The sequence below is a fragment of the Motacilla alba genome, chromosome 1, assembly GCF_015832195.1.
Source record: "Motacilla alba alba isolate MOTALB_02 chromosome 1, Motacilla_alba_V1.0_pri, whole genome shotgun sequence".
NCBI lineage: Eukaryota > Metazoa > Chordata > Aves > Passeriformes > Motacillidae > Motacilla > Motacilla alba.
Window position 1 is genome coordinate 24,272,035 of NC_052016.1, and position 144,179 is coordinate 24,416,213.

At 41.7% G+C, this 144,179-nt stretch overlaps 1 protein-coding gene across 3 annotated transcripts; it reads left to right on the top strand.

Moving 5' to 3' along the window:
- The first annotated feature begins 4,520 nt into the window (after positions 1 to 4,520).
- On the top strand, positions 4,521 to 103,557 carry UVRAG (UV radiation resistance associated). 3 transcript variants are annotated; one of them, XM_038128817.1, is made up of 15 exons: positions 4,521 to 4,749; positions 19,071 to 19,188; positions 20,608 to 20,642; positions 22,401 to 22,562; positions 23,373 to 23,447; positions 27,991 to 28,076; positions 43,264 to 43,369; positions 46,635 to 46,761; positions 47,672 to 47,756; positions 48,241 to 48,328; positions 48,895 to 48,955; positions 50,951 to 51,116; positions 67,808 to 67,886; positions 85,928 to 86,019; positions 99,909 to 103,557. In XM_038128817.1, exons 1-15 carry the CDS (start codon positions 4,669 to 4,671, stop codon positions 100,609 to 100,611), a joined length of 2,064 nt encoding a protein of 687 aa, XP_037984745.1. In that variant the 5' UTR covers positions 4,521 to 4,668; the 3' UTR covers positions 100,612 to 103,557. The 3 variants fall into 3 exon arrangements, with proteins under 3 accessions (XP_037984745.1, XP_037984762.1, XP_037984755.1); XM_038128834.1 differs by lacking the exons at positions 85,928 to 86,019; positions 99,909 to 103,557 and adding an exon at positions 77,969 to 85,917 and having other exon boundaries at positions 4,522 to 4,749; XM_038128827.1 differs by lacking the exon at positions 20,608 to 20,642 and having other exon boundaries at positions 4,566 to 4,749.
- Positions 103,558 to 144,179: the final 40,622 nt, after the last annotated feature.

Consider the following 144,179-nt stretch of genomic DNA (forward strand, 5'->3'; position numbering starts at 1 on the left):
TGTCCAGCCTGCATTTGTGCTTGGGATTGCCCTGACCCGTGTGCAGAGCCTTGTAAGAATACAGATAGAAAGCCGAGCTGGGAGCACTGTACAGCTCATGACAGAAGTGGATATGTTAGCTTTAGTAGGCTGCAAGCCTTGGCAACGGAAAGCAGAACCTTGAAGAAGGAATGCAGAAGTTAGCAGTGTGCTTGGTATGATGTGCTTGGTAAGCAGAACTTCTGTGAGATAGCGCATACCTGCACTAGTTAGTAGGAGGCTCTGAATTAAGTTATGTACATAGTTACATGAATGTTATAGTTGTGCTAGTAATTGCTGAAAAGGTATATAAGCTCAGCTTTGTGAATCAATAAATGACTTCATGTGTGCAAACCACGGAGTCCACATCTCTTTTGTCAATTGCTGTCAGGACCTTGGACATGGTCTGGTTGAACTTCTCAAGGTTCACACAGACCCACTTCTCCAGCCTGTCCAGATCCCTCTTGACACCATCCCTTCCCTCTACACAGTAGACACACCACTCAGTTGGGTAGATGGGGAGGTTATGGATGTGGGATGCACACGGTGCTCTCACGTCCATAACCTCCTTATCTGCCCATCCTGAGTGGTGTGTCTACTAGCTGCAGTGGCAGGAGCTTCATCTTTTATGATAACACACTGCAGGAACACCCATGGGGACATAATAAAGCTTATACTGTGATCTTCAAAATTATGCAGACAGATAACGACAACCTTTTGATTTGGTTAAAAAATTCAAACGACAGTTTCCTAGGGCATCAGTAAATTACACGGGGTCCTCTGTAATGCCATATACATGAGTGAGCTGGGCAGTACTGCTCCAGCATTACTGCCTCCAGTGACTGCTCATAATTAGGGGCAAAAGAAAGCACTCTCCAGCGGAAGCTTGCAAATACTCTGCTTAAAATAATCCAACAATCCTAATTAATGAATGAATTATGGTAAGTCCTATAATTCAGGAACAATCTGGGTTATTAAATGGCTATCATCATGTTGAATGGTTATTGTGGTAAACTACACAAGGCACGTACTAAACCTCTCAAAACTCATGAAAATCAGATGTAAATCTGAAACCTTATTCCTACAAACTTGTCATTTCATAATGCCCTTGGAAATGGTTCTTTTTCATGCTGACATAACAAAACCTAACTATAAATCTGAAATTTAGAATAAGGCCAAAGCTTGAGCTTGTGTGAGCTGGAAATCTGCCAGGATTTCTTTTCAGCTGTATGAGTTCCACTGCTACAAAATCAGCAATATATCCACATGGGTTTTGGGGTCATATTTGAATTTTTTCTCTGAGCAATATTTTACTTTCTTGTCCCTGAATTGTGGGTTAGAGCTCTCGGTCTACATCAAGCAGCAAATGCAATCTCCATATAGATGGCAGGTGAACTCCTATGGCAAATAAATAATTTGACTTTTCTAAACATCACTATTTTATCATCACAGTCTGGTCCTGTGGATAAGAAGAAAAGTAGGAAAATCCTTCTATGGTAATGACATATGGACTTAAAATTCAGCAAATTTCACTATGTAAATTAGTGTCCTGGTGTTCTCTGGGATAGAGTTAATTTTCTCCCTAGTACCTGGTATGTGGTTGTGTTTTGGACTTAGGATAAGAATAATGTTGATAACATACTTTTTATAGAAGGAGAAGGTGAAGAAGTGAGGCAAAATCAGTCACAGAAACATCATGTTTCATCTGAGGATGGACTTATTTTTTAAAAAGTATGTTTTGGGTTTTTTATGTTTTGGGCAAACAAGCAGTGGCATCTTCACACTGCTTCCATAAATTGTTTTTAGTGATTTATCTCAGGAAAAACTATTCTTAGAGCTGTGATCTTCTTTGATTTTATATCTAAGTCTAAGCTAGAATTAGTTTTGCTCTCTGGAGGAAACATACTGAGAGTCTCAAAGGCAGAAAGCATTCTCAAAATTTATTGATGTTTAGATAACTTAGTCATTCTGAATGCATTTTGCACACCTTGAGCAAAGAAACCCCCCAGATTTCATCCTAAAAATCAAGTTTCCATTGTCCAAGGTGAATATGGAATGATTAGAAGGAAGGACTGTCTTGTACTCCTTGTACTCCTAACCAGAAACCAGGAGGTGAATCAAACTGATACAACAGGTCCAAAATGACTATGTTTGAACTTCCTGATCTCAACATGTCTCAGGAGTCTGGGTGCTTGAAAATAGAACAGTGGTTGTAGAAAATACTGAAGTAGAAGGGTTTTTTTTCATCAGAAGTAAAAAAATGGAGACACACTTTTTCCCAGAAGACCTTTCAAAAAAGGCCACTGGTTTTAATTAATTTTCCTGATCAGAGACAGCAACATCCTCTACTCACACACACCAGGCTCAATGATGTCCAAAACTTAAGCCTGAGGTATCAAATTTATTTGATGCCTACATGTAGAATCAAACAATTTGGGAAAAGAAATCCATATAGATGTGTTACTATGGGATAAACCAGGGAATCACCCAGAAGAAAAGTTTAGCATCTCCATTTCAACTAGGAAGCATTTTGGAGAAAAGTTGATGATGGTGAGCAGCTGCAAAGGAAGGAGTAGGATGGAAGATGACTTCATGCTACAAGAATGGCCATCAAACCCCATAAAACTTGACTTTCCATTCCAGTTTTTATTTTACTTCTTCTTTTTAACAAGATCACTTTTGAATGAACTAGACCAGAATAAGCGCTGAAGACAGTGCTGTTACAGCACCTCCCGAGAGCATGGAATATTATAAACCGAGGAGTACTGCGGGTGAATGAAGGCTTACTGGACTTCCAGCAGGATGGTCTCCATGGTGTGGGAGATGCATGGTGCTGAGGACAGGAGGACTGGAGGAGAGGAGGAGCAGAGGACGGGGTTTTCCAGCACTGCACAGCACACTCAGCCCTTTCAGAGCTGCCTGGCCCAGTGGGAGCAAGCATTTCCAGTGCTGTGGCATGCATTAGGGACAGCCATTCCCGGTGCCACCGCAGGGATGGCAGCACTGGTGTTCTCAGCAGTGTGGGGACAGGTGTTTTGGCTCAGTCCCTGATGGTCCCTGGCAGTGCCATGGGGATGGGCATCTTGAGTATGACCACCTACACTAGGTAGGTGCTGCAGAGTGCTCTTGGGATGGATGGCCCTGGTGGGGCACAGGCACACGACTGGTGCTCTGACACTACACCGCATGTGGGAATGGTGCTGTTCCAGGTGGGCATGGTCTCCTCTGTTCAGGAGGGATGTTGCCTGGGTGGGATGGGATGAAGGTAAGGTGCTAAGGGGGTGGTTGCATTGGGCTTTGGTGTGTGTAGGCATCATTTGGTATGATGTGAGGCCAGTTGGCCTGATGTGGGATGGCTTGGCATGAAATGGGATGTGTCCATGAGCTGTGGAAAGGATTTGTCTGATATGGGGTTGGTTGGCACAATGAGGGGCAGGTTGGTCTGTTGTTTGGCAGGTTGGGGTCATACGAGGCAGGTTGGGGTGACATGGGGCAGGTGTATGTGCTATGGAGAAGGCTGGTGTGATGCGAGGCAAGTGGATGTGATGTGGGGAAGGTTCACAGACTCACAGAATCATGGAATAAGCTGAGTTGGAAAAGACTCATCAGGATCATCAACTCCAGTTCCTGGCCCCATGTAGGACACCACAACAATCCCACCATGTGCCTGAGAGCATTGTCCAAATGCTTCTTGAGCTCTGTCAGATTTGATGCTGTGACCACTTTCCTGTGGAGCCTATTCCAGTGCTCAACCCCCCTCTTGATGAAGAACCTTTTTGTAATATCCAACTCAAACCTTTCCCAACTCAGCTTCAGGCCATTCCTTCAGGTCCTGTCACTGGTCACGAGAGTTAAGAGACTGGAACATGCCCCTCTGCTTCTCCTCCTGAGGATACTGAAAATCTCAGTGAGGCCTACTCTTATTACTCAGTCTCTTCTCCAGGCTGAACAAAAGTGACCTCAGTTGCTCCTCATAAGGCTCTCCAGACCCTTCGCCGACCTCATGGCCCTCCTTTGGACCCTCTGCAATAGCCTAAGGTCTTCTTTATATTGACATGACATAGATGGATGTGACACTGGGCAGGCTGGCTTGTTTGGGGGCATGTGGATATGATGCTGAGCAGGTCGCAGTGATGTGGAGGGGGTGCTGAGAATGACACCACCTCCGATGCAGAGTCGGGCCCACCCCGCAGCCCCCCGGGTGCCATGGCGACCGCCCCTCCGGCCCCTCCGCGGAACTATTTTCCGTCCCCCACGTGATGACAACAGCTCCCGCACACGTGACGGTGGGCACGCTGTCAATCAAACTCTATCTCCTCCAATCATCGCCCGCAGTTGGGCGCCGTCCCGCCTTCCGGAAGCGGGCCCTCTAATCGACGCCGGCGCGCGTTCCAGCGGTTTGACAGGGCCGGCGCGGTGGGACGTTGATTGGCGTCAGGCTGAGCCAGTCGCAACTCGAGAAGGCGCCCGGGCTCCCGCCCCTGCGGAGCGAGGGCCAATGGGCGCGCAGGGGCGGTGCCCCGCCCACCCCCCGGCACTGCGGTAATATGGCTCCGTAGCGGGCGGCCGGCTTGGCGTTGCTGCCGCCATTAACCCCTGCTCGCCCGGCGGCCTCGGGGGAGCGGAGCGGAGCGGGGACCCTACGTGAGGATGACCTCGGCTGCCGGTTCCGCCGCGTTACCGCCCGGCTCCGCCGCCCGCGCCCTGCATGTGGAGCTGCCTTCGCAGCAGGTACGGCGGGGCCTCGGGGCGGCGCTCGGAGGGGGCCTCGGCGGAGGAGGGTGTCCTGAGGTGAATCAGGGGTGTCCCCTGAAGTGTGGGGTGTTCTGAGGTGAAGGGGATGTGCTGTTTTATGTGTGGGATGCCCTGAGTTGTACACAGGGGCGTGCTCACCGAGGTGTGGGTTGTTCTGGGGTGAAGGGAGATGTTTCCTGAACAGAGGGGTGCTCCCTGGGGTGAATGGGGGTGCTCCCTGAGGTGCAGGGATGGACAGGTACTCCATGAGGTGTCAGTGGGGCTTCCCCGACATTTGGAGGTACCTGAGGTAGAGTCCCCAAGCTGATGGGAGTCCCTGAGGGAAGGGGCAGTTAGAGCACCTTTCTCTCAGGCTAGTAGGAAGGCGAGAGAAAGCATGGGGGTAGGGGTCTGTGCCTCTCTCCCGGGGAGTCAGGTGCTGTTTCCTCTCCCAGGAAACTACTTCTGTGCCTACAGAGGATCTGGAGCAGACTAAAGGTGGAAGTTGCAGCAGGAATAACACCGTAAAAATCGATGTTAAACTTGGGCACCTCTGAGGTCAGAGCAGCTGGGGTGCCCCCTCCTCCTTCTCTTCTTGGGGAGGGGAGCAAGTGTGGATATAACCTGAGGTGTATTCTGGAAAGTGGTGAAATGTTCTCTCCCCATTGCATCCTTCCTTCACCTAACTCCCTTTTTCTTGTTTGCTGATAGTTGGCTTTTGGTTTACTGGGCATTTGTCCCATGTTTTCATTTTGGAGAGCATTAATTTTAAGTGAGGAAGGCTAGGTTCTGCCTGAGTATTTAGCAATCCCTATCAAACCGACTCTGTGCCCTTTCCCCTCTTGCATGTGGTGGCTTTGATTGTGCAGGAGCTGGAGCAGGAGTGGTGAAGGTGGGAGTAATTAGCAAAATTTTGCTTTTTTTTAGAAACAGTGTAAGATGTGAATGTTGTTTTGGCTCATTGACTCACTGCAGTCGATGTTATTCCGAGTTAGACACACAGTCTGTTTTACTTGAGCTACATGTTACCAAGTGGGCATATAAAGAGTACCTAAAGAAAAAATCAACAGATGTTAACTTGAAGTGGATCTGTAACTGCTCTTTTGTTAAACATGTTCTAGAAGACATCCACTTGGGGGCAAAGGGAGGGAAATGGAGGTGGCTGTTGGCCACCTGACCCTTATTTGTGAGCAAGTGCTTACTCTGAAATGTGGGCCTGCTCTGTGTTAATAAACATAAACGCTGCTCCGTATGAGCAGGAAACAATGGATTGTCCACGAGATCAAGTATGGCCTTCTCCTTGCTGAATTTTTGGTTTTATGCTTTCTCAGGCTTGTGCAAGCACCGAGTGAATGCTGCAGGGAGAAGCCTGAGATATTAGTCACTGGATTTCGTTTGTGAAAGTGAGACCATAACACAGGCTTTTTCTTCTAGGAGCAGAAACTTTTATAGGAGTTCCTAGGAGCAGAAATTGAGTCATCAATTGTGGGCTGTTCCAGTTAAGTAAATATTTAGCGAGGATGCTTGTATGTTAATTGTAGTAAGTGTAAGGCTCTGACAGAGACTGAGGTATTCTGCTGTGTGCTTTGCCAACACAAGGTCCATAGGGCTGAGGGATCTGTGTACTGTGTCCATACTTGTAATGAAATTGAGAGGCTCAACACCTCTCAAATCACCCTCTTTCTTTGTATAATCTGAGCTCAAAAGTCTGTTACTGAAGTGCAAGATACCTCGAAGGGGCTCAGCACACTGGAGCTATTTTACTGCAGAATTATAAAAAAGATAAGTCATTCCTAGTCTATTGTGCCACCTCTGTAATGCCTAGTCTGGCTCACCCAAGCTATGTGATGCTACGTAAGGCAAGGTAATTGTTTGCTGTATGCCAGCACAAAATCAACTTGGTGATTTGTTTCAGTAGGCAGCTTTCTCTAGGACACCCAAAGCTACATTTTTTTGACTACAAGATGTTTATAGTGACTATAAAAATTGAGAGCAGGATGGTCTGAGTCATGGCTATGAATCTCTCAAAGATAAATTCTCAGCTGTGAATTCAAGGTGAGTGCTTTTAATGACTGAAGTGACTTTTTAGGGGCAGAAGTACTCATAGTGTAATTTGGATTTAGCCTAGCTTTAATTGTTCCAGCAACATTCACATTGATTAGAAAACAGTATTCCTGCTACTGACACTTTTGCAGGAGTGAAAAGATAAGTCTGAAACCTTTTGCTACTGCGATAATATTTATGTCAAAACTGACTGGCCTCTTCTGTAACTTGTTTGTGTGGTGGGATGACTGGGGCAAAGAATGCTTTTTGCTGTTGTATTCTGTATTGTAAGAAAGAGAAATAGAGGACATGGCTGTAAAGAAATGCATCTGATTAAGCATAGAATTCCCATTTGAATCCCTTACTAATTGCGTCAGGATGTTGTTCTCTTTTGCTGTACAAGTGAGCACAACAGAACTGAAAATGTCAAATAATTGCACTTCAGGAGCAGAGATTCTTTAGTAATATTTCTTCGCAGTTGCTTGATCCAAGAGAACTGGGAGTGTCATAATAGCTTAAGGATTTCTGAATGCTCAAAACAAACTGTTCAATCCTGTCATTAAAGCAGTTCAGAGCAATGGAGGGGTTGGGGCACCCAGACCTTTCGGACTCTTATATATCCTCAGTGGAAGGGATTGGACAGAAAAATGCAGCCTGAATGTACAGAGGCAGTCATGCCACAGTCAAATGATCTGTTGAGTGCTACTGTGCTAATTGCTGGCAAAAACAGATTTCATGTGTGGCTGTCTAGTGACAGGAAAGCACATAGTCATGGACTCCAGAACCAGTGCCTGGGAGGGCGTATGTGCGGGAAGGAGATGTATCTGCTGAGTATGGATGTGCTGGTAAGGAGGGAAGGGGTAAAATGTGCCGTTGTGCGCAGCCATGAATAGTGTCAGACTAGGTGACCCAATATTTTCTGTATCTTTCAGTTCACAAACATCTCTTGACAGATAGTGAAAGTTTCTGTGGAGAGGAGCAGCAATGAGGTTTCAGCTACAGGTGTCAGAAGTGTATTTTAGGGTAGAGCAAAACAGAGCAACCAGTTAGTGAAACTTCTCAAGCACACTCTGTGGCCTCCATTAACATTAAGGCTGGGATTCCTAAAGGTCCAATTGGAGTTTTATGCACTTGTATGGGTCCAAGAGCAGTGCTCGCCATACATGGCTCCTGTGGCTTCCACACCAGCATCTCTACCCTCAGGATTTGACTGTCCAACCAATTCCTTATCCATCTAACAGTCCACTCATCAAATCTATCTCTCCAATTTGGAGAGAAGGATGTTGTGGGGGATCATGTCAAAGGCTTTACCAAAGTCCAGATAAATGACATCTGTAACTCTTCCTTTGTCCACTGATGTAGCCACCCCATCACAGAAGGTCATTGGGTTGCTCAGGCAGGACTTTGCTTTGGTGAAACCATGCTGGCTGTTGAATCACCTCCCTGTCTTCCATGTGCCTTAGCACAGCCTCTCAGAGGATCTGTGATCTCCCAGGCACAGAGGCTGACAGGGTGGTAGCTCCCAGGGTCCTCCTTTCTGGCCTTTGTAAAGATGAATACTATGCTTCCTCTTTTCCAGTCACCTGGCACTTCACCTGACTTCCAATATCACTTCCAACATCACGGAGAGTGGCTTGGCAAGTAAATAATCCAGTTCCCTCAAGACTCTGTGATGCATCTCATCAGGTCCCATGCACTTGTGAACATTTAAGTTCCTCCCTCAGGTGGTCACGAACCCAATCTTAGAGTGTGATGGGCTTTGTTCCCCCAGTCCCCATCCTGCTGTCCATCCATTCAGGATGTGCAGGAAGAGAGGTTGTCACTGGAGACAGAGGCAAAAGAGTTGTTGAGTACCTCACCCTTCTCATCAGTTGTTACCAGTTTTCCAGCATTATTTATCAGGATAACACCTTCTTTGGCTTTCTTTTTCTGGGTAGCATACATGGAGAAGACCTTCTTTTGCATCCCCTGCCAGGTTCAGTTCCAGATTCGACTTGGGTTTCTTTCTTTAAAGATGTGCATCACTTATACACAACATTTTGGGCAACATGGGAGAAAGGGATGATTCAAAGTGTGCTGGCAATTGTATTTGAGGGGTGTAGGAAAAGTGAAGAAAGTTACTGTATGGGCCCAGGGCTGCATATGAATGAGACTTTAAACTAAAGAATGAGAAAATAGTATCTTTTTAAACATTAGTTTTCTATTACTCTTGTTCTAGATTCTCCTGAGTTATATGGAAAAAAAAAGACTGATTCCTAAATATTTTACTTCCCTTTGCCTACAAAATATGGGAGGAGGGGTTCAATCAGAATAACGGATGGAAAGTGTTGTATTGGAATATTGCTTTCACTTCCCTTTGACACACACTGTCTTTCACTGGAGCCTTCCCTCCCACTCATCGTTTAAAGACCACAGTGTGAGTTGTGACCTGCTGATCTTACTCAGTTGTATCCATACCCAGCTGTATCAATGTTTAGTGTTTGGTAGAGATAAATTAGGAGGAGTAGTTGTTAAAGTTACTGGAAAATAGTAATTTTAACCCAAAAGACTGGCTGTTAATCTGGGGCTGGAATTATGCTATCTGCAGTGTACCTTCTGTATTCTGTAAGGAGTGCAGGGGTGTTTTGCAGACCAATTGATCTGTTGATAAGTTAGACTGTTATGTCCAAAAGCTGTACTAAATCAGTTTCTTGCTTTGTTTGGGATGTTTGTGGTAGGTTATGGAATGCTCTTAATTGAGCAACTTGCTAGGTAAAGACTGAAGTCTCATTTATGAAGGGAAACTGACTTATTTGATCTTGATTTATCATCCAGCAACAAGATAAGCATTAATATGCTTCAGGTTATTAATCATTAAATGCTGTTTGCTTGTGCAATCCAGAGTGTCCTTTAGTGCTTCTTTAAGGTCAAAATTGCCATTGTTTTCATTTTGTTGTTGGTTCTGTAAGGCCCAGTTTACTTGTTGGGTGCTTCCTTCTGAGTATCATCTTGATAGTCTCTGGTTATTCCCACAGCAAATGTGGACTAATGTTCCCTTTCCCAAGGTCAGGTTAAGAGGCTTAAGGGACTTCTCTCAACTGCTGCAGTGTGTTATTAATGAGATGGGACTTGCACCCTGATGTTCTTTTCTGTCTGGTGGGTTAGTTCCCATGCTGTGTCAAAGAAGCAGCTGCAGTTTCAGTCTTTCATCTTGAGTCTAAATACTTATACAAACTCAGAGAAAAGCATCAATAAGGAAGGATGTTATTTCTAGCTACCTCTTCTAAAAGGTTTTGGTTAAAGATGGAAAGACTGTCTAGTTTCCTATTATTTGCATCTTACGTAAACACCTAGCAAGAGGAGCTGTATCTGGCCAGCGGGCAATGTTTGTGAGATTTTCTTAGCCATAGTTTGGAGCAATTTTTTAGGGTGTGCTGACAGTTCTTACTCTTTGGAGTTGTGGTGTTTACCAGATCACTGGATCTGTTGCTCTTGATGTTATAGTGACCATAACCAAATACAGCTTTTGAAACAATACCCTGAAAGAACTTTTTTTGCCCAAGACCCTGCATAGGCACGCGATTTGGCTTTTGAACCCCTCCTGCTAACATTATGTTTAAGTTAATTCTGTGTACTGAGTCTTGTTTTGCCACACCTATACTGTTTGTGTCCCAAGAATGAATGTGTCTTCTGTACTTGCTCTACAATATGTTTATGTTTTTATGTTTTTAAATAACAGGCTTTTACAGTCTTTCTGCACAAATTAACACACACCAAAAAAAAATGCAGAAGATAAGTGAGTTGTGAGAACATAATGAGCTTACATCAGTTTTAGCCTTAGTTCTTTGACTCTAAAGTAAGTGGTGTAGATTTTCTACATGTGATTGTGGGGTACAAAGAGAAGATTTCTTGTGCCAGTTGAACAGTTAGTTACCAGCTGTTCACATTATTTCATGGGGGTAGAAGTTGAGGTCTGAGTTGCTCCTCAGTGTAAATGGAATTACTTAGTGAGGAAGTAGTTTAGAGGTTTAGCTAGTAGGAAAGGGTGCAGGGAAGGATAGACCAGAGAACACAGCTGTCTTTCAAGAGTAATACATAGTCTTAAGTTTTTTCAGTTATGGTAGAGTTACCTGTTTTAATTATTTTCTGGTGTGACTGTTGCTTTAGTTAGTATTAAAGGAGCAGATAATGCCATAGACTAACATATTTTGTTAGATCTAACACTGACTTCAGATGTTGCATTCTTTAACTCCATACTGACCTTGCAAAGGGCTGTTTTGCATTCAGATAGCTGGAAAAGAATTATACTTCTGCATGGACCATGTCAAGTATTGAGATATTCCTTATTGTTCCTGTTTCACTTTCTCCTTGTGTGAATTAGGGCAGACTTGATGTCGTTTGAACATCTTCCATTTGCTGATTGTTCCTGGTGAAGCTCTCAGTGCGGTACAGAAGCAGGAGTAGCTATGGCATGGGGTATGGATGATTAGAAACCTGTATTTACCCTTGATGTGTTCACATGAAAACTACAGAGCTCCTTTCCTTCTTAAGGGAAACTTTCAAAAGCCTTTCAGATGCCCAGAAGTGTAAAGGAAAGGAGGCACTTTGATTTAAGGATCTGTAAACTAAAATTCACAATTGTGCCTCTTGGAAAACTTTGAGCCCATGTTGGTGAAATAGCTTTGATTTTTCCTGTGGTCATTTAGGCTTTGACTTTTCTTGTGGTAATTTAGTCTGAGTAAATCATTCTGTACAGGTTCAATGTATCTGGTTCCTTGCATAAGATCTTTGGGAATGTTAGGTATGTGATGTATGTGAGTGTGTTGCACCTTCACAGGAAAAAAAATGTAGTTGTGTTCTTACAGTGCATCTTCGAACTGGTGTTGTCCTCAGTTCTGATTCCTAGTAGAAATTGTTTTCTTAAAGGCACTTGCAAGAAAGTAGCTTAGTCTTAAAAAAGGAAAGGAATTCCTGTATGGCTGTTGATCACTTGACATGGGGTAATGGAGATAGGAAGGAGGCGCAGCTGTAAGGAGAACTACAAGTGATTCACTGAACTAATTATGGCTGTATATGAACTAATTATGGCTGTGTAGCTTTGAGGGCCTTGCTGTCTTCAAGTGTGTGCTGGATGACATTAAAATAGAATTCCTTAAAATTCCTTATGGTGTGTCCCACAAAAATTGTGTGTCAAATGCTTCTGCTTTGCATCAGAAGTAGATCTCACAGCCCATTTGATTCTCTTGACTCTGAACTGTGGAAAACTGTTAAATTGCGAACCTCATCAATCTTCCTAGCAAGTCTGTAAATTAGAGTACAAGCGTTTTCTTGCCCTTCCTGTGGTTTTAAGTAACCATACATCTGAGTAATGCCTAAACTTCCCATGTAAATTTCTTGAATATTAAAAGCTTTATGTTTTGCAGCAGAGGTGACCCAAACCTTCTGCAAGATATGCTCCACTTAAAAAAAAAAAAAAAAAGTATCAAATTGGAAAATGAGGCAGCTTGAAAAACTTATATAAAATTAAGTATGAATTTTTGTCTACCATTTGACTTCCAGGAGATTGGATCATGTGATTGTTTCTTAATATTCAAACTGGCACGAAGAGGTGAAAGCAAATAATGAAAATCTGAGGAAGTAGAAGGGGCAATATGGAGGTGTAGAGCAGTGCTGTGATAATAAATAATGCTCACATTGACTAAATATAGATATATGATATTTTGGTAGCTTTAGGGCTGGAGGTTTTATGCTTTTTAAGAAAAAGGCCCAGCTCAACCTGTCTGCTATGAGCTACAAAGCACACAGAGCCCTCTGTTTTAATATGACTTAATTCTGACAAATATCCAGACATCTAAATAGCTGACATTGCAAGCTCAGGTCTGTTCAGCTCAAAACCAGTGAATTTGCTGTAGTAACATTTGTGTTGCTAACTAATCTTTGGCTTCTGCTTTAATGCTAAAATAGTTGGAAGGATTTTGTTTAAATTCTTCCAGAGCTTCTGTGGGTCATAGAGCAAGGAACCAAGCTATGAAATTCATGTGAAAGCCAGGTAAAAACAATGTGTACCATGTCATAGAGAGGTCAGAGCTGATCCTGATCTGAGAAGAATTCAGGGAATTTACTTCCTTGACAGAATTGTGAGGAAGGCACCAGTCTGAAAACAGAGATGGTGCCCAGAGATGAAGACTGTTTTGGCATGTCTTGATTAAAAACTGTTTGATAAGTAGGATACTCCATTAAAGGCTAAGGAAGTAGACCTGGTGCTGAAATTTTAGCCAGTGTTAAAAGTTCTTTGTTCTGAAAATACAATAATTGCTTTTCAGCTCATCAGACCTCAGAGAGCCCTGAGTGGTGATATAATTTTGGTGAATTTGGGCTAAGTAATTTATGTAAACTTCTACTTTGCGTGTACAAGATGATTTCCCAGCCTTCTTAATGCTGGTTTTACCTTGTATTTACATTTCAGGCAAAAATAAGTTTCTGGTTACATGGTTTGTATGGAAAGTCTTCAGGAATGGGATGGGTGGGGCAGCCTTTTTCAAATTCAGTCACAGATGTATAAAACTTTCTCCCTGGGCAATTGAATTTAAGCTTAATTCTGGAAAATGTATTTCTATTTATAAAATTCTTTAAAAATCTGTCTGGTTGAATTTCTGAAACTTGCTTATGGCCATGGGTGCAGTGAGCCCACTGTCAGTAACATCTGGAAATTTTCAGCCAAACCCTCCATTCACAGAGGGGGCTGTTTGATGGCATCTTGGACGGTTCTTGCTGGAAGAAACCAAACTACCTGCCTTGCTTAAGTTCAGATACTCCCTTGACACCTTTGCAAATTTATTTAACATGTCAAAGGGCCTGCTGAGGGTAGAATTCGTGACCAGCGTTGCTAAAAGAGCCAGTGCTCAAGAGGGAAGATCCAGTGCTCAAGACGGAAGATCGTGCTACTGGGAGAAGGCAGATATGGGACAAGGAGAAGACAGACCTCCCCCTTTTCCCAGCTGAGAGCCATTAGATCATCCCAGCTGCCAACAGCAAGATAGGCTCCATGTGATTAGAATAGGCTTTGCTGTTGCCCATGTTAGTGACCTGGGCTTCACAATTGATACTTGGAGTTGGAGTCAGTGTGATGGCTGAGTACCAGAAATAGAAGATGGTGTTCTCATCCAGCCTGGATATACTGACATTATTATTTTTTTTCCTGAGGGTCATCAGATTCTTATAAGGGAATAATGAAGTGGTTAAAATGGAAGAGGAATCAGAACTCTCCACGCTTGCTTTTGCTACCCATTATATGACCTTGAACAAATAATTCTGAAATTCCATGAATACTTGAGGCTGTTGTAGGTAGTCCTGTTCTCCTGCCGTGAGCAGTCCAGACCTTGTGTTAACAACAGTGCACTTCTCTCTCATTTGAGTTACTCCTTTTTCTTACCTCCCTGCTGCATCATCTCTACAGTGATTTTTTGTTAATTATACCAGATTATTAGACAAAAAACAGTGAATAGCTTTATCTCTTCTGTTTCTCAGGCCTGGAGGAAAGCAAAGAGTGGCATCTGGATAAGCTTAAGCTGTAAAGAAACTTAAGTGTTGAAGTCTGCCTCCTCTGTCCTCTTCTGTGGTGGGCACATCTGAGTAGCTGTAGGGAGCTGAATTGGAGGAATTTAGCCAGATGTTACCCTTACTTACCCAGTTAGTTACCCTTACTAACTTTTGGTTTTGACAGCTTTGCCTTGGTTTAATTTTTTGGTCCTCTCCATAAAACTGCACAAAACACATTGTGCAGGATGGGAACATGCTGAAGGTGGCATTCTAGGCAGAGGTAGTAAAAGATTATGGTATCTTAGTGTTGAGGGAAGTAAAGTGTGAAGGGACCAGACAGTTTCAGTTCTTTAGACCTCAAAAGATGTGGCAGACTGTCTAGAATCATCTGATGAAAAAGCTGTCTTAACAAGGCTGATGATGAAAATACTTGATTCTGGAGCAGTCTGATTTGTTTTGAGTGAAGCTGGTAATCGCTGAGCAGGGATGGTATTGCTGCGCTCCATGACAGCTCGGTTAAGATGCTGTTGTAGTATTCTGGGAAGGTGCTGTTCTGCCTCTGCAGGCATGAGGGATGAAACTTGATGGTAGGTTCTCATCTTCAGATCTCTCCTACAGCTTTCCTGATCAGACTTTCTATGTGTCTTTGGGACAGCTGTCTGCTTATGACCTGTACTATCTTTACATGCAGCAGATTTTTTAAAATACAAGCTACTCAGGATTTCTCCTAATGCAAAATAAGTGCATCTCTTCTCCTGGTTTGTAGTCTTTATCTTCAACATAGAAAGAAGCACTAATTTCTTTCATGTGAGTCAATATGTAGTTGCTGTATAACTGTTGCTTTTAACCAAATGCAGTTTAGAGTGGCAGTTAAAGCAAAGGATAACCAGGCCTGTAATGTAATTTCACTGCTCCATTTGCTTTCTTGGGAATTGCAAAGGTCTAGGACAATAGTAATCAAAATAACTTATGTCACAGCCCCCTGAGAATGTAGACCTGCTGTACTACTGTGCCAAGCACTGATCCAGATATGCCCCTGTTAAGGCTGCATGTGCTGAATTGAGAGCTCTTGGAAAGGTTAAACAACCTTTTCCGTGGTATTAATTCTACAAAAATATCTCACTAAGGTACTTCCTGTAGATGCCTCTCTGAGGTCTTCAGTGCTGTATTGCTGGTAACCTGTAAACTCTTTGAGTAGATAGCAGTGAAAATTAGCTATACTCATTGCATATTTTGTCTCTTTTTTTTTTTCTTTTTTAAGAAAGCAGGTCCTGCACTGTCATCTTGTGCTCATGCTGGCCTTTTTAAAGTTAAGTGACTCATGAGGCAGCCAAGGCACTTAGATTGTTTTTTAGCCCTTGTATTTTGAATTTTAAGGTGAGCTTTTTAGAATGAGTGTTCTGGCTGCAGAGCATCTCACCCTGGAGGAATCATCCCTCGTGATGAAGATTTCTTGACACTTTTGCAGAAGGAGCAAAATAGCTGAAACTTGTCACTAAAAAAAGGACCCTTTTTAGCACTTCACCTAGAAGGAGGAGGAAATGAAAGAATTGTGTATTATCTGCAGCTACTGTATTCAACGTAGAGTGTACTGGTTTATTCTCCAAAAAGAGTTGCTTTTGCAGTTTGAAATGCTGTGATACCTCATTGTGAACTGCTTTCCCTTTGGATTGTGGCCGTGCCAGGCTCTTTTGCTCCATGTACACTTCAAGCTGGTGGTTTCATTCCAGCCATTCTCTGCCTTCAGCCTCTTGCTGCTGCGTTGTCCCCTCCTTGGTCTGCTCAGCTGCTTGTCCAGCCATATTGAGGAATTGAGCCGGTGAAACTAACCTAGGAAAAAGGAGAGGTGGTTAGTTTCCATCCAGATTGGTCCCCAGATATGATTCTGTGAGCAGCTGCACAAGTGCTTATTTATGGTGTAACAAGTAAGAAAGGGTGATGCAGTGCTGGGGTTGGCAGTGTTTGGCTGATGCTGGTGCTAGCTGAGCTGCAACACAGTGGGGTTTTTGTTTTGTGTCTTCCAACATCTCCAGCACAAAATTATATGAAATACATAGGAGGTAACACTAGATATTTAAAACATCCCTCAAAATAATATTTACTTTGTCGCAAAACAAAGCCCTTGATGAGGAATTCTAGAACCTATTTCAGTTGTCTTTGGGTATGTCTTTGTGGCTTATAGTCTCCTGGTTTAAGCTAATTATCTTTGATCCGGAGAGGTTAATTAACTCTGAATGTTGCCTCTGTAGCGTTCTGAGGAACTTTGAATAATTCAGTATAATATCAGTGAACATAGTGGGCGAACGGGAAGATTTATTATCAGGATTCAAGTCTCTCTGTCATCATGACTTCACTAAATGGATAGGAGGAGGGTGCTGGCTAAGCTGGAGATGCAAATAGGCATTCATTACCTGTTGCACATTGAGTTCTTAACTATGTTGTGGTCTCATAGCCCCAGATTTAATGATCCTCTTCCAACAGGTTTAGGAGAAGTGAGGCTTTAACTCCCAGATCCTGAAGGGTGCAAGGAAGTCACAAATCATGGCAGTAAGGACTCACATCTTGTTCAGAGGTGCAGGTGTAGGTTAGGACACTTTTTTCTTTTTTTTTTTTTTCTTTTTTTTTTTTTACATTCCTCGTTCACCTCATTGTATACTGTGAATGGTAAGAAACTTGTTTGACTTTGCTTGACAGCTAATGAATGAAACATATTATTTAAAGCTGGCACACAAATTAGTTTGCAATCCTAAAGAGACCTTGAGAAAATTGCTGTCTTAGAGTACAGTGTGGGCTGTCCTTTGTAAGGGATGAAAGGAAAAGAAAGATACCAAAAATGAAGGGAATGAGCATGGTAATTGATTGATTTCTCTTCTACTGATGTTAATTAAAAGAGAGATGGCACATACAATTCTTGAATCATTTTTATAGGTAGTAAAATTCATGTGCAAAGCCATTTCTTAAGGAGTGTTTCAGTTGCGCAAATAAACAGCCAGCAAAGCTACCCAACTTTGAGGTTAGATGTGAAAAAATGTTAAAGGTCCATGTGGCTTCTTTTAAGTGAGGCTTAATATTTCTGTTGACATTTTTGATACCATTTTCTAAGAAAATGAGACCATGTAGTCCCACAGAACGTTTTTTGTTGGATGGGTTTTTTTGTTTTTAATTTTGCAGTTTATGTATATATTAGAGGTACCTGGGCATCCTGTCTCAGGCTGTGTTTATAGTCTAAGTCATAAACAGACTATGAATGGAATGACTCCATCAGTGTTTTTTAGGCTGTCAAACAGAAATTGAATATTCCTCGTACCTTTCCATAAAGCAAAATTAATATATCACTGGAGTGGTGTTAAGTGATATAAAGTGTCTTACTATGATTCTAAAACTGATTATGGCCTTTCAACTCTTGTTTAAAGCCTTTTAAGACAAGGAACAAACAGGAAAATTGTCTTTTGGTTTCAAAAGCTTTTAAAATATGCTTTTGGTCAATCAGCTTTTAAGGTGGATTCAGCCTTATATGTAAAGATGCTTTGAGAAAAAATGGTGTAATATGAACTCTGAGGTAAAAGCATGCACTAAACAGTTGTTTGAGGCTTTTTGGTGTATTGTGGTGATCCACAAAGTATGTGGAGCCATTTGTCAACCTCCCCATCGTAGTGGGTGAGACACTGGTGAGTTGAGAGATTGAATGGGGAAATATGACTCTGAAGGATTTGGTGAGAACTTTATGTATTTGAAGTGGCAGTTCACTGAGCGCTGCATTCATGGGAGCCTGTTTGAAGCATGAGTCTTCGAAGTTACAATAGAAACAACAGCTAAGCAATGATTTAAGTGTGACAGTCCTGCAAAACTGCTTTGTTAACTAGCTAAATTTTATAAGATGTTAATAATGTAAAATATTTGTTAAAGATTAAGGGTGTGATGTGCTTTGAAGCTAAGACCTTAGCCACAGCTATTAAAGCTGTTGGGCACAGAGAGGTGGGAAAGAGAGATTGATTTGATCTGCTGATTTTCATTCAAGGTGCAGTATTGTAGTAAACCAAGATAATGTTGGAGTTGGATAAAATAACTTAAACTAAATATTTTAGTGACATATCCTACTGTATTCATTCCAAGGAAAAAGGACTCTCTCATCACTGCAGATAGTAACTGACAGTGAAAATCTCAAATTTCACTGTGCCCTTAATTTTCCCTGAAAATTTTGATATGTCTTCCTGATGCATTTTACTTTTATTTAAGGTTGTTAGAGCAGTTTCCAGGATTACTGTGGAATCAGAAAGCTTTGTTCATCCAGTTCCTTAAGGCTCTGGATTAGATGGTGGTTTGTTTGAGCTATTTGTCCATTAATGCTTGTTGAAAATAGCTTTGGCTGGGAAGTGTTTCCAGTGTGATGATGCAAAACATCTGGATGATGCTGCTGTGTTTGAAGCTGATAGTGTCACATTGCTTGGAACTGCTTGAAGAGTCGGGGTGATTTAGTCATGTGGGATAAAAATGACATACAGGACATAAATAAGAAGAGCCTCTCTTGAATATCAGTGTTGCTTAATCCAAGCTTGTAGGTGCTTGTTGCTTGTCCTGTGGCTTTGCTAAATCCTGGCTGTTTACACTTGCTGTCTGACAGACAAAATTGAGTGTTTGGTGGGATTTTTTTTACAACACTGCTTTGGGAATAATTAAAATGCTTGGGGAAAAAAAAAAGAGAAAGGGTTAATTTTCAATCTAAGAAAATAATTTGATTTTTTTTTTCTAATTTTTAGCGCCGTCTTCGTCATCTTCGGAATATTGCTGCACGGAACATTATTAATAAGAATGGTCATCGCCTCTTGGATACATACTTCACTCTTCACTTGTGTGGTAACACCAAGATCTACAAAGGTAAACCAGGCTTGCTATCAACCTTTTTGCTAGTTAATCTTTGAATTCCTATGATATGAATTCCCTTTCCTCCTTTTTTTCTTGGTCTTGACAACTTTCTGCCTTTAGTTGCATCACCTTTGCTAACACTGGAAAAGAGCTCTTTAGTTTCCTCAATTTCATGAAAGCTTTTAGTGTTAGCAGCCAAGGAGGTAAAACAGATGACAGGTTTTGCAGTCTTTTAAATCAGGCTTTTTTGTCATTGTTCTTCCCTGAGTGATGATGTAAGAAATTGGGAACTTCGTAGGGCGCATAAAAGTTAAAGCGTTTGAAGCTTTGGTTGCCTTTTCTGGAGAAGATTGTCCCACTCTGTGCATAAAGGTTGTTTTACAGAGCATACATCAGCACATACTGTTATCAAAGTTTTCAAAAAATAGAATTGTCAGCCAATGACATGAAACATCCAGGCACCTGTTCTAGTTTATATAACTGTGTTTGAACATTAGATCTCTCTTTCTTGCTTTTCTTTCCCACTACGGTATATAGTTCATTGTGGAGATATGTTATTAAAAATTCATTTTCATGCACCTTTTGGTGGGATTGGAGATGAATTTTGATTTTCTCTTAATTTTTATTTTCATCTGGCACAGTGACACATCTGGCATCTTGCCTTGCTTTTTTTTACCAAAGTTGGTGTTTTAGAAGGATAAGAATACAAAACTACCTGGACTTAGTTGTGGTGGTTGGTTGAACCTGTCACTGATGACTGTTTCTGTAGTGTTTGGTGTTAGGGACTCTTTTGCACTTCATCAAAGCTTTATCCCTGGTCTCCACTGGGCTGGGATATTGTACTAAATCTGTATTTCTGCCCCTAGAGCTGTCTAAAGTCTTTTAAGCTCTTGCTTTGACTGGGAAACCCAAGGTTCATGTGCCAGCAGTTGCTTATTCTCATTTAAATACAGGGTTGTTGGCACCTGTGTCAGGTAACTTGGCTGTTTCCTCTCTGAGCACCTGGAACTGGTCACCATCGCTCTGCAGGAAAGTGCTGTAATTAATTTATCCAAGCTGCTGTGTTCCAGGAAGAGGTTGTGTGGCAAACCAGTCCTTTTTGCAAATGTCACCCAAATTCTGTTAACTGCCGTGCCATGTTCTTTCCTCAGAAATCAAAGCCTTGTAAAACTTGAGGATTATCGTGGGTATAAATATGAAATACTAAATTTAAATAATGACTTGTAGTAAGTAAGTGTGAAGGAGTAATTTTAGTCAAAAGCATGACTGCATTTCAAAGTCTATCTTATGAATCAGTTGCTAGTAAACTTGACCCACTAACATTTGTCTTTCTTGATTGTTACTTATTTTGGTTTTTTCTGTTTCAAGTACTAAGATTTGTATCAGTGTTTAAGCTAATCTAAAGGTGCTTTTTTACTTATTTTTCTTTAGAATTTTATAAGAGTGAGGTGATCAAGAATTCTCTGGTAAGTTACTTTAATGTGGAAAAAAACTTTGTTTTAAAAATTGTGTATTTAGTGCAGTATATTGATTTCTCTGCTGAATGCCATAACTGTTTAATGTGTCTTTCCACTGTTAGGTTCTGTTAGGAGCATTGTGTTCTTCTCTTTTCAGATTCTTTTCATGAGAGTTAGTATAGGGAGCTGCTGAGTAGTAGAAATGCTGATTTCTATTAACATCTTTGTGGTGTGTAGGAAAACAGCAAGGAACGTGTATGTGCCAGATATATACATATATTCTTTGAAGAGCTAATAGCTGTAAGAAACTGAAGTTTGAAGACATGTTAGATTTTCTAAATTTTTCAGTTTAGATAAATGAAGGGACCAGAACTGAACAGTTTATTGCTAATGAGGAAGGGTATAATAGAATAGAAGTAGGATGTTGCAAATGTTGGCTAAGGGAGTTTGAAAACCTGCTGAAGACTTTTTATTGTTTGCATTAACAAGGTAGAACTGCTCCATTTTTAGTACCCTGGGTAAATGCTTTGAAACCTTCCTGAATGAAGGAAGAGCTGTCTGCTTACTCAAGGCTGCTAACTTCTCCAGTTTCTCTCTTAAGTTGTTAGGATTTTTAGTTCTTTCTGTTCTAAATCAGGAAAAGGAAAAACAAAAAGGGAAACTAATCACAGGATATAAGAGATGGAATAACAAAAATCTAAATAAGATGTCTTGAGGACATCCTGTATATATAATCTATGGGTATTTGCATGACCTGGTATTCTTGTGCCTGAATAGCTATGAAATATTCCTTCTTGTTAGGAGCATTTGATTAATGCATTTCTTCTGAAATCCTTACTGGGTAACTTTGCCTCTCCCTTTTTTTCAGAGGCATCCTATTTCAAATGGATTCATTCCAGTTCAGGGATGCTAGGCCTTTTCCAAGCTGCTTAAGCACTAGAAGGGAAGGCGAGTTCTTTCATGGGGTGGTGGGTTCCTGCCTTTTGTTTTGAAGGAGCTACTGTTTCTGTGTTCAGCAGAGGAGGAAGATAAATAAATATATATAAAAGCACTTTTTTATTTCTGCTTTTGGACACCCTGTTGTCTCTTGGCACTAGTAATTTTGGATTGACTTGGTTTTGTTACAGCTTGGATCAGTTCTTTAGCTGTTGTTAGAGATGAGTAGAAATTCCTGGAACACATCATCTTTGCAAATCTGATTTCTGGTGGAATTTGCATTTTAGCTTAGTGTGTGCTGGTTCTGAAAAGCTCCAGGTGTGAGTGATGTTTTGGAGTAAAGATGAGCTTTTAGTGACAGCATTTGAGGATTGAGCATCAGTCAAGAGGAGAAGAATGTGAACAAATATGTCAGCAAGTTCCGCAAATTTAATTATTGGGGAATATATCAGCATATAACTCTGGGTATACATGCTATGCTGTGGTTTTCAGAAGCTGAATTATAACTGTGAAAGGAATGTTACTTTCATTTTGAAAGTTCCTGATTTGGTTAAACTGAATGAGTAATTTCTGAAGTAAATTCTTTGTCTTGTAATGGAAGGAAGCAAAACACATTCACAGTTTCTGAAGTACTTCACAGCATGTACCTTTTAACAGAGGAATTCTCTCTAGCAAACCATGTAAGGAAGCAGCAGAGCTTGAAATGCTGTTGTTCCTAATTCTTAAGATTTTTAAGAATCTTTGTGGTAGGCTTTGCTGCTTTCTGAATTGTCAATTTATGGACTAGTTTCAGCTTGTCTAAACTGTATTTATCCTTCTTTGAATACTTAGAATCCAACATGGAGGAGTCTGGACTTTGGAATAATGCCTGATCATCTTGATACCTCTGTCTCTTGTTTTGTTGTGAGGATCTGGGGTGGCAAGAAGGAACACTTTCAGCTTTTGATTGAATGGAAGGTCAATTTAGATGGGTTAAAGTACTTGGGCCAGCAGGTAATGTGAAAATATTTTTTATCAACTTTTTTCTTCAGGAAACAAAACATCTGGATGAATTAATATATAGAATGCTGAGAAAGGAAATGAGTGTTTAAAGATTGTATTTTAAAGTTTAATTACAGATATTTGTGTTAGTTTACATCAGAACTTTAAATCATAAAATCATATAGTGTTTGGGATTGGAAGATACCTTAAACATCATCCAGTTCCACCCCCCTACCATGGGAGGGGACACCTTCCACTAGACCAGGTTGCTCTAAGCCCTGCCCATCATGGCCCATTTCCAGGCATGGGGCAGTCACATCTTGTGTGGGCAACCTGTGCCAGGACCTCACTACCCTCACAGCCAAGACTTTCTTCCCAATATCACCTCTGGCAGTGAGATGTCATTCCCCCTTGTCCAAAGTCCCTCCCCAGCTCTCTTGGAGCTCCTTGAGCCACTGGCAGGGGCTAAAAGGTCTGCCTGGAGCCTTCTGCTCTCCACACCAAACTCTTGAGTCTTACCTCTGTTTAGTTTCCAGCTATCTTAATTTTTTTTTTGTCACCTGGAAATGCAGTAATAGGAAAGATGCTCTGTCTGGTGTTTCTGATTTCAAAGTAGAATGGCTGAACATGGTGACTATTGCTAAAACTGTGAAGCAAACAGATTTTCCATGTTAAATTCAGTTTCCTGTGAGTTTTTGTGGACTTCTAGAATTACAGGTGATGAAAAACTGCTTTAGACTCTTGGAGCAATTTGTGCTCATTTGGTGTGAAAATTTGCAGTAAGCTGGCTGTAAACTGATTTGTTTTCTTCCTTCTCTACAGATCCATGCAAGAAACCCAAATGAGATTATTTTTGGTCTCAATGATGGTTATTATGGAGCTTCATTTGAACAGAAGGTAAGGGTGTATTTGTTCTGGCTTGTTGTTACTGGTGACGAATGGAAATTCTATCTGTGAGATTGATTTTTCACATTTGTATGCTCAGAACATTAAAATGTTTTGTTTTGAGAAGGAATAGTTTTTTGACGTGACAGATATGAACTAATATCTTGCCTTGGTTGCATAGATATCTGTGATGTTTTGAAAAGACTTCATGTGTAGCATTTGGAGTCCAAAAACCCTCTGGTTACTGAAAATAAGCTTTGACTGTATTCTTTGAGGCAGACAATTCATTCAAACATAGTACATACTGAAAATAATGTGGCTGTTAAGACTCTCATGACATCCATAAAACCACAAAGTTTTGGTTATCAGTCTGAAGTGTAGAGTTTGTAGATCTTTAATGGGGAGCTATTTATTTGCTCATGCTGCACCTGTTTTACCCCATGGGTTTTTCCTCAAGGATCCATTTTAATATTTGTGCCTGTCCATCCAATATTGTCTCTGATTCTTACCTCATTGATGATGAAGAAGTTTAAACTTATCTGTTGTAAATAGTGCCTCTGACAGGTTTTTTTAAATCTCAGATTGTTAGTGGCAGTACTGTGGTACAGATAGGTTGTGTTAAGGAGTCCCTGGTTGGAAAGGAAATGACTCCTTGACACACAGCTTCAGTTTCTGCATTCAGTTTTCCTGAAGCACGATGCAGTTGTTTTCCAAGATTTCAGTACTGGCAGCCTGGGGGGCCTGAATTCTAAGATGGGAACATTGTCTTCTTTTTCTGATTGTTGTCAGGACTTGTTCCCTAGCTCATAAAGTTTAAAGTTGCTTCTTGGTTTTGGTTATAGAATCATACTATGGAATTATTTGTATTGCAAGGGATCTTCAAGACCATCTAATTCCAGCCCCCTGCCATGGGCAGGGACACCTCCCACTAGACCTGGTTGCTCCAAGCCCCATCCAACCTGGCCTAGAACACTTCCAGGGATGGGGCAGCCACACTTCTGTGGGCAACCTGTGTCAGGGCCTCAACACCCTCACAGGGAGGAATTTCTTTGAAATATCTGATCTAACCCTGCCCTCTGTCAGTGTGAAGTCATTCTCACTTGTCACAGAGTCACCGAATATTCTGAGTTGGAAAGGACCCACTAGGATTACTCTGTCATTCCAGGCTCTTGTCCAAAGCCCATCTCCAGCTCTCTTGGAGCTCCTTTAGGCACTGGCAGGGGGTGGTCTAAGGTTTCCCTAGAGCCTTCTCTTCTCCAGGCTGAACATCCCCAGCTGTCCCCACCCTGTCTCCAGAGCAGAGGTGCTCCAGCCCTCAGAGCCATGTTGTGGCCTCCTCTGGACTTGCTCCAGTAGTTCCATGTCCTCCTTATGTTGGAGATCGCAGAGCTGGAGGCAGCGCTCAGGTGGGGTCTCTCACCCTACAGGTTCCTCATTCTGTATTTTGGTTGCAGATACAGTTGTAGCCTGTCAAGTAGAAGAACAAAGTAGGAAACTCTTGTAGCATTACTGGTGGAGAAATTCTAAGTATCCCAGACAATTGTAATATAATAATTGTCTTATCTGAATAAAAGAACCATAGCCAGAGCCTCATTATTCTTATTGTCACTGATTCTTCACTTTTTTCCTAGAAATGCCATAAAACTTTTAAATTCTGTATCCTTGACAATATATAGGTATGAGGAGCTTTACCTTTCTTCCACCTCTTCTGTCCAGCAGCAACTTGGCTGTTGCTGAGATGCTCAAAAAGTTTTCTTTGAGTCATTTTCTTACTCAAGTTGCAGGTTTTTTACTGCCATGGATACATAGCTTGTGGCAAGGAAAAAGGTAGGGTTGCAAGGGTTTAAAAAACCTTTGTGGGTGCCTTCTGAACACTGAAGCGTATTCTTTCTTTACTATATATGTCTGACAGTAACTCTTCTAGTGTTTACTGCTTTTCTTCTCAGTGCAAACACAAAAGTGTGCTGCCAATATAGATGCTTTGTTCTTGATCACATTTGACTTTCACATGATGGTACCTCCAACTTCTGGACTTCGACAAGTTTATTATTACTTTGCAGCAGTAATTTTGCTGGAAGATTTCAGCAGGATTTTGGTACTTTCATCAGAACCATGTCTCTAATGTATTTTCCTTTCTGGCGCTGGACCTCTGAAGTGCTCTGTTTCTCTCTGTTTCACCATCTCTACTAATCATGCACCGAACCTATGTTTGGAGTTGCTTAAACTGGACCAATGTTTAAGTAAGACAGATGTGTGTTTCAGGGATTTATTTTGAAGACATTATCCTGGATATAGAGTATTCCTGATCCTTGAGCAGCTTTCTGAGGCTGTTTGGTTTTGTCTGAGGCTTCATGCTTGTGTGTAAAACCAGTATTTACACAGGTTCAACATAATCAATTGTGGAGACTATACTAGCTTTCCTAAGCCAGGCTTCTTGTCCTCTGGTTTCCTCAATGCCTTCCTGACTTACAGTTTGCCTTTCAACTGTTTTGTGCTTGCTGCTTCCAACTGATAGAGCTCACCCTTCTTCTTGCAGAGATAGCTTTCCAGAAAGTGTATTGAGGGAAGCAAGTGTAGCTTCTAGTTAATGACTAGCTTTCTGATTTCTCTTTAAAGAAGTAAAAGCAGAACTAGTCAGTACAGCTCTCCATAGTTCAAAAGTTGCCAGAGGCATGGGGGAAGAAACTTAAGTTATATTTTTTCCGGGATGCTGAATTGTAGCTTAATTTTCAACCATCAAGAAGGAAAGACCCTCATCTTTGGAAAGCTGCATCTCTCTCTTTTTTCAGTCTGTGGTCTCCATCAATGTCAGTAGAGTCTTCTCTGCGTATGCATATTCTTAAAGTTTTTTTTTTAGCGGCTAGATCCTGGTCACTTTACAGAAGCAAAGCCTTTTTGTGTGTTTACAAGTACATGTGCCCAAATCTAGTAAATGTGGCAGAGAAAAAGACACACTCCTCTTTCAAGGGTAAACTTCCTAATAGCTAAGTCTGAAACCCTTACATTACATGTTCTGCAGATTTACTCAGGGTAAAACAGTTTGCATAAAAGAAAAGGCTGAAATAGGTTGCTGCTGCAAATTCTTTAATTACTGAAACCAGTTATTCTAGGTTAGTCTTCTTGTTCTCTGAGAAATTGAAGGCAGTATTTATTGAAACACTGAAGGCAGTATTTATTGAAACACTGAAGGCAGTATTTATTGAAACACTGTGAACTTCATGCTGTAAAATCCTAGAATGGTTTGGGTTGAAAGGGACCTTAGGGCTCATCCAGTTCTACCCCCCTGCTATGGGCAGGGATACCTTCCGCTAGATCAGGTTGCTCTAAGCACCATCCAACATGGCCTTGAACATTTACAGGGATAGGGCATGGTGATGAGGGTAACTTGTGCATTTTCAGTTTTTCACCATCCTAGTTCTTTCAGAAAGACATTAAGATGTTTTTAATTTGGTATTTTTTAATGGAGAGATGTCTGGATTTCAGTATTTAGCATCCAGTGTCTTGGATATGAAAATGAGGAGCTGAGACAGCTGCTGGGATGCTGCCTCTGTAGCAATATGATGTGCTACACAGTGTGTAGATCTCAGGATTATTTAGATGGAACCATATATTTGGTGGAAAGGAATGTCTGCTGTGTGGACTATGGTTAACACAGTTGTGTCAGGATTTCTTGACGTTTACCTCTGAATTTCAGCATCTTCTGTGTGGAGATAGACTCTTGTTGGGGCAGGAAAAACTCTAGGCAGGGATTGTGGTACTCAGAATCCATCTCTGTCTGTTGGAAAGCTGGATGATCACAGGTATGAGATGGGGCTGCTTTATACACTAAAGTAAGTGCCTTTTTCCCTGCAATCCGGAGTCTTTCTGACAATGCTGCTGGTGGCTTGACCTGCTTAAAATTTACTTTATAATGTAAAGCAGCACTTCTAAGTTTGCAACTTTTCTAGGAATTTGTGTGACTGTGTCTGATATGGAAAAGCTCAATATCTGACATTTGCAGCATGAGGAAAATTGCTGTTTTTCTCCTACTGTTTTGATACCTTTTGAGCAGAATGGATTCTCTGGTCTCTTAAAAGAACAGCCTTACCTCATTCTTACTTTGTAACTTCCAGAAACTTGTTCACTCAAAACTAAGATTACTTTGATCTTTTAATGTGTTACAGCGCGGATAAAGGAGGAGCTTTATCTCATGTTCATGTAATTCTCTTGCACATGACTGAGTGGGCTCTCAGGTCTGAAGCTGAAGAATAGCAGTGCTGTCAGTTGCACTTTTCAGTGTTTCTGTGCATAAAATCCAGACAGTTGTGGAATATAAAGTTCAAGGAAACACACTATGTGTCTAGAACATAGATAAACTGATAGATCTTTTATACCTTTATCGGTAAGTGGTGTTACTGCCACCTTAAATTGTTTCTACCTACCATAGATAAAACATGTGTAAAGACAGATTTAAAATACATTAAATGCAAGATCATTTATTCTACTAAAAGTGCATGCTGTTATTCAAGATGGTCTTTTTTTAATTTTTAAAGTAATATTCCTTCTTTTCCTCAAGGATCACTCAGGTACCCTGAAGAACAGTCTTCTCCAGGTGGATCAGAACTGTGTTCGGAACTCTTACGATGTCTTCTCTTTGCTTAGGTAAGATTTTTGATAATATTTTGTGTAGCTCTTGTAACTTCTGTAGTGTCTGTGTGGGAGGAATCTTTCCAAATATTAAAAAACCCCAACATTCTGGTATGGAATGTGCAAAGGAGATATCCAGCTTGTGCCAATATACTCATGTAGTGAGAAGCTGGGCTGTGGTGTAAGTGTCTTCAGTGGTGGTTGCTGGGCTTCTGACATGTAGATGCTTGAGTGCTCTGAACTAGGACTGACTGTGGAGCTGGACAGGCCTTGTGAATGTCAAAATCATGGAGCTTCTTTGTTGGAAAGTTTCTGTGGAAAGCCTCTACTCTGTTCCCAACAGCAGTAATTTTTTTTTAAATACATGAGAACACAGTCAAGACCCAGTTACTCCAACACAGATGTGGACTAAGAAAGGTACAGTGTATTGTTTGCTTTGGGGTGGCTAATTAAATGTCTGTGGTGATAAAAAACATGAAGTCCTAGTATTAAGTTAAACAAGATGTCCTCTTTCAGATCCGATTAATTATAATAGTTCAAAAATATTAGTTATGAAAAAGTATAATTGTGTTCCACCACTATCAGTAAGTTGGTTTTGAGGAATCTCTATTTAAATGGCATTTTACAAGATAGAATAATAACTTCACTTCTGCAGTAAAGACAGTAGATGTGCTATGAAGGAAACCTTTGAATAGGAAATGTTTAATATGCTTTCAAAAGTCTGTGTAAACATTTGAGTTTTTAAATCAGTTGTGCAAGTTAAATCCATTTGACAGTGTTGACAGTAGGTGTCAGTATTGCCTGTCTGAAGAGAGAGGAAAAGTCAGTTTAGGTTGCCTATGCAGATGTCTTTATTTAAGCTCTCTTAAAATTTCACTGTTCTCTTTCTTGATTCTGTAAAGCATATTTAAACTGAAGGCTGCTTTTCAAGTGTTTCTTTTCTGTGCTTTTAGTGGGAAACAACCAGGGGGAGTATTAGGAAGTTCTGATTACATTCTGGCACAGTCCACTAGAAGTGAACTTGTACTACCTAACATTAACTCTTTGTTAGACAGAAAAAGGAAAACATGTGCAGTGTACCCTGTTCTCTTCATTCATGTGGGTTTTTCACATTTTGTGTGCACATCTATGTAGTATGAGGCATGCTTCAGAAAAAATACTCACTATGGTCATGAACTTGACTAGCTGGACCCCTGTCTTGCTCTGTGTAATTGATTTGCAATCCTTCTTCTGAACATTCCTGTTTTTCCTCGAGCTGACAAGAAATTAAGATGTCAGCTGTGATAAAGTTCACTGTGTTGAATGACCAGTGCTGTTTTGAACCCTGACTACTGGAGCTTCTCTCTGTTTTGGGGATGTGAGAGTCCAGGCTCAAGTCTCTTACAGTGCCTAGGCATGCTGTTTGGTTTAATTTCTGTTAAGTTTTGTGTCTGAGCTGAGAAATTCTCCTTTTTTATTTTGTCTCAAAAGGAACAGTGTTTTCCAAGCATCAGACCAGGCCTGCTGCCTGTTGTATTTAGTGGGTTCTGCTTACCATATCAAGGGGGTTTACATTGCATTGTTTAGTTCTAGCAGAAGTTAGAAGCTGTAATTTGGGACTCTGCCTAGGTGTCATCTTTGTCTGATTTCATTGCAGTTAGGAAAGTTTATCAGGAACTAAGGCAGAGTCCTCTGTGTAGTTTAGAATCCTTTCTATTCCCTCTCACGTTAACTCTCCTTTTTTATGGGTGGGTTTTCTATACTGCTGCTTAGCTTTGATATCAAGCTGAAAAGCCTGGTGATGGTGTTTGTTTTAAAATAATCTCTAGTCACTTTTTGTTAGGTGTCCTTTTTCTCCTACCAAGTAGTTTGCTTTGCCACCTCCTCCAGGAGATCATGCTTAAGTAGCCAGCCCATGAACTCTTCCCAAAGATAGTTTGTATGAGCATGTTCCTCCTTGAATAGAAGAGAGAGATGAGCATAATTTGAGTTATGATTCATTAAACAGGATGTACTTTGGGAGGTGTCTTGATTTGAAAAGACAGGTGTCTGCTAAGGAAGGCAGGAGCCTCCCTTGAAACAGAAAATGCAAACTTCCTCCCTCCAAATTATTATATTTGAAATTAAGGGATTCTCGGGCAAAGATATGGGAGTAGAATAACAGTTATTTATTAGAAAAAAATTTAAAAATTAAAAGAAAAATATAAAAATAAAAATGCAGTAATGCAAAACAGCACTGACAGAGTCAGAATACAACCTTGACACCCTGTGGGTCAGGGTGTTGGTAGCAGTCCAATTGAATGGTGGCTGCAGTCCTCCTGCAGTGGCAGATGTGGTTCTGTTGAAGCAGTGATGCTGTAGAATGGTGTAGCCTTCCTCTGAAGGTCCAGTGGTGGTGTAGATGGGCCTGGTCTTCCTCTGGGAATCCAGTGGAAAAGAAAGCTTCTCCTGTGGGAAACCAGTGGAAAAAGGCTGCTTGTTCCAAGTCTCAGAGTATATCCAGTTAGGAATGCTTGGCTCCTCCCCCTGGGCAGAGCATCTCACAATGGGATGCTGTAATTTTTATCAGTCATGCAGTGACACTCAGTGGCCCATTAACAGCAGATATCTCCCAGAGGGAGGATTGGTTGTGGAAGAAATAAAGAACACTGCCCCACCTGGTTTTAACAGGTGGCCCAGTTAACAGAAGAACTGCCCCCGGTCTAACAGATGGCAATAGAATACACACCCCCAGGCCCATCTTGCATTTACAACCTAAGACAGAAGGAAATGAGCTGCTGTCTTCCTTCTTCTGTCCATTGGCTGTAAAGAGAATACTGAGGTGTCCGCACCATAAAGATTTGCATCTGGTCACATAAATCCCATGTTTTGAAGAGTTTCTCATGATAAGATATTTGTTTGTAATAAAAATTCACAGGCTGCACATGTGGTTTCCTAATGTTTTCACAATAAATGGGGATATGAAGAACAGCTTGTACTGGCTTTATTTAAACTTTTACAAAAGGAAGCAAATCCTGGTGACAGTGGGATCTGAGTCCCAGTTGTGGTACTGTGCTGCCAGATGTGGCAAAGCCACTGATAGCCAAAATGGGGAGAACTGGTTCTAGCTCATCCCCTAACTCTTGGCTGCACAGTGAGAACTTCTGTGGTTGATCAGTATTTCAAAACTGCTTTTGGGGGAAGAAGTGATGTAGTTTTTTTCCTCAGAAGTGAATTGCTAAAATTTATGAAGCTTGTGAATTGACCTTAATGAAAAGTGTATGCTTGGCTCAAATTATCTTGATTAATGAAATTAATTGAGAATGACAGAATGTGTGAACAATAGAAATTTTTTTGTGCATTGGATTAAAATTGTGGGGTTTCACCCCCGGATTGGGGTGACCCCAAAAGATGGAAAAGTCCCTCCTCCAACCCGTGCCTTCGAAGAAAGACTCAGTAGTCTTCTGTTGTCTGGTCTCAAGGTTGTTTATTGTTGATTATCTACAAGATTCTTCTCCTGAACTGCTGTGGCCCGTTCAGCAGCTCAGACAAAGGCACACTGCCCTCCCAGGGGGCTGGTGCCATCTTTTATATCATATATTACGTACTACATGTTTATACTTTTTCCCCAATACCTACTATCTATATTAAATAGTGACTTTCTACTCTAAACCAATCTGTGAGTGCCAACACCACCAAAGACATGGAGGCTAGGAAGGAGAAAGAAAGAGGACAGGGCACACCCAAATCCCTCCATCTTAGAACTCCTGACCCCCATGTACAAAACTTGGACCCCTGCGTACAAGGCTTAAAACCCCCCTGTACAGCATTCAGAAATCCTACCCTTTACTTCGTGACTACTTCTACTACAATATCTAAACTTTTGTGACTTCTTGTTCTTCCTGCAAAGTTGGTAAACTGTTCCATGGGTCAGGTTCAAAGCCACAGGGGTCTCTGGCTGCATGCCAGGGTCTCAGATGCTTTTGACCTGGGTCTGGAACATCCGAGAATGTCTGAGTTCCGACAAAAATAATGCTTGTGTTCAGATGCTGAGTTACGTGGATTTATAAGTCAGTTAAACAGGAGGGAAAAGTTAAATGTTCAGCCAACTCCTCTTTACACAAAGAACGTTTCAGCACCTCTGCAGCTCATGACCCTTCCTGTTCTGGGACCAGGGACAAGATCCTCAGGCAGACATGGTGCTGCCTGTAAGTTGTTTGTGCCATATGGAAGTGACAAATGTTCTTCCAGCCATTTGCTTAAAAAGGGCTAACTAACAAAAATCTACCACATCAACTAGAAAGCTCAAATTCTGAGGTTTTTGTTCCTTGTCGTATTTCCTGAAAAGAAATAATTTAAAGACTTTCTAATTATTATGTTGCTGGTAGTAATAGGCTATACAGGAACACCTTTCACACAGCACTCAGGATGGGCCAAATTCATCTGAGGTCATGTTCTGGACACGTCTCAATAATCAAGTTCTGAGCACGTTTGCAGCACTAATGGGAATAGGTTTATATTTAGTATTCTCTTGGTTTCCTAGCCTTTCTTTTCCTAAAGCTTTGAAAAATAGACATTTAGTATTAAGTGGTGTTGGGAAGATGAGAGATCACTAAAGAAAGGGCTTAAAATGCTATGTAATAAATTTTTACTTCCATCTCTAAATATAAAAATTAACATAGTGTATTCTGCAACTGCTTTTTGTGTTGTTGTGATACAGAGCAATTGGCTTGTGCCTCCTAAGTATGTGAATGCCTGAAATCCTCCCATATTCCTCCTGGAGACAAAAAGCACTCTAAGAACTAGTGAAAATCTGCTCCTTTGAAGTTTTGCTTCCAGTAGTTTTTATTACTCCATTCAGAGTAATAAAAGAACTGCCGTCTCTATGGCTTAACTGTTCTTCAGCAGATGGCATGGTGTGTTTCTGGTGTTTAGTCAGCCAGTTAGTGCAGATTGAAGACATTTTGCTTGAGTTTTGGCTTTAAAAAAGTGTTCTTTTACAACACAACAACAGAATCTGACATTGGCATCATTTGAGTGGTGGGCTGGGTAAAAAGACTAGCTGCAGGCAGCTGCTTAATATTATTAGTGTCTAATCTGGCAGAATTTGATTTGAATAATACTTCTGGGTATTAATCTCTCATGAGGCAGGGGTATGCTTCAAGTGACAGAGTTTGCTTCAGGGTTTCTCATCTGTAATAAAACTGTTCATTTAAAGAAGAGTGCATGTCTCATCACTGAAGAGATATTATTTAAGAATACAAATGTTGGTAGTGTTTGTCTGTGATCTGAAACGGAGATTATTAATAAAATCACCTTCTAGTGACTATAGCTAAAACATGTTGACATGATATAAAATTAGCTTTTGTTTAGCTCTCCTTATTTTAGGGATTTTAGGGAAGATGGTTTTAAATAGCTATTTTGCTTTTGTTTAAAATCTTCCATCTTTATTAACAGTTTTATTGAACAAACAGAACTTGATCTTTGAAACTAGAATTTAAGACAAAATATATGGTCAATGTAGGCTGCTGTGGAGCTGAAAAACTTATTAGGAGCTCCTCAGCGTAGTTTCTCTGAGACTACAGTCACTGGGATTGCATATGCCAAATCTATATGTAATAGCTTTGTGCAGCTGTTTTTAACACGTGGAAATAATGCTGAAAGTGAAACGGTTTTTTGTAAGCTCTGAGTAGAGAATAGTAGAGCAGCACAAGGGCTTCATGGGCTTACGCTGCTCAGTGCTGAGGTGTATCTCAGGTACATTGACTTGTCTTCTGTAAACTGGACCATCTTCAACAGTGTCAGTGTCCTGTCTGACAGGAGCTCAGCCAGACTTTGCTATTGTGTGGTTGATTTAAGTAGCAGTTCCAAACTTTAGGCTTCCAGTTGTTTAGTGGGGTGAAAAGGGGGAAAGCAGGAAGAAGACATGTTGTCATCACCAGGTGTCTGACTTCAGAGAGTTGCCCAGCATCTGATAGATCCAGATGTGAGCCATGCAAAGCTGTACTGCCTTTTGAACTTCCCTGAAGTTTCTCTATTTCTATCTTCATCTCCATGAAAGAAGTGAACCCAATGGAGCTAGGAAGTAGATGGGACTACATGGAAAAGAGTTGCTTTTTGCTACCCTATTCTTTGTGGCATGATGAGTAGAGATAATGACAGGCAGAAAAGATCTAGTTAAATTTTAGAAGGTGCACTGATAATCAAGTCTCCTGTTTCTAGGTTTTCTCTTTGCTGTCCTTTACTCAGAGAAGGGTCCCAACTCAGCTGTGACCAAAACCTCTCTAAACGTTGCAGTTATGGATGTTCACATGGTGGAACAGTCACTCTTTTTGTAGCGTGTGAATGGGTCAGGAAAGGTGATCACTAATAAATAATCTGATACTTTTGCAGTGCCTTGCTCTAGCTTTTTCTGAGAGTATCTTGGCAATCACATTGCAGACTTTTGGACTTCAATGTTGTTACTGCTGCTGCCATCATCTTCTCCTAGCTGATGCAGAAATACACCATCTTAAGTGTGAAAAAGGTTGTAGGATTCCTCTTACCTGCTCTTAACACCAAGCTCCTCTGCTAAAACATCCCTTTGCTAGTGATAAGCATTGGGGGAATTTTGTGATGGCCAGGTTTGACGTTTCGAAACAGGAATGATTTGCGCCTGTAAGACTTAGCACTTTGTACCCAGTAGGCAGCCAAGACCAGGCAGACATCCCCCCTTGGCTTTGGACAGGCAAATCCAGGTGGCCTAAGGCCAAGATGAATAAATAGGAGCTGGAATCAGACCTCTAGGGTACCTCTGTATGCTTAATTAAGCAGTACTGAAATGGATGAACAGTTTAACAAGTGTCATCCTTCCTGGCCTGAAAACTTTGTGGGTTGCAATTGTGCTGTGGTGGCTTCCTGAGCAGTAGTGATGGAGATGAAAACTTTTGGATCTGATTTTTTTTTCTTTTTTGAGAGGTTCCTTAGGGATTTTTATTGGTGGCATCAGACTTTTGGATAAGTCTCTTCCCAGGCATTTTACCTCTATGGTGCTGAGCTGTATGGGAACTGAGGCTATTCAGTGATTAGAACATTAAATGTACAAGCCTGCCTTTTGCCAAAATCTGTAGCAGAGAGTAGCATGGGTCATAGCAAGTTGAAACAGTGCATGAAGCATGAGAGCAGTACATGTTTGTTAGTCGTCTGCTGCTGGGTTAGTAGTCTGCTGCTGCTCTGATCTTCAATTTTCCTAATAAGCCATATACAATAAGCTACCCCTGCAGTGGCACGTTTTTAGCTTTGATATATTGCTAGTTCTTGGTCAAATTTTGTTTCAAAGCACTTTTGAGAGGAGTTACACAAAGCTGTGCAGGGCTTAAAAAGTAGCTTTATTCTGCCTCTTTATTTGTGACAATGTGTAAAAGATGGTATTAATGAAGCAATACTGAGAAGTCAGAACCCAGTCCTCCTTTTTCTGGCTCTATGAAATGGATGAAAACCAGCATGTTGTAGAACTGTAAAATACTTTGGGTTAAGCAGGGCCTTTAAAGATCATCCAGTTCCTCCTGCCTGCCATGGCAGACCAGGTTGCTCCAAGTCCCATCCAACCTGACCTCAAACACTTCCAGGGATGGGGCACCTACTACCACCTTGAACAACCTGTGCCAGTCTTTCACCATCCTCATTGCAGAAAATGTCTTCCTTATTTTTAATCTAAATAGCGAAATGTCACCAAAGGAGAATCTAGGTAATTTACTGATGGATACCTGAAAGTTTTTAAGAAGGAGGATTTTGTGAACATGAGGACTGTTTATTTTTTTACACCTTTGTCCTGGATATGGCCTTGAGAATGGTGCTGTGAGTTGCTTTCTCTCTCAACCTGGGCAAAGATTTTGGTGAATGCAATCATATCTCTAAAATTCTCAGAACTATCCAAGCACACCAGGGAAAATCAAGGCAAAATTTTGACTGAGAACAAATAAAAAAGATTTAAGGTCTTGTCGTGGGGAAAATGCTAATAAATTTGCTTATTATACCAGGGCAGGACAGGAAGTGCATGAATGTCCAAGAAGCTGCAGAACACTACTGAGAGCATTATGATCATCCCTGTTAGGTGGGACTTTTCACTACTACAGCTGCAGAATTCTGCTTCCCTTGGAAGAAGACTCAGATTTGAATTTGGGGGTGGTTTCCAGGAGGAAAGTGCAGCAGTATGGAGCTTTGAAACATGAATCACCTGAATATGGGCTAGTGTTCCACCTCCTTCCTCCATTCCATGAACCTGTTCTCTGCTGTCACAACCACTTTATCAGTTGTGTGGCCTTGAGTGGAAGAACACAATCGAGTGGAGAGCACCTGGTCTCTTTTAGGGTGGAGCCTGGAACACATTCAGTCTGAATTTGTGCATCTTCCCTTTCAGTTGTTCAGTGAATCCCAGTCTTAGGCTTGCTCACTGTCTCAGAGTGAGAATTGAAACTTCTAGGAAGATTTGTTATGAAATGCCTGTTGAATTCTTCTGGTGTTACTGTCCACCTGGCAGGAGTCATCTTGATGTGTTTATGCACTTTAGAAATTTGATTTGTATCTAATTTACCTTTTTTGCTAAATACAGTGTCTTGAATATGATTCTGTGTGCCCTGGCAGCAAGGTTTCTGTAATCACAAACTGAGAAAGAACAAAAAGAAACTTCCTTTGTAATTTGTCACATTTGTTTTTTGAATTAAAAAAAACTAACCCATAAATCCATCCATTTAACTGGAGTTAAATCTGTGAATTGGAATAAGAGAACTAGAGACATCTCACATTTTGTTGCTTCATTTCTCAAGAAAACTGAGTTTCACTTTAAGACTCTCCTCTTCCATTCATGCCCTGTGAGTATTGAAGGTGATCTTTATCCTAATGTTAGCTTCATTAAGTATTCCTCAAACTGGAGGCTGGAACCTGCCCATTTGATAGATGTGTTTTTTCCTTTTCTTCTCTGTTTCCAAATAGCTCAAAGCATTCACTGTTTCTGTCCACAAATCCACATGGACTTGATTATTTTAAAGCTTAATTTGAGTCTTAAATGTGTAAGGCTTAAATGTAGACTCTCCAATGTAAATATAAGGCTTACATGTAAGTGATTTACATTTGTAGGACTCGGAACTGTTTGAAAGAATGATGGAAAGTTATCTGTGCTGCATCAGCACTGTCTTTTGTGAGTGTGAGAAATGATACGTTCAAAAACTTTAAAAGGTTTATTAAATCTTATCAAAAATAAAACAGAAGACTGAATAGAGAAAATATTATGGCACCGGGAGCAGAGGATCTTTCCCACCATGTGCTCATCTGAACAATGGAGGTTTTGCCTTTTAACCCTTTAGCCCCTCCCAAAGTTCTGTCCATTGACTCCTTCTTTACTGTACAGTGGTGAAGTTTGCTCCTTAAATCTGGATTGGAGGTCAGGTGCTGCCATAGTAACAAACCGACCCTCCCAAATGTCCAGAACCCAGGCCACCCCCGGTAATAACACAAAGGGAGGTAAAACATAACTATAAATCTATAAAACTTCTCTTAACATATATACATGTTATTTGCCTTTTAATCGTGAGGGTCAACCATCGCATTACTCATCTATCACATGAGTTTCTTATGGCATTGGCTCTTGTAGTGGTTTGATGTCACAAATTAATAAGTCAGACTTGTATTTTATTGTTTTCTTAATCCCAACTGTCTTTTCTTGCCCTACATCTGCTATTGATAAATTGTGGATATAGGTATCTTAAGAAATTGGAAAGGGAATATACGATTATAAATTAGGAATTTTTTCTTGTGGGAAAGCAGATGTAGCAAATGATGGTTTAAGAGGTTATGAAAAAAACCTTACAGCTGGCTGGCACTCTCCAGAATCTAAATTTGTGGACTGATATAGTGTGCATTCTAGTTTCTGAATTTAATAGGAAAGTCTTTAATTTTTTTTTCTTTGATAGTAGATTTCGGTACTTTACTTCCAGGACCCTACATGGGTCACTTATTGCCACAAGTGTTCCATTGTAGTTTCTAAATCCCATGTAGTAATTCTCAGTTTAAATTTAGTCTTGTTGTAAACTAAAGTTGTTCTGGTAAATATGACCAGAGGCATTTATTCCTCTCGTGAGAAGGAGCCGTAGTATGTGACTGCTATAATCGATTGAGGTATTTATGGCTTAAAGTTCTGTACATGAAAAATCCAGATGTGTCTGATAGAAAATAAATATTGCGAGTGGATGATAGAACTGCAAAATCAAGTATCAGTTGTCTGATAAAGCCGAGACTCTTTCATTAATGTAAATACAGGCATATGTTAGTTTAATGTTGGGGGTTAAGATTTTTTCCTTTTGTTTCTTTCTCTGGCGGTATTTTGTCCCATCGGTTGCTAAGAGACAATAATGACCAGTATTTAAAAGAGACAAAAGATGTAGTGAGGGGGAGGAGTGCAGCTGGCTGCACTGTCATAGCCGAGGGGCATTCTCTTGGGAAGGGCAGAGATACCGTCAGATTTCCCAGATTTCCGTGGGCGGGTGTGGGGCTGGGCTGGGCTGCTCTTGTGCTCTGGGCATTGGAGGAGGGACAGCCGCTCTGTAGTTGCTGCCCGGAGGATTTGCTGCTACTGCAAGGCCTTTGTCCTCTCACTGCGTTTTCTACTGTGGGTGAGCCTTTGCTCCTTAGAGCAGCGGTTTAACTGGGACCTTATTAACACCTGATCTGACTGGAAAGGACCCTCATCATCTATTCGGGTGCCTCAGGGGAAAACCCGGGAGCCTGACCCCCTTCTCACTTCTGGAGGGCGTCACCCTGGCTGCGTGCTGCAGCCCGGCCCTACTTCTTTCTGCTGCTTCCTCAGGTTTTTTTGCTACACTCTGACTCAGCATCCTGAGTCCACCTGACACCTGCAGCTCCTGCTCAGGCTGTGCCACCCCGGGGTGAAGTGGGGGTGTGTGTGTGCGCCTGCCTCTGCCACCCGAGCTGCTGCTCTGAGGTTCCTGCTGCGGCCTATTGTTGCCATCCAGCCTACCTGCCATTACCATGGGAGGTGGATGCAGCTGAGTTCGCGCCACAGCGCCCCCTGCAGCTGCGGGGGAGCCATCGCACCTGCCCCGCCCGGCTGGGAGCCAGCAGCGCCCCTGCTGGCTGTGACCGGAACTGCCCCGAAGGGGAAAATGCTTGCAGCCGAGAGAAGGATGATCTTACCAGCTTCTGGTTCTGTTTGTTGCTGCCATTGTTGTTGTTTGTTTGTCTTGTTGTACATATAAGTACTAGTAAAGCCCTGTTATTCCATTTCCCATATCTCTGCCTGAAAGCCCCTTAATTTCTAGTTTATAATACTTTGGAGGGAAGGAGGTAATTTTTCCATTTCAAGGGAAGTCCCGCCTTCCTTGACAGATCCCTGTCTTTCAATCCAAGACACTTAATAGGCACAACTCTCACTAGTCTCCAGCTTTCAGTTTTTTAGAGATTGCAGCCAGACATGAACTTGCGATACAAACTAGTAAATCACTGGACTAATGCATGACCAAGAGAGACTAGGATACTGCTGCATATTAAAAAGGAGAGTGCTCCAGCTGAACGTTCAAACTTACTGCAGGCTTAAAGAAAGATAACATGTTGTTACAGCACATTCTGGAGTTGTAAAGTCAAGTTATGTTGGACCACTGCACTGTTCAGTCCTGGGAATTAAGGAAAACTGATTATTCTTGCAAACAAGACAAGAACATTATGTCAAAGAAATCCTGTAATGATGAAGTCCAGAACTTCCTAACCATTTTTTCCTCCTGTCCCCATCCAACCCAGTACCCACATTGGATTGATTGGTGGAACATTGGATTGTGGTGGTTTCAAATCTTACAGTCAAGGTAGAAAGTGGGCTTTGGGCTTTTTTTTTGGAGGGGGGAGGGAAGGGGGCATTAGTTATTGGGAAAAGCAATTAGATATAAGACTTGAAAAGCCTTGAGAAAATAAACCAAATAGCCTGTATTTCAGGAACTTGGGATCTAGAAAGTATAGAGGAGAGACATTGAAATTTTATGTGCTCGTCCTTTGTAGACCAAGTAGGGATGCAGCTTGTGTTAGTCTTAGCTTACAATACATGGATTACACTTTTAATGTATACAACTGTTTTCTGAACTGTCAAAGGAAGGGAGAGTGCTTCATGTCTTTTTGATCTTCCCCATCTCAGAAAGCTGGTGCTATAGGACTGGAGGCAGAACAGCAGCCTTGTGGATCTCCACTTTCAATCAGTCAGGATGCTCAAGAATTTAAATATCTGCTTTGCTTTCCGGTTCTTTCCCAGGCAGCAGCATGGAACTGGCCTGATGTTGGACAATTGCAAAGCAGCTCTCAGGGCCCCAAGGAACAGCAGTAAATCTGTCAGTCATCATGTTCCAGTTGCTCTACTTCTGGCTGACAATGGCTGTGAGCTGCTGCAGACACCAAGTGACAACACTGTTGGCTAAACTATCCCTGTAAAAAGGCTGGAGTTTCCGCTATAACTGGCTTGGCTTTCCCAATTGCTGGAGGAAATTTGGTAGCAGGCCAGTGGCCTCTTCAAGTGCTCAATTAGCTTCTAAAGTGCTATGGAAGTGCTATTTTTAATAAAGTACTTTAAAAAATGAAGTCTTGGGCAACATAGGAAGAATCTCACGTTGGCTGATGGCATGTACGTGATGTAATCAGTTGGCTTACTGTTGACAGTTATTAAACCAAGGATTGTGCTCAAAGCACAGCTTGTGCTGACTAAGCTGTAGCATTGGAACTGCATTCAGCCTAGAAATGGAAACAAGATGTGGTCAGTCAGGGTTGAAGTTTCTCTCTGTTTATTTTGTATACATTTTAATTCAGATTTAAGGCCTCAGCTTGCTGATCTCCATTGTGCAATCATAATTGCTTCCACCAAAGTCTGCTTGTGCCGAAGTGATACACAAAATTTCCATCTTGCCATTCTTAATAGCTTAGTTTATATTCCCCTTCTGGATGGCCAAAGATTTCCATGTGGAGGCTTTTTTTTGTCTGAGAAAAAAAGATTCTGTTGGTGGTTGCTGCTTTTCTGACACGAAGCCCTTCAAATTTTAATCTTGTAAGATTTAACTTTGGACATGGTCATGTTACCATTTTAACATTCTTAGAAAAACAGTGGATGTACTGGGATTGAGTCAACCAATATCAGTGATTTTTCTGTCTTGCAGTGTAAATGGCCCTATTTGGCAGCCCTATCAAGGCAGCCAAGTTTAACTGTGCAAGGAATGAGTGGATGATGCTTGGCTTAAAAAGAAATACATTTCTTATTAAAACTAGATTTTATTGCTGAATTATTTTGTATAGCAGTTTTTATATGTCAGAAATTTATATTTAGATACTGATTCACCCAATTGAACAAGTATTTGACTGCATGTATTGTTTTGAGAAGTCAGTCTCTTTAGATGTTTGTTCCTTATCCTTTGAGCATCCTAGGAGAACTGAGTTACTGCACAACTTGTAGTTTGTTTATGAGTGTTGATCAAATCACTGTGAGGAACTCACATGGCAAATGACCTTTCTAATAATTTCTCCATTATGTAAGTACTCTTTCAATGAGTAGAACACATTCCAGGAGGTTTTGCTGCCTAAATGGAGTGTTGTGAAAACTTGTAAGACTGTCTCGTGATCACCTAATGGACTAAATCAAGAATGTTCTTCCAGTGTTAAACTACATAAAGAGGAAGGTGAAATGTCACTCAGTTATTACTCTTTACCAAAAAGTTTTATCTTAGCTAAGGCTTTCTTCTATGTAGAAGGAAAACATTGCAGACTTTTGGAAAGAGACAAGTTGGAAAGTGTGGAAGTGGATGACATGACAGCAGAGCTCTGAGTGGTGTTCAGGGTGGTCAGCAAACCTTGGCTTTGATCTGTGTAACCACGTGTTCCATAGCCAGCAGCCTCGGGATGCCTTCACAAAGGTGGGAGGTGTAAGAAGTAGTTCCCAGTAGGATCGGGGTTTCCAGGAGGTCTCAGCTCTTCATTAGGTGTGTTTAGACCAAGCCCTTGGGTGATGCAGGACTGTTGGTCTCAGCAGTCTTAGCCCCCTCCCACCCCCTCAGCAGCCAGCAGAGCAGTGTTTCCTCATATGGGATGGCCCCTGACCAGTTCTGCAGCTGCTGGTGCCATGACCAGTTTGAGAAACTCAAGAGAAACCACAGAAATTACTTAGACTTTTGCTTTAAATTATGCTATTGCTGATGTTTAGGAGAAGCAACAGTGTGAAGGAACTAAAGGCATCTGGTGACTTAAGTGTATTCATTTAGAACTGTAACATGTAAAAGTTCTAAATCACAAGACCTTGTTTATTAATGTTACTAGCACTGTTTGTTTCCATGTACCAATTCCTTTTTTTCTAATAAATACAATAATTTCTACTCTGTATTATTTTTAAGAAAGATGTTAATGTCTCTCGTAGACCTGTGTTTGCCATCTTTTTCCTCTGCCTGTTTTTTTCCCAATAAATATGGCAAATAATTGGTTTTCTCTCTTCACCCTGAAGCCAGGGCTAACAATCACTAACACATCATCATAATCTTTTAATTTTTTCAAACGTGATTCAATTAAGAAACCTATGTTTTTGCTACAGAAGGACCTATAGCATAGTGGGAGATACTGAAGAATGTTTCATGTTCTTGGCTGGGTAGCTATGTGTTAGCTAAAGGAAACTTCCACTTTTTCTAAAGCTGGCCTGTGTTGACAATGCTTGTGTGTATCTATTTTCCCATTAATGGTGATTTAACTTTAATGAGGTATCTGTAATTACCTGCTCTCTCATCTGCAGCCTGGTCAGTATCTATTGAATTGAAAAATTGAAGAGGAGATTTTGATACTTGATTGAATTTAAAAGACTTAGCAGTTTTCTTCATAAGCTATGCAAATTATCACAGAATGGTTTGGGTTGTGGGACCTTAAAGGTCATCCAGTTCCAACCCCCTGACATGGGCAGGGGCACCTTGCACCAGACCAGGTTGCTCCAAGCACTGTCCAGCCTGGCCTTGAACACTTCCAAGGATGGGGCAGCCACAGCTTCTCTGGGCAACCTGTGCCAGGGCCTCACCACCCTCACAGGGAGCAATTTCTGCCCAATGTCCCATCTAACCCTGCCTTCCTTATGCTTCCTCATTTGGTATTTTGAAATGGAAACTGACAGTCTGATTTTGCACTCCTCTTGCTGTTTTTGAGGTGTTTGCACCTGTAGGGAACCTTTACCACAGCTGTAACTTTTTCCTTGCAGGCTCCACAGAGCTCAGTGTGCAATTAAACAGACTCAGGTAACTGTTCAGAAAATAGGAAGGGAGATTGAAGAAAAGCTGAGATGTACCTCTACAAGGAATGAACTGGTATGTTTGATTTATTAAAAACTTATTTTATGGGCTTGCTGAAGCATCTGACTGATGTCTTGACTGTAAATTTTTTTTTTTAACACTTGGAATCTTTCTTTACACCTGTCATTTTAAATGGGAACTCATCTGAGAGCTGTGTAATATCATCAGTTTGAATTGCGTGAGTTACTCAGATGTATTGATAAATCGGTTATCCTGTTTTTACCTTTATTTTGTACAATCATGCTATCAAAGCGTTAAGACTGCACAGTGCACGAAAGAGGTCTTTCAGGAAAAACAAACTTCTAATGATTTATATGAAACTTGACAGGAACCTGTGGTGGATTAAGAGGGAGGTGAGTCTATTGGCTGTATCTTTTTGCACTCTGACTCCCTTTGGATGAACAGAATTCATGCAACTGCTGTCATTCAAGTGACATACTCATTTTAAACAGAAATGGCATTAGGTCTTACAATGGCTTTTGTAATTTGGTTTTGCCTGCTCCCCTCCCCTCCACAGAGAAGTGTGTTGACGTTTGTCGTGGTTTGAGAGGAAGTGAGTTTTTGGGAGGTGGTGGTGGTCAAACCAATAGGTGCTCAGATGTGAATATTGGCACCTGGTTTGACCATTGAGGATATGGATACGCCTCTGAGAACACAGGGGTTAAAAGCCAGGAACTCCCAGGAGAACGCTCTCTCTTGGTTCCGGTGGATGGAGAGGTCAGACCTCCCCTGCCCAGCTGCGGGCTGGGCGGGGGAGGAGAAGCCACGAGGCCGGAGGGAGGTAGGCCGGAGCCTTGGGCAGAGACAGGAGGTGAAGGCCCCTGGCCCCGGCAGGACGAGAGTGAGTCCCCCACAGATTATGGAAGGGTGGAAGAACTCGGAGAGGCATCGGGCAGCCCCCCTTTCCCATGAGGGAGAGAGAGAGAGAGAGAGCTGCCAGTGCTACCTTGAAATTTGATAGCACTGGCCTGGCCGAGAAGGGAAGGGGGAGCAGTGGGAAGAGTGCCCAGCGGAGCCAGCGTGGGAGTTCGGGACGAGTAGAGACTGTGATTTTAACCCTTCTGTGGGATGCTGGAAACCTTGCAAATGCTGATCCTCCGGGAGTTGAAGGAGGAGAGAGATAGAAATAAAGTAAGAGGAAATACGCAAGTGTGATGAAAGGTGAAGGTTGAAAAACGACTGAGAGAAGTTGAGGAAAATCCTAGGTGGAGGAGATGATGGAGTGGCTTTTGGCTGGACTTTTCTTGTATGGCCATGGACAGAACCTTTCCTGTAATACAGAGACTGCATTTTAGGGGGAGGCAGTGGCTTGGTGCCAAAGGAGTGATGTGAGCGGAGATGACAGGTGATGAGGTGATGGTGCTCTCGAGACCCCTCGGCCCCAGGGGGTGAAATATTGGGGGGGACTAGTGTCCCAAAAAAGTGAGAGACTGTCGTTTTCTCCTGGAACTGGGCGAAGCATCCTTGAAAAGGGAAACCCTAAAAGCAGCTCTGGTCCATGTGCAGTGGTGAGAGCACTGAACATGGAAGGAAGAAGTCACGAAGGTGGTGCTGAGTGACGGGGAAACACAACTGGATTCGGCTGTGTTTCCAGGCGAAGCCCGTGGTGCAAGGGAGACTCTTCTCTCCTTGATGAAATGAGAGGTGATTGTTGTAAGGGTGGAGATGGACTGAGTTGATTATTGAAGGGTGATGGACTGGTAAAAATCTAAGGTTTTGTTTTATGATGTGGGAAATTGAGTGGGGGGAGGAGAAATGTTTGAAAGGTTTCCATTTTGCTCTGTGTGTTTATTTTACTATAGTTGTAAGATAATAAAGTTTTTTTCTTGTTTACAAGTGGAGGCCTGCTTTGCTCTGTCTCTGATCGCATCTCACAGCAGACACCAGGGAGAATAGGTTTTCATGGGGGCACTGGCATTGGGCCAGCGCCAAACCATGACAACGTTAGTTTCTGCTTTCTGCCCAGGAAAGCTGATCTTGGTTCAAAGATGAGTTGATAGAACAGGAGTGGTTTGTGGTAACTTCATTATGTTGGTACTCAGTGGTATGTGTCTGGTGCCTTGTAAAGGACACATTTTCAGTGTGAAGTTAGTTTATTGCTGTAAAGCAGAGTCTGAGTTGAGAGTACTCAGCTAATTTCCAAAAGTCAAACTAGTTCAAGGTTTTGACAAAATGGGAAAAAGGGGAGCTTGTTTACCCTCTGTAATTACAGGGATTACATTGTAGATGAAGAGGTCAAGTCACCTTCCATACGAGGCAATATAAAATCTCTTGTGAGTCATTCCAATCCAGAGCTTCTTTGCCTTCTGGTAGCTTGACTTTTATCACTACACGAAATGTAAACCATTACATTTTCAGTTACGGATATGCTCATTCCTCTTTGCAAAGGCTTTTAATTTTTAAATATCTGAGAGCAAAACTGTATCATACAATACTAGTATGGTTTTGCTTGGAAGGGACCCTAAAGCTCATCCAGTTCCAAGCCCCTGCCATAGACAGGTATACTTTCCATTAGACTAGGCTGTTTCAAGCCCTGTCCAACCTGGCCTTGAACACTTCCAGGCATGGGGCAGCCACAGTTTTTGTGGGCAACCTGTGCCAGGGCCTCCTCACTCTCACAGCCAAGAATTTCATTCCCAACATCCCATCCAGCACTACTCTCTGGCAGTGGGAAGCGATTTCCCCTTGTCCTGTAATTTCAGGCCCTTGTCCAAACTCCCTCTCCGGCTTTCTTGGACAACTGGGGCTCTAAGGTCTCCCTGGAGTCTTTTCTGTTCTCCAGGCTGAACACTCTCTCAGCTTTTTCTTTGTATCCTCGTCCTGAAGCTGGGAATTGAATGTAATAGTGCAGCTTGAGTATCTCCAGCCTTTTTCCAGCTCCTGCCTTCACTTTATATGGACTTCTTACTGCTCACCTTCCCTCTTGCTGGTGAGCCCTTTGCCAGGGAACGAATGCTCATCCTGCTGCTAGTGCTGTGCTGTCAGTTTTTATGTCCTGGGGAAGCACCGTTCTTAGTTTTTGGTCTGGGCTCAAGAGAGATGCATCCCACAGGAGGATCAAGCACTGTGACACAGCTGCATTGCTTTCCTTCCAAAGCAGCAAAATCATTAGTCTTTGGGAATCTGATTCCTGTGGTAATCTATGAACTCCATTCTTAGGCAGATGCTAATCTTGTCCTGTTTTTTCATTCTCCCCTACCACCTTTTTATGGAACTGCTTCTGTGCAGAGAAACTTTTTTTTCTTTTTTTTTTTTTTTTAATCTGAATTTCTTCCCATAGAAAAAGGAGAGTGAATGTTTACAGTTGAAGATCCTGGTGCTGCGTAATGAACTGGAGCGACAGAAGAAGGCCCTTGGTCAAGAAGCAGCCTTGTTGCATAAGCAAAAAAGTGCTTTGCTTGACAGAGGTAAGTGTGGAAACCTTAGCCTAGTTTATGACAGAATGAAAGTGCTGGTGTCTTTTCTATTTTCATTGTCTGGCTGTAGTGTGCTGCTTGTGTTTTTTCTTTATCTGAAATTTGCAGCCAGGTGTAATTTCTTTATATTATACTGAGTTTTAGCAGTTTCTGGTATCTTGTCTCTAAATAACTTCTTACTATGACACCTCTCCAAAGCAATCTTAAATCTGTATTTAATTGATATTTTATGAGAACATCAGGAAAACTGTAGTATAGTACAGTAAACATTGCCATCATAAAGTGAAAGTGACTTCATGTCGCGAGGGAAGTTGCTGTACCTGTGATTTGGATTCAGTTTTTAGTATTAGGAGACAAAAATCCCTCTTAATGTTTTAATATGTAAGTGACAGATGAAATACTCAGTCATCTTGGTATCATCCTTTACTAGGTAAGTCTCCTGTAGTGAAATGCTGTATTCCTGCCTCTTCAGAGCTCACCAAGACCAAACTATACACATATTTGATTTTGTTGCAGGATTTTTTGTTTTCAATACTTAGTTGAGTTTAAAGTAATTAGTTACTACTAAAAAGGATGGCTTTTACCATGTACTTTATTCTGGCTATGCAAGTATTGAGATCCCATAATGGGATTACTGCACTGTGTGGTTGTGAGAGGAATAGGTATTAAAGGAAGATGAAATCTGATGGGTTGTATTTGGCTAGTGAATGGTGTGTAGCGCATGAAGTGTTCCTCCTGTGCTGTCTGACATTCTCTAGTTTGGGAGCATAATATGGAAAATGGGAGGGTAAGAATAAGTGGAGGATTATTGCCAACATTTTGTCAGTATCTACTTTTAAAAGTTTGGATAACTAAGAAAATATTTATACTGTTTTTTTTCCTGATTCCTCCTGTTGCTTAGAAAATGCATTTGGGACTGAATACCAGAAACTTGAAGAGCATAATGAATCTCTATATGAATCAAGAAAGGAATGCACTGCTAAGAGGTAAAACGACCTATGTTTGTTCTGTAGCTGAAAAAAAAAAAAAAAAAAAGATAAGCTTGAGAGCAAGCCATTGAAAATGGGACTTCTGGCACCAAATTCTTCCTCATGTTGCCCTAAAACTTCTGTCAAGATATCCCTGCTACAATTTGTAGATATCTAAAGTGATTACCAGTGGCAAGTCTAGAAGGGAAGAAAACTAATGCTTGGTTGTATGTGTAGACTCTCATAGGAATTTCCAATGTGTTTTAGTGTAACACAGCTTTGTAATACCTGATTCTTGTAGGCAAAAAATGTCTATAATGTATGGTAAGCCCAAAAACAAAAATTAGCTTTGTGTGCTGTATTTTTTTTTTGGGTGGATTTACCTAACTTTTTGGAGGATAGGAGGTGATAATTGGAAAGCTGCAGAAGGGAAATCACAGCTTGATACCTTTGTTTGGTGCTTTTGAAGAAAATAATAATTTTGGAATCTCTTTCCCCGAAGAGAACAGTTTTTGAAGATAAATGCCCAGCAGACTATTCGATGCAAGCAGTTGCTGTCGGAGCTATCCTACATCTACCCAATTGATTTGGTATGTTTTCATCATCCTGACAATCTGCTCAATGTGAAATGTAGTTCCTATTTATTACACTGCAAACATATATTATGCTTTACTTGTGACAAAATCTGCTCTTTGCTCATTCTGTTTATTTCAGCTTTTTCTTACATTTGGTCTTTAGATTACAAACTTTACAGGGAGGGAACTTACACCAGCACCTCTTACACACTGTCCTCTATGAAAATAGAATAGCTATAATTTAATGGATGTTTTCCATTTTGTGTACAATTGCATAAAGTAACCCTGACAGTAGGCTGGCTGAGTGCACAGAAACATGTTAAAATGTTGAGATTCAAAATCTTTTATATAATGAATTAGTATAAAATTCTTCACTCTAAAAGAAAATTGCATTAATTTTCTGAACTATGTGAGATGCGGATTAAAATACTTTGTCAGTCACTCTAAGTTTAGTTGAATATTTAGGTTTTTTTATTTTTATTTTATTGTTTGTTAGCTTTTTGTCGTGTTTTATGTAGGATTTGGTGTTCTGGATGTTATTGTTTCATGCTCACTTTCCACTGTTGATGTTAAATTTACAGAACAACCAAAAGGATTACTTTGTTTGTGGAGTCAAGCTTCCTAATTCTGAAGACTTTCAAGGTAGCTGCATATTTTTAATGTAGTTGTTACAGTTAACACTGTTTCTAAACTTTGTAAAATTAAGAAAACTGGCAGCCATAGCTTGGGGTCCAAAGTTTTGACCAGAAAGACACAGACTAGGAAAAAACTGACTAATTATTTGTTGGTACTTCCTAGCTAAAGCAAAGGAGGTTCCTTTTGACTCTTAGTAAAGTACCTCTGTGTTCTAAGATTGCACATTGAAGCACTGGAAGAGGTTACCCAGAGAGGCAGCGAAGTCTCCATGCTTGGGGATGCTCAGAACCCAGCTGGACGCAGTCCTGGGGACAACCTGCTCTGAGCCAGGGGTGAGGTGCCTTCCAAAGTCAGTAATTCTGGAAAATACTGGTGTCTGACCTAGAATTCCACTGGGGCTACTTTTAGTCTCCATAAATCTCAGTGGGGCAACAGGCATGAATCCCCATTTGGTTTGCTGTAGTTGCTGGTAAACTTGCCAAATAAATACCTTGCAAAGAAAGACTTTGAACATCTCTGACAGTATGGAGTACTTTACAAGTGACCTCCTTCAACTGTCAACCCTCATCCTATTCTAGAAACAAATATATCATATGCCTGCCTTTATAACAGTTGTACAGGTAACTGCATGCATTCACCTGTAAATGTTTGATGTGAACTGGAAATTCATTAAGATCTCCTTGAGGATTTCTTGCCCCCAGTACCTGTTCACTCTGGTTTCTTGGGCAAACACTTCCATCAATTGTCTGACTCTTTAAAGCCACCCCATAGTAATTAACTTGTACTAATAATATGTATATTGGATGTTTGAATATTGGAGAAATAATCTTTAAAACAAATTAATTTGTCAGTAGAACAAAAATCAGTATATTGCTTTGTTTCCCTGATTGCGCTAAATGTGGTAATGAACTCGGTTTGCTAACTCCTGAGGAATGAGTGGTGTGCCATCTTCTGGCCCATTTTCAGTTTCCTGGTATTAATTCGTTGCAAAAGAATTACTAATTCTTTATGCAAATCTTTAGAAGAATTGTATTGTGAGGAAGAAGTACTAAGCATTCGATTTAGTGAAATAGGCAGTTAAATTTGAAACCCAGCTGTCTGGCATGGATCTTATCTCAGACTCTGTAGATACTATCTTTTAAAAAACTAGGCATCAAAAAAAAAATCCTGAGAAAACCAATTTTGCTGCAAATTTTCAACCTTTTCCACAAAATCCATTTTGACAGGGGTGTAACTTAAATACATACATCATGACAGGCTCTGATAGAGCTCAGTATGGTTGTTGAATATCATTATAAGCTTTATTGAAGGTCCTCTGTTCAGCTGGTTTCATGGATGCATCAGAATGGATGACTATTGTGCTGTCTATATCCCTTAAAAAGAATTTAAAATAGAGAAAAGAGAAAGGAAAGCCTTTATATGGCTAAAAGATGTAGTTTCAACTGCAAGATCTATGTGTATTCCTTTAAGGTTGAAACTTAAACTGTCAAATTGAAAATTATACTTTAAAACAATGGGTTAATCTAAGTTTTTCAAGCTATTGGCAGAGAACAGAGTTCATAGCTTGGGGTCAGTGTCTCTCCAACTGATCTCACTTGTGAATAAAGTTGAGGAGGAATGCAGCTTTCTCCTGATCCCACTCACACGTGTCAGTTCTATCTAGAGAAACGCAGAAATCTTAATACTTGAGTTTTATCTTGTGAATTTTGTTTCACTTTTCCCATCTCTTCTTCACCCTCCCCCAGCCTGGCAGTGTAGCTTTGAAAGTAAAATTTGCGGGAGAACAAGCCATCACCAGTTTTCTGTGCCTCATTGCAAGAGGCAAACACGACACAGTGAAGTGCAAACATTTGTAAAGCTGTTCAAAATGACACCAGGTCTCCTTCTGTCCTTGAGTTCTAACTTCTGAGAGCTACAGTAATTGGTGTTCTCTGAGCAATAAAGATGAATATTAGGAATCAATGGATACAATTAATAAAAGAATCTTTTTGTCATTGACAGCAAAAGATGATGGAAGCATTGCTGTTGCCCTGGGCTATACCGCTCACCTAATTTCCATGATATCCTTCTTCTTACAAGTGCCACTCAGGTATCCTATCATTCACAAGGGCTCCCGGTCTACAATCAAAGACAATATAAATGACAAGCTGACGGAAAAAGAGCGAGAGTGAGTATATTGTAAATACACTGATCTACTGTCTTCAACAAATCAACACCAAAAAAACTGATCTTAAAACAGTTTTGGGCAGTCTGAGGTGATAAGGAATTTGAAGTTACTTGTTACTGCTTTCAATAGCTGTGGAATAGTCGTTGAGTTTCTCTTGTTGGAATTTTGGGATGCAGTAGAGTAACTCAGCTTTGTTATTCTGGATCTGTTGGCACATATATGGCTTTGATTTGACATCCAGTAGTGCTAGAAAAATTTAAATAGTGTTTCTTAGTGTTTCATGAGTTTTGGTTTCTCTTTGGAAAACTTGCCTTTTATGTTTTGCTACTGGCTATGGGAATAAACTGCAGATAGCAGGTGTAGTTTCACTGGGGAGCTGCTGCCAGTGCCCTAATAGTGGCTGATAAATGGGAGAAAACAAATTGCTTTGTTTTAACACAGAGTTTTTTAATCAGTTGAAAAAGTGCAGTAACCTGCCACCTACCATAAATCAACTGAATATTCAATGTAGAGCTTTTAATTTGTTCTGTAATCATTGTATTTGAACGTGTAGCTACACTGTTACTGTTTTCCTTTTGGGAAACTGTCTTGCGGTCTATAAATTCACCCTCTGAATGTCTTCTCCTGCGTTTTGGAACTTTGCTTATTTTCCTATTGTCTTGGCACCTCTGTGCTCTAACATGAGATTGGTGGCAATTACTGGTTAAGGTTCCCTTTGTAACCTGAAACCACTGAACTGCCAGGAATGCAACACTGACCATTGGTGGGAGGCCAACTGCTCTGTTCAGATTCTGGGCACTGCCAAAGTTTGCCCAGAGACTTTACAGACTACCCATCCCTGGAAGTTGTTCAAGGCCAGGTTGGATGGGGCTTGGAAATCTGAGCTGAAGGTGTCCCTGCCCTGGCAGGTGGGTGGAATGAGATGAACTTGAAGTCCTTTACAACTCAGGAATTCTGTGACCCTGTATGTGTGTATGGATGGCTGCAGTCAGGCTTGCAGCATCATAACTTCATTTTTCCACAGAAGTCTGAAAAAGAAGCAAACGAAATGACAGGGGAAATGAACTTGTGGAAAGTAGCTGACTCTATTGACAGGAAGCTGTGAAAAAACAAATTCTTCTCTTTGGAAATATGCAGTCTTTTAAAGTATTACAACATTTTAACACTAATTCCTCATAATCCAAATAAAGATGGAAGAGTTTTATTTTGCTTAGTTGACAGAATTTGGATGCTTCAAAGTGTCTGATTTCTCTTTGAAGGTTAGTGGCTTTTGGCAGGATGGGCATGGTAATTTGCCTTAAGATTTAAACTTGTCTTCCTGTTGAGACACCATAAAACACAACTATATAATTATGTCTTGCAAAGTAGTTTTGATATCATTTTAATAACTTGTCCAAACACACTTCTGGGTACCTTAATAGAACATTGACCTGTTTCGCTTCAGTGTAGTTCTTGCAGCCGGTGATCCTACTCCTTCCTGTACATCACTTCGAGAAGGGTTTTAAACTAGAACATTTGTATCTTGAAAACAAATTTCTGAGTACTAGAGCTCCTTGTGTGTGGGTGTGTAAAGATTAATTCAATTACCTGTTCTCTCATACGGATTAGAAGGTTTAGTCCTTCGTGCTACAGCCTTCCAAACTCTTGTGACTTAATACTTGATTTCACAACAGGTTTCTGAAAAGGAGAGATTTTAGCTAAGTAAATGAATCCCTGTTGGGCTGTATACCTGTGTTGTGCAAGATTTTTTCAGAATTAGCTCCTGCTGGAGATCTCTTCCCAGCTATTGGAGAAACAGTCCTACCAACTCCAAGGTTTTATGTTAAATGTCTTAAATTGCAGTTTTCTTTCTAAACTAATAGATCATGTTTCTCCCTTGCTGCTAATTGTGTTGAGCACAGCAGTTAACATACATTATTAAATTTCTTTATTTCAGTTACCTGTCCTTTAGCAGCTTTTCAAACTCCAACACAAATTGTTGAGTAATTGCAGTGATGTAATCCCTATATTTGATCTTTACTATAACACATAGCGTCCTCATTATTGACTCGCTTATACTTACATACTGGGCTTTTTTTTTTTTTTCATTGCAAGGTGTTGGAGGTTAGGATTTTTCCTTTTTTTTTTTTCCCTTTCTCAGGAAATTTTCTCCCATTTGTTGTCTAAGAGACGAGAACGACAGATACTTAAGAGAGACAAAAGATGTGGCCGGGACTGGGGACGGGGCACAGTTTGGTTCTGTCTCTTAGCTGGGAGGTTTTCTCTTGGAAAATGCAGGGATGCTGAGGGAATTGGCTGGGAGTTGGGGGGTGGGCTCAGCTCTCGTTGTCTCTCTCAAGATCGCACTTGTGGTTTTGGTGCCGGGAGCCACCAGCGCCCTGCCGGCTGTGGTGGCTGCACCGAAGGGGAAAGTGCTCACTCAATGGCCAAGAGAAGGCTGTGGTTGTGTTTTTGTTTTTAGTTTGTTGTTGCTGCCGTTGTTGTTTGTTTGTCTTGCAATACATATATATATACACTAGTAAAGCCCTGTTATTCCTTTTCCCATATCTTTGCCTGAAAGTCCTGTAATTTCAAAGTTACAGTATTTTGGAGGAAAGGGGTTCATGTTTTCCATCCCAGGAGGGTTCCCATCTTCCTTGGCAGGCACTTGTCCTTTAAGCCAAGATACAGGCTTTCTCTAAGATCCTTATTAGGAGCTTCTAGAAATTGTTCTTTGGGGGAAATAGCTGAGGTTTTCTCTCAAGAGCAAATTCATAAGTACAGGTGTTTGTTTTTAAAGTCATACTGTATGAAGATGTTACTACACTTTCACGTTTCTTTACTGACTTTTCTAAGCCCTCCTTTTGAGCTGATTAAATATTTTGAGAGCTTTCAGAATGTAAGTAACTTCTGGGAAATGCTTTATCTGCTTCGGATTGGTTTACTTGCATGATCCAGGTCACTTCTATGAGGACCTTGAGAATTTACAGTTTTTTCTGTTACAATAACTGTTACATTGGGACTTTGAAGTAGGAGGTTGTGGTGAGAACTTAGCTCTTGTCTGGCTGTAGTCCTGAACTTAGTATGAAGTACAGAGTGATTACCAGTAGTATAAAGTATATATGGACAGCCTTCTAAATGTAGAGATATTAGTGTTTGTAATCTGCTTAATAACTGTTCCTCTCTTGTATTCCAAAACCTGATTTTGGTGCTACCAAAATGCTCTAAGTTTTCTCCTATGATGTCTACTTTTATGACTTTTTGAATTACCATGTTAAGGCAAGAATCTGATTTTTACAAAATTTCTCATTAACTCACTTTTTCAGTGGTCCCTTTCAGCATCTCCAGAGTGCATGCAATATTCAGAATTCTCTGAAGTTCTGGAGTCTGAAATATTTCAAAGTAATGAGTGCACTTTGAGACAGTTTGCAGAGGATGCCGTGTTTAGCAGGAGTGTTGACCTGCTGGAGGGGGCAGGAAAACTCTGCAGAAGGATCTGGACAGGCTGCATTGATGAGACAAGGCGAGTTGTATGAGATTTAACAAGGCCAAGGGTTGTATCCTATCCTAGGGTCACCACAACCCCATGGAATGCTTGGGGCAAAGTGGCTGGAAAGCTGGGAGGGGCCCTGGGGGTGCTGATCAGCCATGGCCGAACGTGAGCCCAGGTGTTCCCAGGTGATCAGGAGGCCAATGGCACCTGGCCTGTACCAGTAAAGGTATGGCATCAGGCCCAGGGCAGTGACTGTCCCCCTGGGCTGGGCACTGCTGAGGCACTTCCAATCCTCACTGTCTCTCAGCAAGACAGCAAGACAGACATTGAGGAGCTGGAGCATCCCCAGAGATGGGGATGGAGGTGGAGAAGGGTCTGGAGCACCAGGAGAGACTGAAAGAGTTGGCAGAGCTCAGGCTGGAGAAGAGGAGGCTTGGGGAGACCCTTTCACTTTCTACAGCTCCACAGGAGGGTAGAGCCACGTGGGGGGGGTTTCTGTTCCCAGGTAGCAAGTGACAGGATGAGAGGAAACAGCCTCAAATTGTTACAGAGAAGTTTTAGGTTGGGTGTTAAGAAACATTTCTTCCCTGAAAATGTTGTTCAGCCCTGGTCCAGTCTAGTACAATGGTGGAGTCAACATCCCTGGAGGGATTTAAAAGCCATGTGGATGTGGCACTTGAAACATGGGTTAGTGGTGCCCTTGGCAGTGCTGGGCAAGTGGTTGGATGTGGGATATTCTTAAAGATCTAAGAACCTTAATGATTCTGTGATTCTATGGATATGTAACTCCCAAATTAAAGATACTTAAGACAGCAGCATGTTCCTCTCTCCAGTGATGAACAAGTTTGTTTGCAGAATAAATCACTTAAATTCTTTGGCAGTGTTCTGGTGGAACTGAAACCTAACACTTCATCACATGCTCAACAACAGAGTGAGAATGCTAAGATGAAACTATTTCTGATATGTTCTGAGACTGTGTCTCTCAAGCCCTGTATTTAATGCTTCTGTTAGTCTGCTCCCAGATTTTCAATAAAGAATGACTCCCAGCTTAGTCAAAATAAGGATTGTTGTGGCTGGAGTGAGACATACATTGTGACATTCCCTGTGTTGGTGTTGCTGCTCATGTTATAGTATTTTTGAGTATAAACAGTTTGGAAATATATATATTCCTCTAAGAGGAGAAATAGGGGTTTTTAAGTTTAATCACCTTTCTGGTTTGCTTTGTATATCTGGACAATTGAAATGCACATTCAGACAAATTATTTTTGTTGAATTTCTGAGCTGTCACTCCTACTATGTTTCTGAAAGATTTTCAAGAGCTCTTACTTCCCTGCTATGTAACTTGGAACTGGAAACTATTTCAAGAAATAGTTTCACTAACATTATTTCTCTGTAATAATAGTACAGAGAAATCAAATAGTACACACAATCTGATGGATGCTATACCTTCTTCCCAACAAAATGTGTTAAGGGAGGACTAGTAGGAGCAGTAGGAAGAAAGTTGCCACCTCAGTGTCATACTTCAGGTTGGGGAAAAAATGAAGAGGTAGAAAATGGCATTAATGCTTTTATATTTAAAAGGTAGCAAGAACATTGTCGTTAGCAAGCATAACTGCTGGTGCATTTAAAGACATTGCAGAGTTGTCTGATCTCCAGAAACAACTTTTTTTTTCTTTTTTTTTTTTTTTGGTCTTATGTTTAAATATTGAACTTGCTGGTATTCAGTGTTATAAACACCAAAAATATATATTAAATTTAAAGATAAACAAACAGGACACAGACAGTAATGAAAGAAATCTGATCTAATCTGGTGCAATTTTTGCAGGAAATTTGGCATTAGTTGATCTGAGATAACAGTAAACAACTGTAAAGGTTTCCTTGGTATTTTGTAATTTAGAGAAAGACTATTTTTTTTCCTTCCACTGTGCATGACAAACACAGACAGCAAAGGCCAAAGGATTCAAACAGCTACTGTGCAAGTGTTGGGCATATACATTGAGGTATCTGATATCTTTGCAGTTGTTTTATGACTTTGATGTACCAAAAGATGTATGAAATGGTGTAAGGGGGAGTGAAATTAAGGATGCTGCCATGGGTTACTTGTCCTGTCTAAATTCCATTTGTTGTCATTAAAGTAGGAACCATCTGTCTATTGTAATACTGGGCCCTCATAGAAAACAGGATCAAAATACAGCTAAATAATAATATAACTAAAAGGGATACTTCAGATTACTTCAGGTTTGTTCCTGGAGTAATTTCCTGGAAACTATTATTCTGAGTTGAGTTACACCTCAAATTTGTCTTTTTATGCAGCTCACCTTGATCATTAGTGAAAACCTCAAGCATGCCAGAAGCATGCCAGTGATTAGTCCGTTTTTGTCTTGATGTTTGATTTCTCTAGGCGTTGATACTTTGAAGGCCGGTTTGGATTCATTGCTGTAGCCCTTGTGGAAAAGACAAATCTATAAATAAAAAAAACAGGTCACCCTCCACTGGGATGGTGCAGACTTGTTGCAACTGAAGAATGCAAGGAGTGCATAAAGCATGAATCAGAGGTGCCCTTCTTGGGTCTTCAGAGTGGTTCTGGATTCCTTAAGGATGCAAAGCACTGAGTGAGTTTATCTTAGTTGATGTGCAAGGTCTGCAGCACCTTTGCATGTGGGGAATGTTGATGTATCTCCACAGTTTCCTGACTGAACCTTGAACTCAAACCCCAGCAGACTGGATTAGTCCAGTTTGGGATGCTTTTCATTTGTTTAAGAAACCAAATTTCAGAGAAGATTAGGTAAATCAGGCAGGACATATTTTGAATCTGCACATACTCAAGCAATTATTTTGGTGTATTGGTGTTGTATTTTAGACCTACTCATTTGCACTGCTCAGAAAAACTGGTATGTTGTGTGTGGTGACACAGTCAACACAGTGTTGAATCGTGGAAAGTGAGTTACTGACTATGGAAGTTCTGATGTAAAAAATTTCTTTTCAGGATAAAATATGGATAAAGCAAACATACAGGATTCCTTGCCAGTTCTGCTCCAAAAATGCTTTCAAATTATCTCTCTCGATGTATTATCTTTAATTTCTTTGAAGTGTGGCAAGCTGGATTTGCAAGTAAGTGGAGATAGGTGTTGGTGAACTGGCCTATGGATAATTTTGGAGCATTTGCAATCCACTTGTGGAATGAGCATAATTTGTAAGTGATCCTCCTTATTGTGGCCTTACTGCAATTTGGAAGAATGGGAAAATAAGGATTTCAGCTGCAGTAGGCTTAGTACAACACCACTGAAGTTGTTACTGCTCTGTGCCTGGTAACAGATAAGTCACTTGCAAACAAAGCAGTCTGAAAAATCAGAACACAAGCATGTGAAGAATAACTTTTCACTGACGTTAAGATTTTCCAACTCAATTGACACGTCTTTAATCATATTTGGTACTTGGCTGAGGTAATGAAATGGCAGCTTTGGGAAGAAATCTTGGCAAACTTAGATGGAGGGAGATGGTTGCTTGAGAAATCTAATAGCTATCAAAGAAAAGTTGATTCTTTAGGGCAGATTGAGTGTGTTTTAAGGGTTCAACTGTATTGCTCAAAAAATGCTTTTTGCCATGAACTTATCTTGAACTGTATTTTTACATTCTACAATTCTTGAGGATATTTAGCTAGAATCCTGGCTCATTTGATTCTCGATTAGCAAAACAATACTTTTGCCTTCATTGAGTCAGCAGATATTGCTGTGTATAGATAAAGAATTAGATCAGGTGTTGTTTAATGAATTTAGATAATGTTAACACTGTTTCTGGGAACCTGAAGTTTTAACATGCTCCTGGCCAGTCTGAGAAAGCAAATTTTGTTTACTGCAGTATATGAGACCACTGACCCCATACATCTGAGACCAGCTGAGACATGTTTCTGTGAAGACATACAAGTCTTAATTTACTCCCATGGGAACACTATACTCCTGTTGAGATTTTTTTTTTTTCCAAAACATTACTTCATTTTTTAAAATAAGCAGGGACTTGACCTGTATATAGTATGTTCTAGTTAAAAATGATTCTTCAGTGACAGTGAGATTTAAAGTTCTGATAGCAAGGTTGTCTGGTCTGTCCTTACAGATAGTCCATGTATTGTGACGTTCATTGTGGCTTGGATGGTGCAAGCCTTGGATCCAAGCTGAAATATGTCACAGAAATGCCCAATTCACAAAAAGCCATCAGTGTCACTGGCTCCATAGAGTCTTTGCTGGGTGATTCTTTGCTGTGTGATTTTGACGTGTTTGAAATCATTTACTGAAACAATAGAATGATACCCTCTTGTACAAAGTGGTGACTGTCTTGTCAGGAGCTGTCTGACTTTCATAATCTGGATCATTGCTTTTATTTTCTTTCTACAGTCTGTACATACTGAAGCTATCGTGCATTACCCAAGAGCAAGGTCACAGTGGTTACACTTATCACAGAGAGATGCTTCTGCTTTTGATTATCATCATCTGAACAGTTCAGAAAAGTATTTTGAAAGTACATTTCATAAAGTTAAACTGATATTTTATTTCCCCAGTAAACTAATTCTTTATTTATTGTATAAAGCTTGAATGGGGATATGCTGTTTCCTCAGCAGTCTTTATTTTTGTAATCAAATTTGTTTTACAAATGTAGCTTTTTCTGTTAAGTAGGAACTCAAAACCATATAGTAATCCAGTCTGAATTTACTTGCGATTTGTAACACATACTTATGTCCTAATCTGTAATTACAAGCAAAATGCATGCTTGTAATCCTTTCTTGTCTTTTCATTTAATTTTGGATCTTCTGCAGGAGAGCTGTGCAGTCTCTTCTCTGAAGCTGATAGAGTTGTGGTGCAGCTTATCTGAGAAGGAAGCCGGTTTTAAAGGTGTGCAGCCAAAGCTTCTTGTGCCTTGATCTTCAGGTGGAGTGCTAAGATGTTAGGAATGCTGGATATTTTGGTGCTTGTGGCTCTTGAGCAGTTTATTTGTCCTCCTATTTGATTTGGAGTGTCCTGAGAAATTGTGATTTCAAGTGAGCTGTCTGGACAGTGGTGGTCCTTCTGACTTAAAAGGCTTTCAGGGTTTAATTTCTTCTGGTTCAGAGAAGCCCCAAGACTTTTAAATAACACAAGCTTCCTCCTCTGAATACGACATTCCATTACAGTGAGCAAACAAGGTATGGTTAGGTTGGAGGGAAAACACTAGTTCTTTCCTCCCCTGCCTGCCCCCCTTACAGACCCCAAAAGGGGGTGAAGCTGAAATAACTCAAAATTCAGTAAATATTTAAACCTTTTCTTCTACACTCCTCATACTTCAGACATATCAAACAAGAACTTGTGGCTTTTTCAGGCTGTTATCTTACCTGAATTGTGCAATTTAGTCCTATCCTCATATAGAGTGTCCTGTCCATGGTCTAAAGCTTAAAACTAAATTTTTTCTTAACTGACCCATTTTTAGTAGTGTTGTGTGAGACACAATTGTTCCCCCAGATCTGGTAGATGACTCTGCTATGACAGAGAAATTACAGTCACAGAAATTACATCAGTTCTTTATCTGTATGGTAATGAATAACTGGGTTTCAGCTGCATTCTGCCAAATCTGTGCTGCAGCCACCTCTCTGCAGTCATTCTGCTAACTGTCCTTGAAAATGAGAAGTGAAAGAAAAAGCCAGATTGAGTTTGTTTTCTGATAAATTTGACACAGTTGGGCAGGAAGTATCAAAGATAGTGTAAATATGGTCATGTGAAAGTGCAGTGCTGTCAGTTTCATTTAATCTTTGGATTAAGATTCCAGTCTGCACTTAACTACTGGGTAATGTCTTGATGTCAAAATGGACAGCAGTGATGATTGGTGGTCTCATGATTTGGAATTGTGACCACCACTGTTTAACTTCTAGGTCAGTGACATGGACAATGAGATGGAGTTTGCCAATGACACCAAGCTGTGTGGTGCTGGAGGGAAGGGATGGCAGTGGGACCTGGACAGGCTGAAGAGTTGGGCCTGTGCCAGCCTTGTGAAGTTCAACCAGGCCAAGTGCAAGGTGCTGCACTGGGATCATAGCAATCCCAAGCACAAGTTCAGGCTGGGTAGAGGATGGGTTGAGAGCAGCTCTGAGGAGAAGGACAGCTTGGGAAAACAGCTGGATGAGAAGCTGGACATACCCTGGCCATGTGTGCTGGCACACAGAAGTGCCTGTGTGCTGGGCTGATCCCACAGCATGGGCAGCAGTGAAGGGGGAAATTCTGCTCCTCTGTCCTGCTCTGGCGAGACCCTACCTGCCAAATTGCCTTCAGGTCTGGGATCTAACATCAGAAGGATGTGGAGATGCTGGAATGAACCCAGAGGAGGCCACAGAGGTGCTCCAAGGGCTGGAGCCCCTCTGCTCTGGAGGCAGCCTCAGAAACAGAAGGCTCCAAGGAGATCTGAGAGCTCTTTCCAGTGCATAAAGGGGCTCCAAGAGAGCTACAGAGGCATTTTAGGCAAGGGCCTGAAGTGATGGGACAAGGGAGGATGGCTTCCCCTGCCAGATGGCAGGGTAAGGTGGAATATTGGGAAGAAATTCTTGCCTGTGAGGGTGGGGAGGCCCTGGCAGAAGTTGCTCAGAGAAGCAGTGGCTGCCCCATCCCTGGAAATGTGCAGGGGCAGGTAGGACAGGGCTTGGAGAAACCTGGTCTAGTGTTAGATGTTCCTGCCCATGGTAGGAGGTTGGAACAAGATGGGTTTTCGGATCCCTTCCCACACCAACCATTTTGTCATAATTAAGGGTTCTTAAAACATAAGTGTCCCAATTTAGCTTATAAAGCTGCAAATGTAAGTCCTTAAAGTTCTGAATCACTTGGAAAGTTAAGGCTATGTAACATAATTCCAAACTAGATTTGGAATTTTACTTAGATTGGCCAAATGAGATGTAATACGATATTTAAATTGTGCCAGACTTAGCCTGTGCAAGACAGTTGGATGTGATGTGTAAAAACCATTATTTTACTGACATCTTCCCTTAAGAGCTTTCTGAAGTACAGATTAAACTTTGAGACTTTAATATGATTTGGGATATGGCAGAGGTCTGAACCGAAGAGAGAATAAAAGATCTAAAACATATGGTGTATTACCAAAGTAGAAGCAGGTGAAAGCAGTTAAAAATGAAGCAATTTCATAAGCTTTAAAAATAGTTAAAGGCAGGTGGTTATAGACAATAAAAGTGGGCCATCAGTATATTGGTACATATGTGATATTTCTGGATGCAGAATTCATAAATCACAGAACACAACAGTAAATTTATTTGGACTTGAATTCATAAGAGATGCTTGAGGTCTGAAATAAATGTATGGAATAAGGATTCTTTCAACTTTTCCTAACATTTACCACATGCCTGAGCCAGGAATCCTGTAGTGATTTACTTGAGTGTTCATCAAGCACCAAAGTGACTATTTAAAGCAGCTAAAGATGAGCGAAAGATATGAAATTAAATGAGATCCTGATGGCTGATGAGTACTTGTTGAGGGTCAGCTGGAAAAAGCAGGACAGTGAAGAGTTTTCAGTGATGAGAGTAGAATACTTAGCACAATTTATTTGAGTTGTAAGAATGGTCTAACGCTTAAAACACTGCAAGTAGTCTAATCATTGTTGTAGCTTTGAAACAGGCCTCTGGTTTTCCAGAATAATATCTGTGGGCAACTTTAAAAGATCTCTTTTTCTCTAGTCAGTTTTCTCATTTTTAAATATGTCTCTGTTAGTGAGCAGTTTTGGTTGAAGAGACTATATTAGCAAATTGTTGCCTATGCTCAAAGCCAGGGGTTTTAAAAGTTAGTAAGAAAAGGGTTGCAACCCTTTCTTTTGTTAAGAAGTCAATAATACTCCTCATAAGAAAAAAAACCCCACCAGAATAGATTATGGATATGAACTGTAGGCATCACACCTCGAACTGTAAATATGAAAATCAAAAATCCTTGCAAGAGGCTTTTTCTCTGTCTGTGCCTGAAGTTTCTTGGTTTTACTTTCAGCAGCACACGAGCACAGTCTTCTTCGTTACATCTTGAATCATGGAAAAGACTTAAATTAACAATGGAAGGTGACTTAAACAACCTTCCTACCCCTAGGAAGGATGACATTTTAGAGGAAGCTGTTATGATACCTGAGTGTACAGGCTGGTTTGAGCTTGCCTTAGAGGTGATACATAAGGCTTCTTTGTGCCTGTAGCATTATGATTACAGGATGATCTCCTTGTGTCTGGATGAACGGCAACACAGAGCGGTGGCTTGTGGCCTCATGAGGTGGGCTGCAGCCTCTGGATCAGATTCCTGCAGGGATCCCATAGAATTGCAGAGCTGACTTCTAGCAGAAATGCCTTTAGGCCCCTAGACAAGCATAACTGGAAAAAGTGTTCATCTGAAATCATGTCTGCTGCTCCTGTACTGCCACCAGACCACAAATGTATTTATAAATATTCGGGAATCCTCCTTGAACTGAAAATTGGAATTTGCCTTGGTTTGACACTGAGATTTCTGTTCGGCTGTTTGCATGTGCTTGAGTCAGCTGGAGTGGAAATGCTAACAACCAGCCACCATTGGTTTTTCATATTGACTGGAAACACATATACTGGGTTTATCTTTTTTAATAGAAAGATAAACTTTTAAACCAGAGTGAATGATTTAGTATCCTGTCTAGTCTTTGTAACCTTGATGTGATTTACTGTAATGAGATTATACTTTGCTTTTAAGTTTCTTAGAGTTACATGTGTTTCTTATGTCTACAAAGTGTTCTACTTGATTAAATACCATGATAGAATAAAGTCTAATTAGACTAAGCAAAGTAACAGCTCCCTGAGAGTCCTGTTGATGGTGTAGTTGGGTACATTTAAACTTGATACCTATCAGAATGATATTTTTTAATGCAAATATTCAAACTAACTATTTAAAAACTTGGCATTTGTGGAGTGTTGTGAGGTCCTTCGGCTGAAAACTTAATTCCACTGTTGATGGTAATATGCTGGTTTTGTAGTTTCAGTGTGGATTACAGGTACATTTTCAGCCCTACTTTTTATTTAAAAGTCTGACTTGATGTTACACTATTAGGGTAACTGTGAACCGAGCACATAACCTCTGCCCTGCTTTTTCTTTTTCACAGCTTTATTGAGCCTTGGCCTGCTCACACTTGTTTCCTTACTCATTGCATATCAGCAGATCCTCCATAGATTTAAATATTTGAATATTAGGTGGCTTAATAGAAAAACAAGTTTTAAGCTGAAGAGTTCTTTATCCAGTAGCTGATGTCTGCTTAGGAAGTGTGGCAGGAATTAATAGGGAATGGATTGAAATAAAGTGGTGGATAATGACTTGCTGAAGTTAAGATTGCAGGTAGAGAGGAGGGGCTTATTCTTGGGAACCTTCCAAGCAGGAGAGATGGGAGAGAGGTCAAGTGAGGTGAGGATGAGAGAGGTAAGGTTAGGGTATATGAATTGTCATCTCTATTTTAAGCTCTGCTAAAATGAAGTTATTCAGAGATGATTAAAAGTGTCTTTTATCTGCTTCTATTATTTTGGGTTTATTTAATTTAATTTTTTTTTTGTCATCCGTGAGAAATGACAATCAAAACCGCTTCTTGTGGGACTGGGAATGCTTGGGTCTTGAACACAATAGTGTTGGTTCACCAGGGGAGAAACTGTTCAGTCATTGTGGCATCACTATAGAAAAACACAGGTTTTGTCCAAAGTGATATGCCAAGGAAGGGGATATGAGCTATGTGCCTAAAAATGTCCTGCAAGTGTTTTGTGGTTAATTGTAGATATGCATTATGATGCAGCTGGGTAACACAGTTCATCTGACTTGTATCCCAGTGAGCCCCATAAAACAGAACATGACTCCAAAAAATTAGTAAAAACTTAGTGTGTGTCACAGTCCTATAGGATTAAATAAGCAAAACATGAGACTCCCGAAACAAATGTAAGCTTTAAAGATTAAGAATCTTCTTTATGTTACCTTAGACCTTCAAAGTACATGTTGACCATTTGGTTCAAATCAGTCTAGTGTGCAGTTTGGATCACTCTCATCCAGAGTTCTCCACCTTCTGAATTCAGAGTGGGGCTTCTGTAATTTCAGCATCTTTGGCACAATTCTCTTAGATCCTAAAGCCACCTTTATGCATGCCTGCTGGCTGATTATTCCCTTAATCACTCCTAGTTCTTGTTGCTTTTCCCCAGTACAGGCTCCTACCTTTGCTGACGTGTCTTGAAAGCATTGGGAATACCAGATACAGAAACAGCTCCAAATGGGCTAAATCTGTTACAAGTTACTAAACATGGTGGATTTTTTAGTGCATCAGGTTAAACTTCTTTACAACCAGGATCTTCTTTACAAATCACTATTAAAACTACTATTGCTGCATTGCCTTCTCTTCATATACAGAAATAGATCATCTTCTGTAAACTCTGGGTGTGTTAGCACTGTATTTTAAGAAGTCTGCACGCTATTGAAATGTCATATTCTGTAGCTGTATGCAAATGACAACATTTTTACAAAGGCACATGTTGACCCTCACTGAGCAGAAGCTGTTTTGTTCATAATTCCTGACTGCTCACATGGCAGATGCATGGTTTCCTAGAGTGTGTAAGTACTGCTCTGAGGAGGACCAGAGTTCAACTTCTGAGCTCTGTTCTGGACTGAGAACAAATTTCCAACACTTGATAACTTCTCTCAGATAATCTTTTCTGTTGATTATAGAAAGGGTACCTGTAGCTTGTGTTTTTTGATTCTTTCCACTAAATGTATCACACTCATTAAAATTTTTTATCTCAGAATAAGTATCTGTGTTTTGCTTTAAAGGAGTGATTTTTTTCAGTGATTTTTTCCCCCAAATATATCATCAAGAATGGAAAGAAGGAAGATGCACTTTGGAATTGAATAGGTAGGCGGATGCAATTTTGAATTTTATTATGCATTTTTGTGATTATAAAAACACTAAAATGGTGTTTTTCAAAAGTATGTAGTATAACTAAATCCTTTAACAGCAGACTCAGGTTTTTGCAGCATGCCAGGGGAGAGATTAAGCTTACAGTCAATGCTCTTCTGTGGAGTGGGCAAGAAGAATTTCACACAGGGAGGCAGCAGTTCAAGTTGGGTTCAATTATACTCGCTGAAGCACTGTGTAAAATGTCTGGGTTCCTCTCCCTTGACTTTATTGCTTGTGATCAGGCTTAATGGGCAAGCAAGATAAAACACAGAGAGGCATAAAACCTAGTAATATTTTTCTCTTGAGTCATAAATGTGTATATGCAGAGACATCCACTGGCAGTTTTCAAGACTTTAATTTAAGTGATTGTGTTGTGAAAGCTGACCTGAGGATGTACGTGGTTTAAAGCCTTTCAAGATTAATTAGTGGAAGTTAGAGGATAGAAATCTGAATATTGACAAAGAAGCAGGACCAACGTGATAAGCAGAAAAGCCTGATTTTCCCTTTTAAAAGAATCTGTGTGTGGGAGATGTCAGTGAGCACCATAAACCAGTTTTTACCCCCTTTCAATACCGCATGGATCAAAGAGCTCTGTGTCTAATAATAGAATGCATGGTTCCTATTACCAGTGACTTCATGAAATTCTGCCTTCTAGGGAAACATGATTTGTGTTCCTAATGGTGCTTTTATTGTAAAAAAAATTGGTTCGGTTTAGACTGTTAATTGTAAAGTTATTCTTTAAATCTAACCCTTGCTCTGTTTGGGTAATGTAATTTGAGATACTGAAATGAATTCCTTTTGCTTTGCATTTTACACTTAGAATAATGTGTTGCAGAATTTTTGTAGCATTTGGGAAAGTTTCATTTTCTTGCATGGGGAACTAGTTCGACTTATAGATCTACTAAGCAATGTTAGCTAGATATGTAGTATTCACAGAGATTTTAACGTTCCTCGGCTTAAAGAGACCTAGCAAGTTTGAAAGTAGCAGAAAACAACAAAGCTAACATCTGAAGCTAACATCTCAGTATTTCATCTGTTGTGATCGTGACTTGTTAACCTCTAATGACACTATATAATTCTTAAAATTACAAATGTACTCTACTATGGGGCTGATGGATGATAAAATTCACTTTGCCTAATCACCTCTCCAGAATGTGTGCTGTTTCTAGTAGATAGTGATCGCCTGTATTTGTTAACTTATATTTGAGAGAGACCTTAGTTTCTTCTGAAGGGTGGGGCTTATGTGGATAATTCATTCAGTGTCTTGACTAGGAGCTGCAGGACATGGTTTGTGAAAAGGCAAAAGCTTGATTCATGCTGTAGTTCCCATAAAAATAAATTTTAGTTTGTACTAAGATTGCTGAATTGACCATGATGACCTCATAACCTCTGATGCTGAGGAGGAGTCAAAAGACAATCCTTAGAAGTACAGTGTACAGCTGTTACAGCTGTTTGAGAACTGCTTCACTTAAGCAGAGATTCTTTAAGCAGATATATAAAACTATATTCTTTAATGCAGAAACTGTCAAAGAGTTTCAATATTTAAGGGACTAATGTTTTAGTTCTCTTGTCTCATGCAGCAGTGCCATGCTATGTTCTTACAAGCTGTTTGGTACATTTGGGTATTTAAAATGGTGAGCAATATTTATTACGTAGGAAAAATAAGGATCAGTAATAAAATGTTTGCAAGGGCTATAGTGACCTTTGATGTTGTGACTCAGGCCTTTGGTGCATGTGTGAAGTTTGTTGAAAGGAATCACTTCTGTTCTGAATGTTGTTCTGTTAAGTGAGCCTGCACATTTCTTCTCTGTAAAGGGCTTTGTGCCCTGTCAGTCACAGGATAATGATCAAAAGAGAACAACTTTTAAAAAATATTCTTTCTGTTTGGAAATGAGCTAACCAAGTGTGACTGCGTGAGTGCAGAGAGATACCATGGGATCTGGAATTGTGCTGTGTGCTTCTGAAATTACACTTTGATTGGTGAGAGGGATGTTGCAGCCATGGGAGAATCATAAAGTGTCTTTTAAACACCTGAAATACTTTAAAAAATGGAATTTTGTAGCTGAGTTTTGGCATCAGTTGTTAAATGCTGATTGACTGGAGTTGCAGAAGGCTTCTAAATGCATCCTATGAGGGGTTCCTGGGAGAAGTCAGCAAAGGAAGCTTTTAAAATTTTTACCTTCTCAGAAAAGGAATCTGGGGCTTTTTGAAGTTTACATAAGCATCTGAATAATTTCACCTTAAATATTTTCTCTCCCCCCTTTTTTTTCCCCATCAGATTTCCTTTATATGCAAAAGGAGGGGAGAAGCTTCAGTTTGAATATGGAGTTTATCTTCTCAACAAAAATATAGCACAGGTTGGTACACTTGAGATTATTTTTTATTATTATTTATATTTATTCTCTGCTTGTTGTCAGTAGGATGTGAGTGTGCATGTGTTGTCCTGTGATGCTACTCTCTGTGGTAAAAACCTGTGAACTAAGAAAAATATCTTTGGAAGGCATAACTTTCACTTCTCTTCAGCTTTGTGCTTGAGATTTTCTTCCGTGGTACTTAGAGAAGGACTTGCCAGATAATAATGAATCTTTCCTTTTCAAATATTACATTCTCTGAGTCTGTAGACTTCACATTGTTTTGAAAACTGCAAATATTCTCAGATTTTTTTATTCTGTTGTACTTGAAGATCTATTAATGTAATTCTTGCTCGTGTGTCTTTAATTTTGCTGTGTTATTACTGCAACTAGTATTCTACCCTTATAAGAAAACACAATACATGTAAAATATGAAGTATTGCAAATGTGTGACTTTTATTTAAAAAGTTCTCTAATCAACCTTACTTCCTTGTTTTTAATATATTAAAAAAAAAACATCCTTTACTCTGAAAAATGCAAGAGGCTTTGCAAACTTGTGTTTGAGATGGCAGTAATACCTGCAGCTAACACATTTGGTATGGAATTCAGAGAATGTTTAGAAAGCTGGTCTTAAAGAGGCCTGGCTGTTTCAATTGGTATGTAGTCCTAGGACAGGGTCAGCTGCTTTTATGCTGTCTGTGGTGATATCCCCTGTGATATAAGTACTGCTTAGTTCCAGTGCTTGACTGTCTTGGCCGCTAAAGACAGCTAATTTCTGACATTGAGTCCAAACCTGTCTTGCCTTTGTTTATATATTATAATATGATCCATTTTAGTCTCTTCCATTTTGCAAACTTTTATGCATTGAAAAACCACTTTTCAACACTTCTCTTGTCTCAGATTCTCCATCTGAATCCACATTTTTCTTGAAATGCATTGCCCAAAGCTGGATACAGTGAGCAACTGTTGCGTTCAAAACATTGAGTAGGATGGGAGAAATGCTTCCCAAGTCTTGTCCTTTTATTTCCAATTCATCGGGTTCTAATAGGTTTGTACTCTTAAAAGCCTAGCAGAGTAAATCTTATGATTCTGTGCAACCAACTGCACAGCAACGGAACAGTCCATTCTGGATTTGTGCATGTTGTTACGTTTGTTACAGTTCTGGAGACAGGCACAGGACTGAACATGCTGAATTCAAGTGACAACAGCCAACATTTATTGATGGACGCTCCATTTTATAGGGGGTTCAAATTTTCCATGGCTGAGGTCTCAACGCCACTCAGCTCACTGGCTAACTAGCTGTCTACATTCAGGATTGAATGAGATTGGCTTGGGCTCCCTTGTTGGAGTTTGAATCCAACATTGTCTTCCTGGGGACTTGTTAACTTCTACTCCTTAACGAACTAGACTGGTTGAGTTGGGGTTCTGTTATGGCCAGATTTATCTGTGCAGCTTCAGACCAGCTGCAGCTGTCACAGCAGGTGATTTGTTTAATTCACATTTTGTATGCTGTACCTTGAATGTATTCTTAAAGAACTTTCTTGTTCTTAATCATGTTTCTGCTTTGGTGGCAAAAAAAAAAGCTGAGAACTCAGTCTCAGCTTTATGCTGGCTGCATCTGAGCCTATGCCCTATCCAGATTACCTAATTAAAATATTGGATAGAACTGGGATTCTGTTATTCCAGGTGGAGTCCCATTTTACCAGCACTTCAGTTGTAGTCATGAACCATTCCTTATTACACCCAAAGAGTACTTTCTCTGTATTCACTTGTATTCACTTTCTCTGTATTCACTTGATGAAATCATCAATAAACCATTTCCCCAGCATGCTTGTGAGCATATTATAGCAGAAGATGTCAAGAGATTTAAATTCCAAGAGAAATATGACATTTCTGTTTCTAACCTGTTTGAAATTACATTAGTCTTACAGTTTTATTCTTGAAAAATCTGACCTTTTTATGCTTAGTTTCTACTAGTCATGTTTGTTTTCCCAGTTTTCTCTTCCATCACTTTTTTGCCATTCCTCATCCCAAATTGAAGTAAAGCTTCTGAGTCTTTCTGTGTTGTTTGTTTTTTAAGCTTGGATTGCATTTGCCATTTTCCAGACTTGCCCATGCTTAGTATATTTTGGACGATAACCTCTGAAATTACTTAAAGGCTAAAATATCTTAAGACAAAATTAATCAAGTCCTACTAATCTTGGAAATTGGCTTAGCCAGGCTGTTAATGTATCTTAGACTATACCTCCTTGTTGGTGGTATTAGTAATGGCAGCCAGCTGTTCACACTTGACCTCCAGAGGGAAGATTAGTGAGAAAAAGGAATTAGTCTTTCCCTCAAATGCTTTGATAGATCTCTCTCTTCATTACTACCAAAACAATGTTTTCCTTAGTCTCTGCTTACTAGTTCGTTCTGTAACTTGTGAGTCGTGATGCTGCTTGCTTTGCCTTTCAGCCCTTCTTTGTCTTTACCTTATTCTGGAGTTTGCCATTCAGTTATGTGATGCAAGCAAGAAGCTCTGTCATTTTTTTTCATCAAAATGATGAATTCTCCATTGAGGCCAGGGTGGTTGTCTTTCCTGTTTGTGCAGTTTGGGTTACTTGACACTTGTGCCTGTAGTATTTTTTTATAGAAACTGTCACCACTTCACTTGTTTTCCTGTTTATCTCCTTGACTTGTCACCTCTAAGTTGTTACCACTCTTGGACCTACTGAAACCTCTCATTCTGATTTTTGTGTCCTGTTTCTGAAGGACTCTGGGTGGTTGAACGCATGGTCACACACCCGTGTTGCCTTCTAATTTCTTGCAGTTGGTTTCTGAAATCACTGGCATATGTTTAAACTTATAAAAGTAAATGAAGGCTTTAAGTGTGTATTGGTATAAAAAGAGTTTCCAGCTCTACTTTGGGGTCATTGGTGCTGGTGCAAGCTAGTCAGTGGCCAAACTTCAAAGTGGTTAGTAGAGCACTAGTGGTTCACATGTTAATGCTTGAGAATGTATGCTGTTGGATATAAAAACATTAATAAAAGTAAATTGGAGTTTCTGGGGGTGCTTCTACTACTTATTTAATCATGAAAATGTTATGATGTCCACATCAAATGTTGTAGTCACGTTTGTTTTGATGTCCCTGGTCAAATATTGCTGCTTTATAGAGTTCTGCCAAGGGGAAATTCCACTGTGAAAGCAGAGCAGGTAGATAATGTGCAGAAATGCATCATAAAACCTCTGTGCTCTGGGGCTGACTTGACCTAAACACTCAAGATTGTCTGAATTCTTGTATGTTTCTTGGGATGCTGAAACTGTTGAATTTACATAGCTTTTAGCAGACCTTATGGCTGCTTTCAGAGAAGTGTCCAGATATGCTTAGTTCTTGTGAACATGTGAAAAATTAAGTTTGGACAGAGAATGAGCAGCTGCCTCTCTCTTATCTCCAGACCATCACCCAAAGGTGTTTACCTTAATTGAGAGAACCAGTCCTCTTTGTCAGGAATAAATGTAAATCAGTTGCTTAATTCCCTCTGTGCTGTGGGAAGGTGCCTGGGAATAATAGTGGTGACTTCACTGGAGCATGAAAACAGGAGCCTGGGTGTCTGTCACCTCACTTGAATCATTAATGCAAGTTTTGAACACTGTGACAAACAAAGAGCCCAGAAAAATTCAATCAACTTAAAGAAATATTTTGAAATTATTTGTATAAGCTTCCCTGATTTCACAGATTTTTTTTTTCCTTTTACAATTACCTAGAATTCTGGCAGCAGGGAGAAATGGGAATGTGGCAGAAGTGAGATAGGATTGATATTAAATAAAATTACTGACATAAAAACTCTTCTAGAGATAAAGGGGTACTGTTTTATAGAACAGCAGGATAATAACACTGGAAACCACATCTTGCACTCAGGAGAATTCAGCTGGAATTAGAAGCAGCCTAGTGCTGGCTTGGTAGAGGTTTTTTTGGAGAAACTTGCTTTGCTGTTACATTCCAAAGTTGAAACAATGTGTGTTAATTCTGAGAGTTCATAATAACTTCCATCTGTATGTGAGCACGAATTGTTTCAATACCCATATTTCTGTTTGTAAAATTGCATCCCTCACAAAGTTCACAGAGGAGCTTTTTGAGTTGGATAACATTATCTAAGGCTGTAAATTTCCATTTAAGATTTCAGCTGTTTGACTCTCACTAGCATAGAAATGCAGGGTTTTTTTCAAAGATAAATTAGTCACTTATGTCTAATAATGCATACCCAAAAAATTCACTATAATTATCAAAGGTGAAGTACAATAGAGTTGCTAAAAATGGGAGTGAATGGCACAGCTCTCCAAAGCATTAGATGGTGGGAGAGCATTCAGCAAGTACTAGCCCCATAAATTCTGTAGCTTCTAAGTTTGGGATGTATATGGAATATCTGAGGAAGCTGAAGCTTTAGTAGGAGAAAGAACTGAACTCTCGTCCTGGTATTCACAATGGAGTAATTGAGATTACACCATGAAAACCTCTTGTTATGGTGAGTGAATATTAGGAAATCCCAGAAGTTTGGTGAGGTTTTTTTGTGGTTGGTAAGTGAGAACAGAACAGGGTCAAAATGGCATCTCTCATTGTTCTCTTTGTTCTGAACATACAATGTGGGTGGCACCAGTTCTGCAGGGGCAGAGACATGGACCTTGTAGAACTGAGCTCTCACAAGTGCTTGAGCACTGGTCTTGCTGCTCTAGGTTTTTTCAATAATTTAATTAATTTTTTTAAACTTTGAAGTAGGGGTTATTGAGAGTGCAGTGGCTTTGAGTTTTGAGTCTCAGGTCTGTAAAAAGAAGGCATCTTTATTGCTGTTTTACTGGCTGCTTTGCTGTCTCTGTCCTTCGTTCCCAGAGCCTTAATTGCTTCGGCCTGACTTCAGTGTAGGTTCTTCATTACATATGATGAGTTTAGTCACCATCCTCCCTGAGGTGAGTGAGTCCCTAGTGAGGACACACAGTGTTACTGTGGGAGAATTACTTGCTCAAAATTGTATACCCAGAAAGTTGAGGGTGGTGAGGCCCTGGCACAGGCTGCCCAGAGAAGCTGTGGCTTTCCAATCCCTGGAAGTGGCCAAGGCCAGGTGGATGGGGCTTGGAGCAGCCTGGTCTAGTGGAAGGTGTCTCTGCCCATGGCAGGGGCTTGGAATGAGATGAGCTTGAAGGTCCCTTCCAACCCAAACAATTCTGTGATTCTATAATAAATTATTTCTGTCTTGTATTGGTCATCATGTCTAATGCATGCATTATGTCTAGTGCATGCATTTATGATGTGCAGCCATTGAGGAGAGCATGTCCATCTTGTTCATCAAAGTTCCAGTTTCTTTAGATATTCAAGAGGTTGTCTCTTGCATGATACTTGACAGGCATTATTTGTTGTCCAGTTCCCAGATTGCTTGTAGAGGACATAATTTCAATAGAGTTGTAAAGCTGGTTTCTTTAGGTACCAGTAAGAAGGGAGTTTACTGCAGCTGTTTTCTTGCATGGGGCAGTGAAGTTATTTACACTCTAAGTGTCAAATGATTTGCTATTTCAGTCAGCCACTAAAGGACATCAAATTAATTTGCCTCTTAATCTTCTGGATTTCTTATTCTAAGTCTTACCTCAGCTTTGCCACAGAACCAGAGGGCATCTGTATGACTGTTGTGAGACCCCTTTTATTCTTTTGCTGTGACCTTGGTCACTGTCTCCATCTGGCTTTATTAGACATGGTCTCAGGAGTGGTGGAGTTCTGTCCTTGACTAAATTAATGGCTCTTGAAAAGTACACTTGTAAAACCAGGTGTCAAATAATTTGGATCACTTTACAACTCATTGTTTTCCTACAACCAACCCAAGGAGTGAATGTGTCTGGTCTTACCTCAGTTCATAGAATCATACAACAGTTTGAGTTGGAAGTGAACTTGAAGACCATCTTGTTTATAGGCAGGGACGCCTTCCCTAGACCAACACCCTCCTTACACCAACCCTACATCAGGTTACTCCAAGCGCTGTCCAACCTGGCCTCGAACACTTCCAGGGATGGGGCAGCCCCAGCTTCTCTGGGCAACATGTGCCAGGGCCTCACCACATTCTGAGTAAAGAATTTATTTCTAGTATCTAATCTAAATCTGCCCTCTTTTAGTTTAAATCTCTTCCCCTTTTCCTATCCCTGTCTATCCATGTAAAAAGTTCATAGTTGGTGTTTGTTAGCAGAGTCTCTGCAAATGGTGGCAGACAGGGCATCACCTTCCAGGCATCACTTCCAAGTTTAGTGAAACCTGTGGAATTTGTTACACTGTATGAAATAAGGTTATTTTTTCTTCTGTTCAGCCTGAATGCCGTGCTTGGGATTGTTTCACAGGGAAGGCTTCTTTTCTCATCCTCATTTATTTTGTCAGACCATTACTGTGTTGTGTTAGACCAATACTCCTATTCACATTGGCATCACTTGCTCAGCCCTGGCCAAAGAATAGTTCTGTTTTCATCTGACAGTCATTAGCAACACATGAACTTTGCTATTGGATATGAAAAAAAAAAATCACTCTCTTGTCAGCTCCCCCAAGGTTCTTTTCCTCTTCAATAGAGTACAGATCCAGGTAAGTAACTAATGTCTAGCCTTCCTCTTGTGTGTCCATGGCCATGGTGTGCACATGGTGGTAGGTGGTGTTTACGTGCTTTGTGTAATCTGCTTGAGAAGCTGAGCAGCCAGTGTTGCTTTCCTGGGAATGCTGCTTTGTGGGTGAGTTGCTTGTCTAATGCACAAAGTAACATTCACAGAACCGTAGAAGAAAACCAAAATTCTTGTTATATTGTTGGTGTAGTTAAAGTGCCATCTTCCTAATACCTGCATGGAATTAAAGTTGAATGCTTATGTACTGGTGCCATATGTAAGAGGTTGAACTGAAACTCAGCTGTTAAACATGAAATGAGGCAAGAGGTTCAGTTTCTGGTTCTGTTAGACTATCAAACATGAGGGAAAATTAGCTCTATAATAGAAACTAAAAGCTTTTCCATGGGAAGTTGAACAGCAGAAATGTTAGGCCTAGAAATTTGTTTTGGCAATAATCACTGAGGAGCAGAAGTGTCTTTAAAGAATTCTGTGGGTAGTGGTGTACATGCAGTGGTTATGGCCCTTTGAGTGCAGGATACTGTGACTTGCACACTACATCTTTTTTGAGGCCCCTAAACTAAGATCATAAAACATACAGTTCAGAAAGAATGCACCATCCGAATCCAAGGCCAGTTGAGCTACATAAGGAAAACTGTTCTTGAAAGAGCATAGGTTGAAGCCAGAGTCTAGTCCTTGTCTTGTGAAGTGCCAGGCTTTCATTTCAATATTAAGAGGAAGGTACTGCACCTAAAACATCACAGAGTACGTTCTCCAGCTGTGTACAGCCAAAAGCTCTTAGGAGAGGTTTCATTCCTGAAACTTTCCTAAGGTAACAGTGAGCTGATACTTAGCCAGATCATTTAGAATTGGGGATTTTATATATATTTTTTGCAAACTTTTTGGAAAGGCTTTCTTTTTTCCTTTCCTATCACCCATGCCAAGAAAAAATAGGTTGAAATGAGACTGGATTAGCTGTAACTGAAGTCCTGGCTTTCATCCACCTGAAAGCCTGCCTATCCTTGTCTGTAGGCAAAAACCAGTATTAACTTGCTCTGTGAAGGAGCAGATCTTGGGTGTTCACCCCATACAGATCCCGGCACCTGCAGCCTAAGCCCAGGCAGTACTGGAGGCTCCTGCAGCTGTGGTGGGATCATCAGTGTGGTTAGGGGATTGGAGGGATGAAACACGTCTCCTATATGGACAGGCTGGGAGATCTTGGGTTTGTCAGACTGGAGATGGCTTTAGGAAGACCTCAGAGCCCCTTCTGATGCCTGAAGGGGCTCCAAGACAGCTGAAGAGGGACTTTGGAGAAGAGCCTGGGGTTACAGGACAAGGGAAAATGGCTTCCCACTGCCAGAGGCATGGTTAGATGGATTATCAGTCAGAAATTCTTGGCTGTGAGAGTGGTGAGGCCCTGGCACAGGTTGTCCACAGAAGCTGGGGCTGCTCCACCCCTGAAAGTGTTTGAGGCCAGGCTGGACAGGTCTTGGAGCAGTCTGGTCTAGTGGAAGGTGTCTAGGCCCATGGTTGGTGGAGGGGGGTAGGACTGGATGAGCTGAAAAGTCCTTTCTAACCCAAACTGTTCTGGGTTTCTATGAATAGGAGAGGTGGCATCACAAGCTGTGCTTAGAGTCAGTCCTCCAAAATGATTTTGTGGAACCAGCCTTGCAGGCATTTTCTGCGTATTGCATAGTTTTTGTACTGTGTAGCTGTCATCATCTCTGTGCATTAGCTCTTCAGACTAGAAAGTTTACTAAAAAATGAGTATGTTTTTAAAATAGAACCAAAATAGAGTAATCAAAAGGTAAATGGATTCCTGATATAGTTAATCTGACATAAACACATGTTGTCTGCCAGGTTCATCTGCTTTGTAGTGTATATAAGTTCCATGTTACAAAATTGAAAGAGATAGGGAGGTGTGACATCTGTTATCAAGCCCTGGCACAATGTAACAGTGTAGGAAAAAGCTGCAGTGTATAGTTTTTCTTAACAAATTGGGTGTGTGCACTGGAGGCAAAGCTGGACATTCAAATATAAAATGTTCACATCTGTGGAATTCCAGGTCCTGCTTGGCCAGCCTGTTTCTTCCTTCGGAGCCTTCTCTCTTTCTGCCATGTGGCCCATTTCTTAATGGGAAAGAGAAATTATGGTAAATGCACCTAATTTCTTAAAACTTCACTTGCTTTAATGCATAAAAATTCTTCTTATCTCTTATTTGCAAGAAAGTGACAATCTGTGACTTGTGAAGTTTAGATTTTTTTTTTCCCTGAGCTTCTGTTATTTTCACGTTTCCCCCCACATTCTCTGTTCTTCTGTTATATAGTTTAATATGTATGTTTTGTCCTCTTTGGGTCAGGGTTGGTCTCATACTTCTGTGCGTAAGATTTGGCACATCAGGGCACAAAACCTATTTTGAAAGCTTTTGGTATGTCAGCTACTTAATCATCCATAAATGCCTTTCAGGTTTTTTATATACTGGGGTTGAAGATTAGAGCAAGTTGTTCTCCAACAAATGGAATAAAAGGGTCTGATATGTATGGGCTCATTCTATTTTTGGTCAGTCCCAAGTGTTTGGAAATCCAGAGCTTTAAAATGTTTTGTTTTTCAAGAGGATCTAAATACTGAAGGGGTCATTGCATCTCTCTTTGCTGGCCTTGTGTAATTAATTTGAATATTTTTGAAGTTAATATTGTATAATTAGGAAAAAAACAAGCTCTGCTTCAATTTGGCACATAAAAGTTGACATTTTCAGGAAGACCAGTGCTGAACTGTCCTTGGTTTAATGCTCTTGACCTCAGCTTTTAAGTTTGAAATATCATCCATCATATGGGAAACCATTTCCATTACTGCCAAGTGGAGTTCACTGAATGCTGGTGTTATCCTGATAGAAAGCAAGTCTTTCATAGGTTAAACTGTTCATTCTCTACTACTCAAACGAGAGGGCTTCCCATTTGATTCACAATCTCTTTTTAGAAGTCAGTCTCTTTTGTTCACTGACAGTAACGTAATAGATATGAGGAAAGCAGTTCAGCTGAAATGCAGGATGTGGCTGGGAGCAGAGAATCCCCAAATTCTTCTTTCATTTAAGCTCTGTGTCATGGGCTGAATCACTTGCTCTTTGAGTAAAGCTTTATTGAAGCAAAAGCCTTTTCACCTGAAAGAGCAGGGTTCACAAACCTGCATGAATGAATGGCCAGAAGCTCAATTTCACCCATTTTAAAACAAGGGCTTTCCCAACACAACAGGAAAGAACAAACAGCTGAAAGATTTTACAACATGTAATGGAACTCATTGTTTGCCCACTGAAATAGTTCTGCAGGTTCCTTTGCTGTAACATCTTAAGGTGGGGGTAGAGCTGGACTGATGTCATATGTGAAAATTACCTGGTTTTGGACTGGATTTATTAAAATATGAAAGTAAGAGAGAAGTGGAGGAGGAGTGTGTAGCACTATAACCCTAACCATACATTTTCTCTGATTTCCATCCAGGACAGGGTGGGAGAGTTCTCTGTACCTACCTGCGTATTCCCTGAGAATATTGCCCTTCTGGTATTCATAGATTCATATATAGGTAAAAAGCAAACTTCAGGTATGCAGATTACATCTGGGGAGCTAAACACAGAGAAAATTTAATGTTTAAGATGGAGGCAAAGAATGTTAGTTATCTTTCCCCTTTTGACTTTTGCATGTCTGACCTCTTGTTCTGTGCCTGACGTAATGATTTTTAATACAAAAGCTTAGGGTAAATGAAGTCATAGGAAATAAGTGTACCCATTTCCTATAATCCAGTGAACATCAATTAGTGATACTGAACCCTTTTGAGAAGCTCTGACCTGAATCTGTAAAGGTTATGTGCTCTATAGTTTCATCTCATCAAACTATAAATGCACCAAGACTGCAGTAAACATGGTTTTAGTTATTTAAGTGATTCACTGGGGAGTGGGGGAAGCTTTTTGGAGGCTGGTAACTGCTCTATCTTCTAAATTGCATTTTTAATGTTCTTTTATGAAACAGTCATGGCATATGAGGCACACCTTTATGGGCATGGGGGCCCATATATGTTCTTTTAGTAACTGCTAAGTTTTACACGTGGCTCTTTCTCCTAGTCTGTCTTTGACAGTGGTTCCCCTTACTGGACACCAGACTGAAACCATGAAGGCTAATGTTTGAGACCTCTCTGGAGGGGTGTTGTGTTTACTCTCAAGAAGAGTTTCATATATAGCAGTGAAAGAATTCTTGAGGAAACACAGCTTTTTGGCTTATCTAGATGTTCAGTTCTACAGTGGGTTCTACATGTACTCAAACACATACTCCTATTTCCTTATTTTCTTGAGGTCTATCTCCAATAAACACTACTGCTGTGAAACCAAAATCCAGTATTAAATATTGCTGAAGTTTTAAAAATAAGAAAAAAAGTGCTTCATAAATGTTTGGCAGAATAGTATAAGATGCTGTGCATTTAGAATTGAGGCTGCTGCTGTCTTTGAATAAGATCAGACTTTATGTTTTGGTGAATGCAAGAGGAAGAAGCAGCTTAATGTAATTCCAGGACAAATCAAAGAAGGTAAAAGTGAATTAGGTCTGTTATCAGATGAGAATATAGTTTCCCTGATCACTTCTGAGCCATTCCTATATGTAGATTTCACGCATGAATTTCCCCTGCCTTTCAGATGGAAGTGAATTAAAATTCTCCAGGCTGAGAGGAAAGGAGACAGGCTGTTCTTGGGGCAGGAAGAACTAGTGGTGAGAAAAAGTTTCCATCTCAATTTGATGCAGTTTGTGAGAACTGAATCAGCCAGAGCTCTGTGAGGATGTTTTGCTCTAATGCAGAGATGAACATTTCTGAACTGTACTAGTGACTTGGTCCAGGGACTGTGTAGCATCTCCTGTGTTAGTTATCACTGTTACAGGTCAGAGTGAGACAGTGAGGGGCCCTCAACATCAGAAGGACATGGACCTGTTAGAGCGAGTCCAGTGGAGGCCATGGAGAGGCTCCAAGGGCTGGAGCCCCTTTGCTCTGGAAACAGCCAGGAGAGTTGGGGGTTCAGCCTGGAGAAGAGAATGCTCCAGGGGGGCCTTAAAGCCCCTTCCAGTGCCTGAAGGGGCTCCAAGACCAGGAGAGGGACTGGAATGACAGGATAAGGGAGAATGTCTTCCCACTGCTAAAGGGCAGGGTTAGATGGGATATCAGTCAGAAATTCTTGGCTGTGAGAGTGGTGAGGCCCTGGCACAGGTTGTCCACAGGAGCTATGACTGCCCCACCCCTGGAAGTGTTTGAAGCCAGGCTGGACAGGTCTTGGAGCAATCTGATCTAGTGGGAAGTATCTAGGCCCATGGTGGTGGGGTTAGGACTGGATGAGCTGAAAAGTCCTTTCCAACCCAAACCATTCTAGGATTTTGTGATAACCAGAAATGATCTGATTGATACCAGCATCTCCATTGTAAATGTGGGACAAATCAGGTTAGTTCAGACTAAGCATGCTTTAAAAATAATTGATTGTAAATATCCTTCAACAGTGTAGCATAAAATGCAGTTATTTCCTCTTACTGCTTTGGTTGCTGTTTGTGTGCCTTATTTGCTATATCAAAATTGTGGTGGGAGTCTTTTAAGATGGTTTTAATGAAGGCTTTAGGCACGCTGGGTTGGCTTGAGGAACTTGAAAGAGTATGCTCAATGGATTAATGAAGGACATGGGTCTTCAAGGATGTGGATGTAACTTGTTTTCTTGTTAATACTCTTGAAGAGTTTAATACTCTTGAATGAGTTGCAAATTAAACATCTGCTTTTTAGGTGTAACTCTGGGAGATGGACACAGGCATATAAAGATAAGTCATAACATCTATTGAAATAGCTTTTATATTTGAGCACTTCCCCTTGCTTGGGTGAGGGTGGTCACTACTGTAGCAGTCCTTTATTTGCTCCTTCTCAAAGCAAGACTGAGAACTTCAAGATTTGTTATAATCACAGTAGTTATTTTTCTTTTTTCAGCTCCTACTTCACTAAGAATCTTAGAAAAGTTATGAAAACCCTTTTGTTATGTTTACTTCCAAACTGTAATTGATGCTTACTGATAGTCTTTTGAAGCATGAAAAATGAAAACAATTTTTAGATGCTTAGTTTGGAGTACATTGTCTAAAGAGCTATTGATACCACAACATGTTTCAATGATGTTGTAGCTTAAGGGTTTTTCAGTAAACCCACATAGGCGTTCAGAGCTAGAACAACTAGCCAGATTCAATAAAACAAAGGCAAGCAAAAAATTTTATAATTGCTCCCAAAAGATATAAACACACACAACTGTTTATATTGCAGCAGGCCTTATTTCACTGATCCCCCATAGTTGTTTATATAGCAACAGGCATTATAACAACACTTCCCCTTTTCTTTATTGCAGGGCTTAGTAATCTGAATCTCTGCCAATGTTCTGTCCTACTCTGACAAAGTCACCCAGGATCTTGTAAAACAATTAACTATGTCATTTTATTAAAACTTCTAAAACTTAATATTTCTGTTTGACATTCTTAATATTTCAGTGTTTGACATTCTCTGAAAACATTATGCAAATGCTTGGCTTGTTACCAGCTCTGCAAATTTGATTGAAACAATAGTTTTGCTTCTATTTTTCTCTGTAGGTTTTCACATTTGTGGAGCAGATGTTTTGTTTTTTTTTGAAATTCTTGATGCTATCATGAGAAACTCCTCATATAGCTGAAAATAATTCAAAATTGATTTTGACTGCCTTAATATTGCAAGATCTTTGCATAGTGTAATAGTGGGTTGAGTCCACCTGTTGTGTAGGTACAGGAACTGCTCCAACATCAAGAACCAGTTGCCTGCAGTGGGGACTAAGGGAAGTCCAAAATACAGCAGATTTTGGCATAGACTTGACTATTATGCACAATATCTACTAATATGGCTGCTATTTTGAGGTTTAATAACCTATTCTGGCTGTTAGACTGCTTCCACATGGCTTAGAAGAAGATGAATATGGCTGGGGAAACAATGTGAGAAATTATGAACAGATGAGGTTAGAATTGGAGTCATTCTGCACTCCCCTCGAAAAGAAAGATAATTGAGCCCAGGTTCTCTGTGGTTTCTGGCTGGAAGTAAATGTATATGCTTGTATACCATTAGTTACTAAATACTGCTGCAAGAATTAGGATAGGAAGTGGACAGTTGTTTTTTGCACATAAATGCAGGATATCATTGTTTTTCTTAAGAGCAGGCATAGAGTGGCAAACCTCCTAATTTCGATTTTGGGTGCAACCTGCAATTACCCAGGAATAGAAAGATAACTAAATGGTTTCTTTTAAAGCAAACTTGATTGAAAAACTTCAGTAGTCCTATTACTTCTTATAGACTTTATAGGAAAGTAACTGAACTTGTGCAGGTTTGTATTTTAGTTAGTTAACAAATGATGTATCTCTACTGGTAGATTTGATGAATGAGCATTTTGCTGTGGAATTGTTACCTTTAGGAAGGTAGTAAGCTTTTCTGTTGTCTGGCATGATTTTAGGTCATGATTTTTAAGTCTAACAGTCCAGTTGATGAAATGAATCCTTGGAAGCTGTTTGGTTGGCAGTGGAGTAGAGATGCTCAGATTGGAACTGGTTCACTGCTGGTTCATTCACTTACCTTCCAGTGTAAGTTCAGACCATTGCAGAGAAGGAAATACAGGTAGAAACTGGGGCAGCTCAATATTATTTTTTCTCATCTTGGAGTATAAAATGATTATGCCTGTTTTGGTACAATTTAACTTCAGTTTGTCATGCCTCACCTACAGCTAATGCTGTGGTTTTCTTGGTATTAGTCTTTTAAGGAAAATAGGTCTTTAAACACTTTCTAAGAAAGCTAATACAAGTTTTTTAAGAATAAGTCTACCTTTTGCTCTGAGAACCACTGTTTTAAATGCAGCCTATTTTAACATATATGGTTTTTTGTGATGTTGGAATATATAGGTATAATAGAAAATAACCCACTGGTATGATTAGCTGGTTTTCTGCAGAGAAGTTGGCCTTAAAGTAAATGTATTATCCTGTTTCTTGAGATTTCTCTGTACAGATAATTCTTTAAATTCTTCTACCTTGAACTGTTCATGAAATATGATGCATCTTGTCTCCTATATCTTGTTTCTTTGTAGTAGATGTTGCTAGTAACAAATGTGAGAGCAGCACTTGGGAAAACAAAGCTGTGCATAGGAGCTAAATATTGGTATAGAAATCAGAATTAATATTATATCACTGGAACATCATTAATGATTTACTCAAAGTTCTGTGGAGAATACATGGTCTTCTATGTGAACACAAATCTTGGACACCTCTTCACTCCAGTTAAAACAGGCACATTTTCTTTGGATGGCTGGGTCTGTAATATCCTGAAGAAACAATCTGATCTTTAAAATCTTAAATAAAATGCTGCTTTTGAAAATTATTGCATTGGAAACTTAGTGTGGAGATGGGTGACTTTTAATAGCGGCAATTGAAATTTGAACAGTTTCTTAGGAGAGTCAGACAGAACATGGTTGCCTCTGTCTGCTCTTGTTTTCCTGCTCTCTTAATTCTTATGAGCAAAGCAGCTTCTCCCTACATTTTATTTTTTTAAAATTGATTTTGGTGTTAAGAAGTACTTGTGTGAATCCTACTGTAACAAGTCACAGGGAATCATAGAATGGTTTGGACTCGAACGGACCTTAAAGATCATCCAATTCCACCCTCCTGCCATGGACAAGGAAACCCCCTCTGGATCAGGTTGCTCCAAGCCCTATCCAACCTGGCCTTGGGGCCCCATCCTTCCAAACCTGGGGCAGCTCCAGCTTCCCTGGGCAACCTATGCCAGGGCCTTGCCACCCTCACAGACAGGAATTTCTTCCCAGTATTCCATCTAACCCTGTCCTCCGTTAGTTTGAATTCATTCCCCCTTGTCCTGTCATTTTGTCATTTCAGGCCCTTGTCCAGAGTCCCTCTCCAGCTCTTGGAGCCCCTTTAGGCACTGGAAGGGGCTCTGAGGTCTCCCTAATGTCTTCTCTACTCCAGATTGAACACCTCTAGTTCTCCCAGCCTGTCTTCAGAGCAGAGATGTTCCAGCAACCCTTGGTGTATCTCCATGGCCTCCTCTGGATTCAGTCCTTAAGAGTGTTGTTCAGTGCCTTACTATTTATTGAATGAGATGGATTAACTAGCCCTGCATGTGTGGTGTTGGATATTAAAAAAATTAAACTTAAGGGAAGGTGTATGAGAAATGCTTTATAGATTGGGGAAAAAAAAAACAGTCCTTACTAATATTTTTTATTTTACATTGTCAGAGGTTAAGGAGAGGAGGAAGAGGAATTCTGATCTTTTAAGTAAAAAACAGTTGTTTTTAAGCTTCCTCCACCTCCTTGTTTGTGTTTGTTTGGTGTTGTACCTGTAGCGGCCTGCATCATGCAGCAAAGCAGAGATTTGTTTGTCAGGATATGTGAGACTATTACAGAATTATGTGAAGTGGGAGTTAGCCTTTGCTGCATTAATGGAATGATAATTTAGAATCCAGACTAAAACCCTATTAATCAGCTAATTTTTGAATGTTTTTTTCTGTTGCTAGAAGGCACATAAGTTTTTCACTGATTTCTTGGTTTGTAAATACATTAGCAGCAGCTTGTATTGATGTAGATACAAGGCAGTATTGCTTTGCTTTAAATCAGTTACAAAGCCAAATAGTATGCAGTTTATGAAGTTAAATAATAACTTTTTCTAGGGGTTTCATGAAACTTGCATCCTAACTTTACTTAATATGCATCTCTACTATTGGAAATATGAAAATGTTTTTTAGTAGAAGCAATGGTTTTGCTCATGTTTGGATACTGGGGTCTCCCATGAATTCTTCTGATCTTGGCTGTTGGAGAGATCCTTAATCCACCTTATTTTTGTGCTCTGAAACCTTAAAATGTAAGAATGACTGTAAAAAGGGGTATTTCTTGAACTTTTCATTGTTGGAGGAGGAACAAATGTAAAGTTTTTGAGTTGGTGGGTTTTTTCTTCTTTATTTCTTTTGCTCCAGGCTAATTCTCCAGTTAACGAATTCCACTATAATCCCATCAGGAGAATGTGGTGATGGTTTTGTAATTTATATTGTATGGTTGTCTTAATCCAGGTTCTGTCATTGCAGCAGAAAATATGAACCCAAGCCCAACATATGATTTGGTTTGTCCATATGGAAATAATAAACTGTAATAAATGGCCAGCTGTTGTACAATGCGGTACTCAGGGTGATTTTTCTTACAAAGTAATTATTCTTTCTGAAACTCAGACAAGCACAAAAATTATTCCCAATTTCAGGAGTCTTTTTCTCTGAAAAACTGATTGTTTGGGAGAAGTCAAAAATTTTTGAAACTTAGGATACTTTCCTGCATCTTGCTGTCAGGAATTGTGGAAACAGGTGGGTGATTCTAAACAAAAGAAATTTACCTTTAGTGGGACTGTTCCATGTTTCAGCAAGTAGCTCTATCAGCACTAAATTTGTGCAGTTACTGTGTGTGCCTGTGTTGGAGTCCAGCAGAGACTTCCAAAGTGTGTTAATGTATTCTGAGAACTGCTTATTAAATTGGTAGTGTATCATTCCAGTAGCCTTAGAGATAGTGGAATGTAGGGTGTTGGGGTCTTTTTTCGTATTTTAACCACACAAGGGATACATTTCTCTGCAAAGTTTCCCTGAAATTTTGAAATTCAAACTTGAAAGACAACCTTTTTCTCTTCCATGTGCTGTTTTCTTCAGAGGTGTTTTAAATGTGGTGACTTGTTAAACACGGAGTTTATAATTCTCACCAGTGACAGTTATGTCATGTGGATGACGTAAGAACAACTTGTAGGAGTCAATATTCAGGTTTAAGTATGTCAGTGTTTAAAGCCTTTCCCTTTGCTAAGTAGCACCTGATTTGAGTGCTGAATTTAATTATGATTCTAATAACAGGTGTTTAAATGCCGATATAAACTGTGTAAGGAGCACAGATATTGATCAGTTGTGTGACAGTATGTATTTTTACTGATTGATGTTACTATAATAATTCCATTACTGATTCCAGTATACACTGATACACTCAGACTGACAAGCACACACAAATAAATATTTGGAATTCATGAATACAGAACGTTGTGTTGGAATTTGGTGTCTTCCCATAATGGCCATGTTTTTATTAGGCTGTGAACCTGCTCTCCTGTTGCAGATAGTAAATGGAGAAAGTGTAAGGAGGTTTAAGAGTCAGGTTGACTGATTATTTTGTCCCTGTTCTCAGGTGGGTTTCCTAACACAAGTAGTAAATAGTTCATTTTCTTAAGGGGAATAAATATCTTGGAACTGCTGGATAATCATCCTAAACTTTTTAAAAACCTAGTGACTTAACTGACCATGATGTTGTATTCTTTGGGATTTGGAAAGCTGTGCTAATTTTAGGATTTTTTTTTCTGGTTTTGTAGCTTAGATACCAGCATGGGCTGAGTACTCCAGATCTAAGGCAAACTCTTCCTAACCTGAAAAACTTCATGGAGCTTGGACTGATGGTTAGGTGGTAAGTATTTTTTTGTAATTTATAAGAAAGAGGTAGGTGCTACAAAAAAAATTGAAGGTAAGGATTTGTCCCAGACAAGCAGCTCCTCTTCACAAGCTGAGACTGCTTGGTAAGATTATGACCTTCCCAAAATAGAGACTCTGTAACTGTCCACAACATTATACTGTTTTCTTATGCTCTTACAAGTTCTTCCATATGATGGGCCCACAACCCTTCTCGAAGGTTGATGTAGCAAGGGAATCCTGTTTGAAAAAACAATGTTCTTCACTAGAGGGAAGTGAATTAATTGTTGTCTTAAGATTGTATTTAATGTTTGGTAGCAGGTGCTACCTTCTGTATCGAGCAAGTCGTAGTCTGGGCAGTCCCTGAGTGTGTAATTCAGGTGAGCTGCATAGGAATCTGAATGATAACCAACACAACCTCTCTGTAGTATAATTGCTGCTAATGACTATAGCTGTTGTATGTTCAGTGTTGTTGCTGAATGAGAAGCTACTTTAATAAATAACTGAAGGTTGTAGTATCTTCCACAGAAATCCGGGGTGCTTCTGTTCTGATTCTCTCTGCAGGATTCAGACTCATCTTCCACTATCTGCAGAAAAACAAACCAGACAGGTTTCTATGTTTTAAGGCTAAAGTTAGTTTAGGTTTATCTTGCAGCAGTTGTTTGAGCAGGAGGCTTAACCAGTTCTCCTTAAATGGAGGTGAATGTTACTAAATGTGAAGAACAGTTTACTACCCAGTGGATTTCAACAAGTGATGGTTTGTATTTACATGGTTTTAATTTATGCTCTTTGAATTGCATGCATTCATGCAGTCTCTTGCTTTAAGCAATTATTTTGTCCTGCATTCTTATCTAATCATAGAATGGTTTTGTTTTCCTGCCTTCTTAACTCTCATGAGCAAAACAGTTTCTTCTCCCTACATTCTCCTCTTTTTAAAATTGATTTCGATGTTGAAAAGTACTTGTGTGAATCCTACTGTAACAGGTCACAGGGAATCATAGAATGGTTTGGGCTGGAAAGACCTTAAAGATCATTCAGTTCCCATGCCTTGCCATGGGCAGGGACACCTCCCAGTAGATCAAGTTGCTCCAAGCTCCATCCAACCTGGCCTTGAAAATATCCAGGGATGGGGCAGCCCCATCTTCCCTGGACAGCCTGTGCCAGGGCCTCACCACCCTCGCAGAGAAGAATTTTTCCCCAGTATTCCATCTAACCCTTCCCTCTGGCAGTGGAAAGCCATTCCCTCTTGTCCTGTCATTCTGTGCTCTTGTCCAAAGTCCCTCTCCAGCTCACTTGGAGCCTCTTCAGGCATTAGCAGGGGCTTTAAGGTATCTGGAGCCTTCTCTTCCTCCAGGCTGAACACCCCCACCTCCAGGTTGCTGTTTGGAGTCTTGGCTAAGGAAAACAAATATAGGAGTAGGAAAAGTTTCCTCTTTCAGCAATACTGTAAAAAGTGTTGCCTGATGGAAATTCAGCTCAGCCAACAGAGGAAGTAAATAGGTCCTAAGAAAAGGAAGCTCAGCCTCTTGTGCAGTTTTATTCTGTAAGTAATTTCAGGCACAGCTGAAAAGATTCTCCCTGCTTTTGTTTTTTTCTCTAGCAAGATGGATAAAGAAAAGCCTTCTTCATTGGGAAAATATCTCAGTGAGTTTTCATGTGGTATCCATCACAGTAGTGTAAAAATCTTCAGATGATGTGTGATCCCCTCAGAAAATTTGAAAATGAAGGGCCAGACTGTGATATCTGAGCACTTCTCTCTGCTCATCAGTAGAGTGGGAGGGGTACAAGTCATGGGTGTCTACTACAGCCTTGAATAAGCAGAAGTGGGTTGACATAGGAACATATGAAATGGGAATTATTTTCCATTCAGTGTGGATACCTGTTCTTCTCTTCCGGCATATGCTGTCTCTGAGGAGCCGATCTGGAAACTTTAGTTATGCTTCGGAGGTTTTGCCACCATACAATCCTGCTGTTGTTTTCTATAGGTGATGCACAATCATTAACAAAAGAAAGCACTTTTTTTTTTTTTTGGCTGGACATGGATGTCTGTGCTTCATTTCCTTCTCATGTCCAGAAGTTGTATGAATAGTTGTTCATTTTTAACTTTTTTTTTTTTAAAACTGATGATTCCAATCAATGCTTCAAGTGCTTCCTAATAATATAAATGGAAATGAGGCTTTGCAGGGAGTCTATCTTGAAGGGAAAACTGGCTAGACTTTGATAATTGGGCAGAATGCAGATGTCCTCTGTCCTGTGGATAATACCTGATTACGAAAATTGAAACAAGCAGACAAGCCACTAGCTGTTAAAATAAATATTTGAAGTAATTTTTTGTTTTCAAGTTACTGAGAGTCATCTGATACCCTCTGACACAAACTGTAGTCAGTAGAATATTTCTAGGTTATTCTTTGTTTGCAGGATAAGAGCAGGGAGACAAGAGGTTTTCTTATCCACATACTCACTTGCACTACCTGATTTGTTTGCTTCTCTTGCTGGTCTTCAGTTTCCTTTCTGAACACTGTAGCTGGGTTTTTCTGAATTTAAGTTCTGTCACCTCCATAACCATTTTAGATTAAAAGCAAACCCAAAAATCTTCTAGCTCTTTTGTAGAAGAGCTCACTTATTTCATACATCCATTAGAGCATATTTGGCTTCTTCAATCTTCTATGAGTTCCCCTGTTTTGCCTAGAGATCTGGGCTAGCCTTTGGCCCTTTGGAAGGTCTTCAGAGTCCAGTGTTTGTCCATCAAGGTTTAGTGGCTGGTTCCCTGAGCCTGGTGAGATTTGTGTTGTTTTGGTTTCTCAAGCATTACACTTAAACGATTAACAAATGTTCTCACATCCCAACTTGTGTGATTTATTGCAGCAAGCTTGCACATCTGCAAGCTCTGCTTCCATCTTCATACCTCTCCTGGTACCAATATTCTGCTGTGTTTACTTTTGTCCCCCGAATCTTTTCTGTTTCCTTTTGGGAATACTTCTCTCTGTTTCCAGTTTTTTAGTCCTGGAGTTTCACTGGCTTCCAGAAAAGTAGCTCAGTTTTTTAGGTTAGCTTTTGTGGATGCAAAAGACCCTATGCAGATTTTGTCTTAAATCCTTTTTCTTGTGAGCAGGCAGTTTATTCTGGCATTTGAGACCGAATCATAGAAAGGTTTGGATTGGAATGGACCTTAAAGGCATGTTGTTCCACTCCCTGACCATGGGCAGGACACCTTCCACAAGACCAGGTTGCTCCAAGCCCTGTCCAACCTGGCCTTGAACACTTCCAGGAATGGGGCAGCCAGGCTTCTGTGGGCAGCCTTTGCCAGGGCCTCACCATCCTCATAGCCAAGAATTTCTTCCTAATCTCTAATCTAAATCTCCCATTTTTTAGTTTAAAACCATTCCCCCTTGTCCTGTCCCTCTCTGCCTCTTTAAAAAGTTGCTCTCCTTATTTTTCATAAGTCCCTTTCAAATCCCCACTTTCATGTATCCAGACCATTTTTAACATTTTTAAATAAAACAGTTTTATTTCCTTTTGCATGTTCAGATTTACCTTTCCCAAATTTAGGCTCTTTAGAATATGGTTTCATTAAATCAAGAGACTCTGACTCATTTTCTCTCCTATTCTTCAGCTTTTTTCTTTTTTTTTTTCAGTTTGTAACTTATGAGGGATAGTATTTGTGATTAACAGAAAGTAAAGAACATGTTGCAAACCTGAGCAATCCAGCAAGATTTTTTTCTTAGTGAATGTAGACAGTAGGCTTATCTAATGCTGGCAAATACACGATGCTCCTTTTGAATGGCTTGTCTGTAGGCAGGGAGATGCCCTTTTGAGCTGCATTTAAAGGCTTTCCTCAAAAATACTTGAGTGCCAAGGCTTAAATTTGTGTTTTGAGGTTATGTCTTGATTAATATACTGCTAGAATCAAGAGGAGCCCAAAACTTCTTAGTTATGAAAACTCCACTGGCTTGATTTATGAAGATTTCATTTTTTAAAAATGTGTTACCGAATTCCTTAGCTGCCAAAAGATGCAGTTTCATCTTAACTTCATATTGGCAGCCTTCCTATTGCTATTATTTTACCAGTATTGTCTAAGAAGGTGAGAAACTATTACTGCTTTTTAGCACAGTTGACATGGTATTGGCTCTGAACTGCTCATGGAGCTTCATGTGTTTCAGATAGCTATAAACCAACTAAAACACCTTCATTTAGTGTTCTTACTGCCGTGAGGTCATAGTTTACAACAAAAAAAGATCAAATGGTGTTTAGATTTTTGTGGTTTTTTTAAAGCATTCTCATAGCAAAGAGCTGTAGCTGTGGATTTTGGCTTTTGGCCAGGCAATCAAAATTTAGTATTTTGTCCTGCTGTGATCCAGTAATGTTCCTCACAGGAAACATTTTGTGTGGAGGAAAAGATACATATTTGAGCCTATAAATTGTATTTTGTCCCTCATATTGCCTTACAGTTTCTCTGAGCCACTTGCAGACAGATTCAATAATCACAGGTAAATCTGACTGAAGAAATGTTTTATCAAAACTGCAACTAGAATGTGTTCACTAAGAAAATAATTTCAGAAATGCTTGTGTCTTACTTCATTCACTTCATCTCACCTGTTTACAGTGGGGAGTCTGTGTCTTCTACCTTAGGGCTAAGAATGGTCAAACTGACTATTTGTTAACTAGAGAAAATTAATATTTTGGGAGAAAATAGCTACTTTGTCATTTTGCTGCCAGAAAAACTTAGAGCTGAAGTCAGACTGTTAGAATTGGCTTTTAAGATGTGGATACAATTGAAACATTGAAATTGGTGACCTGAGGCTTCTCACTGTTTTTTTTAGAAATCCTGCTTTCTGACAGGAACTGTACATACCCATATGCGTAACCAGTTCTAGTGTCACCCACTAGACGAAAGCCATCAGGCCCTAATGACATTAATCAAATCAGTCAGACTCCACAAATCACAGGCCATTCTTTTTGGACAGACGTCCACACCTGTCTGGTGTCTCAGGAGACCAACCAAGGGATTGTTGCTGGAAGCTGAATCAGCCCAACCTGAGTAGATCAGTTCTAGATTGTGCCTTAGAGTAAAGGGCTGTGCTCCTGCAAGCCAAACCCTTCTCACTGGGGACAATACCTCACAGTCTCTAAAGTGTGTGAGTAACTGCATGATAGTTTTCTAACATTACTCTCTTTTTTATATATTTTTATATATTTTTATTAATGTCATGAGCTGTGAAGCTCAAAGGACAAGTGACAATGTCTTTAAACTGATGGAGGGTGGTTTTAGTTTAGAAATTAGGAAGCAATTCTTCCCTGTGAAGGTGAGGAAGCCTGTGTTCAAGGCTGGAGCAACCTGCCCATAGCAGGGGGATTGGAACTAGATGGTCTTGAAAGTCACTTTCAAACCAGACCCTTCTGGGATTCTTTCTCTGGACTTAACCTTGATATGAATGCTGTGATTTCTAGTAACAGTAGAGCCTCAAGGAAAACACAAACGGAATAGACACCCTCCATCAGCTGCTTGTTTTCATAGGTATTAATAGCAGCCTTGTACTTTTGAGCTCTGTGCCTCTGTCTAAACATTACTTTTGAACTAAAACCTCAACATGACTTCCATTCTCACCTGGAGGGAGGTGATGGCACAGGAAAAAACAGTTTAACCCACTGTACCCAGAGTCCTTATGGATTTGTTTTCCTTGCCTGCAAGACTATGAACATTGTTCTACTTAAAAGAGAGCTATTTATCTTCTCATGTTTGCCTTGTAGACACTTGTCACTCAGCCTGAGCTTGTTGCCTAGGTTGCCCCTGTGATCAAGAAGAGGCATCCAGGTCACACTGATCATAACTGGCTCTCAAATAGGGGATTACCACCCTTCTGTCATTTTTCTTCTCCAGTGACTGTGGACCTCTTGAATGGCTGATCTCCAAAACCCTTTATACATATTTACTTCTATCTAGATGCCTCAGATAATATTTGATAAGCAGATAAACCATACTATTGACTTCATTCCTCCATTCTCAGATCTGGGATGTTATCCCTGTATTTATTCCTGACTGAAGCTCAACCCATCCTATTAATATTTATTGGTAGCAATGGACAGTTTCTGAACTCTGCCCCCATATTTCTCCAGCAGCTTCAAACCTGGTTTTAAGTCTTTAGGTCCATTTCAGTTCATGTCAACCAAGAAATCTGGCTGCAAGCAGTTTTTGTACAAATACATTAATTTGAATATCTGCTCAACAAATGGGGATAATTCCTGCTTTACTGCCCTGTGGGGCAGCCCTTATGTACTCTGCTAACTGAGAAGTTACTTTGTAGATGAGAGAGATGAATAACTTACTGTTGCTACATTTAGATCACTTGGTATAGATCATTCTGCCAGTTCAATTTAGTAAGGAAGGGAAGATGTTTTGGCTGCTGAACTAAAGAGGTATTGTTCAGGCATACCTAATATGTTAGCTTGAGTAGCCTTGTAAGAACCTCTTAAAAAACTCTCCTGGTCCTGCAAACTAATTAATTTCTCACCCATTTTTGTGTAAGGTCTAGATTTACAAAGGAATTTAGGAATGTTTCCTTTGAGGGGGAATTTAAATTTATACATCCTCTGCAACAATTTTTAAAGCTGTTTTTCTTGTGCTAGACACCTCAGTTTTCATGTTGGTTCACGTGGACACTTAATTTTCTTCTGCTTCGTAGAAGAGTTGCTGCTGTGCTTAAATTGAGCTGAATAACACTTGCTAAAGAATCACAGAGTACCCTGAGTTGAAGAGACACACAGGGATCATCAAGTCCAATTCCTGGCCCTCACAGGACACCCCAGCAATTCCACCCTGTGCCTGAGAGCATTATCCAAACACTTCAGACCCCAAGGGTCTGACACTTGGGACTGTGACCACTGCCCTGGGGAGCCTGTTCAGCGCCCAACCACCCTCTGGGGGAAGAATCTTTTCCTGATAATACACCTAAATCTCCCCTGGCACAGCTCCACCCTTGGGTCCTGTTTCTTCCTGGTCACAGAGAGCAGAGATCGGAGTTGCTGCTCCGCTGCCCCTTGGGAGGAAGCTGCAGGATCTCCCCATGGGGTGATCCTCAGCCTCCTCCAGGCTGAAGAAGGCAAGTGACCTCAGCTATTCTGCAGGTTACTTGGGGTTTGCCAATTAGACAGTCCTATGCCATAGTGAAGTCTCTGTCCTTTAAAGAGTCCAGCCCAAGATAAATTAGTTTGAGCAAGCTTGACACACAGCACAACAGATAAGAGGTATTCCTCACTCAAGACGGCAAAGAGACTTTGCCTTGGGTTTAATCTCTCTTAGAATTACCTGTATTTTGCAAAACAGTGTGCCTTTGCAACTTCAGAACCTAGGCCTGCTTTCTGCTCTTCTTTCCCTCCATGCCCTTCTCATCTGAGGTGGCACTTATTCTTGTGATTGCATCTTGTGCTGCAAAGTGATGTATTCAACAGGAGGGTCTACTCCAGACCCATCTATGTTGGCTGTTCAGGCCACTGTGTTTGTAACTTGTCTGGGCCCAATTCTGGCTGCATATGTTCCAGGCAAGAGTTTTTATCACTCAAATATTGTGTAGAGTAGATAGTCTTGTCAGTATTTTGACAAACAGACATCTGTGCTTAAATCCACAAGGTACAGCTTGAAATTCTTCCTGAATTAGATTTTAGTCTCCTAAATACCTATTTTAACCTGTGGATGATTGAATAAAACCTAGAGAAGTGGCAGAATTTCCTATAAACCTTCTAGTCATTTTGTCTAGAAATGGAGATAGGAATCCCTCCCTGCTATATGAGATATTACAGGTCTGATGCTTTGACGTCAAACTGTTCTTTTACTTTGGGAAGGATACGAGTGCCCTGTACCATAACTTCTGTAGCTGCCATAGAGACTGTTTCTGCTGTTGCTGTGGATGTCTCTTGGTGAACCTGAACACAAACTGTTGGCAGAAGAACTAACGTGATGCATCCCTGCATCTGCCATCCATTGCACATGAGGGGAAAAAAATTATCCTTCCAGTAAATGTTGTATTATGCCTAGTCTTGGAGTTCCTTTTTACTTTTTGCTGGTTGGTTGGTGGGGTTTAAAATTTTTCTTTTTTATTTAAATTTTTTAAATTAGTATTTCAAATGTGGGAATTATTTCTCTGGATTGCAGCCCTCCTCAGTTCCTATTCAGCAGGAGTATATTTCTATTTCATGACATCTTGGTAGAAACCAAGCGGAATGATTTTTATCATTACTGTTGCAGGGGGTATAGCACTAACAATAGTTTTTGGAATGGCCATTTCTTTTGGAAAGGGATGGCAATAATAGGGTCATTAAGATTGTACATGACCTCTAAGATCATCAAGACCAACCATTCCATAGGCCAAGGCCACCACTGACCCATGTACCCAAATGCCACATCCACACACCTACAACAAGTGGCCCTTAAGTTTGAAAATGAGCTCCTGTGGGAATGGTGTCTACCCCATCTTCTTTGCATACTCACTGTTTTAAATGCTAATGGGCAACTGATTTGTCAGATAGATCCAGACTCAAAACCAAATTATATGCAGCTCATTCTAGAGCTGCAAAAAGCTCAAAACTCTCTTGCCTGGAGGCTTTTTTTTTTTTCTTGTACTCCTCTAGGCTTGAATCAGACTTAAGCTACTCTTAGCAGAAAGAGTAGTCCCAGCCTGTGCTTTGGGCTCAGTTCTGTAAAGAAGAGGGGAGAAGGAGGTCCAGTTCTGTTGCATGGAGCCACCGCCTGTCCTTTCTGTTGCTCAGGGTGGGACATGCATCTTGTCACATCTCTTTGGTAACATGTGCAAATCACCTTGTAACCCACTGTCTTGCCCAAATAAGAGAGAGATAATTCAGCTCTGCAACATGAGTGTATCTAGAATGGGAAAGGTAGCAAAACCTTAGATCTCTTGCCCTGAAAAGCACCACCTACATTTTTGCAAAGTGTCCTTTTATTTGAGTAGTGATCTGTATATTCAGCTAGCAGTTGTCCTGGGCAATTAGTTCACATAAAAATAGGATGATGTGTCCTTTGACCCAGTGAAGTGTCTTGAATGTCTGTCTTCTGAATATTTGCACATCTTGGAATTTGGGTAAATTTCTAGAACTTGTCTTTCAACTATAAGATAAACAGAATCTCATTAAATAAGTAATATAGAGTATTCATTTATTTTCCTGTATGAAGGCAGAAAGCACTAAACTGAGGGAAGGGAGGGCAAAACAGACCATCCCTAATATATCTGCAGTAAATTTGCCCAGGTACAGTTCACAAGTCTCCTGCTGCAGATTCTTGTGTTTGTCATATTACATCATTCTGAAAATAAGTGGTTGATGGTGTAGGGGTTGGTTGAAAGACAAAGCTGTAAAGGCTTTGTGGAGTTTGCATTCAAAAGGTTTGAAATAGCTGTTGAAATCTAAGAAGAAAGTTGATGTTTTTGCTGCTGTCTTCATGTATGGCTGTCTCGCTTTGGAAGACAGGTGTCTGCTAGGAAGGCAGGAGCCTCCCTTGGAATGAAGAATGTAAACACCCTCCCTCTGAATTATTATAATTTTGAAATTAAGGGCACTCTCAGGCAAAGACACGAGGATAGAAATAACAGTCCTTTACTAGTGATACAGATGAGTAATATAATAGTTGGCTCTCACAATTAAGAGATAGATGTTATGTAGGTGTTAAAATGTATAATGATGTTATTACAATATGTCCCCCCCATAGTCCTCTTTCCCCTCCCCCTTGTAATAGCCTCTGTAGTCAGGGCATTTAGAGAGGGCTGGCTTATTACCAAGAGGTGCAGTGTAACAACACCTGACCTCCAGTCAAGATATGAGAAGGTAATTCCACCAATGGACAGCAGAGAAAGGGGTGACTGACAAAACTTTGGGAAGGGCTAAGGATATAAAAGGCAGAGCATCCGTTTTGTAGAGGAGCACATGGTTGATAGTCACAGGGGCTCTCAGCACTGTAATTTTTCCTTATTTAGTCCTTTAGTTGTATTTTTTGTGAAGGTTTAATAAACCTTTAAAATTTTAAAAGTGAGCAGCCATTTCTCACACTAGTATGTATAACAAGTCAAACAAAGAACAATAACTGTGGCATTAACAACAAACAACCAGGGACCCAGTAACAGTCTTCTTGGCCTCAGACACTTTCCCCTTTGGTGCAGTTACCATCACAGCTGGCAGGAATGAGCAAAAATCCCGGGGTAGTGGGCGAGATGTATCAGAAGTTCCGCGGCGGTAGCTGGAACTGCGGGATGTCCCAGCAGGGCAGAAGGCTGTGGGCTACTGCATGGAGAGAAAAACCCAGAGCAGTGCCAAAGAAACAGTGGGGGCAGGGCAGTGGCAGCCCGGCTCTGGGCAGGGCAGCGAGAGGCGAAGTTCAGGATTCCCGGGACACACGAGCAGATGGTGATGGGTCCCTCAGGGCTGAGCTACAGTGGTGCCGATGAATTCTCCCTGCAGTAAGCGACAGCCTGGCCATACTCCTCCGATGCCGGAGAGAGAGAGAGAGAGCGCAGCTGCCCCCAACCCCATTTTTTACCTGTCCACAAAACTTGTGGTATCTCTGTCTCTCAGAAAGAAACTTCCCGAAAAAAAAAGAGAAGTCTAGCCAGATGCTCTATTCCTCTCCTTCAGCCACCTTCTTTTGTCTATTTTAAGTACCCATAAGCATCCATAAGTACCCAGTAGTTAGTTTCATAGCAACTTATGGGAAAAAAATTCTATAAGTAAAAGAAAAAAAAGAAAGAAACCCATCCCTCAACAGTGGCCCTTACCTCCCTACTTCACTGTCTGTAACTGTGTATTCTGAAAAAACAGCTTCTCCTTCAGGTTATTTGAGGGTTTTGTGGAAGAGACAAAAGCCCTACAGATGCATTTAGGGGTAGCCTGGGAGGAGGTAATACAGGAGAGGAAATTCATCAGGAGTAGTACTAATCACTGCCCTCCCATGGGGACACTTATTCTTCACTGAGTGACTTGTTGCAATCTGCTTTATTCTATTTATAAAGGGGAGCAAAACAAGAAAAAAATGTGGAAAAAGATCTGCACTAGGGAGTACTCATAACTGCTGTTTCAAGATGTGGTGGTTTTGGTTTGAAAACTGGGCGGAAACACCAATTTAGTGTAGTGGTTTTGGTTCGCCAGTCTGAGCTTCCCAGCCAATACACCAATTAACGTAGTGGTGTAAACGCCAGTGCACCCACTAGAATTATTTAATCATTTTCTGCTGTAAGATAAGGGTTAGGAGGAGAGCAAACCAGGTTCAAAACTTTAAAGGGTATAAAGAAAATTTTATTAATGGAACTTAAAAAAAAATAAAAAAAGAAATCGGAATAAACCTTCGCAACATTTGTCCTCCCCCCACACCCTCTTTTCTTTCCCACTGACATCGTAAAGAGACAAAACCTGGGACTTTCAGTCAGTTTGCCACCTCTAAAATAATCTTTCTTCAGTTCTCTTAGGGATAGGACTCGCTCTTGCCATGCCATGGAGACTTCTCCACAAGAAACAGTTCTCTTTGGCTTCACTGTCACACTGAATCAGCCACCCGATAAAGGAAAATCTGTTTGCAGTGTCAAAGTCCCTCCCATGCCTGCAGGTTTCCCACAGCTGCTTTCATGGGCCCTGTCAACTTATGGGGTACTATTTTAAGGATGAGCTGTTACAGCATAAAAGCAAAAGTTCTCTTCAGCCATCTCTAGGAAAGAGATGGTTTTCTTCTTCTATTCCTGGGGCAAGGTTTCTCATCTCTCATTTCTTTCTGTTCAACCTACTTCAACATCTGCTTACTTCAACATGGGTGCTTTTGCTCATGGCCATCACTAGAATGCTACATCCCCCCCATGCACTCCATGAGTTACAGGGAAAAAATTAAAGTCTGATGTGTCAATTATATCTTAACCATAATCTTACAAGAGAATTTCAGCCCAAGACTAAGGCATCTCCTCAGTCTCCTCCCATGAAAGATTTGACTTCTTCACTGACCTCAGTGTCCCCTGTTGTTTTCTCTACATGTCTTCATCCTTTTTCCTGATTTGGGAGAGAACTGTGTTCATAGGTTCATTTGTTCTCAAGCTTTATCAGTTGAAACAGTTGTATAGAGTTTTGCAGTGCTGGAAGGTTGATCTCATCCAGGCTCTGCATTGGGGAAGACACTCACCATGCCTCTCTTTTAGTCATGTGGTCTTCGCTGACACTGTGCAAGTTGTGCTGGCTGCCGGTGCCACTCTGTGTCTTCTCTTCATGGAGGGCACCAAAAAAAAAATAAAAGCTTCTGCTGCTGCTTCTGTCCTTCTGTCGGCAGCATGGCTGGCTAAAAACAGCCATGCAAACAAAGTTCATTGCAAGCCATACTGAGATAGCCACGGCTGCACAGCGCTGCCCCAGCCACACCCATTTCGGCCAAGCAGTCCCAGCCACGTGGCCACTCCTGACCTTGGGGCCTCCTCCAGCACTGGCCGTGGGGCCATTCCCGGCACTGGTCCCGGCCACATGGTTGCTCCCAGCATTAGGATGGGCCCTGAGGGCATGGTCTGGCAGTGCTGCCAGAAAAAAGGACCTGTGGGCTTTGCAGGAAGTAGCTTGGTCCTGGCTGGGAAGGGGCCCCAGCCACCCCACCGGGACAGGGTCGGCAGGCTTCCTGGGAAGGGGCCTGCATCGCAGCAGAGCCTGGCCTGGCCAGCTCCCAGTTGCCTGTTCCAAGGCCGGAAGCAATAGAGCTTTTCACCGGCTTACCTGTCCTTAAATATGTTTTTACAGAGGCTTATGCAGCTCTTTTAAGTGGTTTAACTGGGTGTCAATCTTCTAAACTAGCCAACTGATTGGGTGCAGCAGATTCCGCCCCCCCCCCCCCCCCCCCGGGAACCACCCTCGCAGCCCATGGACTCCCTCCCCACTTAAAACCCAAACAGTCTGTTAAACTGTGACACAAGATTTTGCTGTGCCAGACAAAACGTATCAGGCCTTGAGCAGAAGGAGTTTCTTTTAAATGGAGTTTGTGAAGGAGCTTCAAACTGACAGTGGTTGAATCTTAGAGTTGTATATTCAGTAGATCAATAATAGCTGTTTTTTTTACTTCTTTTTTTTAATTTGGAAGGAAAATGAACCAGCTGCTTATGTTAATGTATATTTATATATAGGGTGGTGATTATAGTTGGATAAATATTGAGCTGATGAATGAAAGTTCTCATAACACACCTGAGATGACATAAAGTGGATTTTCCAAATTACAGAGCTTGAGACCGTGAAAGTGGCTTGTAGAACTAGAACTGTATTACAGTAAAGTTAGACTTGTAAATCAGGCTTGATTGGTTCATGTTCCTTAAGAAATAGAGGTTGGCATTTGTCCAAAAAGTTTTGGAATGACTGTCACAGAAAAGCAGAAGATCTGGCAAGGATAACTCTCTGCAAATAGTGAAGTTGGTGTGGTTTTTCTCCTTTGTGTAGCTGTCAGGGAAGTCTACTGTTGGATTCTTTGTTCATAGAGGATTCAGATGTTACTACTCACTTTTGAAGAGTTTATTATGATCCAGAACAGGCCATATATACGTAAATATATGGTCAATAGTAATATTCCGTAAGTGCCGCTTGGTCCTATAAAATGGTGTTAACAGTGCGAATTAGCATAATGTGATGGTTCCTTGGGTGATTGGCTTGCCAAACCATAGAGCTGTGTAAGTGTTCCTACAAAACCTCACTGTTTTTCACTACAGCTGTCCTCTAGGCTGTCTTCTGTAGTTCATATGGCACTAAATGTGTTTGGGGTTTTAGCACTTTGGGATAGAAGTTGTTGGCCAAACGGAGCCTGAACAGTTGCATCAGCCTTTGATTAATCATCTGTATTGCTCATGAGCGTGCCTGGGTGTGATCTATTCTTTCCTTCTTTTACAGCGATCGGCACCATACATCCAGTGCAATTCCTGTTCCAAAGAGACAGAGCTCTAGCTTCGGTAGATTGGATATTGGTTTTTCTAGTGGGCTTCCTTCTCCAGATAAAGGACTCCGAAAACGAGCCAGCACAGGAAGCGAGAGACTACAGTACAAAACTCCTCCTCCTAGTTACAACTCTGCTTTAACACAGCCTGTTGCTGTCACAGCCTGTGTTGGAGAGCTGGATAAAAAACCTGGACCCATATGTTCTTCCTTGGACACCTCTATGGACTCCTCCAAAAGAAATACCAAAAAAGGCCAGGACTTGTGCAGTAGTCTAAATGGAGAAAATGGAAGCCTAAACAATACTCAAGACAGGCAGGAATCTTTTCTAGGACATTCTAGTGCAATAAATGGGGCGTTTCTGCCTGGCGAGTGCTCTGGCACCATGAACAACGAGCAGCCCTGTGAGTTTCAGCCCCCACTCAACCCCGTGCTTTGCTGCACTGTGGAGCAGGCAGAGGAGATCATGGGTATGGAAGCGACAGGGTTCAGTGCAGGAGATCAGCTAGAAGACTTTACCTCCATCCCAGTGGAACATGCTGTAGCGGTTGAGTGTGATGAACAAGTCCTAGGGGAGTTTGAGGAATTCTCTCGAAGGATCTGTGCACTGAATGAGAACATGTCCAGCTTCCGCAGACCTCGTAAAAGTTCGGACAAGTGAGCTCAGATGGAGATTTGATAGCAGACATTGAGGTGAAATCAGTGATCTGGAATAGAAATAAAATTGCACTTATTCTTTATATTAATTATGAAAATAAAAAAGCTAAAGTTGTTCTTATGGTGTTAGACAAATGGACTTGAGCACAATAACACAGGATCATGGTGTATTCACAGCCCAGGTAACTTCATTCTGCTTTAAGTCCTTCTCTGTCTGGTATTTATAATCTGTTGAAGGTTTTGTGGGTTTTTTTTTCCTAGGGCATTGGAATCCATTTATAAAGGCTTTTCTGAAAACAACTTCTAGTGCTGATCAGCCCCTTCTATGAATGTTTGTTATGTTCTTAATTATTATTTAGAGTTAAATTTATTTTAATCTTTTCAGAAGAAAAACCCTTTAATTTAATATATTTTATGGTAAGATGTCTTTACATTCACCCATGTACTCCTGTGTTTGCTTGAGCAATGTAGTCAGTATTAGAGAAATACCATGAATTTGCTACAATTGGACAACTTTATTTTGGCTGTGCTCTGTAGCCTTTGAAGTTCTAGTTTGCACTGAGGAGTCTTCACTTGGCAGTGTGAACTTGCCAGAGAATAAGCACCTGTGTGATTTTTTGCAGTTTCCTTGCACCTGGTTAATCAGAAATTACTTTTGGGGGTTTTTCCACTCCTCTTTTCCTCCAAACTTGCTCTTCCTACCAGTGGAAACCTTGAGGAGTAAATCACCTCTAAGGTTCTGTGTAATAATCTCAGCCTGACCATTCCCCACGTAGGCTGGACACAGATCTCATTAGTAGAGACTTAATGAACCCAGTACCAACATGGGGTTCAGCTGCTACCCTCCAAGGTGTGCAGTGGGGACAGTGTGCCCTGAGACACTTCAGACATCTTCCAAAAAACCCAGACTGGGAATGAAGCACTTTGGAATTAGGTGAATGTGTGGAATTGCTCCATCCTCTGTAAAAAGGAGGCACCTAACATTATTCATCTGAATTTTTATTTTTTTAAGCATCTCTACTTTGAGGGAAGAAACTTCCAGTGGTTTGCTGGAGATGCAGTTTGCTGTTGGGTAGGTTACCACTGCCACATGTGCTCAGCTGCACTAATGAGAAAGGAATTTGCAGCCTGCTTTGTGATTCCTGGTGGTATGTATTTCAGTTTGGATTTCATTGCTCTTGCTTTCTATATTGTATACCCAAGAATCTGAGCTCAGTTGTGAGCTCTGAAATATAAAAGTATATAGCAGAATAAAAATACTTCATCTTGTCTGGCTTTTTTTTCTCTCCCTGGTTTATGTTTTCTTTTGAACGCACAAAATAGTTTCCTAACTTCACTGTAAGGCTAGCTGAAATTAACTTTTTAAAAATATGGATATGTATAATCTCAGGTTTCTGTTATCAAAACATGATGTGTTTGTGAGAACCGGTATACATAATAGTACTGTTCTAGAATATGCATTTTTCCAGGTAACGCCTTAATGATTGTATTAAAACTATATTCACATTTCTTCCGTTAGCTTTTAATGGTTGTCCACAGTTGAGTGGTTGGGTAGAGCCTCTCTGCAGCAGTTTGCTGGCTTCAGTCTGTCCCAGGATGATGTGCTAGATGGGAGCACTTGGAGACCTTGATTTAGAGACACTGAACTTGATTTCAGGTACAAAGTTGGACACATCATGAGTATCTTCTCCCTTACATTAGTTCCTCTGTTCAAACCCCATGAAAACTTCCCCAAAGGAAGTGCTGCAGAAGCTCAAAGCACTGCCATCATCTTTGGAAAGGAATAGGTAGGAAGCTCTTGCTTTGGCCTAGAGAGGGAGAAATAAACACCTGAAAGAACAGCACTTCATAGTGATAAGCATAAGATATTCTGTCCTGGGCCACATGCCATCTTCTGATACCAGTATAATTTCAGGTGAAATTCAGTAACTTTAGGTCAGTTTTATACCATGTGGGATGGGATCTGGCATACTCGAGGCAGCACAGGCCTGTTTGTACACACACTCGTGTTCCTGTATAACAGAAAAGCATTAGCTTGTGTGTGGTGGTGACTTTTCAAAGCAACCCAAAGAGTAGTTGTGAAGTCACTGTGTTTCGTAGGTGAACATGAAGCATCTCAGCTCAATTTAGCAACATGTGAAATTAGGTTTGTATAGCATCAGTGGGACTTTTTTTTCCATTCGTTGTTTATTTCTCAGGTTGAACAAACCAATTGAAGTCTAGTTCTCCTCCCCAATGTTGTGTTGTGTTCCTGTTTAACCCTTGTAATTGGTAATGTGCTAAACACTACAATTGATTTTTGCATCTGCTGCGCAAAGCTGCTCAGATGGGCTTTCTATGGATGTGTTAGTTAGCCTTAAATTATCCCTGTGTTTCTCTTCCACTTGTACCACTTTCCATGTAGCAGGTGGTGTGAGGTGGGACAGCATCACAGGGCTGATGAAACATTGACCAGCTCCTTGTGGCTGTGAGGAAGGGGGTTGTAGAGACTGCAGCTGTGTCGTAGCTTTCTCCTTTTGGTGTTTATTTTTTTTTACCCCCTGTAAATTACTTTGGAAATAGTGTAGCGGAAGAGAAACAAACAGGAGGTTTGAGGGTGAGATAATGGATCACAGCGTACATTCAATTTTCAAGAGCCTTTCAGTTTAGTGCACAGGTGTGGCACTTAAAAGTCTGCAACTGTCTTCAAATTGAGAAAGCATTTCATTGCAATCTCCATCTAATCCCTCATTAGAAATCCTTAAGATTTTTGAGCATATTAGTTTTGGAATATCAGATCCCACTATATTTTTATAGCAAGCACAACAGCATTGGTTTATCCTTGCTTGACCGGGTATTTAAAATAAGCAAGACCAGAATATCGCATAATAAATGACACATTAAAACTATGTTAGCAATTGCAGGAAAGCTCATCTGTCTTTATAAAATAAAATTTATTTGTATCTCTCAACTTGTGTGTCTTCAATGGCTCCTTTGTGTTTGTTAACTTATGAGCCTGATTTAAACCCAGCCCCAAAACTCCTTGGCTTATTGTTCATCAAATCAATATTGCTTCCAATGTGAATGGTTGGGCAAGAAGATTTGCCTGAAGAACTGATGGCTCCAAATCCTGTCTCAGAAGAGCTGGTACTGCTGTTCTTTTTCATGCTTCTCTCCAAAAGATGGCATGCAGCTAGAAAAATAGCTCCCGCCTACATTGGGGCTGGGATTAAGCTGAATTTGTAGACATTTATGGGTAGTGGAAATAGTGTGTACCTTCATCGGGGAAGCACTGCTACTCGTCCAGCACCTTCTGTGATTCCAGCTAATAATCAACATCTGTCAGCCCAAAATGCTGATGTGCGGCTTGAATGGGAGTCAGTTGCATGAGTCTTGGCAGGAGTCTGTCCACAACTCCTGAGTCTCTGGTGGGAAGCAGTGAAATGTGAAAACTACAGGGACTCTCCAGGCATCATTAGGAGGTTTTTTGGGTTAGTTTTTTTACACTTACCCAGTCTGTCTATCAGCAGAGAGTAAAAACCCAGGGCATCATCTGTATAGTCCAGGAGCTGAAGTGGGAAGATACAGGAGAGAAATTTTACTTTAAACTATCTTACAATGTTGAACAGCATTACTGAACTATAGTTGCCTGAAAGTGAAGAATAAGGACTGGAAAGAATAAGATGGAGGTGCTGCTGGAAGAGTGGACCTTGTCTAAGTAAACCTTGGGTTCTTCTGTGCCTTATTCTGTCACCTTCCAAATGGCCAGAGAAGGTATGTCTACTTGCTCTCTGGATTTTGACCTTTTTCAGGTGGAAGTGTTTTCATGTGCTCTGTCTGCTCTGAAATGGTGTGGCATAGCTGGTATCTCTGGGCAGCTATGAGCACCTCCAGTCTACAGGCAAGCTGTTCTTAGTGCCAGGTGAAAAAATATTTTCCAGGGGGAAAAACATTCATGAATCAAATTTTTTAATTGCTCATTATTTTAATATCACTTTATTTTGTATATGGTAAATTGCAACATTGGTTTACAATTTTTCATTAAATCGTATGAAAGTTTTTTTGCCCTAAATAACTGTGAGATGTCATGGCTGCTGCTGCTCAATTTAGTGTTGAATGTATTGCATTGACTGGCTCAACATAGAATCTGCAGGACTCTTCAATCTTGCTTTACTACGATTAGAATCGTAGAATAGGCTTAGAAGGGACACCATCTAATTCCACCTCCTGCCATGGGGCAGGACACCTCCCACTAGACCTGGTTGCTCAGAGTCCCATCCATCCTGTCTTGAATATTCCAGGCATGGGGCAGCCCCAGCTTTCCTGGGCAATCTGTGCCTGGGCTTCACCACCTTCATGGGGAAGGATTTTTTTCCCAATACTCCATGTAACAGTCTCTGGCCGTGGAAATCCATTTGCTCTGGTCCTGTCGTTCCAGGCCCTTGTTCAAAGTTCCTCTCCAACTCTTCTGGAGCCCGTTTAGGCACTGGCAGGGGCTCTAAGGTCTTCCTGGAGCCTTCTCCAGGCTGAGGAATACTATTACTCTTGGTTTTTTCTTGTGGCAGAGCTGCTCCAGCCCTCACAGCATCTTTTGCTGATGATGTTTGAACTGTGAGCTGAGCCTGGACTTCCATGAGTCCATCTGGCCAGCTGCCTTACGTAGTGTGTTGCTTATGTCTCTGTTAAAAAGGAGTTTGCAAATCAGGTTGTATGGTCTCGTCTCAGGTGTTAGGTGAAACCACAGATGAGAACCAACTGTCAACTCCTGAACTGCCATAGCATACTTACATTTATATAAAACAGATGTACAAACATAGAACCCTTACCTGCCTCAAAATTTCATGCAAAATGCATTTATTTTGAAATACAGGAATAGGGTAGCTCAGTCAGTTAAGCTGCACGAAAATCTGTAAACCTTGAACATGCAGAGCTGCTACACGTAGAAAATCTGCCAGCCCAGCCATTGTGCTTCTGCCAGACATGAGGGTGTGAGGTTGTACCTTGTGGACAGGGCAGGCAGAGGAACTGCTGCTCTTGGGGAGGCGTTTCTCTCTTCGTGCTTCATACAGAAGATGGCAAAATGGTGACATCACGATGGATAGTCGGGTTACCTTTCCCGACTGAAATCTGAATCTCAGCAGCATCACTTGTTGACTGTTCTACTTACGAGTCTTTTTGGACTTCTCCTTTCAGGAAGGCACTCTAGCTGGCCAGTTGATTGCTGCCAATACTGCCAGTACTGCCAGTGCTAAGTGCGTTTATTTTCGTCTGAGATCTATACATGCTACATGCAAGGCATTTTTTGGGAAGAAAATCTCCTTTTCCTTATAGGGTGTCTCCAAAGGAGGACATGCACAGAATTCCTTGTCTTTCCTTAGTGGAGCTCTGCTGCAGAAAACCATCTGTCTCTTTTTTTCAGCCCTTGCTTTTCTAGTTTTTCTTTCAGGAGTCTGGTTTTTCCAGCACCAGTTGTGTTGTGTGCTCAGGCAGGACGCCATCAGTTCCTGTGCAAGAGAAGGATGAAAGCAATTGTATGGTGGTTTTCTGCATCTGGGAACACCTTCTTTAAAACCCTCTGGGCAGGCTGAAAGTTGCCTGGAATTCTCTAAAAACATTCCCTGTTTTCTGTTTCTCTGTTACATTTGTAACTGAAAAAAAAAATTGTTTTGGAAAGAGATTAATAACTTCACATATTTTTCATATGGCCTTGAAAGGCAAGTGCCCTGTGGATTCTGTATGGCTTCTCCACCTATTGATGTCTGTCACATCTCCCTTTGTCCTGTGTGGGTGTTGGTCTCTTCTCTCGGGGAATAAGAGATAGGACAAGAGAAAACAGGCTCAAGATGTGCCACAGGAGATTTAAATTTGATACCAGAGAAACTTTTTTCCCCAAAAGCTGTTGTCCAGCTCCAGCACCAGCACAGGCTGCCCAGGGCAATGGTGGAGGCCCCATTCCTGGAGGGGTTTAACAGATGTGTACACGTGGCACCTGGGGACTTGGGTTAGTGGTGGCCTTGGTTACCAGAACTGGGGGAACTTGATCAGTTGGACTTGATGCTCATTTTCCCACCTTAATGATTCTGTGATTCTATGTCTGTTCAGAGTATTGACTCGGGCAGCTAAAAACTTTTGAAACTACAGCATCTTCTCATTTAATTCCTTGGTGAGTTTAAGCACGTTCAACCATGTTCCTGCTGCACATTTTTACCATCTACCTCATTTTGTTCTAACATCTCACCTTTGGGTTTCATATTCCTCATCTACCAGATGGACCCCTCCTTTCACAGATCACCTTTCTTGGACTTTTAACACTGATACAAGGAAAGTGCAGGTCCCCAGCCTGTGGCAGCACTCTTTGCCTTCAAGTGTGCCTTTAATAGCCTTTTCCCCTGAGCTAGCAGGAAATGTTCTCATGCTGGAGTAAGTGGAGGGCCCTGGCTGGCTTGGCTCAGTGTTTTTATAATGATAACTTTGTCAATAATGCATAGTGTGACAGCAGAAAGTGGTTTGGCTACCCTATTGTCCATTGAGGAGGCTTGCTAAATTGGGGTAGGATTTGTCCTGAGTGATAATTTCAAGATGATGTCAGCTCTGCTGGGAACTTAAAGGGCCAAAGAGGGAAGCTTTAATCCTCCCTGATGTTAGCCAGATATCAGGTGCTGGAGTGTGTGGGTTTGCTCTGTGCAGCAAAGCTTCCAGCCTTAATGAAAAGTGTTGCTGCCTTGAGCAGAGTTTGTCTAGCTGAGGAGTGGTGGAGTAGAGGAACATTTTTCATGCTCTTTGGCTAAGCATCTTGAAACTTGTGCCTCAGCTGTGATTTTCAGCATAGAATAAACAAGCAAAACAGACACCATTGATCATTCTCTACCTGCTAAAACAAATGAGTCCCAAAACTTTTCATCATTTTCATTACAAGCCTGTCCAGCCCCAGAACAGGCTGCCCAGGGCAGTTGTGGAGTCCCCAGCCCAAGAGAGATTTAAAAGCTGTGTGGATATGGCATTTGGGAACAAGGCTAAGTGGTGGGTTTTGCATGCTGTGGGAATGGTTGGAGTCGATCACGTTAATGATCTTTTCCAACCAAAATGAATCTGTGAACTACCTTCTTCCCTGATAAAACCACTTTAGTTTGACCTAATGCCCCTTACTTTAATTTTGGTGCTAGTGTAGTTTGTGAAAGTAGAGCAAATTAGAGGCTCTAGAACCTGAATCACACAAGCAGTCACTGGAAAAGAGGAGAGGAGGAGGAGCATGAAGTTTCAAAGGGTGATTTTTAATGACTTGGCTAGGACAAATGCTTTTAGCCAGTGATTGGAAGCCAGAAGGAGTGGACAAAGGATGGAGATGACCAGCTCCTCATGCCGCTGAGTGTTTGCAGGGAAGAAAAGAGGCTGCAAGTGCCCTGCAAATGCCATTCCTGACTTTGGTAATTCATGGGGGTGCATGGCCATGGTCTGCCACATGATTGCTTGTGTGCATGTGCAAGGCAGAGGAAGTTCAATGCTCTCTCAAAGCAAATGAAGTTCTGATCTTATCCCCAGATTCACCATAAACAGGTTAGAGAATTATGGGGTAGAGTTATGAATAAAGGTTTATATTTGTTTTAGTTAATTTTTTTAAGACTTCAGTCCTACAATCTTTGTTTGGAGGAACCAAACTTCACCTTCCTTTTCTCCAAGTATTTTATCCATCCAGCTATCTACAAAATGTTGAGAGTCTCTGTGAGAAGAATTTAGGAGGAAACTTTGGGGAATATGACATTAATTAGGGAGAATACCAAGAATAATAACATTAGCACCTACTGAATAGAAACTTCAACAAAAGCATTTATTTACTTGCAACAAAAAGCAAGTATATTTGGACAACACTTGGTTGGTCTTGATGATCCTTGTGGGCCCCTTCCAGCTCAGGATATCCTATGATTTGCACTGGATTCTTCTCATCTAGCTTGAAATTATTTTAAAATCTGGCATGTGGCTTGTACCTGGGATTTCAGCTTCTTCTGAGGATACCTTTTCCCACCCCTGTGTGATGGTGTGACCCCTCTGTGGATGTGATCATGTTCTTCCTGCACTGCGTATCCCATGGGTGCTGCTGTGTGGGTGCAGGGAGTAATGGGCGGCAGAAGAGAATTAGCTCTCACTTCCGAGTGCTTTGAATGGAGCATCAGAAATGAATGGAGTTCCCCAATCTTCCAGTCCAGCCTCCCTGTTTCCACATGAATCCAGGTTGATGCAGGAGTGTGGATGAAGTCCCAGGCACAAGCTGTCAGCAGCCCTTGAACAGGGGACACATTGTGGCAATGTGCCTGGAAAGGAAGATGTGTTATCCCTCTTGCCCTGATGCACCTCTCCTCTGGCATCCCATGCTCTGGATTAATTCTTGTGTGCCTTTAGCACAAGGGGTGGGATCTTGTCTTCCTTCACCTTTGTCTGGGAGGATGGGAATCGTGATTGCATCTGACACTTTAGGTTCCCAGAATGACACAAGTGGCTGTGATTTAGATGTGTATTAATAGAGGAATTTAGCCTCCCAACATATCTGAACACTCCAGAACTCTCTGAGCAGCCTCTAATGAAGTCTTCCCAGCCAAGGAAATCATGTTCAAAGTAGGAAAGGTGCTGGGGAGAGGATGAGGGGGCTCATCTCCTAGACATAGTAGGTTTGTTCAGTATTAGCTGCTGTATTTGCACAGGGAAAAATATAAATGAAGGCTGTGCTGGTCTACATCTGGCAAATTTCACCCTGGAGTTCCTGATAGGTGACCCCAGGGTCCAGCTGCATTCTCTCAGTGCTTATTTTTGACATTGTAATCCAAATTGACGTTCAGTGCTTGAATATACAATAAGTTCATTACAGGTAAACCCTCCAGCTCAGGGATTTCCTGTTGGTAAGTGTTGGAAAAATCAGGATTCCTAGTGGTATCAGGCTGAAAACGTTTACAGATAAAATTCAAGTTAGCAAATTATGCCAAAATATTTTTGGAGCCAAAGTGAGACTGTATTTTTAGCCCACTCCAGTGGTGCCTTACCCTTCCTTGTCTTATCCTACCTCTTCCTGCCTGGGACTGGAGGCGGAGGTGCCGGCCATGCACAGCTCCTGAATAAGGTTTTGGTGCTGCTCTCAAGGGGAGCTCATTAAATTGCAGAAGATGAATCCACAGTCCTATGGTTAAGCACATTTCTTGGGCGTGTTTTTGCAACTTAAAGTATTTCCTCTTGTCCCTCTTTCCAATGAGCATGAGAAAAATCTGCACAGCATCTTACCCGATCACTATGAGATCACCCTGATAAATGCCACAAACAGATAAGACTTCAAATATCCCAATTACCTCCAGGAGTGGGACATATCTTCCATTCTTTCCATGTCTATATGAGTGTTGCAACACAGTGGGGTTACTACTTGAGCTCTTGACCTGCTGGTTAATAAGCTGTTATGATGAGGTGTGAATTTGCCCTGGGACTGGTCCGTGACCATCTGGCACATGGACAGCAGCTCATCTGCTTTCACCCTCTCCCCTTGATAGAGCTGATCTCTCATAAAAACAGATGCAGCTCTCTTCATGCAGTGGATATCAGCTGGAGTTTTAAGCTGGTTTCTAATAAGATGAAGGTAAAACATTCATTGCTGTGTCCCAAACAGGAAATATGAAGTGGCTCTGTGCGGGGTTGAGGGGTGGGAGAGGAGCTGAGAGATTCTCCAGCACAGGTAATGCCAGAGTCAGAGGAACTGCTATTAAAAAAACAGAGATGCATCTCCTGCAAAGCGTTAACAAGATCCAAAGAGAACAGGAAAGGTCTCATTTCTACTCATCCACCACCATGTGATGAGAAGAAATTCATGACCACATAGAAAATGTGCAGTTGGGGCATTTTAGGAAAAAAATTAGAACTGTAGGAGTAGGGAATATTAGAAAAGATGATCCAAAGAGACTGTAATCCCTGCTACTGGAGAGTGGGAGAACAAAGACATGAAATCATAGAATGGTTTGGTTTGGAAGAGACCTTAAAGCTTATCTCGTTCTACCCCCATGCCATAGGCAAGGACACCTTCCACTAGACCAGGTTGTTTCAAGCCCTGTCCAATCTAGCCTTGAACACATCCAGGGATGGAGCAGCCACAGCTTCTCTGGGCAACCTGTGCCAGGGCCAGGGAATAATTTATGATGATAGAATCAGAGTAAACAAGACTGGAAGGACCAGCTTTGAAGATTGATCTGCGGTTGCCCAGGTTTTTTTGTCAAGAGAGTTTCAAGTATCTCCAAAGCTGGAGGTTCCCTAACCCAGACCACTGTTCTACTGTTTGACCACCTCATAGGGAAGATGTTTCCTAATTGGATTTTCTTCTCTTCTAACTTAGCTTGTTAACTGTTTTCCTATCACTGAGCATCTCCCATGAGAGCTTGTCCCTCTCTCATCTCTACAATATCCCAGAGTCACAGAGAGCAATAAAGTCCGTCCTTGCTTGAGCCTCTCCCTGTGTGCCCTGAGCTCCAGTTCCAACCAGCTTGGTGGCTTTGCTGTATTCTCTCAGCATTTACCTGGTACTGGGGGGCCCAACCTGGTCCCAGTGCCCTGTTTGACAAGTGTCAAATGGAGAGAAGGAATCACTTCCCTGTCCTGCTGGCTCCACTCTTGCCACCACCACCCACAACATGGTTTGTCTTCATTGTTCCAGGTTCTCCAAAAGCTGTTCTCCAGCCCAGCAGACTCCAGGCTGTAGACACCCTGAGAGATGGCCCATACTGTCTCAGCATCTGAGGGTGGTGTACTCAGGTTCCTGAACTCCTTTCCAGCTCCATGTTTTTTGTTCATCCAAGTCATATGTATCTTTAACTCCCAAAGAATGAAATAAAAAAACTTGGGAAAAGGTTCCTGTTCTTTCTTCCCTCTGTGGTTTTTAAATTTTACACATCTTAAACCCAAGTAATTTGCTTGTCACTGGAAGTGTAGCATCCGTATTGCTCCTGTGAGAAGAACATGTGATAAAATCAGGATTATCACTTGCAGGAGCAGCACAAGAACAAACCTGGTAACATACCTTTCTGCAGCATAGGAACTGCATGGAGGATGGGCCATGAGCTCTTAAACACCAGACATGGAAACAATACCTTGCTGCATGCTCCTGCCTGTTGCTCTTGGTAGTTTTTTGTTGTGACAAATGACACAATTTCTTTTCCTACAAGCTTTGTGTTTAAAAGCAGCAGCTGAGCTGAGCCTCATTCCTCCAGGGGCTGCCTAGTCAACAAGAAGGGGATGGGGCTCTTCCTGATGGCCACATCTAAACTTTCCCTAGGATTTGGAGAACAGAGGCTGCTGTGGAGGTTGGCAAGGAATGAATCTATAGGTGAAAAAGTCCTACAAAGTCTGATCTTTGAAAATGCCCTCAAAGAAGGGATAGAAACCTGCTCAACCTGAAGTCCTAGACCTTGCTCTCTATGCCGTCTATTCTGGTGACTCAGAATAGATCTAAGTCTTAAAATTTCACATTTCTAGGACTAATATATTCCCAAATTGTTTCTTCTCCCTGCTTCTGTGTCCTTCCTTCTTCTCTTCTCCAGCTAAGTGAGAGTAAGAGGCTACCACTGCCAGGAGGGGATTGCTGGTCCCCATGGCTTGGTGTGATGTCCAGTTGCTGTTACAGCTATCAATTTTGCTGGAGCAGGGATGGATCAGAACCATCTGAGGTGGGGCTGTGAAGATTCCTCCTGGGTGGTGCTCACTGCCCAAGGGACTGCTGCTCATCTCTGAGGGGAGGTTGAGCTGAACTGGGGGATTTGGTGTGCCAAAGGGTGCCAGTGATCTGAGAGCTGGGTTCCTCCCTCTCCTGCACATCTCAGCCTAGGTAGAAATCCAGCTGTTGAGGTTAGCTCCAACCTTCCAGGGTTTCTGGTTCTGGGGAGCTGGAGCATCCCTCCCACACAATCAGCACACTGCTTTCACTGGCTGCCTTCCCTTTGGCTGTAGAGGTGAAAACACAAGGGTAAGTGTTCACCCCATGATGTTCCTTGGCAAAATACTTGAAAACCGTTGCAGGGAAGAACAGGATCAGCTAAGCTTTCTCCTTGTGTCCACCATATGCTAATACCTCCATGTCTCCGAGGACCACTTTCCAGGCAGCTTTGGGAATCCAGGCCCTACTTTTCATCTGAGGGGTGCTGTTTGTGCACCCACCAATAGCTTAGACCCTGATCCTGGAGAAGTCAGTGCCAAGGATGCTGGCTGATGACACGCTGCTCAGGTGACAGGCTGTGAGGAGAGCGGTGGGTTAGAAACAGGAATTTGGTTTCATTCCATCATATTTCCAGTGAGTCTCAGTTTATAAATAGTTCAGGTCAACCACGTGCTTCTTTCTTTGACACTTTTTTGAGGCTGGAGATCCTTTGGGGTTAGTACTTTCAAACTCTTCTTTCCTGGCTGCCTCCATCTCCTTGCCTTGGAAAAGTCCAGCACAAGAGTCAAAAAGGTGCCAGTCTGGATTAATGAGGAGCCAGCACCATGCTTTTCCCAGGGCATGGCCCGGTTGGTACCAAGGAGTCTATAAAGCTCCATGGGTCCTGGGTGCTGAGCTGCTCTCAGGGCTGGCTCCCAAATCCTCATTTGGAGGGCATGGGAGTGGAGCTTGTTTCCCATTCTCAGCGTGGAAGCAAGCTGGGAAGACGGATAGAAGTGGTGCTTGTGAATGATAGTTTAGCATCTGGAAATTATTTGCTGTAAAGTCACCAAAGTCATGCAGAGTGATCTTCTGTCCTTTTGAGCTTCTCTCCTGAGCAGATGGGAATTGCAACACCCACCTGGCAGGGTAATGGCTGCGTGGACAGAGTCTAGGGCTTGGGGGTGGGGATCCACTCCAAGAGTTCTCTTCTAACAGTGTTTGGAATGTTGATCAACAGATCCACCTTTTGCCAAGAGCTGTGTGAAATGAGTATCCCAGCAGCCATCTCCTGAGGTGGGGTGGGGATACGAAGGCCGAAGAGAAAGAGCAGAGGTATTTGCAGTGCAGTTTAACTGACTGTTTGAGCTCCAGTTAGATTCAAGGATGAGAAGTGAGCAAAGGGTCCCATTCTTGGGGTGCAGGCATCCCTTGGAATAAAGAAGTCTTGCTGTAAAAGCATTATTTTTCCCTATCAGCAATAGAAATAACTTGTGAGGAACAGCACACGTGGAGCCATTCCTACAGAGCTGCATCCTTAGCCAGACCAGGTTGCATTTTTCCTAGAAGATTAGTTTTCCTTCTTTTTTTCAGGATCACACTGTTACTTCACAACTCAGATGGCTCCCTAAACAAGCCTCCCAATCCTGAGGCAGGAAATGCACAAGGAGAACACAGGAGACAAGGTCCGATAGTTGTCAAGTTTTTTTTCATCAGTGATGTCTTTGTTTTCTTACTCTGAATGGCAGGAGAGCCAGAAACACTTGGAAATGCTTAGAATCATAGAACTGTAGAAGGATTTGAGTTGGAAGGGACCTTAAAGCTCATCGAGTTCCAACCTCCTGCATCTTCCACTAGACCTGGTTGCTCCAAGCCCCATCCAACCTGGCCCGCAATACTTCCAGGGATGGGGCAGCCACAGCTTCTCTGGGCAACCAGTGTCAGTGTCTTCACAGTTGTTGGGTTGTGCACATCAAACTTTCCTGCAAGTGCTGAAGTACAGGTGAGAAAACTGGAAGATTCTTGGAAAGCCAGAGACTGAAGCATCCTGCATAAATTACAGGAGACAAGGTAATTTTGTTCAGTTGTGGGTTCTAATTCTTATGTTAATTGCACAATGGTTGTGTGTTATTCCTTACCACCAACCAAGTCCTCCCAGAAACTGGTCTGTTTGTTGCTGGTGGTGATGGGGAAAGAGAAGCCACGCTGCTTTCTTCAAACCAGGCAGGGAAGCAGGATCAGCTTCAGATTTTTTTGAAGCCAAACATGTCTGAAGGGTTTAGATCAGGGATTTACAGTCTGCGGCATGGCCCTCAACAGTGAAACATGGGAGATTTGCAACAACTTGCTGGGAATTTCCAGAAGTTTCTACAGGCACCTCCTGGTGCTTGAGATCCTCAGAGGTCAGTACCTCAAGAAGAGGGGACTTCCTGAAGAGAGGTGTGAGCTGAGCCACAGCCACTCAATTAATCTAGGAGACACTGTCCTCTGGTTCCTCTGCTTCTCTCCACACAGACATGTCTGAAGAAGTGCTCCTGGATGGGGATCTGAGCAACCTAATTTAGTGGAAGGTGTCCCTGCCCATGTGTCTTGGTTTGAAAGACAGGTGTCTGCCAAGGAAGTTGGGAATCTCCCTTGAACAGAAAATGTAACCCCCTTCTCTCCAAATTATTATAACTTTGAAATTATGGAGCTTTCAGGCAAAGATATGGAGAGAGAAACAATAGTTCTTTACTAATATGCATATATATAACAAAAACAAACAACAACAGCAGCAACAACAAACAAAACCAGAAACCCAGTAACAGATTTTTCTTGTCCATCAAGCGCTTTCCCCTTTGGTGCAATTCTGATCACGGCCGGCAGGGGCGCTGGTGGCTCCTGGCCGGGCGGGGCAGGTGTGGTGATTCCCCCGCGGCTGCAGGGAGCGCTGTGGGGCGCTCAGCCACCCCTGCACACAGTTAATGGTGCCTCAGCCGGTGGTGGGAGAGAGACGGAAGGCACTCCCTGTGCAAATGCACAAAGGGCAGCCAGTCCCAGTGCGACTCGGGAAGCTGACTGGACTGCGGCAGAAAACCTCAGAGCAGCAGTCTGGAACAGCAGAGGTGGGCACAACTGCGGTGGAAAATGAAGCGCAGCAAAGACTCCAGAGTGGTGTCAGAAGCAACGGGATATCTGGGTGGACATGGGGTGTTGGGTTAAAGTGTAGCAAAAAGCCCTGAAACATCAACAGAAACCAGCGGGGCTGGGCAGCAACAGATGGGCTGCCACAGGCAGGTGCCACAAGCAGCTGGGAGACTCTCCCTCCAGCGGGGCTCAGGGTCTCGCCTTTTCCCCTGAAGCACCTGAGATGATGAGGGTCCTTCCAGAGAGGTCAGGGATTGAAAAGATCCCAGTTCAATGGCCGCTCTTGCAAGCAAAGGCTCACCCACGGTAGGAGAAGCAGTAAAGGGCTGACCTCCGTGGTGGCAGTAAGTTTTCCCCTGCAGTTGCACCAGCCCGGATGGCTGTTCCCCTCCGGTCTCAAGAGCGAGAGAGAGCAAGGAGCTGAGCCCAGCCCCTCGCCGTCCAGCCAGAATCTCGTGGTATCTGTGCGCTTTCCAAGAGAAAGCCCCCCAGCTAAGAGAGTGAAGCCAGCTGCACCCCTTTCCCCCATCTTGGCCACTTATTTTGTCTCTCTTAAGTATCCTCATTACCATCTCTCAGGGAACAAATGGGAGAAAATTCCCTGAGAAAAAGGAAAAAAAAAAAGGAAAAATTCTAACTTCCAATAGCATGGCAGTGTTGTTGGAACAAGATGAGCTCTGAGGTCCCTTCCACCAAATCATTCAGTGATTCTAGGATGTCTTTCTTCGAATGGAAAAGTTATATCCAGTTGTGTTTTTTGGAGACTTCAGCATAGATGAACAGAGTAAAAGTAACCTCTGCCCCAAAGCGCTTGAAGTCTAAATGTGAAAGAAAATGAGGATGTGAAAAATGAGGTTCACTCTCCTTGTAAAATTTAAAAGTTTAATAAAGGACAATAGGAGACAAAGATAATAAAGCAAAGATTTATGGCCGGGTGCTTGGTATTCAGCCAAGAGCACACCTGCTATTTCAGAAACACCCTTTAAATATCTTTCCTATTGCTTCTGCCTATTGCATATTCATAAACAATTATGCGTATTTAAACTTTTCCCCAAACTAGTTTACATGTTCCAAGAACTGTTTAGAATGTCTCCTCCTCAGGTCCGCCTTTTTAGAGCATGTGTATTTCTTGGCTGTGGTTTTGGTCCATTCTTGTTATCACCTCCAGCTTGGGCTTTGGTCCATATTTTCTACAGATGATGGGTGCTGATTAGTAGCAGGGGTCTCCATCATATGTTCATTGGATGTTATCCCAACCAAGCAGGCAGTTTAAGACAAGCATACTATATCAGTTATTTCACTTCTATGTCTAAGTTTAGTTAAGAACAGAAATAAAAATACCCTATATCTTTATAGCAAAGTTACTTTATATATATAGCATCCATTTTAATATTTGCGAAAAGCCAGTATTATATATATTTATAACAAGGACAACTGAGGAAATGATGAATCAGTAAATTAGAGAAAGATGTTCTCTGTATTCAGTTCCCTTATGAAATCCTGCTTAAGTATATTGAAGAATAAGAGTTTTTGCCCTGGCTCCTGTTTGGAGGCTGCCCTTGAACTCAGGCACTGAAACAGCCCTGGAATTGTTGTCCTATTTTCTGTTTAAATATCAGAAATCATCATGTCACCTGGAATATCAATCTGTCAGGCTGCAGAGAACATTAGACCATTAAGATCATGCATGGAGCACCTGCAGCCTTTGCTCTTTATTGTTACAGCTGTGTATGTGCAAGCAGGAAGAATGTAGGAATTAGAGAGGGTAACACTACTGAACGACCCAGGAACATTGGAGCAACCTGATTGAACAGTAGATTTAGCTACAGAGCACCTGGTTTGCCTTTTCCTCCCTTCACAGCTCTGGGCTGGGAGGTGTGGGGTGATCTACTGCACTTTGCTATGGAGATACAGTTTGCTGTCTCTAAATTAAAACAGGGAGAGCTGCAGCTTTTTGTGTCAGAATAAGGCTGAGCTGAACTACTTGCAGAATAAAGGTAGTGTTGAGCAACCTGATCTGAGAGAACTGTGATCTCGCTGTGAGCACTCCAGAGGTCTGTCCAACCTCAATTATTCTGTGATTCTGGTTCTTACCACAATGATATGAGTCATAAGTAACTACTTCTGGTGCAAACATCCCAGACAGTTATGGTAAGTAGTGCAAAATCCACCTGGCAACCAGTAACTAGTGGTATTTCCCAGTAATCAATGTTGGCATTAGTGAATGTCTGATCACCTGGATGAAGTTTGCTCCCAGAAAGCTTGTGGGTGGCAGTAGACTTAGGTAGGGAAGTGGCCAATGGACTGGAGATCAAGGCTGCTACTCAGAAGAGGGCCCTAAGCAGGCTTGAGAAATAGGCTGACACGAGCTTGACCAAGTTCAACCAGGGCATATGTGAGTTCTTATATCTTGAATTGAACAATCCCATGCAGGATGGGCATCTAAACCTTAGATCACAGCTCTGCAGGCAGGGGAGGACAAGGCTCTGTCCCTATCATCTGTGTGAATAGCTGAGCACTGCAAACTCTTTCTCTCATGGAAAGGGTTGCAGCTCATCAGGTGGAAGTTTGAAGGCTTTCCTGAATAAAATACAAAGGAATGTCCTGTGAGGAGCTACTGTACAGCCAAGGAGAATGGACCTTTCCTCAGCTATTCAACACATCCTGTAGCTTTTCCCAAGAACTGCATCTTCCAACCCGTCTTTCCACCCACAAGCCCCACAAAATTATGCACTTAGCAAGTGTAGGAGGAAGCTCTTCACCCAACACATTGGTCTTTCCCTTTCATTATTCCTCTTAAATGATGAATCACAGAAATATTGAGCTTGTTAAGAGGGCTTTTAAGCCCTCTAAGATCATCAAGTCCAACTATTCCCCAGCAAACTACCAAAGCCACCATTAATCTATGTCCCCAAGTGCCACATCCAGGGATGGGGACTCTACCACTGCCCTAGGCAGCCCTTGCCAGGGCAGGACAACCTTTCCAGGGAAGGAATTTTCTCAATATCCAACCTAAACCTTTCCTGGCACAACTGGAGGCTCTTTTCTCTTGTTTTGTCCCTTGTTCCCTGGGAGAAGAGCCTGGCCTCCACCTGGCTACCCCTTCCTGTCTGGGAGTTGTGAAGAATGAGCCTCCTTTTCTTCAATTTGAGCCCCACTACCTCCCTCAGCCACTCCTGGTTCTGCAGCCTCTTTCCCAGCTCTGTTTCCTTCCCTGGACATGCTCCAGCCCTTTGGTGTCTTTCTTGTTGGGAGGGGCCCAGAACTGCCCCCCAGGACTGGAGGTACCTCAGCAGTGCCTGGAACAGGTCACTGCCCTGGTCCTGCTGCCACAACATTGCTGGTACAGGCCAGGTGCCCTCAGCCTTCTTGCCCACTTGGGCACTCCTCGGTTAATTTCCAGACAGCTCTTAATCACAATGAAGGAAGAAGACAAAGCTTGGTGGACATTTGCAACTCCTGCGTTTGTATTTGTGCTCTGCCACAAAGCTCCTCTGCTAAGTCTCCTGACACAGAGGAGTCTCCAGGAGTACTTCTCAGGGGCACCATCAGATGTGTCAAAGCGTGGAAATATTCCAGGGATGTGGGTGCTCACACTCAATCAGCTGAAGTGGGGCAGGGTGTGTTATGTCCATAAACAGAAGCATTTGGGTTGCTGCTAACCTTTGGTGGAGACCAGGAAGTTTTTCTCCAGCCTTCACTGCCCTGCTGAGATGCTGATGAGGGGTCGTCTGAAGAAGTTGTGTTGCTGAAATGCCCAGATTTCCTTCCCAGGCCAGTCAAAATAAAGAGCTTGGATTCTTTTCTGCATTGGCTCCTTGCGCTGACACCTCTCTGGGGACGGTGCTGGAAGGGCCAACGTGCAAATGCCCTCTGATGACAGGCCCAGTAAACACCTTCTCGGGCTGAAGAAGTGAAAAATGACAGTAATTTCCTGCCCACATCAACCACATAGATATGTTCCCCCATGAAGTTTTATGAGGCTGCAGAGCCTGGAAATGTATTAAAGGCAGAAAGGACTAATCAGTGGAGAGGGAAAAACTGATTGAGAGGAAATTAATGGTGTGGAACCTTGTGAAAATTTAGAAACTCCTCTGAAGACCCAGGGCGTGATTGTGACCTGACCCAGAGAGGTGTCAAAACTTCACTCAATCCAAGGTCACACATTTACAGAGCCCCTTGCAGAGACTTTGACACACTAAAAGTGGGCAGGAACTGATGCAAAGGGTCGACACAAAGCAGACGGATGTCTGAGCACTGGTGTTTCCCTGCCCTAATGATAGAATGAGTCTATCATAATTATCATGAGTTTTGTGGGGGTCTCATGGTGTCTTCAAGAACATCCCAGTGTCCCACAGAGGCTGCCTATGCCCTGCCCATTGGTGAGTCTTCCAGGGAAGGGCATAGGAGGGGATATCTCTCCCTGTTTCAGGGCACTTGCACTTATAGGCATGTATTTTCAGATGTCCTGGCTCCAACCCAGTGGTTGAGGCACATGCAGGGACATGTCTAAACCCTGGTTCCTTCTTACACCTTCCATCCTGAGCAGCCAAACCTGGTAGTTTTCCAAGGGCTGGATCTCTTTCCAGCTGTTCAAAGCCTCAGGTCTAAGTTCTTCTAGTCTCAGCCACCTTCCAGAACCCTGTGCTTGTGTTGCACTACCAGGAACAGGCAGTCTTGGTTTGGTGTGGACTCGAGGCACCAGCTGCTTGCCATCGGCTAGACAGGATGGGGTGAAGCAGTGTCCTCTGTGTAAGAGCCCCAGGAGAAACAATCACTCTGGGGTGGCTCTGCTGCTCTTCCACTGTGAGGGATTTCATTGATGCTGAGGAGTCCAAGCAAAGGTGCAAGGGAGAACATAAATGGGAAAAAATAGTCAAAATGGAATTAAAAAAGAGAAATACTCTAATTTTTGTATAGGTTGTGGTCAACCTATTGCCTTCAACTTGCCAAAATGCTGAAAATTATGGTAATTACACTGAGTGTGATCACGCAACTTTTGTGAAACATCGAGTGGCTGACTCTTAGAAAAAAACACCTTTCTTCTTTAATGTGTCATTTGAAAATTGCAGAAAGAAAAAGAATGCTTTTTGAAGGATCCAGTTTCAGCTATGGGGAGACTATAGACATGATTTAGTTGAAGGTGGTCTGTTCATTGCAAGGGGATTGGACTAGGTGACCTTTAAAGGTCCCCTCCAACCCAAATCTTTGATTCTTGAACTTTCCAAACTGAGGGCAACCTTGGCTTTTTGCAATTCCACTGCAAGTTTTCTATAATTACTCATTACTGACCTTGTTGTTAACCTTATTGTAGTCTTTTTGTGAGAAACATCCCTATTTCACAACTTCCTTTTCCCTCAAGGATCTTCAGCTGCTTTTGAGACAAAGGCAGATTTATTATCTCTGCTTAGAGATGGAGAAAACAAGATGTATAAATGGGATAAACTCCATCCTGGTGTGATGGAGTTTTTTGCATCTGGACTAATTGCTCCCTTTATTGTTTCTGGAGAGAAACAGACACTCCTACTCATTACTTCCTAATATAGATGATTAAAATAGGTCAGGTGACCAGCTTCAACATATTTATGCAGTGTTTGTGATGGGCATCTACGGGGAGAGGATGGGGGGAGTAGAGACAGCCTCTCTGGGATGATTTTTTCTGTTTAACTGCCCATGCAAGATACTTATATCTAAATAGTCACAGGCTCTTTCCTGTCCTAGTATATGATGATGGATAGATAACCTTTCTCCATAAAAATATACATAATTAAGGGTAAATTTTTCACTGTCATCGCCAGCTTGTGCTGAACAATTTATTTTCCTCTTTCTTTCCCATGGAATACTGTTGTGGGTGAAGAGATCTGATCTATGTCTAACGTAATAGTCTTAGATGGTTTTTCTGAGTAATGACACTGTTACTGTCCAACCTCCAGCAGGAACAATTTGCGAAGTGTTGTGAACTTTTGAAAATTACCTGACAACAGCTCTCCAACCAGAGTGGTTTTACAGGGGTCTGTTCCAGTTCCACAGGGCTTGGAAAGAGGGAAGGAAAAATAAAAAAAAAAGGCATCACAGGTCTGTGCAAGCTGCCCTTCAAGGTTGTGGTGTTGGTAAAGAGGCCTAGTGTCTGCTGTACAACACCCATGATAAATGCATCATTCTCTTTTGAGCATGAAAAGCTCCAAGTGCTCAGTGTTTTTTGAAATAGTCTAAACCTAGAGTCACAAGGTCACCTTTATGATTTTCTCAGAATGTTTATCTTCACCCATGACCATCTACTACCTGTGAACACATAGCCAGCAGACTCGTGCCCAGAAGCTGCAGAGACCTTATAGATAAGAAGAACACATGACTGTAGATGCTGTTGCCTCCCTTGTGGACACACAATTCCTCTGGGCCACCAAGACTTTGCTTTGGTCCATTTTCTCCCATCTTGCTTGTAATAAGATACAGGTCCAATCACCATGAATTCAGGTGAGATCTGAATGCAAGCTGCTGCTGTAACAGCTGAGGTCTTCATGATGTAGCATGGGCTGGTCTGGTGTATCCAGAAGTTATGGTATGATTATTACTTGCTAGGATTTTTAGAAATTAATTTCTTCCTCCATGTGGGGTTAGGGTCTCCTGAGGGGCGGAATGGAGAGAAGGTGAATGTTCAGAACCAGACTTCAATTGGCTGAAAGCCATTTGTCTGCCAAGATTTATTCCACAATCCCATGGCAGAAAGGGTTAATGCAGGACTCCTGTGCCATCGTGCCAAGAGTAACAGCAACAAGAGGAATTGGCTATGGAGTCAGGGTCAGATGGGGTGAGACCCTCTTGTTAAGGTGCTTTGATGGTCATGAAATAATTTAAAGAGAGGTTTTGCTGTATGGGTGGAACGAGGAGACTGCAAGGGAGAGGAAGAGCAGGTTCATGGTCAGCTGGTGTGGAAGAACCTTCAGAGGTGTGGTGGGACCCAGAGTGGCAGGAGCACTTGCAAATACTAGTGGCATGAGGATGGATGGATTTTCTGTCTGTAGCAAAGTAGTGATGGAAAGCATCAGCTGGGGAGCCATGCTGGGCATTCTATCAACACTGTCTGCTGTGTGCCACAGCTCTGGGGCCCAGGGGTAGTCAGCCTCTTTCCTCTGATGCCAGTGGATGCTGTGGGTCTAGTAATGTGCCATTAGCAGGATCTGGTCACCCTTCCCACTTCACCTGTTCTAAGTGGCCTCTTTCTTGAGTGTGGCAAGGAGTGAGGACTCAGCCAGACTCTGTGGCCGAAATGCCAGGCACTGCTGACACACAGCAAAGCTGATACAACCATAATGAGGGGAAATGGCTGCCTTATTAATTACAGTGGATTACAGAGGAGGAACCGAGGACAGGGACAAAGCAAGCCATCTGGGCTGGCAGATTAGATGATTGGAAACCTCCCCAAATTGCCTGAATCCTCTTAACCATGTTTTAACCATAGAACCCCATGCTGGCATCCACCTCACAGGAACTTCTGCCTATGATATCCCTCCATCCAGTGAGACTAAAAATTGGGCCTACAAGAGACACATCAAGTTTACCTGGACTCCCAAAGATGTGTGACCAACACTCCCTTTCTCCCTGCTGAACAAAACTATGTGCAGCTGAGATGTCCTCACTGCATTTCCTGGTGATGAGCCCTTCTGCCTTTGTGGTACCAGGCTCCTCTGCAAGCAGTAAAGTTGACTTGAACCATTATTAAAATAATACAGAGACCCCAGAGGATCTTTAACCAGGATATCTTTAACAATTACTAACTCTAAGACTGTTGCTACTTAACTTGAACCAGGGTTTATCCTGCTATCTAAGTGCTGGAGCAGACCTCAAGTCTGTTCCCACAGGGCTATGAGTGCCATGTGACTTAATTGTCCTTGATATTTTTCTAATCATGTCAAGGGTTTCCTTCAAAATGTTATATAGCTAAGAAAGAGTTTATTATTTGCTGTCAGGGGGCAAATAACACCAAGGCATCTCTGAAGACATCTATAACGTATCTGTGTAATGTGAAGGTTAAAATAAATCAGTAAAAAAGCCATTCTCTTGAGGGCAATATACTGTAAAATATTTCATCAGAAGGCCTGGATATTATTGCAGTTGCAATTAATCTTCTTGGTTATAGCTCAGCTTGTTTTCTCGTGCCACATTATCTTTCTCTGTTTTCAGCAGCCACTAGATGTCAGGGGGAAATTCTTTTGGCATAGTTTTTGAGAAAATTCCTGTCTAAGTTGGAAGCTGATGAGTTTCTTCATTCATTTGAGGTCAAAAAAATGCCTGATATGGTTGGAAATGCCTTGGTATCTCATCTGTCCCCCAGCTTCTCCCCTTAGTTTGCAACCATGGATCACTTCATGCAGCTGAAAAGGCTTGGCTCTGGCAAAATGATAACCACAGCACAGACCATCTTTCATCCACTGCATCCAAGTCATGGATATTTTATTATTACTACTCTTGAATTTTGCTTAGGTTTAAACACTGGCTTTTGGAGCATTTGTAACCCTTCTGTTATCAGATCATCATGTTGCAAGCATTCTGTGACTTGATTTTTATGACCGGAGTGAGTCGGTTTTGTTTGTAAGATGAGTGGTGGGGAAAAATCTTGTATAACAAAGCCATGCTTGCAAGGAGCCACAACACCAAATGGGACTTTGGGAGCCAGTGCTTGGGGAAGGTGATGGGAGAAGACACTTTGTGGGTGGTTTCTTGCATGCAAAGAGACCACCTTGGTGCAGATGTTCTCCTCCTATCATGTGCACCATCAGCATGAACCCCCTCCCCAGGAACGGTCAGGCTCTTTCACAGAAAGAGTTCAACAGGAAGGTGCCAGAGACCCACATATCACTCCCTGTCCACAAGAGTCATTGCAACACATTTTTTTTTGCACAGGGGAAAGGGGGAACAAATGCAAACCGTGAGCCCCACAAAATGCAAACACTATTGAAAGGTTTTCTTGTAAGTTCTCCTCCTTAGCTGTGCACTTCCTGACTCTTGAACAAGAGCTGACTGCTGTGAACAGCTCTGCCCCTCAAAGCAATGACCTGCTAGAGAGGGCCAGTTCTCTTGTGAAGGGTCCTGTCTGGGAAGAGAATGCTTAAAGGTAAAAGGTTAATGCAGGAGGACAGAGAGAGGGTCTCTGACATTTGAAGATGATATAAATGGTCCTGCCTTTCATATCCCCTGGCAGCCCTCCCTGCCCTCTGCCCTTTGAATGCTTTTGCTTTTTAGCCCAGCCTGCTGCAAGTTCGAAATGGCTTTTTCCCCTGTATTGGAGAACAAGTGGTTTGGGAAATTTGGAAATTTGGTTTCTGCCTGGCTCATGGTGTATTTTGATTCATAAGTTTCTTCCTAATGTGCATGGATTCTCCATGGGAGACTGAGAATCATAGGATCATGGAATCATTTAGGTTGGACAAGCCCGCTAAGATCACTGAGTCCAACCATTAACTCAGCATTGCCGAGCCCAGCACTTAAACCATGTCCCAAAGTGCCACATCTACATGGCTTTTAAAACCCTTTCAGGGACGGTGACTCCACCCCTGCCCTGGACAGCGTATGCCAGGGCTGAACAACCCTTTGAGAAAAGAAGTTTCTTTTAATTTCCAATCTAAACCACTCCTGGTGCAACATGTGTCTTCTTTGGAGGGTATACATTTGAATTGATGCAATATGTAATAATTTTGCTGTGATGCAGAGAGGCTGCAGCCATAGACATGGTGCTTGGAACCAGAGATGCTTTCTAAACATAAATTATAGGTGTGACCTATGTTTCTTTTGTGCCATGGTGTTTGTTGCAGGCATCCTGATGCACTTTGCCCCAGCTCAGGCAAGGCTCCTTCATCCAGCTGAAGAGATTTCAATATATTCCAAAACTGTGGAATACATTGAAATGCTGAAAATATGACAGCAAATGAAACAAAACAATTTTTGCTTTTTTCTCTCTTCCTTTTCTGATATTACTGGAATAATATCTGTTTCCTCAGCAAGGACAACATCTCATGTAAGTTTCTTGCAGAAAGACTTTATACTTAACATTACTGAGAACAGGATTTGGTTCTTCACCTCCAGCCTCAGCTTGTTGAACTCAGCCTTTTTCACCCTAACAAGTGCTTGTAAATCCTGGTGCTTGGAGGCAGGATATGCGTAGGTGAACAAATTCTCTTTCAACCAACAATGGTTTTGAAGACAAGATGAACTGTTACTCTCTTTTCCCTTGTGGTGTGAGTCTGGGTAGTAGACCTACAGAGACTCCTTTTCTAAGGAAGTTATATAGCAGAGCCTGTGGGTTTTCATTAATTTGGGGATCTTTGGGACAGAAGAAAACTCAAGACACCTCTTAGTCTAAATGTCTACACCAAGGACCATGCTGCCAGAAAAACCCACAGCAGAAATGAGTCCAGGCTTTTTCAGCATTTCACTTCTACCAACTTAGTAAGTTTTCCTTTGGAGCCAACCTAAATTTGCTTTGCTGCAACAGATGCCATGACAGTCATCACATTCCCTCTATGGGCTTCTTTCCTGTAGGCTGAGAAGACATTACTCCACCAGTCTTTCTTCTTAAGAGGTATTTTCTTCAGTCTATTATAATTCTTGTTCTCCTGTGACCTCTTCCTCAGCTTGCCCACATCTGACTGCCTTTTTTACAGTGTTGATGGTGTTCAAAAATGCTACGTTTCACAACATGCCTGAAGAAGAGACAACTGAGAGAGGATCTTACCAATTCTTATGAATATCTTAAGGGCTGGTGTCATGAGGCTGGGGTCAGACTCTCTCCAGTGGTGCCCTGAGACACGACATGGGGCAACAGGCTCAAACTGAAGTGCAGGATGTTCCATCGGAATATGAGGAAAAAGCTCTTCACTGTGTGAGTGACAGGGCGCTGGTACAGGCTTCCCAAAGAGGGTGTGGAGTTTGCTCTGAAGATATTCAAAACCATTAAGGACATGACCTTCTCCAGGTGATCCTGATTTATCAGAGGGATTGGACTAGATGATTTCCAGAGGTCCCTTCCAACTCCTACCATTTTTCAGTTCTGTGATTCTGTGATATCTATAGCTGAGTTAAGATAAAAAAAGAGTGGATAAAGATGACCTGAAAAAGGCCTTCTTTTTCTTAGGACTGATCTACTTCATGTCTATCACTGTCCTTTCTGGACAAAAGTGGCAAAATTTAGTTAAAGAGACTTTTTTTCTTCTTCCTCCCTGCCCTCTCCCCCTTCTTTTTTTGCCCAACCTCAGACAGAAGACAGTGATTGTGTCTGTTAACTGGCTTACATGGCACAATAGATTTATTCTCCAAACATGAGATGCCTTCCCAGAGAATCAAAGATTTGTCTCACTGGTTGGACTTTCTGTACTTCTCCTGAAAACCAAATGAAAACCACAGTCCAGCAGAGGTTGAAAAAGCAAAAGAACCTGTTGTTCTGCTACAGAATTCCTTATTCCTTGACCAGTTGGGATTCCTTCAAGAATAAATTTGACCTGATAAATAGCTGTAATTTCAGGGCTATGCATATTCTCAGAGTCTGTAGTTTTCCACATCTGCTGCGTGATGCAGAGTGGGGAAAATTAAAGTTTCTAATGAGCTCCAAGTCAGTAGCCTGGGCTATATCCTGCAGCTTTCAGCTGATGAGGTATTTACAAAGGAACGACCTGCAGCAAACACTGTTCAGTTTCCAAAATGCTAATTTATATAATCTTTGCTACAGATGCTGGGAAACAGGTGTCTCCTTCATCTCTATTGAAAGATGTTCCACTTTTCCATAATCTTACCTTAAAAACTGTCTCCTCCTAAGAAATTTTCTTTGCAGTCTTTACCCCAAGGGTTTTCTTTGTTTTTATTTCCCTCTGGATAGAAGTTGCAGACCACCACCTCCAGCTGCATACATATCCCTCTCTGCCCTGTAATGTAATGAGGAACACACTCAATGCAGCCCTGTCCTTGCAGGAGAAATTCTTCCACTGAGATGGATATTGAATCTCACTCTGACCCAACTGCATTCTGACAGATTCCATGCTACAGCCAGGAATGTAAGAGTTAATGTACAAGTGTCCTCTCATGGCAAATAGAGAAGGTATTGTTTGTCATCATTTTTTAGAAATCCATTTGGTTTTGGGTTGTGATTTGTGTTTAGTTTCTGCTCAAGACACACCTAAAGAAGAGGGACAGTGTCACCTTGAGTTCTTCATGTTGACCCACCCTAAATTATTCTTCGAGGCACTCAAAGGATAGTGGGGTTGGCTTGCCTCTACCACACACAACTGGGAACTGGAAGTGATAGGCTCAGAGAGGAAAACATGACTTCTGGGATCCAGAGTTAAAAGTCTTGCAGCAGGGTGGTAAGTGAGAACCTGGCTCTTGGGAACATGAAGCCAACAGTGAGCTCTCAGGGTTTGGAATTTCCTTTGCTCCAGACAGACCTGTTGGGAATGAAGTGTTTGTAGCTACAGAGCAGAAACCAGACTAGGACAACCCTTTTGCCTGAAACCATGAGTCACTTAATAATAACAGCCCCAGATGGACACACCTCTTTGAGTCCATGTCAAGCATCCAAAAAGGAGCAAAAAAAGTACCTCAGACACTTGCCATGGAATCCATCAACATCTCCCTGACACCTGTTAGGCCAGTTCCTGTGCTTTGACTAAACCCTCACTCCATCTGAGCTTGGGAGGTGGGAATCAAACCACATCAGTCTCAGGGACAACATGGGAATCTTGACAGAGAGAACATGCAATGGTTTTTTTCTTTTACAGTTCCATGCCTATTCTATGGTCTATTATCATTCAACAGCTCTGCTGTGATTTCTGTGTCCCAGTGCTGCAGGATATTACCAGGATATCCAGGATATCCAGGATATATCCTGGATATATCCAGGTTGATTTACCCCAAATGACCAGTAACAATTTCACTTATCTAAAGCCAAATTTTGGTTCCGGTGTGCAAACGCTTTGGCTGAGACTCTGCAATCCTTATGACTGATATAATCTATACTTGCATCACTGCTTATTTTAATTTACCTGAGTTGCAGCTACCCTCGCAGCCTATTTCTCCTTGTACCCACTCAGTCCTCACTACCGTGATCATCTTTACACAAGTTTCTTTTCTAAGTGAATTTTGAATTTGCTTGTTTTCTACTTGGCCCCCTAAGAAAGCACAACTTATATGATCATGTTCTGCACATGCCTGTGTTCATCTCTTTATCTCTTCAAAAAAACAATTAAGGATGCGGTTGTGGTTTAACACTGGCCAAAAGCCAGGTAGCCACTCACTCTCAAAGTCACTCACTCACTCTCCCCTGCCACAGCTGGGCAGAGGAGTGAAAAAAATTATAAAGGGTTCCTGAGGTTGAGATAAGGACCAGGAAAAAACACTCCAATGGCAAAAGAGGCATGACTTGAAAGTACAAAGTCTGGCATTTTAAAGGGCTTATTTTACCTCTCATTGTCCTCCAAAATCAGAGGAGGATAATGAGAGGTAAAATAAGCCCTTTAAAATGCTGTTTTTTCCCCTCATGCCCTCCCTCCTTCCTGCTGCCAGTGCAGGGATAGAGGGCATGGGGTTTTGGTCAGTTCATCAGCTGTGAGCTTTTCTTCCACTACGCAGGGAGAGGGGTCTTTCACCTGCTATGCCATGGGGTCCCTCCCATGGGAGACAGTTCTCTGTAAACTTCTCCAACATGTTTCAAATCTCACAAGCAGCAGTCCTCCCAAAACTGCTGCAACATGAGTTCCTCCCACAGGCAGACAATCCTCCCAAAACAGCTAGGGCAAACTGTTCCACAGTCTGCAGTCCTCCAAGGACAGACCGTTCCAGCCTGGGAGCAGGGGCCTTCTATGTTCACTGTGTCTCCCACTGGATCACAGCCTCCTCCAGGCATCCACCTGCTCCAACATGGGCATCTCCCCCATGGGCTGCGGGTGGATCTCTGCATCCCCCGATCCCCCGAGGATCCCCGTGGGCTGCAGGGTGCAACCTGCTTCACCATGGTCATTACCATGACCTGCAGAGGGATCTTGGCTCTGACACCTGGAGCACCTCCTCCCTCCCCTTTTCCACTGACCTTGTTGTCTCCATGTTTTTTCCCCACATATTCTCACCTCCTCTTCTCTGACTAGCAAAAAAAACCTGTGCCCCACTTTGTTTTGATTTTCTTCTTAAATATGTTATCACAGAGGCATTTTCATAATCTCTGGCCCAGGCTTGGCCAGTAGCATGTCCATCTTCACAGCCATCAGGAACTGGCTCTGCCAGACATGGTGGAAACTTCTGGCAGCTTCTCACAGAAGCCGCTTCTGTGGTCCACCCCCCACTACCAAAAACCAGGCCATGCAAAACCTGTGGGAGTTGGACTAGAGGGGAATGACAGTGAATCGGCCTTGGCTGACTACACAGGAGGCATCAGCCTAAGACTCTGGGACACAAAGTGCTGAAGAGAGAGAATGTCTAGAGATGGTATGGAGAGTTGGGTGGGTACCATCAGATGGATGCTGTTGTTGAGCTAAAGAATCTGCCAGTTCAGGCATTACTGTCTTTGTTAGAAAAGACAGGTGTCTGCTAAGGAAGGCAGAAGCCTCCCCTGAAATGGAAAAGGTAAACTCCCTCCCTCCAAATTGTTGTGATTTTGCAATTAAGAGGGGCTCTCAGGCAAAGATATGGGAGCAGGAATAACAGTTCTTCATTAGGGAAGAAAATAAAAATAAAATAAACAATCCAGTAAAACAAAACAACACTGACAGAGTCAGAATATGACCTGACACGCTGTTAGTCACGGTGTTGGCAGCAGTCCAATTGCAATAGTGGCTGCAGTCCTCCTGGAGTGGCAGATGTGGCTCTGTTGGAGCAGTGATCCTGTAGAAAGGTGTAGTCTTCCTCTGAAGATACAGTGGAGAAGACAGCTGTTCCTCTGGGAATCCAGTGGAGAGGCAGCTACTCCTCTGGGAATCCAGTGGAAAAGGCTGGCTGTGGTCTTCCAGATCTCAGATTACATCCAGTTAGGAATGCTTGGCTCCTCCCTCTGGCCAGAGCATCTCACAATGGGATGATGTAATTTTTATCAGTCATGCAGTGACACTCAATGGCCCATTAACAGGAGATATTTGCCCGGATGGAGGATTGGTTGTGGAAGAGATAAAGAAAACTGCCCAATTAACAGAAGATAACTTCCCCATCAGATAGGAATAGAACAGACCCCCCATTTCCAACCTAAGACAAGTAGGTAGACAAAACAATTCCTTTTCTAGCTTGGGACCAAGGCCAACTGATTCAAATTTCTGGCCCAAGAGCATAAACAATGTGAACTGAAGAAAGAAAAACATGAAGGATGGGACTTCATAACCTAAAGCTATAATTGGACAATTAACTCCAATATGCTAATGGACCAGAACTTTTAGAAGTGAGAGACCTCATGACTGGCCATCCATTTTGTGACCATTTTGGGTCCATCATGGGTACAGCCCTGACTGGGCTCTTGTCCTGCCCCAGGTGTATCCATTGAGGCCTTTTTATAAATACCTACTTTATTCTTTAACACTGTCGAGCCTCTGTTCTAGGTCAGCCTTCACACGGCATCAGTCCTGGCAACCATGATGGGACAGAAGGCATCTGGAAAACACCTGGACCAGAGGAAACACAATGCTCCTGCCCCTCCCAGTTCTGCTGGCACTCCCTGGGGAGGCCCAAGCTGCAGTCCAGAAGGCATCTGAGTCCAAGAACCCTCGGATCTGACAGAGACGCGTGAGTAGATAAAGGGGTATTCTGTTTACTACCTAAGTTAAATCGCAGTGCTGCTGGTGTGAGGCCAGCAATAGTGCAGGGGATAGATCCTGTGCTGCAACTGCAAAGGACTGGGGTTTTAATCCTGTCTCTTCTTTCTCTTGCTCACCAACTCTCTCTCCCTCCCTGGTTCTTTTAATTTCTAGGGGTTCTCTTACTCAGAACTGTTAAGATATGGGGTGTATATTCTCCCGCGAGTGTTGCAATAATAATATCCTGAGAGATAGTCCCCTGGGATTAGTACTGAGAAACTGAAGAATCATTACTGGTGGGGAGTCGTTTTTTAAATTCAAACTTAGCAGACTCTCAGAAAACATCTGGCCAGCATATGAACTAAATAATGATGAGACATGGCCCAAGTTCAGTATTTTTGATAAAAAATTAATATCAAATTTGATTTCCTGTATATGCAAGAATAGATACTTAAATGAGTTAGAGTACACTAGGCTCCTTATAGTGTTAGCATGTCTGCCCAGCAGCAAACAAAAAGGAAGAGCATATCTTGGTCTTAAAGGAAAAAGAGGGGAAAAGTAAAATCTATGTAGTCAACCATTCCTACAGATTTTGTTTAACACAGTTTATTTAATCCAACTGGTTAAATGCAAGCTTTAGTGCCTAGAGCATGCCTGGAGTATCTAAGATACCCAAATGACCCTAAAAACGCAACAAAATGTATATGAAAGGCAATTGTCCTTCTGCAGTGCCATCTGGAGCTTGGGTCAGGTGTTCTTTGGGCATCACAAATGACTTAACACCTCTGCTGGGCAACAGTGTCCTGCTCCAGGTGAACAGGTCTCCAAGTTCCACAGTCTGTTTGACTGTCCTCTGCCATAATGGAAGCACAGGCACCATCACACATTTGGTGACACCTTCATGAGGGCACTTCATGCTAAAGATTCCCCATACCTAACTTTCATGGTTGCCTCTGCATCTGATGTTATTTCCACTCCCTGCTCCAATGCAGGAGGTATGGATAGGTCTGAAGGACAGATGCTCTCTAATCTCAGTCCTGTTTTTTCTGCAATAGGTTGGACTTTTCTGCCCAAATTTAGTGTCTTTAATGTACTCACTGTCATCTGAGTTCAGCATCTAAATGATTGCTACACTCCATGGGAAGGACCAGCCTCACCCTGTCATCATTCATCCAAATAGAGGGAAAACCACCGGGTCAGATGCTCTATGCTTCAAACCAGCCTCTTCCTTTCTCCATAGCAGAATCCAGGCACCTAGTTCAACATCAAGGGTTCATCTGTCTGCTTGTAGGCATCTAGAGCAAGCTGATGCTGTAGAGCATTCTCCTTGGTCTCCAGCTTCCAACATAGGAGAACATTTGTGTCTGTAGATCTGGGGTGATGCGTACTATCTCTAAGTATTTATAACTGTACCATGCATTGATCTGACTACATTTCCATTATGGTTTCTTTGCTTCTTGTCCTAATATCTTCCATTTATTCCCTGTATTGTCACTTGAATTAGCCCTGATGGAGGAACAAAAGAAAATGTTGCCGGACTGCCCCTTGACTTGAGCACAGGCTAACCACAGACTCAGACCTCCATTTTCACTTTTTTCCTATCATTCCCAAGTGGCAAAGGTGAATAAATGGAAGGACTCTTGGCTGTTACTTTGGCCCCTGTCAAAGCCTCCTGGAAATAGTGTAACCTCTATTTCCTTGTCTGTCACATAGCAAAGGTAGTGTGGCTTCACCTGGGGTTTGTGGCAAATGTTTGTACAGTGTTGGGAGATATTTGAATGAAAGGCACTACAGAGCTATTAAATAATCATGTTTACTGTGCTTTCTCAAGTGGGTCCCCTTAACAATGTAGTGTGCAAGTAGTGTGATTCTAGCACCATATTTGACATTCAACTACCACACTCCCCATATCCTCTGGAGCTGAATGTCTTCTGTGCAACTTCATGGCACTGGAGGTAGAGCACTTATGCATGTCTTGTTTCATCAAGCACACTTGCCTGCTTTTCTCTTTTCCTAAGCTGGTTTTCCCTCAAGAGATCCTCACAGTCTGGTGGAATTTGATCAAGGCAAGACTAAAATAAAGTTCTGTTGAGCTGTACTTCTGGAATTGCACAAGACTCTTCTTTCTGATGCTCTTGAATGCCACCCTGTAAATATGCAAGGACAGAAGACAATACAGTGAGGAGACTTGGATTCTTAGCGATTTTCTTATTGAAGTGATTTATCTTTCTGATCTCATTCACTTTCATTACACTGAAGTTGGCCCTTTAAATCACTTTTAAGGGAGAGAAACTTGGTGATGTAATTCATTCAATGTACTGCCAGAGTCTGTGCTGAGAGAAACTATAAGCTACATATACTCTTGGTGATAATCTTTGAGCAATTCAAAACTCCAGCCTAGAAGAAAATGTCCATTACCCCCCCCCCTTTTTTTTTTCCCCTACCATCAGCACAGGTGCTGATGTTCAGGCACTGATTGCTCTGGCCTCTGTGCTGTACCAAGTACCATTTTGAATGGTTTGCCTCCTGGTTGTGATGCACACACTCTAGATAGAGACTGCAGCGTGCAAAACATAACTGGAAACGATCTGAATATGGGTATTCTTGAAGAATTTCTGATGCTTTTTATTCAGATATTTCTAGACAGCCTGGAAATACCAGAGGGAATTACCTTTCCAGCAGGGTTTGAGTGGACTCAAATCCAGACAGAAATGAGAAGAACGAAGAATGACAGGAAGCAGAGTCTGATTGTGATGGATTTCTGTCTCAAAGCTGATGGCTTGTTAAACTGATTTATTTTAAGATTGTCCATTTTTTTCTGTTTCCCCTTTAAAATTCCCTTGGGCTTTTTCTACATTTTGTCTACTACAATCTGCTATGTACATCACCTGCCCTGTAGAAATCAGCTAACAGGATAAAAATAAGAAGAAATTGTTTAGCTTGAAATAATTCCTTTCTCTGAATAATTATTTTAATGTTGAAATAGGAACATAATATTTTTGGAGACCTTCAGTTTCCTGTCAAAACTGTTTGAAAAATTAACAAGTGGAGAAACCTCTGGGGGCCAGATAGATGACAGACTGAATGACCATGTAAATTTAAATTCTTGTGGGGAAGTTTATATAATAAATAGGAAAATGAACTCACAGGAGGTTCCTTCACTGTATTTCCTGTACTGAATGGAGGAGAAACGAATTGTGGAAAACCTTAACCCAGGTTTGAATCTGGAGACTGAGGCTATTTTTCAAATAAATTCCATTTTTTACAACAGGTCTTGATTAGACAAACACTTCATAGAAGCACTTCCTTTAGTGCCAAGTGTATCTAATTCGTCCATAATGTGGTCATCACTGGAAGAAATCTGAATGACTTGTCCATGTGGTGAGGATATTATAAAACCCTCATTGTTGAGTCTTTGTTGATTAGCCTAAAGCAAAGGAGCAATAGCCCCAGTGCAGAGCAGGAGTTATCCGGGCAGCAGATACCAGCAGTTTAACTTACACAGCAGGATTTCAGCATGGAATTATAGAATCTTAGCATAGCTCGGGTTAGGAGGGACCTTAAATCTCCTCTCATCTCCACCTCCTGCCATGGGCAGGGAAACTTCCACTAGACCAGGTTGCTTCAAGGTCCACTTCAGCTTGCCCTGTCCAACCTGACAATTGATGTTCTTCGAAGACTGGGGCAGGTGCATGAGACCGACCATAAAAACGTACATTTCATTACTGTCTTCCAATGTCTGATAAAATGCAAAAAGATTTGTTCTGGGGTATGTCATCTCTTCAGGAAGTCCAGTGAGTGCTATGTAGGTTGTTTCCTTGCAAGGAGGATGATTATAAGCTAGGAGGAAAGCTGGGAGAGTGAGAGAAGCTTACTGCATGGTCAGAGTCTTAAGACCATTGGGTTGGAAGAGACCTTAAAGGAAACACATTTTCAGCTGAATAATGAGTATTCAAAGGGTTTCAAACTTCTGGGGACAAGTATTTAGGAAGTGGACACAGATCCCTGTATAGATTAGACCCCTGCAGCTGGTTGTCCTCTTTCTGGGACTACAGTATTCATCTCTGGCAATAGGAAATGTGCTAAGCAAAGAGCCTTATTTAGGAGCTCAGCAAAGCGATGTTTGGGATTACCTTGCTCCTGGTTTGTGAAGTTCATACCTTGTGTGGCACATTTATCACCCTTCTTCCCTCTTGGGGGGAGAAAGGAAACAGTAGGAGGGAAAAGAAAATGGAAGATAAGAGAGGGGGCTTGTGGGGCATGTCTTCCCATCCTGAGCGATTTATTTTTCTTCTGGAAAAGACTGAAATGTCCAAGTTGAAATTAATGGGACAACAACACTTTCCAGATGCTCTTAAGTGCAAAAGTGCAGTAAATCAAAGATGTAGTCTAAAGGAGGAATCTTGCAGCCTAGAGAGAAAAAAAAATGCAGGCAGAAGAGCTGTGTCTCCTCTGGATGTGTAGGATGGTCTCCAAAGTCCTGTGATGCATTTGAGGGCATGTTTTGGCTTGCATAAAGGAGCTTTCTTGAATCTGTCAGTGGAGGAACCTGGTGTAGGATCTTGTTCTCTGGGTCTGAAGCACAATGAGAAAGATGTGGAGACGGCCAGAGGGAGAAGATGGACCAGGAGGGAAAACTGGCAAAGGCAGATGACAGAACCACCTTCTATCTGTAATGGAGGGAGATCTCTGTTCTCGCTCTGGGACCTCAAAACTCTAGGTCAGCTCTCTGCTAACATCCCAATATCCTGCAGGATTACATTTACTCATCTCTTCTTAAAGGGATACAGAGCCAACCTTAACGCAGATGATGCACCATGAGCTCTGGCTCTGACTTCCAAATTGTCCCCCTGTTGCTGATGAGGACGGAGAGTTGCATCAAGCTTAGCCTTTGTACCCTTCTGCAGGGAAGCACAGCTCCATTCCACCCCACTGATGAGCCCAAGTCAGGGCTCATGATTTCATGCCACATGAAGATACAACATCTTTGGCATCAGCAAAGCCCTTTGGAGCATGTGGAATTGTAAACTAAAGGATGCTGTTGCCCAAGGCAACTAACACCGGGCATAAGTGTCCAGCTATGGGGCTCCAAAAATAAGAAGGATGTGGAATATTGGAGCAAGTCCAGAGGAGTCCATGGAGATCCTTCAAGAGTTGGAGCCCCTCTGCTCTGGAAGCAGGTTGGGGGAGCAGAGGGTGTTCACCTGGAGAGAAGAAGGCGCTGGGGAGACCTTGGAATTCCTTCCAGTGCCAAAAGGAGCTCTAAGAGCTGGAGAGGGACTTTGGACAAGGGGCTGGAGGGACAGGACAAAGGGGAATGTCTTCCCACTGACAGAGGGCAGGGTTAGATGGGATATTGGAATGAAGTTCTTGGCTGGGAGTGTGTTGAGGCTGTGGCACAGGTTGCCCAGAGAAGCTGTTGGCTGCCCCGTCCCTGGAAGTGTTCAAGGCTAGGAAGGAAAGGGCTTAGAGAAAACTGGTCTAGTGGAAAGGGGAGTTGGACTAGAAGACTTTTAAAAGATCTGTTCAAACTGAAAGCATTCTGTGACTCTATGCTATGTTTGAATGAGTTGTTGATGTCTTAATGGCTTCATTGTCAGTTTGTGGCTGGTTTCCTCTCCCGAAGGCTTCTGGCCAGAGTGGTTTGCTCTCTTGTGGTTACTGATCACCAAAGAAACTCCTGATCCAGTAAGCAATGCTGGCCCTTTTCATCTGCAGTATTCACACAGGATCTCCTTCAGTGCCCATCATCCCAACAATGCTGACCTTGTTCTGACATCTCCACTAACAAGTTCTTACTCTCTCCCTCTCTTTCTCTCTCTCTCTTTCCCTCTTTCTTTCTCTCTTTCTCTCTCTCTTTCTTTCTCTCTCTCTTTCTTTCTTTCCAGAGAACTAGTTTCTCAAGTACTACTGGGATTTTCATTAGAAGAATTTGCAGTGCCATGTGGAAAATGTGTCATTTGAACTCTTGGAAAATGGAAGCATCTAGAACGTGTTTTTTGTGGAAATAATTCCCCATCTTTTTCAAATATCACCCTCCACATATTCTTAAATAATTATTATTATTTGTTTTTATTTCTTGTTACTCTATGCTCTTAATAATAATTGCTGATTGCTAATGATAACTATTATTCATTATTGTTGAGGTAATACCTGGAAACTTTGGGGCTGCTCTAGCCTACATCATGCTAGAAGTTATGCAAATATACTGGAGAAATCCAGTCTTGACTTCCTTTCCCCTGTCTCTCAAGTTGTCCTGGGCTTGGGCCCAGCAAGCATGTTATCCACTCCTGATGTGCTGACAGCTGTAGAGAGCACAATGAGTCAGTTCCCTACTTGAGATGAACCACTGGTCAATTAAACTTTTACTGAAAATCTCTGGGCATAAGAAGGGAAATGTTTATGAGCTAATGTTAAGAGTGCTAGGGCTAAAGGGGAATAAAAGACCTCCACAATTGTAACAGGGGAAAATGAGAACCCAATCTCATTAATAAACAAAGAACAGGATGTAATTAATAAATGCCTCTAAACCTGCCAGAATATGGAATTCCTTTCTAAATATGTCATTAGGAGGAGAAATAAAGAGAAAAAAAAACTGATAAGGATAGGCTTGGAAACTTTGAAGGTATACAAAATGTAGTAGCTGGCTGACATTTATCCTGCTTGTTAAAGGCATTTAACTAAAGAGTTAAGGAATCACTGTGGAGCACGTGGAAGTGTGGCCATAAGATATAAAAGCAAATGTTTCTAGTTTGCTTTTATATGGTAGATGCTGTCTGCTGTGCCTGTCTTGGTGCAAGGGGGCATATGGCCTCTGGTCAGAGGACATACAGCAGAGGGATATGGCCCCCGGTCAGAGGGAAGCACACCAGTGGATCTGGTCTGTTACATCATTTGTAATATGCAGGGGAAAATGAAATATTTCTGGCTCTTCCAGGATTTGGGGAATAAAAAGCTCTGCTACAAAACAACCATACTGACCAAATTAGTCACAGAGAAAAATGGTACACAGAAAACAAATATATTATGGTTTAACACTACTTCTAACTACTGGTAGGTCAATCACTTCACAACTTTTTCATGTCTTGGACCTCACACTCACTTAAGGTGCCCCTTTCATCATGGGCACCAAAAGCTCTCCCTTTTATCTTCCTGCAGTGCAACCCAGGAGAGGTGTGGAAGGACCCACCAGCCCCAGATTGAGTAGCACTCTCTCCTGAACTTCATTTGCTCATGTGCCTTGATAAATCCAGGCTCTGACCAAGAGAGAGCACACTGAGAAACCTGAAATGGGCAGGAGATGCAAAACCTGGCATTAGGGAACGCCTGATGAAAGCAAGGAGAAGCAGCTCACACTGGATGTGGCACAGATGGGGGAGCCTGAAGAGAGCTGTTTGGGGAGGAAAAGACTTCATCAGAGATAAACTCAGGATGAATGTCAGTGGGATGGGATGGCATTTGTCAAGATTGGAGGAAAAGAGGTTCCCACACAAGTATTTGGTGGTGCAGATGGGTTGGAAAGGGCATGCTGCAGAGGCAGTGTGTGTAAGGCAAGGAGCCAGAACTGAACACAAATGCCAGAAATTATCAGACTCCCCACTAGTTAACATATTTTAACCCAACTGTTATTTTTCCCTTCAAAATGAAAGCTCTTGTTCAATCATGAATTATCAATCAGTGTCATAGAGATCTGCAGTAAGATTGCACCATTGTAGAAGTCGACCACTTGTCTGCAAATCTATGCATTTGCTGAAGGTCATTGCTTTGCCTTAGGTCTCCCTGGGTTTTTTTCCTCACTTAATTATCACTGGGAGAAGAATCAGTCCCAGAACTGTCTAGTCCAGCTTTTTCCAAGTACACAACACAAGTGATAGTATTTTGGCAACTTATATGTGATATTTTTTTTAGCTGTTCTTTTTCTGGACTTTACTATGTGTTTCAAATCTTCACAGTGAAAAGTAAAAAGTAAATAAAGAGACAATTCAGATGGGTAATACACAGGCCCTAACAGAAGACGGAGAAGAGAAACAGTAACAGATAAACCTAAACAAATAGTCAAACTCTTAATAAATTATGTCCAATCACCAGACAACTGTAGCAGAGCAGCCAAATTAGCTGCCTGAAGCTGATGGTCTAGATAAAAAACTAAAACAAATCTGGACCAAAGAGAGGCTCTCATCAGTTTGCTTCCTAGCCAAGGCAAAAATAACATGTAATCATTTAATACCATTTCTTCAAATAAACTTAATTTTGAGATAATAATTTCCAGATGGATGAAGGTTTATAAACATCTCTGCCACATGATACATTACCACTGGGCAACAGAAAGGTTAAGAGAGGGATTTAGTCACTGGGTCTATACCAGTAAATTAAATGTGCCCAGTGCTGATCTCCTGAGGCCAAGCAGCCAAGGAGGGTTGTGATCACATTGTTGTCCCTTCTTGCTATCCAAACTAAGTGGCTTCTTCCAAACTGCCTGTTTAGAGTTGTCCACTTGTGCTGCCTTCTGAGCTGTGCTTGGAAGGTGTGCATAGAACAGTCTGATTGTCCAGACCTGAATGGTGCCAAGAGCATCCTAAAAATTAAACCATCTGGAGAAGAGAACTCTCATGTCTGGAAAGAATCCCAGGTGTGTTTTGATTTTCCTGTATGGACACAGGTGAAAAGAAACTTTGCAGAAAACACCACAACTCTTTCTGCATCTACCAATATTGAAACTATTTTGGAAGCTCATCTAAAGCTTCAGGGTTGGATTATCATGGCCAGCTTAGAAAACATGGAATCCCACACAAAAGATCAAGTCACAAGTGGTCATATTCAAAAATAAAGCAAAAACCTGTTCAAGATGCCCATATAGTTTGTCAGCTAATGGCTCAGCACCGTTTCTTCGGTGAAAGACTAGCCTTGATCTCCTTGAAGCCAAAGCTGATAATCAGGCTGTCAGTGTTACACATGTGTTTGATCACTTTATTGGGTTGGGGCCCTGCAGAATCAGCACCAGGAATGTGAGGGAAACAATGGCACTTTGCACTTAGCATAGAGAACTTTGATTGTTGTTAATTATTTTTCATTTTCCTGGTTAGCATTAAGAGACAGGGCTGAAACAAATCCAGGCAGAAATCAGCCACAGTTATTAGTGTCTCAAATCTTTGTCTTGTAGGCTTCAGTCTGGTTAAAACAACAGAAAGAAAAAAAGCTGCACATGTTTCAGATGAAGGCCCCTGAGACATGTGGGATTTTAAATAAATTACTTGGGTTGTATCCAGCACTAATTATTTCCCTTTAAAACATCAGATTTTTTCCCCTCTGCTTACAGGGGATTGTTAGTTGTGAGTTTTTCCTCAGTTTTATCCATACCTTCCACCATGACAATACCTCCATAGATCCCACAGCTAAATGAACCATGGAGACAGTTGAATTTCATCAAGAGACTGATGAAAAACTGGCATGTGTCTAGTTCCTCCTGCTTCATTTTTCACCTGGTGGGTTGGAAGAAGAGTCCTCATCTTGGACAAATTGACTACGGTGGAGCCAAGGCCAGAGGTGCCCCAGTTCTTAAGCTTCTCTTCCCACCAACAGTCCCTTCATTCCTTGGGTGACTACATGTTGCTGGATTCTCTGCAGCTGATTTGCCAGGCTCCTTTCAGCCTTTCAAAGCAGGAGCTGTGGAGTCAGGTAGCTCCAGAATTTCCCAGTCCTTTGGGGTTGCATGTTTCAGCGGCTCTGAAAAAGCCCCTTAATGGTGAAGGTGTTCCAGGGACTCTTCTGCACTGTTCCACATAAAAGTATGGAACCCAGGACATTTTGAAGTGCTTATTGGAAGAGCAATAGGCTTTGGGGTTATATTTTTTATTTCATGAACAAGCATAAAAAGTAGATCTTGAAATGAAAGGTTAATAATGGATTACATCCCTGAATGTTTTGATGAGATGGTGGTACCCCATGTGATTCCTCTTGATTCTGAGCCACAGAGGCTCATCAGAAGAGGGCATCACTGCAGAAACTTGCTGAAAGGTCAGAGACTTATTATAATATATGTTATTTAAGTGGAAAACAAGAAAACATACAGGAAAGGATCCAATTTTGGTTAAAGGCCCTGCACAATCTAAAGGACTACAAGGTTATTGAATGCAATTATCTTTGGGCAAGACTGAAGATCTGACTTCATGGACTACATGTTGATATAAATGACACAGGGGCCACTGTGGGTGTCATCTTTTCAATTTAGTGCTTTCAGCTCCAAACCGGAAGTTTGGTGGGCGAGAAATTGGGAGTTTACAGTCCACTGACTGTATTTGCCTTTTCCATGGTAAAGGATGTAAATCCAAAGGCATCTGGAGGTTCCTGGGTATCTGAAGGGAGATGCTAACAAAGGTTTTCAATGGCTGAAAGGACATCACAAATATCTGCTGTCTGCTCCTCCTCAACTGAAGAGATGACAGGCTGAGCCAGCTCATTTGGGGCAAGATGGGACCCATGTTCCCTATCTGAAGAGCAGAGCATCACTAATTCCCACTCTGAATACATGCTGAAATTCAGGATCATGCCCAAACTGTTTCTTGAAAATATTTATTCTTGACTGTAAGAACAGTTGTGGATGAGTCTCTGTTAGTGGTTGCTCAATATGTTTCTGATGAGCTGATGTTCCAGAAACATTAGACAACTATCTCATTAACTTTTAAACCCTGCATGTTTTTATCTCAAATCCTTTCTGAGACATCAAATCCACTGCTGCCAAGTTGGATGCCAGGTCTTAGGCAGGTAGGAGAAGACATGAGCCTGTTGTGCTGCCCTTAAACTACATAACCCACCAAACAGGGTGAAGATCTTGCTCTATCATCTCTGCATGTCAAAATCTCCCTAGCCTTTCTTCTTCACCCTCCATTGACATGGCAGATATTTTTGGACACCTTCCCAGTTTCATCGGATCAGTTCTCAGTAGGCTGGAAATCTTTGTTTCCCATATAGTCCCCTCAAAATAAAAACAAATATCATCTGTGGTGGAGCTGAGCAGTGGAAAGGTATATGTCCTGTTATAGATTCATGTTTACATTACTACTCAGAGCAGGCTAGGTGGTTTCATATTTTTGGAGTTTTTTTAGTTCTCTTGCACGTGCTATAGTGTTGTGAAGCAGCACAAATACTGGGATTCCTTTTGAAAAGGAACGGCTTAGAAGGGCCTCAAACCTCCTCTACTCTCTCTGGATTTTACAAGCCAAAGGTTATCCATTTTCCATCCCAAAGTTTCTTCCACGACCAGTATCTCTCTTTCATGTCCTTCCCTACAGGTAATCTCTGCTAGGTGTGTAGTCCCATCTCATGCTGACATAACAAAGGTGAGTCTAGAATCACAGAATAGTTTGGGTTAGAAGGGGCCCTTAAAGATCATCCAGTTCCAACCCCTTGCCATGGGAAGGACACCTTCCACTAGACCAGGTTGCTCCAAGCCCCATCCTACCTAGCCGTGAACACTTTCAGGGATGGGGCAGCCCCAGCTTCTCTGGGCAGCCTGTGCCAGGGCCTCACCATCCACAGGGAAGAGTTGCCTCCAATATGCAATCTAACCCTGCCCTCAGTTTGAAGCCATTCCTCCTTGTCCTGTCATTCTATGTTGTTTTCACATAGTCCCTTTCCAGCTCTTCTGGAGCCTCTTTAGGCACTGGAAGGGGGCCGAAGCTCTTTCCTGAAACTTTCTTTTCTTGAGGCTAAACACCTCCAACTCTCCCAGCTTGTCTCCAGAACAGAAGGGCTCCAATTCTTGAACCATCTCTATGGCCTCCTCTGGACTCACTTCAGCAGCTCCATGTCCTTCTGATGCTGGGGGTCCCAGAACTGGAGGTAGCTCTGCAGGTGGGTTCTCACCAGAGCTGAATAGTTTGGGACAATCACCTATCTTGACCCAGTGATAACAAGGCTCTGAAGTGATTACACTGTGCTGCTGCAAATGCACAGGTGAACTCTTTGCTATGTGTTTTATGCTGCTCCTCTCTGTCATTAGGGACTTCACTGTCTCTTCAGTAACACCAAGCATGTGAAAACTTCACAACATGCATATACAACTAACCCAATGCACCTGCTAATCACACCTTCTTCTGTTGGCAGAAGAACTTAATGCTCTTGCTGATTTGGCATGTGGGTCACGAATGTTACTTTCCTGCTGCTGAGTTTGGGACAGCAGGTCTACAGCACCATTTAAACCAAACAAGTATCTGAAATAAGGCTTCCCTTGGTGGGCAGTGTCCTGCAGAGAGCTTCTTGCTTCATGTTTTGTTTTTTTTCACCAGTGAACCACTGAGACCCAGAAGTGACCTTTCCAGTTGAAATAAGGACTCAACAGTTTGTGCACAGAAGTTTCAACACAGAAATTGGTGCTTCTCCTGCCCGCTGAGTCAAGCTTATTGCAGAACAGAGCTTGTTGTGCTGTCACAGTAGTGGTGGAAAAGGGAGGGTTAATATCCGCAGGACTCTGTGACCTCAGGAGAGCCTGGGAGCAGGGAATGGGTGTTTTGTTTTGTTTTCATCAGAAATGGGGAGAGTTGATTTTGTCTTGACACTCACCAGGCTACCAAAGGGCTCAGAAATTTTCCAGCCAAACTTCACTGGAGACCAGGGGGGGAAAGAAAAGTTTGGTCAACCAATGTGTGAGATTTGCAGCAGAGTGATGGAAGCCTGGAGAGATGCTCTGTGTGGTGAAGGCAGCACAACCAGGTCATGCTTTGAGACTGATTTTTATGGCTGTCAGCTAATCTGTCTGTGGGTAAATCTAGCTCATGTTACCAGCAGTAGGATGCAAGAATGGCCCTTAATTGGAAGCAGACTATAGCCCATTGTTGGGAATAAGGACTTTTCCTGTTATTTTCTTCCCTCATGGAATTTTTCCCCACATGTTGCTAAGAAACAATAACTTCTGGTAGTTAAGAAAACAAAGACATAGCTGGGGGTCCTAACATTCCATTGAAATGGCCTTGGCTGGGGGCAGGTTGCAAGTGATAACAGGAGAGAAAAAGCTATCCAGAGGTTTGGGGCTGGGTTTTTGGTCAGTTCAGTCTCCTGGTTCAGAGG

Coding starts and splice junctions, on each gene's coding strand:
- UVRAG (XM_038128817.1), top strand. CDS start 4,669: ATGACCTCGGCTGCCGGTTCCGCCGCGTTACCGCCCGGCTCCGCCGCC. Junction 19,189..20,607: donor TAACACCAAGATCTACAAAG/GTAAACCAGGCT, acceptor ATTTTTCTTTAG/AATTTTATAAGAGTGAGGTG. Junction 22,563..23,372: donor TAAAGTACTTGGGCCAGCAG/GTAATGTGAAAA, acceptor CCTTCTCTACAG/ATCCATGCAAGAAACCCAAA.